We start from the raw sequence: 144,179 nt of genomic DNA, 5'->3' as shown, positions 1-144,179 counted from the left end.
GTGTTTCTTTGATCCAACTTGCATTTCCATTGTGAACTCTTTGACCATATTGATAAGCACACATTTTCAATATCCTCCTTCTTCAGAAAATTCTTTCTTTTCCCTAATATCTTCACTTCTCAAATTCCTGCTTTAATTTTTAAATTAATTTTGAGTAGCTTTTTTCCCTCCTTTTTTAACTGCTTTGACATTTTATATCATCTTAACATTTGGATTTTTCTTTCAATTACCAATTTTAAAAATCTAGAATTTTGGATATACTTTTATTTTTGTATTTTTCCACAGCTTTATTGCAGCACTTAATTATGTAATATGGCATCTATGTGTTCTATTGTATATAGCAACTAGGTAATGACAGAATTCTGAAGATCTTTCTGAAGATTTTTCAATAGTTCTCTCAAGTCACTACTGCTGGGGTGACGTCTGATACCTGTCCACAGTCATATTCCTTCATAATTCCAACTTTCTATTTGTTATTCTTAACCTGGCAGCTGTTTCTACATATATTGTTACGTGAAGACCCTAAAATATTTTTATACTTCCTGCCATATATTATTGGAGAATAAGTTCATTAATGATGGTTATAGTCAATTTCAGATTTTTTAATGATCTGCTTTGGTATGATTGTTCTGCTACTTAGAGTCATGCCAGTAAGCCAAACAAACAAACAAAAAAACCAAAAAAAAAATACCTCTTAAAAATTCTGAACTAATTATGCCTATCTCCTTGAACAGAGCTCTGAGCCTCAGATACCCAATACCCTGTGGCCCTAGCCAAGTCATTTAACCTCATTAATAGTTTCTTTATCTGTAAAATTGGAGTATGGTAGCAACTTGACACACAAACACATGTAGAAATACACACACGTATATGCTATATATATTATATACACATATATATACACATATGCTATACATATATAGTTGTTATTATTTTCAAAATCATCAGAGACATTGGTATTATTTTGCCATCTATTTTATTCTGTAAGGTGTAACTCTAGAGTTGAATATTCACTGGAAACTTTTTCATCTTCAAAGTTTGGGAGATACTCAATCTGATTTCTGATTTTATCTACTTGAGACTTTGGGTGACATTATTTCTTACAATTGCACTGCAGTGCTTTGTTTAGCCTGCAAAATATTGTTGTGTGAATAGGAGCTGAGGTTATTACTGAACAAAAAAAAGTATAAAGCTTTCACCTATAACTCGTGAGATGTGTTTCAAATTTTATTATGACATAGAGCTGACATATAATGAAGGTATGGATGGTTTCAGTCCATTTCATGGTTTGCCTTCTTTAGTGGTCAATGCACTGCACTGAAGCATATCTAGCAAATGGTATATTGGGTTTTTTGTACTTGTTCTGATGTATCTTCAAGAGGCATTATTTCTTCTGGTATCCTATATGGGAAACTGACTGTCACAATAGTCTTGAATGAGACCAGACTGAAACCCTGTCTATTTTACTACCAAGAGCAGTTTCATCTTACTGTGCTAACTTGAACAGACCATCAGCAGAGCCCAGTTCACTGGTATTTCCATGTTCCTGCCAGGTCATATAGAGTCAGTTTCAGAGCATAGGAAGACGCTAATATATATTACCCTTGTTGCCATTCCCCTGCTTTACTAATCTTTCCTCCTCATAAGCCAAGCTTGCATGATGAAATTATTATTGTTGTTATATATCAGAACCAGATTAGAATTGGGGAGGTTATTTAGATATTCACATACACACACACACACACACACACACACACACACACACACACATGCACATACATGTGTTTATATGCACACACACACAGAGTAGTAGTAGAATGATGTTGAAGCCTTAAGACTAAGACTGCAAAATGTTATCACATTTCTTTTTTAAATTTTTTCTATCATATATACCTATAAATAATTTGTTATTCCCTAAGATGGAATAACAACAACAAAAAATAAACAACCAAAAAGTACAACTACATTTTCTAGTTTAATTGCATTTTGAAAAATGGAGGCTTTTCCATTGATTTAAATTAAAGATTTAATAGAGTTAGCAGCCTTGAAATGTTGCAGCAAGAAAATATGTTGTCCCAGTGAAACTAATTCAGTCACTCCGTGGAATACAGTGCAGGTATACAACCTATGATCTGCATCTTCTATAGAGCCCCTGTGACTCCCTTTCCTTTTGGTGTAATTACTGGCCTGTGTGGAACAGTTCTGGGAAATGCAATGGGGACTTTGCATTCCTGGGAGAGTTCTCTTTTGTGTGTCACTGTGCTGAGTCTGAGCTTTGCCTTTTATAAGGGTTGTGCAGGAATAGATGCCCCTGCTGTTATGTCTTCATCTTATTTAGAGCCTTGGAGAACAAAAGAATAGCTACACCTCAGACCAGCAGCTGTTGCTTCCATCCCAGGGTCTTCCCCACACACTACAATCTGGATGGCAATGGCTCATTATACCTAGGTTTCTATTTGGGAGAACAGTGTAGAATGCAGAAGTCAGTGTTGTTCTGAGCCTGTGAGGACTTCACCCCTTTGAACTTAGTTATTTTTAGTGGCTATCTTATATCTTCTCTGACCTAGAAGTATAGTTATGATTTCTAGCTTCTGTCAATTCATTAAATGTTGATTTAGATTTTTTTTATAGCAACAATTTTCTCATATGAGAATTACTGCAAAAAGCATTATTAAACCTGATAATTTTTACTCTTGAACATAATGTATGGTCTAGTTTTGAAATCAGAACTACTATAATAAATGATCTTAAGACTCAGTAGATAGATCATATAGTTAATTTCTTCATGTAGCATCTTTTATAAGGCATATGACTTTGTTCCTGAGGAACAGTTTTTCTTTATTTATGGCATGACAAGACATTAATGGATCTGCAATGGCTTATCACAAAGGTGTGCTGTCTCCAAAAGGAGCAGTATAGTAACTAGTGGAAAAAAGACTGACCTTGGAGTCAGGAATGCCTGGATTCAAGTTATACTCAGGAAACAATCTGCTTCTATGCCTGTGATCAAATCATTTAAACCTTCAATTCCACTAACAAACTTCTACTATTGTAAATCACACACAAGTTAACGACATACATTGGTGGAGAGGGTTTTCACCCTGGGAGTATTTTAACCAAAGAAATAAAAAACAAAAAAAACAAGAAATTGTGATTCTGAATCACAATCCTAAATATAAAGGTTATCATGAATTCTTGATGTATAATGGGAGAATGATTGGTTCCCATAATATGAAATTTGAAAAATCTCATAACATAGTGAAATAAACAAAGACTAGGACAGAAAAAGATTCCCAAATTTTAAAGATTAAAACTTTGGAATTCAAACACTATTTATTAGTATTATGAACTTTTATCAGTCTATTACTTTGTCTTAACAACAGTTTTTCTATCCCTAAAATGGGGCAGTGTTATTTGCTTATATACTTACTGTAATTGTTGTTAGGAAAATATTTTTTGAACATTAAAATATTATATGAATGTGACTACAATCATTATAAAAATTGAAGGTCAACTAATGTGCCATAAAAATCATTGAACCAATCATAAATCATTTATTAAGAATTAAGTGCTAGACACTGTGCTAAATACTGAGAAAGAAAAGAAAAACAAAAACAGTCCCTGCCTTCAAGAGACATATATTCTAACAAAAAACACGTAAATAACTAGGTATATTAAAATATATAGAAAGTAAATAAAATATCATCTGTGAGAGGAAGACATTAGATTCTGATGGAATTAGGAAAGGCCTCTTGCAGAAGGTGAGACTTGAGCTGAATCTTAAAAGAATGCAGGAAATCCAAGAGATTGAGGTGATAGGGCAGAATATTCTAGGAATAGGAAATGAGAAGTGCAAAGGAATAGAGGAGAGATGGAACATCATATTCAAGGAACTGCAAATAGGTCATATCCTCTAGATCACAGATTTCATAAAAGATAGGAAGGGGTCAGATTATGATGGACTTTACAGCCCAGAGGAGTTTATATTTTATCTTGGATGTAAAAGTGAGCCCCTAGAGCTCATTTTACAAGGGGTGACATGATCATATATAAGCTTTTAAAAATCACCTTTAAAGCTGAATGGAGAATTATTTTGAGTGTGTAATGACTTAAAGCAAGGAGACCATTTGGAAAGTTAAATGTAAGATGTGATGAGGGTTTGAGTGAGAATTATGACTATATGAATGGACAGAAAGGGACATATGAGAGAGATACTATAAAGGCAGAAACAATAAGATTTGGAAACAGATTGGCTATTGGGGGAGAGAAGGGAGAGTGAGAAACAGAACATAACACCAAGCTTTCAAGTCTGAGTGTTTGGGAATATGGTCACATCTTTGACACTAATAAGGATTAAAAGACAAAACTTAAACAGTTTCTGTGCTTGAGGACAGGATTACAAGGAAGTTGTAATCTAGTCAGGTCAAGTAATATGTACAAAACTGATATACAATAGATAAAAGGGGTAGAGCCAATATGGTATACATTAGAGGCATCCACCAAGCTGAACTCTATCTGTATTCCCCTTCAAAGAACTTTAAAATAATGCTTCAAATCAAATTTTGGAATGGCAGAGCCAACGAAAGGTCAGGGTAAGACATGTTTCTGGCTTACAAAAACTAAGGAGGTCAATAGGAGAAGAGCAGAGCCCAACTTTAGCATGAAGTTCAAAGTCAAGAAGTAGGCTAGAAAATGAACATACAACAACAACAACAACAACAACAACAACAACCATAAAAAGCTATTGCAGTAGTAAGAAAGCTGAAGACACAAACTAAAAGACCACAATTACACAAAAACAGGTGAAACAAACTCCTAAAAGGCAAATGCTAACTGGACACAAGCCCAACAAGAATTCCTAGAAGAGTTGAAGAAAAACATAAGAATGGCAGAGGAAAAATTGGGAAAAGAAATGAGAAGGATAAAAGAAAATTATGAAAAGAAGTTAACATCTTGGTAAAAGAGGAACAAAAATATGGCAGAATATATCACCTTAAAAAGAAGAATTTGCCTAATGGCAAAAGAAGCACAAAAATAGACTGAAGGAAAAAAAAACTCTTTTGAAAAATAGAATAGACCAAATGGAAAAAGGAGGTCTAAAAATTCACTGAAGAAAATAACTCCTTAAAAAGCAGAATTGGATAAATAGGAAAAAAAACTCACTGAAGAAGATAATTCCTTAAAAAGTAGAATTGGGCAACTGGAAGCTAATGACTCTATGAAGTATCAAGAAAAAAAAACAAAGTCAAAAGAGTGAAAAAATATAGAGAAAATGTGAAATAGCTCATCATAAAAACAACTGACCTGGCAAATAGATCCAGGAAAGATAATTTAAGAATTATTGGACTAAAAGAAAGCCACAATCAAAATGAGAGCCTATCCATTATATCTCTAGTAATTATTAAGGGGAAATGCCCTGATATCTTAGATCCAGTGGGTAAAATAGAAATTGAAAGAGTCCACTGATCACCTCCTGAAAGTGATCCCAAAATGAAAACTCCTAGAAATATTACAGTGAAATTTCAGAACTCCCCAGTCAAGGAGAAAATATTGCTAGTAGTCAGAAGGAAGCAATTTAAATATCGTGCAATCATAGTCAGGAACACACAAGATTTAATGGCCTCCACATTAAAGGAGCAAAGGGCTTTGAATATTATATTCCAAAGAGCAAATGAGCTAGAATTACAACTAAGGATATCCTATGCAACAAAACAGTATAATCTTCCAGAGGAAAAAAAAATTGATATATAACACAATAGTGGGTTTTCAAGTATTCCTGATGAAAAGACCACAGTGGAATAGAAAATCTGATATTCAAACAGGAAACTTAAGAGAAGGATAAAAGGTCAACCTGAAAGAGAAATCATAGGGGACTCAATAAAGTTAAACTGTTTACATTTCCATATGGGAAAATGACACATGTAACTCCTAAAAACATTATCACTATCAGGGCATTTAAAATAACAAAACATATAGTCAAAGGACATGGGTATGAGTCAAGTATGTTGCAATGATTTCAAAAAAAAATGAAGGAGTGAGAAAGAGATGCACTGGAAGAAGAGGAAAGGGAAAGGTAGAATGGGGAAAGTTTTCTCACATAAAAAAGCCATGTTTTTACAGTGGAGAGGGAAATGGGGGGAAGGTGGTGGGCAATGAATGAACCTCATTCTCAGAGAAAAGAATATATACATACATCCACATATATATATATATATATATGTATATATATACATATATATATACACATACATACATGAATGTCTGTGCATGCATGCTATGTATGTATATACACACACACACTTAGTTATGTACAGAAATATATATTGCCCAGGAGGGAAATAGAAGTGGAAGGGTATAAGAAGAAAAGGGGGGGAAGGTAAAAGGAAGGGCAGATTAAGGGATGCAGTGGTTAAAAGCAAAACAGATTTTTCAGAAGGAGAGAGAGAAGGAAGAGACAGAGATGGAGAGAGAGAAGGAAGAGACAGAGATGGAGATAGAGAGAGAAGAATAAACAAGAAAATGGGATGGTAAGAAATGCACTGTAAAATTTAAAAGAAAAGAATGTTAAAAATATACCAAAAAAATTTTTAAAAATGAATATAGATACCAGGCAATTTGGGGAAGGAGAAAAATACCTTTGGAGGGACACGAAGTCTACAGATAGAAGGTGATGTCTGAGCTGAACCTTGAAGAAAGTTAGTGATTTCAAAAGGCACAAATGAAGAGAGAATTGTGTATAAGGAACAGTAAGACTAATGTGGCTGGGTCACATCGTCTGTGAAGAAAAGTGCTATGTAATAAGGCAGAAAAGCCAGGTTGGGACTGAGTTGTAAATGTGAGTGTTCATAATTTTTATAATTTTTCCTTGAATAGTGAACCACTGGGGATACTGTGCAGGGAAGAAACAAAGTAAGAAATGCCCTTTGGGGAGAAAACACTTCAGCAGCTGTGTGAAGGATGTATTATCATACGGAGAAGCTAGAATCATCATTACCAATTGGGAGTTTATTGAAATAGTCTAGGTAAAAGGTGATGAATATTTGAACTGGAGTGGTGTCCATGTGAGTAGATGTAAGGAGACATATAACAAAAAAATTATATGGAAAAGGCAAAGTTTGGCAACTGAATAAATGTGTGGGGTGAGTTAGAATGAGGAATTGAGAATGGCATTGCAGTTGCAAAGCTCAGTGAGTGGAAAGACAGTAACATCCTTGGCAGAAATAAGGACATTTGGAAGGGGGAGGATTTGAGAGGAAGATTAAGTGAGTTCTGTTTGAACATATTTATTTGGAGTGTCTATAGGACATATATCTAATTCAAAATGTCCATTAGGTACTTGGTAGTTGAGTAAGACTCAAAAGCAAGACTGGAGAAGGATGGATAAATATACCTGTCATGAGCATAGAGGTGATAATTAAACCATTGTGAACTAGGAAGATCATAAAGAGAGAGTGTAGATGGGAAAGAGATGAGTCTAAGACACTAAATTGGGGCATGCCCACATTTAGGGGAATAAGTTGTAAGTATAAGATGCTATAACTTCTCATTAACAGTGAATAGCCTGTGAGAAGTTGTATTAAAAACAATTATCAATGACAGGCAAGACCAGAAAAGAAAGTCAGTTGTTCATTCAACTAAGTGGCTAGATGACAGATAGACATCTGAACATTTACACAATATCTAGAAACATCTATAGGAAGACTTCCAGAATCTTGAGTGTATAGACGTATGAAAAAATATTTTAAAATGCAACTTAAGCAAAAGTTCAACAAGAATTTCTGGAAATGAAACAAGAAGTGGTTTAATTTTTAAAGAGCTAAAAATTATTTTTAAAAACTAAATAAAAGTGATAAAGGAAAGTAAAGGGAAAATAAATTTAAGATATGGAAGAAAGATATGGAAAGAATATTAAGAGCTTGGAGCAAAAGGTACAAAACCTTTTGTCAAAAATAACTCTCAGAGGATGCCCATCAATTGGGGAATGGGTGAACAAGTTGTGGTATATGAATGTAATGACATACTATTGTGCTGTAAGAAATGATGAATAGGCTGACTTCAGAAAAACCTGGAAAGACTTGTATGGTCTGATGCTGAGTGAAGTGAGCAGAACCAAGAGAACGTTGTACACAATAACAGCCATGTTGTGTGATGGCTAATTTTGATAAACTTAACCTTTCCCAGCAATACAAGGATCTAAGACATCTCCAAAGACCTCATGATGGAAAATGCTATCCACATCCAAATAAAGAACTATGGAATTTGAATGCAGATAGAAGTATATTAGTTGAAATTTTTTTCTCCTCTGTTGAGTTTTGTTTCCTCTTTTTGGTGGTTCCTCCCATTGGTTCTAATTCTTACTTACAATATCACTAATGTGAAAATATGTTTAATAGGAATGTACTTGTATAGCCTATATCAGATTGTGTGCTGTCTTGGGGAGGGTGGTGGGGAGGAAGAGGGAGAAAAATTCTAAACTCAAAAGCATATGGAAGTGGTTGTTGATAAATCAAAATAAATTAACAAAAGAAAAACAGAAAAAAAATTACTCCCTAACATTAGAGTTTACTAAATAGAAGACATAAAGACATTGAGACATAAGGAAAATACATGGAAGGACATAGACAAAAACTCACATGGAAAAATATGAAATGGATGTGGTCTGCACTAGTGCAAAAACTACCAAGCCATAGAATCAATTTCAAATTCATCAAAGTATTGAAATATTTTCTACTTTGCAGGAGCAATGTCAAGATTAAAAAAAAACTATATTGGAAAGGGTTTTGTAAATGGCAGAACACTAATTGTATGACATGTCAAAAGATTAGGGTTGTAGCACATATATCTTTAGTTCCTTTTAATAATCCATGTAGAGAAAATGGAAAGACTCATATTTAGTTGTAAGTAGATTTCAACATTTAACCAAGGATGTCACATGTAGGAGTCACTGACATCCTCATGAGACTTGAAAACCACATGTTATCTCAATTAGAGAGTCAGGGCAGTTGAAGTATGAGAGCAGGAAGGCAGTGACAGCTATTGTAAAGCCTAACAGAGTCCTCAGCATTTCTACCATTCTGAGGCAGCATAAAAAGTAGAAATAGCACAGATCTCTGGGCTGGCATACCCTAAATTATATTGCAACTATTGAGCAGGGTGTATGGCTAAAAGATGAAGGAAGATAATTAGATGCTACTTCATACTTCATGGAAGAGCAGTGAATCTTCACACCCTGCAGGTACTTGGGCATTGACTCCCTCCTGACTTTTTAGCTGTATTTGTGCTCCCCACGAGTTGGGGAATTCCTTATATTATTAATGTATTTTTCATTTGGATTATGTTCCAAGCCAGTTTGGAATCTTAACTATACAGAATATACCAAAAAAACTTTTGACTTTTTCTAAAGGATAGTGACCAAGTCTTCTGAACCCTTCCCTGATTTGTTTGTATAATTATGCCATGTGTTAATGGGATGAATTCTGGTACTCCACAATAACAAGACTATGACATTATGAAATAAACATGAAGTCACATAGAAATATAGCCCTGTCAGGAAACTAATCTCTGTGATATCACCTTCCCCCCCCCCAAATGAATTAAGACAAGTAAAGAAGGGGGAAAATTCTAAAAATATTTATAGTTTTTTTTATTCACATGAAAATTATGTGAATTATGTATCATATTGGCAATATGATACAAGTTCATCCATTAATTATCAAGTGAAAGGGGATGGTCTTTTTTCTCATCTGCTACAAAGAAGTTTGTAGTTAAAGGAATCTTTTAAAAATGCAATTTTTTAGTAAAAATAAGCATAAGCTTCCTTAGGGAATTGGCCTGAGCTAGTGTGTAGACCAAGTAAATAAGTACCAGGAAAGAAACGTTTTCAGACTTTTATGCTTGTCATATTTGTCTCTACAAATCCTTGGTTAGTTTAGTTGCCTTTTTTTTTTTTTTGCCACTGCTCTACTTCATTTCAGAAGATCTTCAATTTCATGGAAGATGAAAATAGCAAACTTTCTATGCCTATACCTTAATTTACCAAATATTTACAGAGTAATGATGGATGAAGATAATTCATTCATCACTTGATAGCCAGCCTTAATGTTTCCAATACTCAATGATTTTATACCAACCTATTCTATTGATAATGGTAGCTAGGTGGCATGGTGGAAAGACTGAGGCCTGAAGTCAGGAAAATTCATCCCCTTGAGTTCAAATGTGACCTCAGACACTTAGTAACTATGTGACTCTGGGCATGTCACTTAACCATGTTTGCTTCAGTTTCATTATCTGTGAAATAATCTGGAGAAGAAAATGGCAATCTCTGCCAAGAAAACCCCAAACAGGGTTATGAAGAGTTAGGTATAACTGAAAACTAGTGAAATTTTATTGGCAATGAACATATTTTATACTTCTTAGACACAGCAAGATAATGATGTCTTGAGAGAAGATCAGTTTATTTTACCTTTGTGTTATTACAAATGAGACTTACCAACTCTCTAAATAAGAATTTAAAGGTAATCACCATTTGGTGCCAAAATCATAAGAAAATGTTCTACCAGACTTTCTTTATCCCTATGGATGATCTCCCCAACACCAAGAAAACAACAACAACAACAATAATTTGAAGAGAAAATAAAAGGACAAGTCAGATATTTGTGTAGCAATGATCTTTTACAGGAGTGTGACAGTGAAAGGGAGGGAAGTATATAGCAGGATGGTTTGAGGATATAAAAGGGGGATATCAAACATTTTTTGTCTTTGTTTTTAGGGACATGGGTAATATGGGTATTTCTGGAGTCATCAAGGAATGAGCCATTAGATAAAGAGAGAATGAAAATTAGAGAGAGGGTTGCAAATAAATTAAATAGAGGCCTGTATATGTAAAGATACATTGCTTCACCATAGATTGACACAAAGGAAAAAATAATTCGAAATGATGTTAAGAGATTAGAGAAGGAAAGCAAGGGAAAGAAGAACTTCATAGTAAAATGATATCTTGTTAAATAATTGACACTTAGAACACTAGAAGGATTCCTCAGTGAAATTTATAGCTACTGCAAAAGAGTGCTCCAGCATTCACACAGGAAAAAAACATACATTTTAAAACTCCATAATCTCCAAATTGTAATGTTAATTATTTTCAATTTAATTCAATAAATATTTATTAAGTACCTATTATATGTAAGGTACTATGTCAGGGATCTGTGTTATAGAGACAAAAATCAAATTATCCCTGCCCTCATAAAACTCATATTCTATTACGGTGATAAAAACTGCTCATAAGTAAGTAAATACAAAATGTATTCTTAATGTATTTTATGTATTATTTATAGTGTATCAATCTTGCTACCTATCTATTTACATATATATATAGTACATAAATATTATATGGAGGACAGCTAAGTTGCATGGGGAATAGAGCACTGGGCCTGCAATCAAGAAGATCTGAATTCAACTCTGGCCTCAGACTCTAAGTAGCTGTATGACCCTGGGCAAGTCACTTGACCTCTGTTTGCATCAGTTTCCTCATCTATAATATGGGGATGATAATAATAGCACCTACCTCCCAAAGTTGTTTTGAGGATTAAATGAGATATTAATTGCAAAATACTTACAACAGTACCTACCACATTGTAAAAACTATATGCATATGAATCGTTCTTTATAGTCTGTAAATTTTATACACACATACACTTTGTATTAGGAGTTTGCATTTTATCTTGGAGGCAATAGCCTCAAAGATTTTTAAGTAGTATGTTACATGGTTGTATCTATGTTTTAGGATTGTTAATCTGGCATCTGAGTTGAAATTGGTTTCAAGAGGAGAGAAATTTTAAGTAGAGAGAAAAATTAGGAGACCATTGTAATAGTCCAGATGTCAGTCATTTGTGTAGGCTACAACATTTAAGCAATGATGACTTTTGCCTAAGAATTCATGAAAATAACATCAGCGTAGAAATTTATGCCTTCAAGAGGAAAGTATACAGTGTCAGAAGAGTGAAGAACAAAGAAGGAATGCACAGGATTCATAGGCATGAATGAGTTTGTGAATTGTACTGGTAGAATTAGATTTCAGATTCACGTATTCTAGAAATTCATGGTACGACATTTACATGAATTGAGCTTTGTTTGAATGTTGTTTTCAAATGTTTCCTCTGAAAAGTATGGTGGGGGTGAACATAGCCTAATTAGTTTCTGCTAAAATTATTTGAATTCAAGGTCAGCCAGATGGCACAGTGGATAGAGCACTGGCCCTGAAATCAGGAGGACCTGAGTTCAAATCCAACCTCAGACCAAACACTTGACACTTACTAGCTGTGTGACCCTGGGCAAGTCACTTAACCCCACTTGCCTAAAAGCAAAATAAAATAAAGTTATTTGAATTCATTAACTTTTGGTCAAGGGACAAATACAGAGATAAGGGAAAAAAGAGAGTTTGGACATTTATTTTATAACTGTTTTGCTAATATAGTTTGATATTTCATCTTCCCACTTTGCATTTTTAGGTGTATAGCAGTTGTTTGTTTTTGTTTTTCCTGATTTATTGTAGGCATCTCAATTCAGCAAAGTTAGAAGAACATTCAAACTAAAACATTTTTTGTAGGTGGAAAGAATCTGCCCAATTGAAATCATATATTGAGAATATTCTGAGGTCATCTCCAAAGAAGATATGACATAAGATCATTTTCTCCTGGTTCCATATACAAGGAACCCTTGGCAAAAGGGAAACCAACCCTTCTATATGACACTTTTTTTTTGGTCACCATCCTCCTCGTTATCATCATAAATTAATGTTTCCTGTGGGTAGGACACTTTGGTAGGCTGTAAGAATAGAAATACTTAAGTGCCAGTGGTGTCAGGGTTAGTAGTGACCATTTTCATTTTTTGCTTTGTATTCCTAGGAACTAGTACAGTACCTGACACATAATAAGTATTTAAGAAATGCTGGTTGATTGATTGTTACAAATTGTCATCATTATTATTTATTAAGGAACTAAATGATTAAAACTCAACCCCACACACTCAAATTAAACAAAGCAGATATTTATCTTGCCCTCCAAGACCTGATAGTTTAATATTAGGGACACTTTGGACCTCATTGTCCTTATGTATAGAATGAAGAAGTTGAATTAAGTGGCTTCTAAGGTCCCTTCTAGCTCTAGACTTATGATCTATCCTATGGAAAAATACTAAGATGTATTACTGCCAAAGACATAGATAGACTGAGGAAGAGGAGGGGGAATGTTATTATGCACTGTTATTGTGCCCAAAGACAGACCCTATTTTATTATTAACTGTTACTGTGCCTATTATGGCCTTTGCCAGAGAATTCTGAATAGATAGCCATTTTGGACAGCCTCTAGGATCTCTTCCTCCCCTACTTGACCCTCTTCCTGAATGTTCTTTTCATATACTGTGTGTTTTTGGGGGCTTGGGAAGGTGTCACTGCTTTTTCAACATCCAGGATGCAGTCATTATTCAGTTTTGCTGGAAGCAAAATTTATCTGAACCCAAATCAAGAAGTGAGTGTGGGAGGGATAGAGCGGTTACATTGGTGTGCTGTCACCGATTTTAAGTTGCAGATAGGCTGGAGGCAGGGGCAGCTCAGCCAGGAAGTAATGTGCCATCCAGTTCATTAGTCTTCAGTAGTGATGACTATCGCTTTTGTATAGACAAAAGAGTATATAAAGCTTAAAGAATGAGTGCTTAAAGGTCATTCAAATTTGTACAAAGGAAAAAAAATAGATTAGGAGCTGGAAGTAAAAATGGGCTGATTTTTATTATTAGAAAGAAGTTATACTATAGGAGGGCAGAGCTTTAGAATTTTCTCTTTGAATGTGTCAAAATACATGATTACATACTATATAATAAATGATACTTATAAGCTAACAATCTATGATAAAGTATAAGGTTTAATGCATTTCTTCTTTTCCTGATAGATGTTAGTTCCAGAAATAAATTGGCCAAACCTTTTATAAGCTCTGTAAGGCATTCTTTAAATACTTAAGAGGGAAAGCCCCTTCTCACCTTTCTTATCCCAGTGAAATATCAATTTTACTCTTTTTTTAAACATAAAAGAAGAAAGATCACTAACATCATGAGACACCTATTTCTCCTCTTCAAATGGTCTTTTAAAATTATTAAAAAGGAAAATGCCTTTGTCTCTAACTGAACATAGTTAGTCTCCTGATCCTGAACAGGAAGTTAGCCTGATGAACAGGCTTTGATCCTGATAACTTTTTCTTATAAACTCCAGTTGCACTTTCAAGAGCTTGAGAGCTGGACCTGCTAATAAGCATGTTCCAAATCTTTCAAATTCACATATGAGAATATTTTAACAAAACTGGGAAATAGAGTTTGAAATTTCTTCACTCAATATATGACATAATCTTTTCTTATTCAAGTTCATGGACATCTGAAATTTATCCAAACAGCTCTCTAAAACCTGTGGACTCCAGTTTTAGGTCCCCTGTGAAAGGAAAAACACTAGGAATAATTATCAAAGAAATACAATCAATTATGATTCAAATCAGTAAATTGTCATTAATTGCTACTATGTGCAAATTAGAAATAGCATGTGTTGGAGTAGAGGGAGTGCCAGGCTTGGTTTTAGGAACACGTGTTCAGATCCTGCCCATTACTAGCTGTGTGACCCTAAGCAAGCTATTTAGCCTATATGTACTCCAGGAAATCCCCTTAAGTAATGAGGAAAAAAAAATTAAGCACTTATTAAACACCTACTAAGTGCCAGGCACTGTGCTTAGCACTTTAAAAATACTACCTCATTTACAAATACCATCTACTATGTCATAGACAGTTTTAGATCATTAGGGAATGTTGTCAAAATCACAATTCCTTTGATAAATTCTGTTTGTAGAAGACATTATGATAGGCATGGGGGATACATTATTAAACATGCTTTGACTTGACTAAAACCAAAATTATCATCATAGGTGTAATTCTAACACCTAGGCAGCTAAGTGTGTGGCTCAGTAGATAAAGCCCTGCTTCAAATCAAGCCTAGGACACCTTTTAGCTATGTGACCCTGTGCAAGTCACTTAAGTTTTATCTACTTTAGTTTTCTCAATTGTTAAATGTGGATAGTAATAACATCTTCCAGCACTTTTGCAGGGATAAAATGAGATAATATTTAAGGTGGTTTTTTTTTCAAACTACAATGTGTTATATAAATGGTGTGGTGTTTTTTTATGTTGTTATATTTTCAAATAAGTGCATGCTGATGTGAGGGCCAGAGAAGGGGGAGGAGAGAAGCCATTCCAGGCAATGTGAACAATGAAGCAGAATTAGTTAAGTTCAGGAGAAGCTAGAGAACCTACTGAAAAAGGGGAAAAGGATGATTAGAGGTTGCAGACCTTGTTTAATGAGAGGATACAAGGAAATAGGAATGTCATGTCAGAAGAGGAGATTGAGGGTGAGGGTGGGCAATATGGTAGTACTTTTCAAGTACTTGCAGAACGTTCACATAAAAGGATTTGATTTCACTGCTTGGACCCCAGGAGACCAATATCATGCTATATCATTGCTTTTTCTGGAAAAAAAAAATGAGAAGTCAATACAGATTTTTTTAAGAAGGGGAGTGAGAATTTAAAATTAGGGAGACTACTTTAACACTGTTAGATTAGAGAAAGGAATGCTTCAAGTTAAGGAAACCAATTAGCATGCTATTTCAGTAGCCTGTAAATGAAAAGTAATTAGGAACTGAACTAAGGTGGTAGTTGAAGGAATAACACAAGAGGTTAAATAAGATAGTGTATAAATATACTTCACAGGATTTGGCCACTGCTTATATATACTGCTGGGGATACATTTTTTTTTGAGGTAACCAGAGTGAAGTGGCTTGCTCAGGATCACACTGCTAGTAAGTGTGTAAGGCTAGATTTGAACTCAGGTCTTCCTGACTCCAGAGCCAGTACTCTAACCACTCCTCCACATAGCTGCCCCTGGGGCATGAGTGAGTGGGAGAATTGGTATTGCTATCAACAAAAATAGAGAAATTAAGAGGAGAAATAGTTTTGAGGGTTGAAAAGGAAGAGTTCATTTTTGGGAATGTTGAGTTTGAAATACTGAAAGGATATATAGCTAGCAATGCTCACTGTATAAATATCTGGAAATTCTAGAATTGCAGATCAGGAGGGATGAGGCTAGAAGTTTAAGATAAAAATGCATAGAAATGAAGATGGAGGTATGTTTGGGGAGTAAATTGACTAAGAAGATGAGGGGAGAGAGGAAACATCAGAGGACAGAGACTTGGAAGGTGACCATAAGATCAAAGAAGGAAAAGAAGCCAATGGGTCAGAAAAGCAATAGTCAGATTTGGAGATCCAGGTGATTGCAATGTCATGAAATTCAGTAGAGCAGATAACATCATCAGAAAATGGGAGAGGGATATCGAAAGTATCATATCTCATAGAAAAATCAAGGAGAGCAGGATTGTTATTTTTATTTTTGTTTTTTGTTTTTATTGTTGTTGGGTTTTTTTTTTGGTTGGGCAGTGGGGGTTAAGTGACTTGCCCAGTGTCACATAGCTAATGAGTGTTATATATCTGAGGCTGCGTTTGAACTCAGGTCCTTCTGAATCCAGGGCCAGTGCTCTATCCACTGCACCACCTAGCTGCCCCCAGAATTCTTATTTTTAAAAAATGGATTTGGGAAATGGAAATCATGAGTGACTTTGGAAAGGTGATTTTCAAAATAATAGCAAGGAAACAAAGTCAGATAACAGTAAATGAAGAATGAGGAGATAGATAGGAAGTAGAAACAGCCAAGTGTTGATTGTTCTTGGAGGAGACTGAAGAGAGATGTGATATTAAAATCTTATACATTATTCTCTTTCATTAAAGATTAATCAAGCTACTATCCTCCTTCATTATATGAGTTTAAACTCCTTAATGCTGCAACTTTAGTTCCCTGCTTTACTCTTGTAAATCACCCACTAACCACTTTTAGGAGAAAATTTACTTAAGATAAAAGGCAAATATGTTCCATGAAGTGTTGATGTCTGATGGTCTAGGAAATCTAAATTGTTGCTGGTGCTCTGGGCCTATAAATGTCCATTGGTACATGGACTTGATAACCCTGGGCTTGGAATATGATATTCCAAAAGGCAAAAGAAGTGGGATTTCAACCAAGTATTACCTACCCAGCAAAACTGAATATAATCTTTCAAGAGAAAAAAAAAAGATATTTAATCCAATAGAGGATTTTCAAGCATTCCTGATGAAAAGACCACAGGTGAATAGAAAAAAAAAATGGCTTTGAAGTGCAACACTTGAGAGAAGCATAAAAGGTAAATCTGAGAAATTATAAAGGATTCAATAAGTTTAAACTGTTTATCTCACGATATGGGTAGATAATATGTGTGTCTTTGAAGAATTTTATCATTATTAGGGCAGTTAGAAAGATTCTATATAGGAAAAGGCTGCAGAAATGAGTTGGTTATATTGGGAAGATGTTAAAAAATTGGTCAGAAAGAGGGATGCCCTGGAAGAAGAAAGAAGGTAGAGAAAGAACGTGGGAAATTATGTCACATAAAAGAGATGTGAAAGGAAGAGCTTCGAAAAGAGGAAACACACACACACACACACACACACACACACACACACACACTATATTATAGAAATCTATCTTACCCAGGAAGGAAGTAGGAGCAGAAGAGGATAAAAGCACGGGAAGGGTAAGAGGACTGATAGAAAGGAGGGCAGATAAAAAAGGCAGTGATGAGAAGCAAAACAGACTTTAGAGGAGGGAGGAAAATAGAAGGAGAAACAGATGAAAATTGAATGGAGGGAATTGCACAGTTAGTAATCATAACTGTGAATGTGAATGAGATGAACTCACCCATAAAATGGAAAGAGCAGAACGGATTAGAAATTACAATCCAACAATATGTTTTCTACAAGAAACACACTTGAAACTAAGAGACATGCATAGAGAATTAAAATGGGGACAACTAGGTGGCACAGTGGATAGAGCACTGGCCCTGAAGTCAGGAGGACCTGAGTTCAAATCCGGCCTCAGACCAAACACTTGACACTTACTAGCTGTGTGACCTCGGGCAAGTCACTTAACCCCAATTGCCTAAAAAGCCAAAAAAAATAAAAATAAAATAAAAAGCAAAAAGAGAATTAAAATGACAGGCTAAAGTAGAAAAGGCAGGGGTAGCAAACATGATCTGAGACAAAGCAAAACTAATTAATTAATTAATTAATCCCTAATTAAAAGGGATAAATAAGGAAACTACATATTGCAACATGTACTATATGCAATGAGTAATGTGAATACTAAACATATGTACATAATGAAATAGAACCTAAATTCTTAAAGGAAAGGTTAAATGAACTAAATGAGGGAATAATAAAACTATCCTAGAGGGGGTCCACAATTTCCCCTCTCAGAGCTATATAAATATAACCATAAAATAAGTAAGAAATAAGTCAGGGGGGTGAATAGAATCTTTGAAAATTTAGATATGATAGACTTCTAGAGAAAACTGGCAATAGAAAGGAGGATAATTTTTTTCCTCAGATGTATGTAGTACCTTCATAAAAACTGACCATGTGTAAGGGCATAAAAACCTCACAACCAAAGGCAGAAAAGCAGAAATTAAATGCAGCTTTTTCAGAGTATAGTGCCACAAAAATTACATTTAATGAAAGGTCATGGAAGCATGGATTAAATGCCAATTTTGAAACTAAATAATCTAATCTCCAAGAATGAGTGGGTCAAAGAATGAATTATAGAAACAATCAATAATTTCATTAAAGGAAATTATAACAATGAGACAATATACTAAAATTCATGGGACGCAGTCAATGCAATACTTAGGAAAAATTATATCATTAAATTAATACTTCAATAAAATAGAGAGAGCAGATCAATAAATTGGGAATGCAACTTTAAAAAAACTAGGAAAAGAACAAATTAAAAATCCCTAATCAAATGCCAAAATAAAATTCCTGAAAAGCAAAAGAGATGAATAAATTTAAAATAAAAACTGAATTAAAAGATAAAATAGGAGCTAGTTTTGTGGGAAAAAAAGAACAAAATTTAAAATACCATTGATTAATTTGATTAAAAATAAAGAAGAAAATCAACTCATTAATATCAAAAATGAAAAGGGTGAATGCACTATTAATGAAGATGAAATTAAAACAATTATTAGGAGATGTTTTGCCCAGTTATACACTAGTAAAATGAACAATCTAAGTGAAATGGATAAATACTTGTAAAAAATAAAAATTGTCCAGATTATCAGTGGAGGAAATAGAATACAAATATAACTATATCTTAGAAAAACAAATTGAATTAGTGCTACAAATGATCTCACTAAGAAAAAATCCCTAGGACCAGATTGATTTACAAGTGAATTTTACCACTCATTTGAGGAAAAATTAAAACCAGACATATAAAATATTTGAAAAAAATGGTAAAGGAGGAGTCCTACAAAAAAAATTATGACACAAATATGTCTTTGATACTTTAACCATAGAGAGCAAAAACAAGGAAAGAAAACTAAAAAACAATTTCCTTGCTGAATATTGATGCAAAAATTTTAAATAAAACATTAACAATGAGATTATAGCAATGCATTGCAAAGATCATACACTATGACAAGGTGGGACTCAATATTCAATATTAGAGAAACCATTTGCATCATTGATCATATCACTAAGAAAAAAACAAAAAAGTCATAAGATTATATCAATTTATTCAGAAAAAAAGTCTTTGACAAAATACTCTTATTCCTATTAAATATACTAAAAAGCACAAGGATCAACGAAATCTTTCTCTAAAAAAGTTTAATAGCATCTATCTAAAAACAAGAGCAAGCTTTATCTGTAATGGTGATAAACTTGAAACCTTCCCAGTAAGATCAGGAGGGAAGCAAGGATGTTCATCATCCTACTACTATTTAATACTGTACTAGACATTCTAGCTATAGCAATGGAATGAGAAAAAGAAATTGTAGGAATAAAATTAGGCAATAAGGAAACAAAACTGTCACTCTTTGAAGATGATATGATGATATACAAAGAGAATCTTAGAGATTCAGCTAAAACAACTAGTTGAAACAATTCACAACTTCAGAAAAGTTGTAGGATATAAAATAAATCCACATAAATCATTCGCATTTCACCAAGAAAAGCCCACAGGAAGAGATAGAGAAATTCCATTTAAAATAACTGCAGGCAAGATTAAAAATACTTGGCATTCTACCTGCCAAGATAAACCCAGAAACTATATGAACACAATTACAAAACCCTTTTTCCACAAATAAAGACAGATCTAAAAGATGGAGAAATATTAATTGCCCATGGGTAGGCCAAGTCAATATAATAAAAATGACAATTCTACTTAAATTAATTTATTTATTCACTGACATAGCAATCAAACTACCAAAGTATCATTTTATAGAGATAAAAAAATAGTGATTTTTGGAAGAAGAAAAGGTCAAGAATATCAAAGCAATCAATGAAAAAAATAAGGTGGCTTAGCAGTTCCAGATTTCAAACTATGTTACAAAGTGGTAACCATGAAAACAATTTGGTACTTAATAAGATATAGAGTGGTGGATCAGTGGAATCGAGTAGGCATACAATACACAACAGTAAGCAACAATAGTAATCTAGCATTTGATAGACCCAAATATCCAAGCTTTTTGAGGGGAAAAAAAAAACCCTCATCAACAGAGAAGTAAAACTGTGAAGACTGAAAAGCAGTTTGGCAGAAACTGGCATAGACCAACATCTCACACCATATATCAAGATAAAGTCAAAATGGACAAATTATTTAGGCATACATGGTGATATCATAAGTCAACTAGGGGAGAATGGAAAATTGTATGTGTTAGATCTATGGATAAGGGAAGAGTTTATGACCAAAGAAGAGATAGAAAAGATTAGGGAAAATAAAACAGATAATTTTAATCACAGAAAATTAACAATTTTTTGCAAAAATGAAACTAATGTAACCAAAATTAAAAGGAAAACAGAAAATTGTGGAGAAAATTTTGCAACAAGTTTCTCAAAGACCTAATTTCTCAAATATATATTGAACTGAGGCAAATTTATAAAAATAAGAGCCATTCCTTAGATGACAAATGGTAGATGGATGTGAAGAGGTAATTTGCAGAAGAAATAAAATCCATCAAGAATCACATGAAAAAAGTTCTCTAAATCAATACTGATTTGAGAAATGCAAATTAGAACAACTCTGAGATACCGTGTCACATCTAGCATGTAGAGTAATATGACAGAAAAGGAAAAATGATGAATGCTAGAGGGGATGTACATACTCTTTGACACAGCAATACTACTACTAAGTTTGTATCCCAATGAGCTCAAAGAAAAGGAGAAAAGGACCTATTTGTGCAAAAAGAAAAAATATTTTTGGCAGCTCTTTTTGTGTTGACAAAGAATTAGAAATCAAAGGGATAACCATCAGTTGGGAGATGGTGAAAAAAAATTGTGGTATATGATTGTGATGGAATACTATTTTGTTATAAGAAATGACAAGCAGGATGCTTTCAGAAAAACCTGGGAAGACTTATATAAACTTGTGCAAAGTGAAGTGAACAGAGCATTGTACACAGTAACTGCTGTATTATAAAGATGTTCAACTGGAAAATATAGCTACTCTAGTCAAGACAATGGTCCAAGACAATTCCAAAGGATCCATTATGAAAAATGCTATCTCTCTCCAGAGGAAGAACTGATAAACTAAATGCAAATTGAAGTATATTTTTTATTGTTTTTATTTTGTTTGTGTTTTCTTTTGCAACATGGCTTATGTGGAAGTACAGTTGGCAAAATCAAAGTGTTTGCCTTCTCAAAGAGTAGGGAGGATCAATAGGTAGGGAAAGAATATGGAACTCAATTTAAAAAATATATTACTAAAAATTTACATGTAATTAGGAAATAAATGCATATACACATATAATATATATGTATGTATATATATACATATATGTATGAATAAGTATAAAGAACATTAGCATTGAAAATGGCTTGTTACTTTAATGCCAGAGTATCAGAAGAGTGAACCATGTGGTAATTAGAGATTCCAATAATGTCAGTAGAAGATTGAAACAGGAGGAAGACAATAAGCTGGGTAAAGAAATTGTTGATAATGGAGAGAGGGAAGTGAATCTTTAAAAAACTAAGGATAAAGACATTCATAATAAATTGAAAGATAAAATAATTTTGATTACACAAAAATGAAAAAGTTATTGTACAAACAAAATTTATATATATAGAATAAGTAAAATAATAAATTGCCAACATCTTTTTTTTCTTGAATAAGAACTTCGTATCCAAGATATATGCACCACTAATAATAATATACAAAGCTAAAAGGTATTCCCCAAAGCTACATTTTGAAAGCATATGAACAAACTTTTCAAAATAGGATGGTTAAAAAAAAAAAAAGGATGGCTCTCCCTCCCCAGGTTAAGTTAAGCAAAAGCTAAGCAATTTTGCAAGAGGACAGCTTAAAAATAAAGTAGTTTGAGATAGGTAGAAGTTTATTGTAACCCAAAACAGCAACTTAGGATGGGCCCCTCAGGAACTCCTGGGTGTGGTAACCTAAAACAAGAATGTTTGGGGTTGATCTGGTGCCTGGTGGAATTGGAAATATCTTGTATCCATCTCTGGCATTCCTAGAGTCACTGGGGTCAAGGGGCGTTCTGGATGTGGACGATCTTTAATCACATAAGGTTCGATTTTAAAAGTATAATAATTTTTCCCAAATAGTATAATAAATCATTTTCTTCACAAGCATAAATGTGTGAAATGTTGAATATGTTGACAAGTCTTTTTGATATATTGATCAGTTTTGTTGTTATTGTTTTCTCTTTGTCTTCTTTCATTTGTATTTAAAATGATTCTTTGTATAAGGGATAGTCCTCAGACAGGGGAAAGGAGAGGAGAGAAATTTAGGTGACAGGAAAAAAATATAGCAATAAAATTTATATTTAAAAGAAGAAAAGTAACAGAACTGCAAGGACTGGAGATGTACATATAATTTGAAACAACTGTATGCATGAACTTCATAGAGAAAAGGGTGAGTTCCAGGAGCAGAACAAATATTTAGAAGTAGCAGTGGCAGCACCGATGATGTAAACTCCACCTCTCAACCCTCTGAGTCAGAGACCATGAGAGAAAGAAGGGCCAGCTTTGAAAATGAAAGCAACAAATATCTTGTCCTCTGAGGAGTACCAGGCTTTCGTTAATGAAAGAAGGTAGAAGGAATATAAGAGGAAGATACTGAGGATGAAGAGGAAATATTTTATCATAGAACAGTTGTTCTAAAGAGCACAGTGGAAGTGATGGACATGTACATGTCACTTTTAGTTTTTCAATATGCCTTATTCTCCTTGAAGGAATGGGTTCATAGAAACATAAGCAAATAACAAAGAGGTGTGACAATACAAATGTAGTCTACATTATCTTTTTCCAACCATAATTTGTCAGGATTTTTATTGCTTTGCCTTATTCTGACCTTGATTTTACAGTACTCCCACTTATGCCAATTAGGAGTTGTGTGCATGCTGCTCAAAAACAATATATAGCTCTTTGAATTTATAAACATTTGTGTGCAGAAGGAAAGGTTTCTAAAGTGATAACAGAAATCTTTCACATAGGAATCAGTCCCTGTTACAGCTTGATAAAATAACAAACAAGGCAATCTTATTGATGTGCTAAGACTCTTAAAATACCACAATATTTTACTAGCCTAAGTAGTTTTCCCTGCCCTTTTATTATGGATATGCAACATTTTGACATGTTGATGAACTTGTCATCTTACTGGTGTGAATATTCCCTCCACTGGTGCATAATGTTACTCATATGTACCTTCTCATTTTCTCCAAATCTTGGCTGTATCTTTTCATAAATCTTTCATGTAAGTACTGTCCCATCTTCTATAGATCTTCCTTCCAGCATTTAAAATTTTTGTGATATTAATGTAGCTTTCAGGCATCTATTTTCTGATATTCTTGCTACAGGACCCATCCATCACTATTTTTGGTCAATATTCCCTTGATGGTGTACTTTTCCTACTTGCATCCACCACTATTGTCCCATTGCCTCTTAAGTTGCTGATAATTTTGAAGTAGAATATAAGTAGTAGGCCAGTTTCTCATATAAACATAATTATACACTAATCAAATGAAATAAAACTTATAAAGCACTTGGCACATTTTGTGGCACAGAGTAGTGCTTCATAAATATTTCTTCCCTTCTCATACCGCATTGTGTCTCCAATTTTGAACCTGATGGCTTCATGGAATTAGACCTAGTAAATGATAAAGTCTGGACTTGAACCCAGATACTTTGACTCCACATTTAGCCCTCTTTCCACCGTACCATGTCACTTCATGTGTTAGAGGCCACACATTCCAATGAGGCCCCAAAGAGGTCACCTGACACATGTAGTAAATTACAGAACTAGGATAGGAATCCAGATTTCTGATTCCAAACAGAAGTGTGAGTTTAATTTTCTATTTTCTAAATATTTTTTTCTCCCAAAAGACCAGCAAACCAGGATTTTTTTGTTTGTTTGTTAAGCTGTAAGTTATTTCAAGATCTGGGCTTGTAAAGCAATACTTGCTTAGGTAATATAATTTTAATGATATATTAAGGAAAGTTTGCACAACATGCATCTTTCTAAAGAAAAATTATAGAAAATGATATGATTTAGGTTAAATTGTTATCACACATAGTGATAATGAAGCAGCCCAGTATATTAGAAAAGCAACACAAGAGGGCTGGATTTGAACCTTCTTCAAATACTTGTAAGCAAACCAGGACAAGTATCTTACTTAAACTTATGCCCCACTGTCTTCATCTGTTGAATAAATATAATAATGCCCATCGTATGTACTTGACAGAGTTGTGAGAATATAACAATAATAATAATAACTAATATGTCAATACTTATTAAGTACCTACTATGTTCCAGGGACAGTGCTTAATGCTTTACAAGTATTTTTTTTCATTTGATTCTCACAACAACCCTAGGAATTAGGTGTTATTTTCCTTACTTCACAGAAATGTAAACTGAGGAAAATAGAGTTAAGAGACTTATCCAAGGACACCCAGCTAATAAAAGTCTGAAGCCAAATTTGAACTTGGGTATTCCTGACTCCATACCTGCCACATTATCTGCTGTGTGATCTAGCTGCCTATTTGATAAGGTATGTGAATTTTATTATTAATTCTTAAAGTGTATAGAGTATTTAAGAAGCAGGCTCACTGATTTTAAACTGCTGTACTAAGACTATTGGGACATATTTTACATATGAGATATCAGAATGCCAATTAATTCCTCAGAAATCAAGCAAGGGGGTGGGGGCAGCTCGGTGGCACAGTGGATAGAGTAGTGGCCCTGGAGTCAGGAGGACTTGAGTTCAAATCTGGCCTCAGACACATAAAACTTACTAGCTGTGTGACTCTGGGCAAGTCACTTAACCCCAATTGCCTCACCAAAATTAAATAAATAAATAAATAATAAATAATAGAAATTAAGCAAGGGAGGTGCATGCATGAGAGTTGAGGCTCTGACTTTTGGGTGCTTGTTGATTAGTTGAAGCCTAAATATGATATACTAACTTCTAACTAACATAAACCCATATATACACATGCATGCTTTTTGAATGAACTTTGTACAGAGACATGGCAATTGATTAGTTCCTACAAGAGAGATCTCAGAAGGGTAGTAATTTCTAATCTTGGAAAATATGCTATCTATAACTGCCTGAATTAGTTGGATTGCCAATTGTATTTTACCTTGTTTCCTTTTTCTTTTTCATGGCTGGTGAATGGTGATGTGGCCAATTTCCAGTGTTTTCATCTCTTCTATAAAACAAACAAAAAAAATTATTTAGTTTAATCTCGTTCAAATAGGAAGTTCATTATTTAAATGATGAAATTGACTTCTACTTGATTGTTTGAGTTTAAATAACCATAACTTTCTAATAATGTTCTCTCTGTTTTGAAACTAATGTTGTCCATCCCTGAATATCTGAACTAAAATAAATTATTAGAAAATATGTCACCCAATTCTAAACACCCTGGGGGCAACAACAATGCTTTAATTACTGTAAAAACATTTCACAAAAAGGAGAAAATTTTAGGATGAGCAAAATTAAAATATCAGTTAATAAACACACAGAAACCCAAATATTCCATTTTGGCTTTCAGTAAATTTATGAGGTTACATTAATGATGCTTTCACAAAAGCCTTAATCATAGTAAACCTATTAAAATGGAATTGTGGTATCCTGGGGGTGACTACCTTCAGACGCTCAATAGCAGGAACTGAAAGGAAAATGCAATATCATACTTCAGTTTGCTTTTCCTGCTGGTAGACAACATAAAAGATAATAGAAATTTGGAAGAATGCACCCCATAAATCCTGATCTGGATCTGCACTATTGATCAGTCAGTAGGAACCAATTATGTGAAAGGAAAAAGATGGACCATGCAATTTACATGTTCTAATTAACAAAAATAAAAGAGCATTTTATTTGATTGCTCAACCTACTTTTTATGAATCATGAACTTTATATTTTTGTGTGCAGATGGGCCTGATTCATGGATTCCAACTCAAATTTTCTACTCTTGTTCAGTTTGGTAAAAGAATCTAAATATAGACTACCATAATAAACTGACCAGCTTTATATCTTTCAATATTACTCACATAAGATTTTAACTTGCTAATATTGTTTGAAATTTAAATGTTTTAATTTCTCATTAAACTCCTGAGAGATACACTCAAAATATGTGTTTTCAGTAAAACATTCAGAATCAATTAATTAACCTTTATTGAATCTCTACTGTTCCCAAAGCCATGCTCTAGACAACAAAGGGAGACACAAAACAAGCCAAAAAAAAAAAAATAAAGTGCCTACCTCTATTGAGTTTGTAGTCCAACTGAAGACATATGTTTTTCTTTGGCTGTTTGAAGAAGACTCCTGTTTTTCTTCTTCAGATGTGCCAATACTCCCCATTTGTAATAATGTTTACATTTCCCTTATTATCAGGAAAAGCATTTTAAAAAACTATTTCATATTGTGGTTCATTTATAATTTTATAGAATTGGTAAAAATCTATAGAGATTCTTCTTCTTTTCTGCTATAATTTAATTTCCTAACTTTTACAATAAAAATGGTCGAGACTAGAGTCGCCTTGAATCAAATACTTTATTTGATCCCCCAGAGTATAAATGTTGGGGTGTATGATATGTTCATATAGGACTAGCACCCCTGTTAGGGGGATTGCTAAACTCCTTTAAGGGCTGCTCATCCAACTTTGGTGTTTACCTGTCACCCAACTCTTACTCATGGCTCCAAGAAGCTGTTTGATGCCCAGTGGCCACAACCAGGTAAAACCATCTCATCAGATGGAATTAACTAGATTGAGGATAACCCACAGTCCTCAAACAGCTGATGAGTTAGGGAAAGGTCCACCCTAAGCATGTGAAGACTTCTCTCAGTGGAATGAGTAGATGAGAACAATTTGTTCCAGTGGCCATGAAGGCAGCTGAAGCAGGTGCTGTGGGGCACAGAGATTGGTCAGACAATCATCTTAACTTTTGTTTTGCCACGGTACTTCAATGACTCTGAAAGAGAGGTTGAGGCTCATGACTTCATGCAACTCTACCTGACTTAAATTCAATTCACACACAAGTCAAGACATCACCCCATGATGTCATTGGTCCTCTTCAAAATCAAAAGATGAACAACATTGTTGGTGAAATGTATGATATAAATTGCCATTCCATGTTTAGACATATAGACAATGGTAAAAACAACAATCCTACATTTGTATTGCTTCGGTAGTAATGCGGTATGACAGAATAAAGAACTGAAGATGTGTTAAATTCATTTTAACTGATAGTTCTTATGAAAACAAGCATAGTGCCCATAAATACTCACCCATGGAAAGACAGATATTATTGAAACAAAAACAGAAGCAGCATTTTTCATACTCTAAATATTTTAGAATTTAGAAAGATTTTAACAAAATATTTTAGAGTTTGTTTGTTGTTGTGTGGACAGATGGAAGAAGCCTAAATTTGAAAAGAAATCTCCCCCAAGAACCAATAATTTAAATTATTAACTGCACTGAGGGCACTGTGCTAGATGGTAAGAATTACAGTGACAGAAATGAAATAGTGTCTGCCCTTAAGGACCTTACATTCTACTTGTGTCATAGAATAAGTACACAAGTAAGTAGATAATACAAAGCACATTGCAAGTAACAAAATTATTTCAAAAGGGAATAAATTATTAATGATTGTGAAGATTGGGAAAGGTTCCACAGAGGAACTAGCACTCATTGTTCAATTCATAGTACGATAACTGTTTATAATAATGGAATCTAATGTTAAACACCTAACATTTCTTCAGTGATGATATGAGAATGGTAATATTATTTTCCCAGTCTGAACTGATCACCACCTCTGTATTCATACTGTTCATATGGATTTAATCATATTTCTTTTTGTATTTTGGCTTATCTTCTCATCTAAGATTCTTAGTGACAGAGATCTTGCTTTTAACTTTCTTATCTCCTCCACAACTAGCAAAGCGTTCTTCACATATGTACTTTCCCCATAGACACTTGCTAAATTGGTTGATGAATTCAAATTTTCATTTTCAATTGAAATCAGGATGATCCCATCAGAATTATCTTAGATACTAAATAATTACTCCTTGAAAAGTAGTGAACTGACCAACCAATTTAGTTAAACTAGTAAGTTGATTAAAATGTCCAACTGGTATCAACTCTAATTTAACTTGAAAGGACTTATGATTTCATCAGTGCAGCACTCGTTCCACCAGAAGAGATCAAAACTCCTCCATGCCTTAGTAGCTAGTTTCATGCGGTAATGTGGTTGGGGGAAAAATCATTTGGAGCAGATAATCAATTGCTCATTTAAATTTGTCGGATTCTCTAAAGGCTTATTATTTTGATGGCATAGCTTTAGAATATCTAGTATCACCTTGATGCTTTGATGAGGTGTCAGCCTAGGAATTTACTAAACAACCTAGCCAAACAATGCTTTTTCTATGTTTTTTGATTGGGGTCTTTTATTTTGATGATGAAGATAAAATTGCTAATCTAGAACTAAAGAATTAGTTAATCTATGTGTGATATATATGAGGTTAAACCAATGTGGCCCATTTTTAATTTATGCATTTATGGAGGGAATTCAATAACTGACTTCAATTTAATAGATATTTATTAAGGGGCTATTTTGTAAAAGTCACTGAACATGATAGGATAAAAGTAAAAAGGTTCTTGTTCTCAAGGACCTTATACTCTGCTTTCAGGTGCAATATGTAAATTGATCAAAAAGTTTTGAGATACAATTGAAAAAAAACAGTCTGAGAATGTGGGTTAAAATCATAATTTTGCATGTTTTCCTTGAAATTAGATCATGAGTTCCTAGAATTCAGGGACCATATTTTTGCCGTTTTTTAAAAATCATGCACTTACCAGTGTTTATGACATATATTAAGTGCTTAATTAGTGTTCATTAACTGAATGACCTCTGACATGACCTTTCTGACCCTGGGCAAGTCACTTCACCTTATTAGGACTCAGATTCCTCATCTATTAAATCAGAGGATTGAACTAGATGGCCTTAAGAGCTTCCTTTCACCCCCAGAACAACTCTATGGACCATCAAATAAAGTGCCTACTATGTACTACACACTATTCTAGGTACTAGATAAACAAATAGAAACTAATTAACAATCTAGGATAATAAATGAAGCCTCATAAAAAGCAGGGATGGAAAGGAGGAAGGGAATAATCAGTTATGTAGTGCCTACTGAGTGATCAGTACCTACTAAGAGATATCCCATTGGATCCTCACAGCAACCCTGCAAAGAAGGTACAATTATTATTCACATTTTACAGTTGAGGACCCTGAGTCAAATAAGGATTGTGACTTTCTCAGGAAGACACAGATAGTAAGTTTCTAAAGCCAAATTTGAACTAAGTTCTTCCTGACTAGGCTCAGTGTTCTATTCACTGCACTACCACCTTCCTCAGTGGCACTAGAGTTGAGGCAAGGTAGTATAGATAAAAGGATGCTGGCTTGTTAAATCATAGATAATTGAGCAACGCTACAAATGAGTGTCCTCATGTTTGGTCAGGTCTCCTACTTCACCCCAACAACTTCCTCATTCTCAGAGATATGTATGTATGCATTCTCAGACCCTATATGCCCATGTTGGACTGGATTATGACTAGATTCTGTCTCTGAGTCATTTCACACGGACAAAAGATGAAATTCCAGCCTTGTTTTCCCTAATCTTCTCCATAAACTTCCAGTATTGTTTTCCCTAATCTTTTCCCTAGACTAGTTGTGGTCATTTCTTTTCTCATTGTTCAGTCATTTTTCATTCATGTCTAATCCTTCATGACCCTATTTGGGGTTTTTTTGGGAAAGATACTAGAATGATTTGCCATTTCCTTCTCTAGCTCACTTTACAGATGAGGAAATTGAGGCAAACAGGGTTAAGTGACTTGTCTAGGGTCACACATGTAGTAGGTGTCTGAAACCAGATTTGTACTCAGGAAGATGAATCTTCCCTGACTTCAGGTTTAGCACTCTATCCACTGAGCCACCTAGCTGCCCTTATTTCTTTTAGCCCATCACAACTCCTTGCCTTGACCCTGACCATGAAATCTTGTGGTTAACTTGCAAATTATGAGAAGACAAGTATCTGAAAAAGTTAAGATTTCACAATTTGCCTTCCTGCCATTTGAGAAGCTTGCAATCACATTGACTAGACAGTCCTTCAAATCTCCTTTCATGGAATCCAAAGAAAATGTCAAGATTTGTCATCAGATAAGGACAAAGTCAAATGTCAAGATGCAAACAATTCATTACAGAAGACTCATTAGTTAATGTTGAAAAACTTTTTATGAGATCATAGAAATAACTAATATTTGTTCCCTTCCTTCTTGATAACTGATCACCTCACTAATTTGAAGAGACAAAGTGTGGCTCAGTTGATTAGGTAAATAAATGCCTCTAAACATGGTATTGTTTGTGGAATGAGTCATGAAAGCCTCTGTATCTCATTTGGTTATATGTCTCTACCTCCATTTCTCTGTGTGCTTCAAGACAATATACCTTGCTATATCTTCTTTCCTCTCAGGAATACTGTTCACATGTTTGCCTGCTGAACTATTGTAAGACTGTAATATAAAATGTGACATAAATAAATTAGTAATACCACTTGAATCCCAAAGAGAAATATTTCAAGATGTTCTTCAAGTCGCTGTGAAATACAATGCAATGGTTATGAGAGTAGAGGGGCAGAGCGATTTCTGTAGGGTTAGTTATGAATCTATAAAATGAAAGCTTACACTTTACCTACCTGGTTATGAACTGCTTGAAAACACCATGCTTGGTCAAATTGCTTCAACAGTTACTGAAGTGTGGCAACCTCAAAAGTAAAATGTACCAGGCACTCTGTAAGAGGAGAAAATAGCAAATCTTCCCCTTGGAGAGGAACAAATTGAACTGGAGAAGAGAGGGGAAGCATAATCCAGCAAGATGACACATTTTACACTTGAAGGCACAAAGGGATATATGTTCATAAAATATACCTATGGAGCTCCTTGTATAAGTCATAGATTTTAACAATAAAAAATAAGGAGATTCTTCATGGGGAGATATAGATATTTTCACTGGAGAGCAGTAAGTCAAGTAAGTGAAGGTGTAGACTAATATTTGCAAGCCATTGGTTGCTGAGTGCCAAGGGAAATGCAAGGCCTTTTTTTTATTTAACAAAAATTGAATTTTTGGAGGCCAAAATTGTAACACTAACCTATAGGTAAAGTATAATATTATATTTCTAGATATATGATGTCTATTTAGTTTATGCCAAAAGATGTTAATGAAAAATAAACTTGCCATTTTCACTATTTGTCCCAAAATGAATTTATTTTCCCTCTTCTCTCCATATCTTTGTCTAGTGGTGTCTGTCTTTCTCTATTGCTGTCTCTTTTTCTCTGTCTTTGTCTCTCTGCCTCTTCCTCTTTGCCTCCCCCCACTTCCAATCACTATTCTTCAACATTTTTATTTCTGTCACTGGTGTCATAATCATCCCAATCATCTGATTTCAAAATTTCAGAAATATTTTTACTCTTCCTTCTCTCTAACACTCCACATATCAATCAAATGGAACATAGGTAGACAAGTATAACTCCGTGGGCAATGGCTACATCATTTGGAATATAATGGAGTTGGACAAGTTTATCTATATATTTCCTTCTCACTAATTCCTATGATAAATCCTGTTGGTTCTGTCTCTAAATTATCTCTCGCATATCTTCTCCTTTTTAACCCTGTTGCTATCATCTTAATTGGGACTCATTTCTTCTCTTTCATGGACTTCTCATTCATATCTCTACTTCAATGCCAACCTCTCAACTCATCCTTTACCCTCCTGCTGCCAAAATAAACTTCCTGGCACAGCTTTAATCATATAACTTATCTGATCAAAATCTTCATTGTCTCTCCATTATCTGAAGAATAGTCTGACTTTCAAGGTTTTCCAAAGTCTATCCAAAAAATACCTTTCCATATTTAAAATATATTTCTTTAGAGCTTAAAATGAGCTACCACTCATTCCCTGATCTTATCCTGTTTTCTTCTATCTCTTCTTATTTGAATAGACTGAAATCTGAGCATGAAGAAATTCACTCTACTTCTCTAGTTTTTAAAAATATTCTCTTACTTCAAGGGTAGCCTATGGACCACATCCTCCAAGGAGACTTCATCAATCCCCACAGTTACATAACATATATTTCTCTTTCATGGAATATCCTCTGCTGCTGTCTTCTAATGCACTTATACATTGACTTGTACTACCGTTATATGTGTACATGTCATACCCCTCCAGTGGATTGTAAGCTCTAAAGAGCAGAGGATACATAATTTTCATTCCTATAACCTTAGTATATAATAGAAGATTAATGAATGTTTGTTAATTTACTGAACTTAATTGAATATTTAAAATCTGAGTAATACCCTACGACATAGTAGAAACCTCCTTTAAAGAAAGATGCAACAAATTTTTAAAGCAAAACACGTGAATGTTTTTATTGCCTAAAATATTAATAAAATATGTTTTCAATGAAAATAACCTTTATTTTTTTCCCTTTTAAATCTGTAATTCAGATTTTACACTTAATTCCAGTTTTTAGGCTAATATGACTGTAAATGACTATTTATCTTTTTAATACATGAGATCTTTCCAAAATTAATCAAAGAATCTTCTTATAATTTCCATCACAGCTGTGCAATGTAACTTTATTAGCTCAAAGTTGTATTTATTAAAATTTTGCTTCTTGTTTATATCTTTTGAAAAAAAAAGTATCTGTGCACTAACTTTTTTTCTCAAAAACCTGTGAGGCAGCTACCTTTTTTAGCTTGAATTTATTTTGATTTTAAACTTAAAATTATGAACCATCTAGAGTAATAATGAAACATTTCTACCATTCTTTAACTTTAGAAAAATGTTCTTCCCAAAACAACTTTGTGAGTTAGGCAGTACACATATTATTTTCTCCCATGTGTAGAGTCACTGAAATGATCATATAACTTAAGGAGGATTTGAACTCAGATCTTTTGAATTACAGTAAAAGATGCTTTCAATTTTGATACTCTATACCACATTAAAAAAAAAAAGCATGAAATAGATAATCAGAAGGCCTGAATTCAAAGCCCAGCTCTGTCCCAATGTGACATTCAAAAATCCTTTGACTTTTCTGGGCCTCAGTTTCCTTACTGCAAAATGAGTTTTTGAATAAATGACTTCTAAAGTTTCTCCTAGCTATAAAGCTATGATCCTTTGGCTAATGATCATAAGGTCTTGGAATGACTTTTTTGTCTTGTGCACTTAGAATGTTTTCAGAGATACACTTCTTTGGTTACCTATCTAGATGTTCTCTTTGAACATACAATTAGCTCTGGATGGGCTAGAGTCAGGTCTTCCTAACTTCAGCTCTAGTCCTTTATCCAGCATGCCACTTAGCTGCTAATAATCATAATCATAATAACTAAATTTGTATAGTGGTTAAGGTTTTTTTAATTACATATTTTAGCTCATTTAATCATTGTAATAACTATTTGATGATATTATTATCTCCACTTCACAGATGAAGAATCTGTGGTCAAGAGTTTAAATTTTCACTTGTCCAGAATCATACAGATTGTAAGGGTCTGAGGCTGGATTCAAACTCAAGTCTTCCTGATTCCAACTTGAAAGATTTATAAATTGTGACACCATGCTGCCTTTGACATGGAGATTCAGAGAACAGTCAAGAATTATGTGGGATGATAAGGCCTGGATAGATTATGGTCTGTCCTAGTAGAGAGAACACACACACACACACATTTATGTTTGTATAATAAACATTTATTTAGCACCAGGTAAATTAGTAAACTGATAATTTAGAGATGAGTTAAAAGTCTATATAAAAGAAGAGTTTCCACAAAGTAGAAGGTCACAAACTAATTATTACCAAGTCATCCCAAACAGAAACCTTTCTATTTTATTTGTCAATATCTCTAGGAAAAGGAAGATTGTTTCCAATCCTTGGTAGTCTCCTTGAGTCTCAGGTTTTTGCTATCATTAAAAAAGAAAAAAAATAAAACATCTGTACATTACAGTAGATTATATTTGGAAACACTCCCGCCACTCCCCAATGTAGTAGAGGCAGTTGCATGTAGAATGGTGATATTATTGAATCTTATTTCTGAGACATTTCTACTAATATTTCAAAGCAGTAGGGGATTCAGCTACTCCTAACATGTTGTGTTACACCTCTTTAGGAAAGGATTTACGCAGAGTAGATGAGACAGAGATTTTTGTTTAAAGTTGAAGTCAAATAATTTCCAGATATTATATTTCAGTTTTCAATCTTGTCTGTCCAAAACAAACAACAAAAAAAGCAGCTAATTGTGGTTTGGATTCCCTTACTTGAAATTACTTCCACTGAATACCTCTTTGCAAGAGAAATAAAATAACAGTTATAATTTGTTGACAAAAGTCTTCACAACTGGAAAAGGATCCAGTTGAAAAAATATATTTTTAGTAATTTTCCAATATTTAAGTATATTATTTATTTGCACTGTTCTGTAGTATAAACAATCAATAGACAGGTACATTTTCAATAACTTCTATAACCTTCTTCCCTGACCCTCCTCCACAAAGCAAATCTCTCTTCTCTCTATGCCATCCATGGTTTCCTGACTTTCAACTAGTCCTGACCATTGCTCAACATAATCAGGTTGCTTCCGAGATATTTGATACAAGTATCCCCTGGGACACTTTGTACTTGAGATATTTCCAGTTGCTCTTCCTAGAATAAAGATGACTTTTTAGAAGTCAAACATGTTACATATCAGATGAAGTTCAAGGACTTGGTTATTTTTAATCCTCCAAATATCATCTAAGTTTATGAGGATGTTTTTTGTTTGTTTGTTTGTTTTTTGAAAAGGAACATTGTCAACAGATTTATATTCCCTTACCTTCTTGCTCCCTGTGCTCCTTCAATTTTTCAGAAACCTGTTTTCATGCCTTTTGACTTTGGGTTATCCTTGAAATTCCACATGAAGAGATAAATAGGAAATGTAAGATCAGTCATGGTTTTAATTACCAAATGCAGTAAAGATCCTCCAATTTATTAATATCACTATTTGTGCAGTCTCTCAACTATTCAATAACAGACTTTCAGTTACCTGAAAAAGAGATTTCTATTGTCATGATTAGAGATTCTGGGTTTATAGATCACTTTGTTTTTTGTACTTAGCTAAATATTTGGCTTCTTTCCAGGATGCACATTGATGTAAAAAGTGCTACAAAACCTTTCTGGCTGACATTCCTGTTTCTAGGTGGTCTTTTTGTCAATTCCTATTCATAAAACCCAAGAAATTTATTTTCATCGCTGTTTTCATCATTGATATTGTTGAAAGAGGAAAGGCACTGTTGATTTGGACTTACATGCGGCACTTAATTATTACAAAAACAACAAATTGTATTCATTTAAATGGAAATTAAATTGTTATTGTAGGTGGTCCGCTAAAAATCCTTGGTATATAGATGGAGTCATATGAAAGACTGAAGTAGCAGCCTCTTCCCCTTTCGGATTGTTACTAGCTTAGAACTTGAAGTGGAATTCTCACCCCCACCCTCCACCTAATTTTTACTGTGTAGGCTTTTAGTCCCTCCCATCCTATACCTTTTTTTCCACGAAATGGGATTAAAAGGATCTGAGAAAGTGAGAGCTATCAGTGGGCCAAAGAAACCTTATAGCTCTGGCTACAAAAAAAAAAAAAACCTACTGAAACCTGACCTAGGTGTAGCAAAAGAGTACCTGGGACTGATCCTGAATAGTTATGGTGAATTTGGAGGAAAGCAAGAACAGATACAGTTAGTTGTTATGGTGAATAGAACACTAGACCTGGAGTGAGGAAGACCTGAGCTCAATTTCAACCTCAGATACTTACTCTTAGGTGTGTGAGTTATGTGACTTTGGTCAAGTCACTTGACCTATGAAACTATGCCTCAGTTTTATCATTTAGGAATTGGGAATAATAATATTATCTACCTCCCATGGCTATTGTAAGTTTAAAATGTGGTAATATATGTAAAGCACTTTGAAAACCTTAAAGCACTATATAAAATGCTAGCTCTTATTATTATTTATGGCCAGAACATTGGAGATTGAAGATGGACTGGCAAGTCAATACCAGGCTAACTTAAGACTAAATAACACTGATAGCTACTCTGAAATCTTACAGCCCTGGTGATACTGAATAATAGAAGGATCCTAGTTCCACAGCACCCCACCCCCACCACACACACACATTTTCTATAAGTGTTTGCTGCATTGATTTCAGAGAATTCTAGAACTGACTTTATATTTTCTTATTCTTTCCCTTTTCTTAAAGTTGGGAGGAGGAAAAGGAAGAGGGGAAATGGTAGCATAAAGTTGCTTCTTTTGTGTTTTGTGTTTGTTCCATTTATACTTATCTAATTTTCTGTATTTTAATAAATCATGTACCCACTAAAAAGTCAATTGTCTAAATTTAATGGGTGAGATCGAAGAACCTTCCCAGAGGTGTAATAGGGGTTCAAGAACAAAGATAAGGAATTTCTTACTTAGTAATTTTGAAGCATATCCTATTATACTCTGAGATCTATATGGAACCCTGGCCTTCCCTGGACAGCTGGAGTGAGAGAAATAGTCAAAGAGGTGGAAGGCTGAATGCTTTGTGGTGTGCAAGGAGGATCAGAAAATTTGTGAGGCTTGTTCGTACATAAGAACACCCTCTGATGTAACCAGAGAAGAGGAGACCAGGGACTAGTGACAACTGGTGATCAGAAAATAACCTATACTCCCTGGGTGACTAATTAATTAATTGACAGCCTGCTTCTCTGTAGGTTACAGAATGAGCTGAGTATGAGGAGTTATAGTTTTCTAAATACTACTAATTCTACACCTAGCTCTTAATACTCATCCAATTGTGAAAGTAAATTGAGGTAAATGAGTTAATTAAATATTACTGCACCTTAAAAACATGAAGAATTTAATCTACTAATAAATTGGTATGTATTTATTAAGCACCTACTATGCCTAGCACTGTGCTATATGCTAAAGATGCAAGTACGATTAAATAAATAATCCATAATAACAATGAGTGAACTTTTTTTGGGGGGGGAACTATAAATACTTAACATGTAGCATACTGTTAAATACAAACTTATACAAAGTATTTAAATGTAAGTTAGTTTAAAAGCTAGAGCACTCAATTGGGGGGATATGAGGAAAGATTTCATGCAGAAGCTGACACTTCAGTTGAAGCAAAGGCACTCTGTGAAATGGGAATAAAAAGGGAAAGCATGTCAGGGATGTGGGACAGCAATTGCAAAGGCATGAAAATGAATGTAAGGTGTGGAATAATGTCCAATAAGGATAGAAGAATATATTCTGTCAAAGTTTTGTTGGTTTTAAAAGCTAAAAAGAGAAGTTATAGTTTTTCCTTAGATTAATAGGAAGCCACAGGAATTAGTTGGGTTGGGAAGAGATATGATTGGATCAATGCTTTAGGAAAATTATTTTGACAGAAGTGTGCAGGATAAATTGCAGTGGTAAGAAATTTAAGGGGGGCAGCTAGGTGGTGCAGTGGATAAAGCACTGGCCCTGAAGTCAGGAGGACCTGAGTTCAAATCCGGCCTCAAACAAAACACTTGACACTTACTAGCTGTGTGACCCTGGGAAAGTCACTTAACCCCAATTGCCTTTAAAAAAAATTAAGGCAGAGAGAACAACCAGGAGACCTTTGCAACAATACAGGAAAGAGGTGATGAGGGCCTGAAGGCCTCTGACTAAGGGAGGAACTATGTGGCTTAAGAGAAAAGGTCAGAGGTTCAAAATATTAGCCTATGAGAAATGGCAAAATTTGTTAACTGATGGAAACTGATTGGATGTGTGAGACAAGGGAGAAAGAGGAGTTGAAGATAATGCTGAGATTACAAACTTGAGACCCTGAATAGATGGTGGTGCCTTTAAGAAACATAGGGAAGTTTGGAAGAGAGTATGGTTCAAAGGAAGATATAATGAATTCAGCATTATGTAGTTTAAGTTTAAGGTGTTTCTAGGACATTCAGTTCAATCTAATAAATATTTACTCAGTGCCTACTATGTCCCAGGAACTAAGCACTGGGGATGCAAAAAAGAAAAAAAAGGCAGTCTGTGTCCTTTAGGAGCTTACACGTAACAGACTACACACAAAAGTAAGCAGAAAATGGGGAGGCAGTAGCAAGGGTGGTACCTGGCAGCATTGGGATCTGATCTGCCTTGGAATTAAAACCATTCAGAGCTACTGATAGAAAATGGAGAGTTACCTGGAAAGTTCTAAACATTCAGAGCCCTCTATATATGAAGGAGTTTATTGTTCTACCCTCCAGCCCTCCAGTGAGAGGGGAGAGGCAGCTGAAGGAATTGAAAAGCTTTTGAGTATCAAGAACTAAGTCAATAAGCCTGGGATGAGATTTCAGGTGATGTGCTCATTCTAGATAATATATGGTGTTTGATAGAATTGAAACCAATCACAGCAAATGATAGAAAATGGGGAGTCATCTGGAAAGAGAACATCAGAAATATCAGAGAAAGAGGAATATTTGGAGATCCTGATGCAGATTGAAATAACAAATTATATATATATATATATATATACATATATATACACACACACATATATGTATATATATAAATATAAATATATATGTATACATATATATTTATATACATAAATATATATGTATACACACACACACATATATATGTATGTATGTATGTATGTGTGTATGTATGTATGTATGTATGTATGTATATAAATAAAAAGAGCCTTAAAAGGCAAAGGTATTTAAAAAAAATAATGGCAGTTGTTGCCCATACATAATAAATGACAAAATGTGTATTCCTTCTCTTGATAAATAGATTGGAGCCTATGTCATATGCACTGATAGTTGCAGTCTCTGGTTGGTTGGGTTTCCTTTTTTTCTCTGTTATAAGGGAAAGCTCACGATGTGGTTGGGGATGGGATACACACACATGTGTGCTTATATATGTGTGTATGTATATATAACATACACACATCTACATCTACATATTTTTCTATCAAACAATCAAATGGCACGTATAACTTTTTTTAAGAAACTGCTTTTGGGGGTGGAGCCAAGAAGACAGAGTAAAGCAGTGATTTGTGTGAGGTCTCCCCCAAACCCCTTAAAACACCTGTAAAAAATGGATCTAAACAAAATCTAAAGCAGCAGAATCCACAAAAAAAACCCCATAGGGAAACAAATTTCCAGCCCAAGACAACCTAGATGGTTGATGGGAAAGGTGTGTTGTACCAGGCTGTGAGAGGAATGCAGTATGACGTGGGCTCGCAGGCCTCAGTGAACCTGGAGCAGTCCTCAGAGGACTGAATCACTGGCAGTTGCGGTGGTTTCCTGACCTCTCAACCCATGAACATCAAAGACAACTTAGAAGGTCAGTAGGAAAAATCTGTGTCTGCAGTGAGAGAGAACCACAGGGTCCCCGCCCCAGTCCCCAAGCATGCCCCTAGAGGAGCGGTTAACTTCTAAGCTTCTGGCCCACGGATTGAGGGAGAATCAAGTGGCTGATCAAAGGGATTGCAGGGATCTCTCTGCTGGTGCAGGATTCTCTTGCTTTGCCCATAGATCTGGGTCACAGTTCTGGGTGACGGTCCTGGGGTGATGAAGAGCACTGGCATGGAGGAGCTTGTATTGGCTGTAAAGAGAGAATCCTCCTCACAGTTCCAAGACAGAAAAGAGTGCTTGTGGTCACTCATAGACCAGAGCACAAGCCAGGAAAGGGGTAAACCTTGCCCTTGATCATATCACCTTGGAAGGACTGAAAACTTACAGGTCCCTAGAAGTATCTTTGAAAACAGCTGCACAAAACCCCTGAAGCTTGAGACAGTACATTCTCCACACTGGAAGGAGACCCCTACTTTAACAAAGAGTTTATAATTCAAATAATTGGCTGGAATAATGAGCAAGCATCGCAAAAAGAGTCAGGCCATAGAATCTTACTTTGGTGACAAAGAAGATCAAAATACACAACCAGAAGACAACAAAGTCAAAGTTTCTACATCCAAAGCCTCCAAGAAAAATATGAATTGGTCCCAGGCCATGGAACAGCTCAAAAAGGATTTTGAGAAGCAAGTAAGAGAAGTAGAGGAAAAACTGAGATTGATGCAAAAAAATCATGAAAAACAAGCCAACAGCTTGCTAAAGGAGACCCAATAAAATACTGAAGAAAATAACACCTTAAAAAATAGCCTAACCCAAATGGTAAAAGAGGTCCAAAAGGCTAATGAGGAGAAGAATGCCCTAAAAACCAAATTGGCCAAATAGAAAAGGAAATCCAAAAGCTTACTGAAGAAACTACTTCCTTAAAAATTAGAATGGAGCAATTGGAAGCTAGTGACGTTATGAGAAATCAAGATGCTGTAAAAACAAATTCAAAAGAATGAAAAAAATAGAAAACAATGTGAAATACCTTGTTGGAAAAACAACTGACCTGGAAAACAGATCCAGGAGAGATAATTTAAAAATTATTGGACTATCTGAAAACCATGATCAAAAAAAGAGCCTTGACATCATCTTTCAAGAAATTGTCAAGGAAAACTGCCCTGATATTCTAGAACCAGAGAGCAAAATAGAAATGGAAAGAATCTGCCAATTACCTCCTGAGATTCCCAAAGGAAAACCCCTAGGAATATTATAGCCAAATTCTAGAGTTCCTAGGTCAAGGGGAAAACATTGCAAGTAGCCAGAAAGAAACAATTCAAGTATTGTGGAAACACAATCAGGATAACACAAGATTTAGCAGCTTCTACATAATGGGACCATAGGGCTTGGAATATAATATTCCAGAGGGCAAAGGAGATAGGATTACAACCCAGAATCACCTACCTAGCAAAAATGAGCATAATCCTTCAGGAGAAAAAAATGGATAATCAGTAAAATAGAGGACTTTTAAGCATTCTTGATGAAAAGACCAGAGCTGAATAGAAAATTTGACTTTCAGATACAAGACTCAAGAGAAGCATGAAGAGGTAAACAGGAAAGAGAAATCATAAGAGACTTATTAAGATTGAACTGTTTACATTCTGCATGGAAAGATGATGTTTGTAACTCATAAGTCCTTTGTCAGTATTAAAGTAGTTGGAGAGAAAAGAAAATTATACATATTCAGATAGCTAGCTAGCTAGCTAGCTAGCTAGATAGATAGATAGATAGAGGGCACAGGATGAGTTGAAGATGAAGGTGTGATATCTGGAGAATAAAATTAAGGGGTGAGAGAGGATTATATGGAGAGAAGGAGAAAGGGAGAGGTAGAATGGAGTAAATTATCTCATATAAAACAGACAAGAAAAGGCTTTCATAGTGGAGGGGAAATGAGGGAAGGTGAGAAGGAATGAGTAAATCTTATTCTCATTGGATTTGGCTTAAGGACAGAATAACATACACAATCAATTGGGTATGGAAATCTATCTTACCCTACTGGAAAATGGGAGAGAAGGGGACAAGAGAGGAGGGAGATGATAGAGGGGAGGGAAGATTGAGGGAGAGGTTAATCAGAAGCAAACACTTCTTGGAAGGGACAAGGTCAAAAGAGAGAATAGCATAAATGGGGGGTGGGATAGGATAAAAGGAAATATATTTAGTTTTTCACAACATGACTACTGTGGAAGTGTTTTGCATGACTATACATGTGTAACCTGTATTGAGTTGCTTGACTTCTCAATGAGCGTGGGTGGGGAACAAGGAAGAAAATTTGGGGAGCAAAATCTAAAAAAACAAAAGTTAAAAAAAATTGTTTTCACATGCAACTGAGAAATAAGATACAGGAAATTGGGGTATAGAAAGCCATCCTGCCCTACAGGAAAATTGAAGGGGAAGGGGATAAGACAAGGAGTGGAGAGATAGAAGGGATGGCAGATTAGGAGAAGGGGTACTCAGAATACATACCATCTTATGATGGGGGGAGGGATGAGATGGGGAGAAAATTTGGAACTCAAAATCTTGTGGAAGTGAATGTTGAAAATTAAAAATAAATTAATTAATTTAATAAAAAAAAAGAAATTGATTTTGACTGTGGCAAATAGTCCTATTTTCTCTCCAAATTGTGTTGTGAGCATAGATACCCTCATTACCTAAGCCACTGTTTTCTCTGCTCATTCCTAGAAATCAGTAACAACTACTTGTTAAATTCTCTAAATTGTCTCAAAATATCTGAGAAAATTTATTTACTCTATGTAAATAGAAACATAACTACAATTCAGAGAGGGTATGCTAATAGAGTCTATAAATTGGCCACTCTCTTCTTTTTATCCTGTAGTTTGTCTCCTCATTATGCCACTGTATGGGTCCAAGTAAAAGGTTTCTGATAATTCAGAACTGGAAATAACAAACAAACAAACAAAAAACCGAGGGATCATTTACTGCAGGGGTTCTTAAACTTTATGTCATGGTGCCTTTTCGGTGGCTGCTGAAGCCTAGGGACTTCTTTTCTGAATAATGTTGTTAAATGCATAAAATAAGATAAAGAAGATTAGTTAATAAGTTAGTTAGCAAGTTAGTAAGAGGATTAGTTAGTAAGTTTTTAGTAATTGCCTAGCTCACTATGTGGAAGGGGCTATGTGGAAGGCTCAACAAGAGTGAGGCAGAAAAGTAGTCACTCTGGGACAAACAGAGAGTATCTAATATTTGGTCCCTGTGAAGTGTAAACACCTCCAGGCTAGTTCCCCTGAAAAAGCAAGCTGCCAGCCCTGCAACTAGCCTGGTTGGAAGGTAGCCTCAGTCCCAGACACAGGAATTTTTACCTCCCAGTCAGTGTGGAGTCAGTGTCTAAGCAGGGAAATATTGAGGGAACCTCTGCTGATAAGAATAGCAGGCCCAGCTATGCTGCTAAGATATATCCCTGCGAGAGAAAGAACCAGCACATGCCTGGTGAGTTCAGAAGCAGTGGGGCTGCTGCTCACTATGGGCACTTACAGGAAGGCAGAGTTCTTGGTTTTCTTTCCACACCACAGGGAAGAACTGAAGGAGGATCTGAGGCGATAGACACCATCCCCCATCCCCCTAGGATTGGAGGTGATTACATTAACATGCTGATGGCTCTGTGTGTGTGTATGTGTGTGTATTTTAAAGAGAGCAGGTAAAGGAGAAAGTAGCCAACCATAGAAAGATACTATCGAAATGGAGAAAACCGGCTTCATCTTCAGAGGAGGATATTGAAACAAAAAAGCCTCTCCTACCCCAAAGAATAATGTCAAATGGTCCCCAAAAAAATTCACAGAAGAATTTTAAAAAACTTTAAAAATCAAGTGGTATAGATTGAGGAAAAATTTAAAAAAAATAAGAACAAGCAAAAAAAAGCCAAGATTATGAAAAGAAAGTCAACCAACTGGAAAAGGAGATCCAGAATCTTAAGGGAGAAAATGACTCCTTGAAAAGTATAACTAGGCAAGGGGAAGCCAACAAAATTATAAAAGACTAAGAAATAATGAAATAAAACATAAAGAATAAAAAAATAGAAGGGCATCTAGGTGGCGCAGTAAATAGAGCACCCGTCGTGGAGTCAGGAGGACCTGAGTTCAAATCTGGCCTCGGACACATAACACTCACTAGCTGTGTGACCTTGGGCAAGTACTTAACCCCAATTGCTTCACAAAAAAAAAAAAAGAATCTTGATACAATAATGCAAGAAATAATTAAATAAAATTATCCTAGAGCATTAGAACAAGAAGGGAAAGTAGGAAAAAAAGTACCAATTGCTACCTGAAAGAGATCCTATGAAGAAAACCTACAGGACTATCATAGCTAGATTCCAACCCCCTGCTCCAGAAGAAAATATTACAAGCAACAAGAAAAAAAAAGTTCAAATATGGTAGGGTCACAATTAGAATCACACAAGACCTAGCAGAGGCTATATTAAAAGACCACAGGTCTTGGAACACTATATATTAAAGAGCAAAAGAACTTGGATTGTGGCCAAAAATATCATACCTAGCAGAGTTAAGCATAATCCTGAAAGGAAAAAAAAAAGACATTCAATGACGTGCCAGACTTTCAGGATTTTGTTGCAAAAAGACCTGAAATCAATAGAAAAATTGACATACAAGAGCAAAGAGAAATATAAGGTAGACATCGAAGACTAATTACAAGGGACTCAATAATGCCAGACTATTCACTTTTTATGCTAGGAAATATAAATCTTACATCTAAGAGTTATTAGTTATTGGGTAGTTAGAAAGATTGGGGTAGAACTGAATATGATGTGATACCTAAAAGTAAAAAAAAATAGCTTTTCCTATAAAGAATAATTATCTTATGCAAATGAAGTATGAGAGGAAGAACACAGAGGAATTGTGTGGGGAGGAGGGCTGATAGTTTTGACTATCAGGAATGGATTAAAGAGTGCAGAAAAGAGAGCGAGGGTTATCATGATCTCAGCCAAAGTTAAAGCTAAAATAGATTTAATCAAAAGAGAGAAATAGATAAACCCCTTTATGTCAACCATACTAATCAATATTGTTTTGGACTATTTAAAATAACTAGAGAGTATAAAGTTGGAATATTGCTGTGGTATAGAAAACTATGAGTTGGTGGACTTAGAAAAATATGAAAAGACTTGGACCTATGAAGGAAGACATTATCTACCCTCTGAGAAACAAAGGACAAACAAGCATAGTACAGCCTTATACAAATGCATATGATGTATATGTCTATATAAGAGTATGAATATAGGTACTTAAGTATATGTATGTATGTGTTATATATGTGTGTATTTGTGTATGTGTATGCACTTAATTGTAGCCTTCTTAGAGAAGGGAAACAGGAATGGGAGAAAAAGAACAAAGTAACAATTGTACAGTAGAGAGTAAAAGAAAACTTACAAGGAAGCAAAGAAAAGATGGACAGCTTGGAACACAATGTGTAGAATTTATTTTATAGGCTTTCTTGAAATGGAAATTTATTGCAGTATTTTTTGAATCCTCTCATGTTCTGCTGTGTACATGGAAATGCTTTATATATTTTTTATTTGTATTTAAGTTTATAATGTTTTTTTCTTTTCTTATTGTATAATCAAATTTTAATTTAAGTTCAAAATAAATTTAAAAAAAAGAAAAAGGCCTCTGTCCTGAAGAGTTCAAAATCTAATGGTAAAAAATAGCATTTATATAAGGCTATAAGTTTTGCAAAGTAATTTACAAATATCTCATTTTATCATCACAAATGTCATATTTCTATTATTATTCTTCTCTTTTTACAGATTAGGAAACTGAGGTAGCCAGTGTTAAGTGACTTGTCTGGAGTCATATAAATAAGTAGTTGAGGCCAGATTTGGAATCTCGTCTTCCTAATTCCAAATTTATTACTCTAGCCACTGTGCTACCTAGCTGCCTCAAGGAAACTAAATATAATTAAATAATTATCAAAATATTTAGTAAAACAATTTCACACATGCCAGATTAAAACTTTCTGATCTTGTCTAAAACTATCATTTTATGGATGAGGAAACTGACATTCAGTAGAGTATAATAACTTGCCCAAGTCATTCACTTATATGTAGTAGATTCATGGTGAACATCTAGTGTCTACTGACTACAAATAGAGTTGCTCCCTCCATGAAGCCACTCTTCTCTCAACCTAAACCTTTGAACGTGAACCTCATCGTAAGCAGCAAAAACAACACAAAACAAAATGAAACAAAACCAAAAAAAAACCAACCATTAACAAAAATATAATGTTTTGTGATAAGCTATATTCAAGTTTTGTAAAAAATTGGATGAGGAGGGGTAGGGTAGGACAGAACATTATGAAGGTTTTTTGTTTTGTTTTGTTTTGTTTGGAGTAGCTAGATTGTCATCTTTCAGACAGAAGCACTATACTTAAAGAAGTGATTTAGTTCTCATGGGTTTAAAGGGGCAAATCATTGATATTATCTTACTTTGATTTACTAGAACCAAAAAGCATACTAGAATTTTCAAACATCTACGAGGAGGCAGCTCTGTCTCTGTCTCTCTGTCTCTTTCCTCTCACTCTCTGTCCCCCTCCCTTCCTCACTTCTTCCCCTTCTTTCTCCCCCCTCTTTCCCTTCCTCCTCCCTCACTCTCCCTCTCTGTTTAAGTCATATTGCTACTTGACCCCCCAAAAAATTTCAATTTAAAACTACATCATCTCTCAACCTTCCATTTTTCTTTGACTGTGGAATCCTGACCTTATTATACTAAATTTTGGGGGGGTCCCTCCCTTGACCTGCTCTGTGAAGAATGTGTTCAAGGAACCTCATAGTCTGCATTAGAATCTCTGCTAGTACTTGGTCACTGTGGTTGTTATGCATTATCACTTGACACTGGGAGCATGTAAAAAGTTTTTATTTGCCCATTTATCATGTTAGTGAATTCATACAGTAAATAAATGACAGTTCAGATATCTCATGGAAATGTATGGCATTTATTTCTTACAGAATTATTTAACAACATAGCACTTTCCATAAGTAACCAAAAAAGAAAACCCAAAACCTTTTCATTAACAGGGGGGAAAAAAATCATTCTTTACAGTGATTTGCATTTAAGGTGCAAAAACAATTGGCTAAACCATTTTAAAGGCACATAAAATGTGATTTCTACATTTGACCAAAAAAGAAAAAAAAAGGAGCACTTTGTAGAAAAGATTACAAAAATACCTAATTAACTTTTGGTCAGAAATAGCAATCTTCTCATTCTTCCTTTTCTTCTTTTCTAGTAGATTTCACTTAGTAAATTGTTTAGGTCGCCTCAGGAAATAAAATGTGTCAGAAGCATTATTGAGACATGGGGAAAGGTGGATAGAATCTTCTCCATCAGAACTGATGACACCTAATTATAGTCCAGAAGCTAGAAACCCCCAGGGAAGAAGAGAATTCTGAGTCTGCCCAGATAAAATTGTTTGAGGCTATTTTTGATGGTGTATTTATGAGTTATATTAATAATAAATGAACTAATAGAGCACTGTCATTGACCACTAGGAAGTAACCTGCTTGTTGCCAATAATGAAAAGAACATAAACATTAAATGACAAATTACTTTTTTTTTCAAGTCACTGCCATTCATTGTTATGAATGTAGGCATTAATATAGAACTCCAAAGTACCATAAGCAGCAGTATTCTAAAGTAGATGAAGCTGTTACAGGCTTTATATGAAATGTCCTTTGGATTTTTTCCCCCTCTCTCTACATTATGACTGTCTTCTCAGTTGCCCCAAATCAGTTACTTTTCTAGGGGCATATTGATCATTTGTTGCCTAATGAAACAAATGTTTTCTATATTGAGTTGCTAGTCACCAAGCACTTTTAGGTTGTATCTCATAACATGAGCAGCTTCCGTTACTTTTTCATAGCTGGTTTTATGAGCAGAGTTAACTTGCTTAGTGTAATGTGGAAGTCTTTATAGAGAAGCTTCTGACCTAAAAGAGCTGCCCTCTTTATTTGAAACACTGCCCTAAATTCTACCATTAGATATTCATTGTTATGGGCTAAACTTTGTCCTTTCTCTGGAATAATATCAATACCTTAGTGTGAATGAGTTTGTCATACCTTTTCTTCCATGACCTATAACAATAAGACAAGGACAATAAGAGAACTCTGAATATCCAATGAGAGTTGGCAGAAGGATGAGGAAAATGGATGATTAATGAAAGAAGAAGGTCAAAGAAAGGCAATGAATTTAGGGCATACTTCAGCTATTTTACAGTTTTATGGACCTTAAAAAACAAGTATAAATAGAGCTCCTTTTTTTTTTTAAGGACCAGCTGTCCGTACAACTTAGTCAATAAAAATGCATTGAGCACCTACAATGTGCCAGGGACTGTGCCAAGCAATGGGGATACAAAAAGAGGTAAAAGATAATTCCTGGCCTCAAGGAGCCTACAGTCTAACAAACAAGCAAATATGTAAAAACAAGCCATATAACTTTTTCATGACCTCAAACCTTTGTGAACAGAAGTATTAAACATGCCTCTGGCAACAACTCTGGCAGAATCATATTAAAATTTAATTGGGAAATAATTAACACAATTTAAAAAAATACAATAAAACATAACATCACATTTTAAAACTGCCAATATGCTGTTGCTAGGAACCTTATATAAAGTTTAGTGGCTCCATTTCTGCTTAAATTTGATACCACTGACAAAAAATCACAGAACCTACTTGTTCTCTAATCTGTACTGACAACAAAGAAAATAATCACCTTCCCTCTTCTCCCTTTGCTTACTATTCAATTTCTTCCATTAATTGGAGATAGTCACAGAGAAAGAAAAATAATTATGGAAATACAGAAAACCACATAGTGATTTCATCATGTCTACTTCTATCTAACCATTTAGTATGTTTTAGACTTTAACAGACAAATTAACAAAGATGGCAGTTAGAGTGTGTATTATAGTAGAATTGCAACTAGCTCAGATCAACACAGTACACAATTTTGATTTATCCATGTATTAATTTATTCATTCATTCAACCAATAAGCATTTAGTAAGTCTGTACTATGAAGTAGAAACCATTTCCCCTGCCCTCCATGGCTTAGAAACTAACTACAGGGCAGCTAGGTGGTGCAGTGGATAGAGCACTGGCCCTGGATTGAGGAGGACCTGAGTTCAAATCCGACCTCAGACACATAACACTAGCTGTGTGACAAGTCACTTAACCCCAGTGCCTAGCCAAAAAAAGGGGGAAAAAAGAAAAAAGAAACTAACTATAAAGTTATATGTCTGTTAATCAATAGGAAAGGGAAATGAACATGTGAAAACATAGTAGAGATGGTGTGCAAAATGTTGTAGTAAAACTAAATGAATGATTGGAGTGGAATGATGAAAAAGAGGAAGACATTTTGGAAGAGGTGATCCTTGCACAGGTTTTTTAGAAGTAAGTGGAAAATATTACTGGATAGAAGACAGGCTTGAGATGAGCAAAGCCACAGAGTCAGGAAAATGTCAGGTCTATTTGAAGAAGCATTTGGGTCCAACTAGATACACTCTTTTGGGTTAATGGAGAAACTTGTAAATGAGGCTGAGGAATTTTGAAGTATTTCACTCATTATTGAAATGGAAATGGTACTATATTTTCTAAAATAATCATGATAACATGGCTTTAGATTTATGTAGCATTTCCCCCCTTCAGGGCTTAAAATGGATAATGAATATGCCATTTAAATCATTCATTTTCAATCATTATTGTGAACAATGAACCTAATAAGATTTCCAGATTTAATTTGATTCTGTCAGTAAGTTTTTGAACATTTGGAAGCTGGCAAAAGACAGTGAACAGACTGTATATAATTAACCAAGAGGCCTTTTGCTGGGAGTACATATGACATAATCTAGAATTCATCAGATAAAATCCACCACATCGAATCTTTTAATATGCCAATTCATTTTATAGCTTTTCCTCCCCTCTCATCCCTTCACCCCATTTTTGTCATGACTTACACTGGTGACATACCAAGTTTGCTACCTATGGATCTTGTTATTTGGGGATGATGTAATTGATCTTATTACTCACAAACATTTTTTCTTCCAGTTGAAGGGTTGAGTATATCTGAAGAAATAACTGAAACAAGTTGACAATACTTTTTTTCCCCAAAAGACACATTGGTGTTTAGACAAATTAACAAATTTGAAATTTTCTTAAATTGATTTCTTTAATAGTTTTGCATATTCTTAAAGAATGAGAAAAAAGACAGTGAAAACAGTTCATAACAAATACCTTTTAACTTAATAAATTAAGCTCTCAGAATCTTAACTAAGAATACGCAGAAAGAACCAAAGAAATTCATAAGGCCTTGAATAAGATTTCCTGAATACTACCTCAGACTATCAGATTAAGGTCTATGTGTCCATCTTTGAACTCTTCTGCTTGTCTTTCATGAATACTCACTCACCCTGTCTGATCGCATCATTGATTTGCTATGTTTATAATCCTTCGTAACAGTACCAGCACCCTTGGGATCAGGCAATCATCATCCAATTCCACCATTAGCCAGTTAGATGAAATGCATATCATGAGGAATGATATTCCTCGTATGAAAATTTGAGTGTACACATCACTTACAATATTTGTTTCATTCTTTAAAATATTTAAAAATGTAAAAAAATATTTCAAAGATATTGGTTATCTGGACCAGGTTTCTACCATGTTCTAATGACCATTTATCCCACCCACTTCTATCCACATACTATTATCATTCTTAAAGAGAGCATAAGAACAGACTGACTTGGTGGGGAATAGAAAGAGAAGAGAATAAGCATTTATGTAGCACCTACTACATATCAGAAGCAGCTAGCTGGTACAGTGGATAGAATGTCAAGCCTTGAGTGAGGAAGACTCTTTCTGAATTCAAATCTGGCCTCTGATACTTTCTATGTGACCCTGGGCAAGCCACTTAACCCTGTTTGCCTCAATTTTCTCATCTATAAAATGACCTGAATAAGGAAATGGCCAACTACTCCAGTATCTTTGCCAATAAAACCCCAAATGGGGTCTTGAAGATTCAGACCCAACTGAAAAATGACTGAACACTATGTACCAGGCACTATGCAAAGTGGTTTTGTTTATTTTATGAATATTACTTCATTTGGTCCTCACAATTCCCATTTTATGGAAATTGACGAAATTGAAGCAAACAATGCTTGGATGTCCCAGGGCAGAGGCTGGATTTGAATTCAGGTCTTTCTGAATCCTGATCCAGTGCCCTTTCTACTATGCCACAAGCTGCCTCCATTGTATAATTCACCTTTCCTATGTACTCCCCTATATAGATTTTTTCCCCCCATTAGAACATAAACACTAATGTTTGGGCAAAGATGATATCAATTTTTGTTTCTATTCCCAGTACTTACCACACTGTCTGGTACATAGTACACTCTTAATAAATGATTATTTCAATTCATTCCTTCATTATTAATTCATTATTTATTCATTCAAGATGCTTACACAGAGCCCAGGACTGCTATAAGATATCACAGGATAAATAGGTGGATTGGACCAGCTAACTTAGTATATCTTCTCTACCTCTTGTTTTCTTACTCTCTTTATACTTCCACATGTTTATTCTTCTTTCACTTCCCTGTTCTTTCTCAATCCTGTGTTTCTCCCATGTTAATCTTCTGTAACAAGTGTGCTCTGACCCTCTCTCACAGGACCAGAGAAGTTATATCTTCTTAGGTTTCTGAAGGGTTTTGGGAATATATTTTCTCTACTATTGATCTGACCCCCTTACTTGCTGTGTTCCCCCATATGCTGGGAGGCCAAAGCCCTGCCCTCCAAGTTCCATTTAACCTCTTAACATGAACAAATGTATGAACATTCCCACCCACAGCCACTGAAAGAATAATCTCCTCTATACCACTTTAGTCTCTAGAGGATTTGGTTGAAAATTTGGCTTATTTCTTACATAAGAGTATAAGTAACTATATAAGAAATAAGAATAATTAGAGCAAATAATATGTGAGGTGGACTAGGTTGGGAAAAAAACTACAGAAGCAGATGGGTTCCAGATTTTAGAGAATTTTGAATGTCAACAGAAGATTTTGGAGCTTTTAACCATACATAGGCAATGGGGAATTGGTAGTGCTGGGCTTGGGGCAGAATCCCAATCACATGCTCAATAATGACATTTTTATTTATATATATTATTATCAAAACTGTATTTTACATAAGAACGGTTACATGGATTACAGTCTAACTTTAATTCTATATAATAGGATAATTAGATCCCATGGAATACTTATTGCCAACTTAGAAGTATGGTTTGGCATAATGGATAGAGCATTGAACAAGGAGACAAGAATAGCTGGGTTTGAATTTCATTTCAGACCCTTACTATTTATGTAGTAAGTAGACCTTTATTAATTCTATGAACTGAGAGCCTCAGTTTCCTCACATTAAAAAAAATTACCTAACATACAAAATTACTGAAATTGAAAATGAAGATAACATAAAGTCCTTCACAACCTAGTCCCTTCTGACCTTTCTAAGCTTCTTACACCGACCACCTCTTCATACACTCTACAATTCAGCAACACTGGCCTGCTTGCTCACTCCTTCACACCCAATTGTCTGTCTTCTGATCTCATGCATTCACATGATGAAATATACCTCATTCCTGGAACATTCTCTTTCCTTGTCCTCATTTCTTAGCTTCCTTGGCTTTCTTCAAGACTCAACTCAAATCTCACCTTCTACAAGAGTCCCCAATACCTACCCTGCCACAGCTATTGCCATCCCTCTGAGATGAAGTTTCATTAGCTTTGTGTGTATTTCATGAATGTACTTAGTTTTTTTACATATTGTTTCCCACATTAAAATGAGAGCTCCTTTAGTGCACAATGATTTGGCCTTTCTTTGAATCCCTAGCACTTCCAACAGTGCCTGGTTCGTACTAAGAGTTTATTAAACGCTTGCCAATTGATTGAGATATCTTTCCATGCTTCTTTATGCTTGCATCATGTAAAATATAGCACCTAAATGGGGCTGTATCTACTCTATATCCAAAGAGAGTGGCTTTTATATAATGCTTAGCAGATTCAGGGACCCAGAGAAAATGAAAATAATCAATGAAACTCTTGTAGATAGTTAAACTGGTATGGTATTTGTGGAATATATTCCTCTGCTTGCATCCCTCTCTTTTCTTCTTGTTGCAATTGATTTTGGGGGAACCAATGAAATGGTAAGAAGAAATAAAATGTAGAGAGTACTATATTGCAAATGATCAAAACCTCACAGAAAGGTAACAGTAAAAAATAAAACAATCCGACAATCCTATGAGAGCTAGAACAGAAAGGAAGAAGTATTGTCTCATTAATTCATTATTCATTCTTCAAACACCTATTATAGCAGCAGTGGAAAAAAACTAAAATTTCTGAGAAATGTCATTATTATCCTCAACTCACCATTTCAGTGCCCACAGGTTTGTATTCATCTTTTATGTAGCCTGCTACAATCCAAACTAGATTTCTTCAACCTTCTGTTAAAGTAGGTAAGTATTGTTATCTGTTAACAGGTAAAGAGTAAGAACCAGCAGGCCATTTCATGGTTCTCTCCAGGTCCTGAAATGATTCACTTGAGACAAATGAACGTGAACTCACAGTCCCTCTAATTTCATGGTAGTTCACATCAATGAGCATCTAGCACTCATTTTTTTTTTTCACAGCACACTGATTTTCTCTGAAGCAGTATGGTATAGTGGCTACAGAGCCTGGCTCAGAGCTTCTAAGACCTGAGTTTAAATCTTGCTTTTGACACATACTGGCTACGTGGCCTTAGATAAGCTAAAAGTTCCAACATGTTAATATGCCAGAAATAAAGGATGGAATATGTACACAGAGAACATTTCACCAAAGAATAGGTTATGTACATTCATACACACATATCTGTGCATAGAAAATAACATATGTGTATAATAGCATGTATGTGTATGCATGTATATACAATATATTTAACAGTTTTTAGTAGAGAAAATTATTTCCCTATTCCTTTGAGGCATCAAAATGTTTTTCTACAATAGTGGCAACATTTATGTACTATTCCTATTGACTTAACACTTTGCCATTACATAAAAGTTTTTAGTTTTTCTGCCTCTTTCAACATTAAAGTGCTCCCATATGAAAAGGGCTTAATAGGACAACACCTTACACCAGTAAAGCTCTATCATGAGTGGGGACAATTATAGACAATCATTTGTTCTTTCCTGACTATTGTCATAGCTGCTTCAAACCAAGCATTACTGATTTTTTTTTAACTAATGAGAGCATTAGTTTGTTAAGGACACCACAGTCACTAGCATTCTTTCAAAAACAATTCCTGAGTTCCCTATCCCTAATTCTCCTTTGTCTTTAAATATTCCAATTGTTTATTATCTCTGATCCTTATACTGAATGACTGAATAGCTGAAGGTCAGTGAAGTTCAAGTCAGTTTTGAATCAAGTGAGTCTTGTCATGTTAAATGGTTTCTATTCAGTCACATAATTTGTGCTAGAACTCACGTTTCTGGAGCCAAGAGGAGGAGAGAAGTTCTCTGCTCTCCATTCCCTCCTTTAACCCCATTCTATAAAACTGGAAAGTAAGTAGGAGTCAGTTTCAATTATGATATTGACAAAGTTGTCTAATCAAGGAAGTTCCTAAAAGACACAGATGAGTGATAGACCTACGTGTTGATTGTGGAACTAGATATTTTCCTCTAAGTACAATCCATCCTCAACATCCATCCGCAAGATTAACTTCTACAACTTCAAGCATGTGTGTGATTTTATAAATAACCTAATTTCCCTTTTACTCTGACACCATGCATGTTCCTGGCTATGCTCAGTAGAGAGAAAAAAAAAAGAGAGAGTTCTTATGTTGTGGAGCAGCTGGTATCCTCCTAGGCACTGGTCTTCTTCACCCTGTCTTTGTAAAGAGCTCTCTGTGTATTTGTTGCACATTTTCATTGTTTGCCTTTTAAAGTCAAATTTTGTGTTACAATTATTACTCCAAAGCATAATGAAAGTCCTTTGGGCTATAAGATGATGTCTAAACTTTGCTAGTTTTGGGATCTTCTGACAGTGGCAACTAAAGTCCCAGCAACCTCTACTTTGGTTTTCAGAGAATGACCAAGGTAGAGAGGTTTACAACAGAATAGTATATAGTACAAGCCCTTAAACTGCCATCTGACACAATGGAAGGTAAGGTTCAGATCAAAAAATGTTTTAGTTTTAAGAATTTTTTTTTTTGCTGCACAGTATTTCTGGTACTGTAGAATTCATCTGTTATTTTGAAAAAGTGAATATTATCTAAAATAGATTTTTTTTAAGAAATTGGATCGTTAGTGCAAAAGGTCACATATTTCTAGGAAGTTACTAGTGAGAAAAATGTTTTGCATGTTGCCAATTTTATTTTTGTATTGTATTTCATGGGTTATTTCATGGTAACTCACTGGGTTAGAAAAGTATTATCTGAATTAATATTTTGGTATAAAGCATTATATGAAGAAAAGAGTATTTTAAGCAATTTCTATCAAAAGATTACAGTTTTTGGTGGTCATGGGAATTTAAGCCCTTCTTTCCCGTAGGTTCTTAATATATTAACATTCATGTTTTTTTGTTTTTTACTGTCACACAGTTTCTAGGAACATTTCCCCCACAAATGTTGAGGATTGACTGTACATGTGCTTACAGGTTCTTGTTATAGTCCCTACTCTATAAGTCTGATGGAAGGTCATATCTATTTAATTTCATGAAATTAAAGTAACCCAGCACTCTATTAGGTACTTGCCAAAAGCTTCTACATTGAAAGAGGAGCCAGTTGAGCTTTCCTATACTAGACCAGTGTCCTTATCGTTGTTTACACTATCTATGAACATGCCCATTCAATTTCACTTTGAAGATCTTCTGGGAAGTACAGCTCAAGGCTTCCTGGGGCAGCCTATTCATTTTCAAACAGCTTTCATTGTTGGGACATTTTCTCTTATCTTGAATCAAAGTTAAATTATTTTGTAAATTCTCATAAGTCCTAGTGTTAGGGGCAAGCATCATTTGCCATCTTGCTGCTTTCCTCGACTGCACAGTTTCCAGAAACTAATCATTCAAGATTAAATCAACTTTGATACTCTAACTTTCTCAAATCATTTCCCTCACTGACTGTAGAACTTCAACATTCTCTATCCCCCCATAACTGGTATCCACCCTGTCTTTCCCCCACTTTTTTCAGTTTCTTTTTGTGTGTTATCTTGACTACAAATGGGGTTATAAAGAGTCTAAGAATCAGATACGACTTAACAACTTCCCCTGCATGAACTCTGTGAGGGTGGGGATGGTCTAAGCCTTTCTTTGTATTCCTATTGCTTAGCACTGTGCCTGCCCCCCCCAGTGTTTAGTAAGTATCTATTGACTCTAATAAATATTTATTGTAGCAGAAAAAGTCTAGCTTCTGTTCTTCCATGATAGTTTTTTCTTTCTCCCTAATCATCTGGCAAATGGGATTAGCTTGGGGAGTCCTAACAAAATAAAACTCTACATAAGCTAAGATTCAAAAGAGAAAGTTATCTAGAGAGAGTCTTGGAAGAAAGGTCAGGTTTATAAAAGGTAATGTGGTATAGTGCAAATAACAATAATAAGAGTAATAATAATAGTAATAATAAGTAGCTAACATTTATATATCGCTTATTATATACCAGGCATTGTGCTAAGCACTTTACAATGACTATCTTGTTTATTCCTCAAAATAACTCAGAAAGGAAGGTGTTATCATGACCCTTATTTTTCAAATGAGGAAACTGAGGCAAATAGCAATTCAAGTGACTTGCCCAGAGACACACAGCTATTGAGTGTTTAAGGCCAGATTTGAACTTGTTGCTGTTCAATAATGTTCAACTCTTTGTGACCCCATTTGGGGTTTCCTTGGCAAAGGAAATACTGTAGTGGTTTGCTATTTCCTTCCTCAGCTCATTTTACAGATGAGGAAACTGAGGCAAACAGGGTTAAGTGACTTGCCCAGGATCACATAGCTAAGAAGTGTCTGAGCCCAGATTTGAACTCAGGAAGACAAGTGAGTCTTCCTGACTCTAGATCTAGCCCTCTATCCACTATGCCACCTAAACCTAGTTCTTCCTTATCCCAGACCCTGGGCTCATTCTATTTTTCCACCTGCTGCCTCACTAATCCTATCATTAGATGGTAGTTATTACCAGCTCTGCTTGAACTTAGGTATGTGACCTTTAAACAAGCCATTTATGAATTTCAATCTCTTCACCTAAGAAATAAACATAATAATACATCTACTAGTTTACTCACAGTGTTGTTGACAGTACCATACTGTTAAAACAGGAAGGAACATTACAAGTCATCTTGTACAGCCTGAGGAAGACAATATGTCTCACTGAAGCTAAGTAATTTGCCCAAAATCCCAGGGGTGGTGAGTGGCAGAGCCAGGATGTGGAGATTCAGGTCTTCTGACTCCAAATCCAACCCTCCTGCAATGGATCTATCAAAAGACCTTTAAAGCAGGGACAGCTACGTGGTGCAATGGATAGAGCACCAACCATGAAGTCAGAAGGACCTGAGTTCAAACCAAACACTTGACACTTACTAGCTTTGTGACCCTGGGCAAATCACTTAACCCCAATTGCCTAAAACAAAACAAAACAATAACAATAATAACAACAACAAAAGACCTTTAAATTGTGGGATAGCTAGGAGATTCAATGGATAAAATGCAGGTCCTGAAAGAAGACCTGAGTTCAAACTGGCCTCAGGTACTTGCTGTGTGTCACCCTGAACAAGTCACTTAATCTCTGTTTGCCTCAGTTTTTCCCATCTATAAAATGGGAATAAAAATATTACTCTACCTACTTGGGTTATTGTAAGGATCAAATAAGATGATTGTAAAGGGCTTATCACAATTCCTGGCACATAGTAAGAGCTATATAAATGTTAGCTATTATTATTATTATCATATAATATTACATAATTTCAAATTCTTATATAAATGCCAACTATTAACATAATAATAATAATTTTCTAGTATGCTTTCACAGAGACTTTATTCATTTAACCCAAAGCAATGATGTGTTGATACACACACACACGCACATACATATACATATACATACATATACATATACACACATATACATACATATATACATGCATATATGTGTGTGTGTGTGTGTGTGTACACTCTTTAAAGTGTGATGGTTAACATTAATCATTAAATGCATGTTAATTCATTTTTAATTTAATTTTTAATGTTAAAGCATTTTTCTCCAACACTTTCTTAAGTCTACAGATAATCAATAAAACAAGCTCTGATTTTTAGTAGTAGCTAATTTTGGGGAGAGTGGGTTAATTGTTTACACTGAAAATTTAACAATTGGCTCTCTCTCCACATATCACTGCAAGCCAAGGGTACAATGAATAAAAGGCAAGACTATATAGTAAATACTATATGTAAATCATATCATAGTATCTAAAATCAAAATTAATCAAACTTTAACCAGTTTTTTTTTTTTGCTAATTTGACTTTGGGGTAAGGGAAAGAAAGAAGAAAACCCTGAATATAGGGAATATAGGAAGGACATGTTCTGGATTGGTTCAGAATTAGTCAAAAGGGACACAAGTACATGGAAGCCCCTAAAAGGAGAACCAGAGAAAGCCTCCATCTCACTGCCCTTCACCAGCAGGTGAATTCAAGCATATATTGTCAGTGTTTTGTCCTTTCAAGTGCCCTGTTCTTATTGGCTTTCAAAGGGCATAGGTAGTGAATAGAACAGTGGCTCTGTAAGTGTATGTGTGTATGTGTATACTAAGTGTGGGTGTGAGCCTAAGGAGGATATGAATTAAAATTGACTCAAAGTCGTTTAAAATTTTCACATGCTGATGTTCTTTCCTTCCAAATCCTGTCTGGAAAACCAGATTTGAGGGGGCGTGTTGGCAGTGGGGTGTAAAAAGAAAGTCAGAGTGAAGGGAAGTAGGGAGAGGGGGCGAAGTGAGAGGAATCCAGGAGGGCAAAAGAGAAAATACAAGATAATTAGCTGCCATGATTAGAGACTTTTCATTTTTCATTTTACTTTGAAATCTAATTTATATCATATGAAATGTTGAGCTCTGTTCCTAGACTGAGTAATATGCTTTAAAACAAAGTGTTCGATAAATAATTGTCTTCTCTTTTTTTTCCCATAATAATATTGAGACAGATTCATTTAATTACCATAACCAAACATGGCAGGGTGCTTGTCAGACTATGATATATTACCACTTCCTGTGTGGCACCAGTACTTGGCCTTCAGCCTTCTCTGTAAAACACCTTCAGGGAGGAGATGGCCTATCTCCTCCCCAGTTCACATCTGAGATGATGTGCGTCAGCTTCCTTCCTTTTCTGACACTAAACTTTCTGTAGTTCCCCTGGGAAATGGGATTTTGACAGTATCTTTATTTTACCACTCTGCATTTCAAAGGAAATTGTCACTTTCCCTATCCATAGAGCTAGTTAGTTCAGTAGTCTGAATACCTTAGTTTTTTTTTTCTTTTTCGAGAGAGAGGAACATTGTTCAGTTTCAGGAACAGGGAATTTGCAAAAGTTTTATGCACATTTTAGATGAATAAGAAATTGAGCAAGAGACCAGCAATCTGGCATTTGTGGGCCATTTTGCAGCATAAGGAGAATACTTGATGGAGCTGACAGTCTGGCTGTCAATCTCTTTCCTGACTACTGAACATCAAGAAAACCCAAAGAGGAGATTAGGATTCATGCCCTTATATTGGGATAACTGTTAACAATATTAGTAGTTAAATAAATTTTTTAGGTGTTGATAATGGATGACCAGTACTTGGCAGTTGTCATGGCTCTGCACTTGGGATTCACTCACAATGAGTACACCAGTGTTATTTTTAATGATGAGTATACATGAAAAAATATATACTTTGATCCAAATTGTATTCCCTCACATAAATAGAGATTGGGATCTGAATTTATTGATTCCCATAGTTCTTTTTCTGACATGGAGACATTAAGATGGAAAAAGAGACAGACAATGTAGCAAAATAGGTAATTCACTTAGGGAAGGAAATAAAGAATTTGTAAGTACCCACTATATGACACACACACTATAGGAACTTTTCAAGTATTATCTCATTTGATTGACATAACAATTCTGGGAGGTACATGCTATTGTTACCCTCAATTTGCATCTGATAAAATTAAGACAGGCAAAGATTAAGTGACTTTCTCAGTCATAAAGCCAGACGATTTCTGGGCCTAGATCTGATCTCAGATCTTATGGACTCCAGGCCAAATACTCTATCCACTGTGCCAACTATCTGACTCCAGAATCCAAGAAGACCTGGGTCCAAAACTGATCTTAAAATATATGGGCATTGGTAATTCACTGAACCAATCTGAGCTGCAATTTATTCATCTGCAAAATGGCAATAATAATAATGGTGCCTATTTCACAGAACTATTGTGAGGATCAAATGAAATAATCTCTCTTTCTCTCTCCACCTCTATACACACACATACCACACACACACACACTGTTCTGCAAACCTTAAAGCACTATATAAATGTAAACAAGCATTCTCATCTTTAGTGATTCAAGATTTTTGCTTTGGTAGCCATAAATATGCTCGTCCAACTATGCAGCCCATCTTGTTTAGTCATTTCAGCTGTAAAATTCATCACCCCACTGCCTGTCTAGTTAATAGCTCTATGAATTTAGTTAATTTTGTTCACATATTGCATCACTAAGCTCATAACATGAAGAAATCCTCAAGACTTTGAAGAGCTATCATATTAAGAGGGACTAACGTTCTGACTTCTTGCCAATATGACTAAGTAGGAGACAGACTGCCCACCTCATATATCTACTCTAGCAAAAACATGAAGTTCTTATCAGACCAAATCTTAATTAAGAAATCTTTAATAACAAGCTACCATAAGAAATTGCTTACACACAATAACTTCACAAAATTCTATTAGAAGCCCATAGAAGACTATAGGAATAATAAAGTGAGCACCAAAGATGCCAGAGACAGGATATGTAGCCTGCAAGATTCTGAGTGTGGAGGAAGCAGAGGTGGAGAAGGCCTCAGAATTCTGAGCCCCATTGTGGTCAGAAAGCTCCACAGTGGGGACCATAGAATCTCCTGAAAATAGTAGCAACTAGCATACTTCACAGAATGGCCATGGGCCCAGGCCTCAGTATTCTGATGTCACCACCGTTCTGTCCTAAGAAGTCAAAAAGGGCCCTGAAGAGCCAATGTATTTAACCAGAAAATCCAAGTATATTTAGCACTAGGAGATGGAGGTCAGTGCAAGAACCTAGAAAATACAAAGTAAGGCCAAAGATGGCTAACTAGCCCACCCAAAAGTGTAGCAGAATCGGAAGCCTGACCCTGGCACAAAGCCCCAGTTCAGAAGCTCAACCAGAGGTGAGTACATCAGAGAAAACATCAAAGAACATCAAAAATTATTGTCAGTCTCCAAATTCCCCCAATAGGAGAATCAAGTGACTACATGAAACCTGTAAGCAGAAACTCAAAGGGGAGAATTTTAAAAAAAAAAGACTTTCCAGATGAATATTTAGAAGAAATGATAAAAAAATGAAATAAAAATTCTTGAAGAAAGAGTTTAGTTGAAAGAGAAAATAAGTAATGTTGAAATAAAAGTTTTCCTTCAGCAGCTCTCCTTACCTTCCACTTAACGTAACACAGGGTCACTCTCAGGCTGTCAATCACAGGAAATCACTTCTCTGTGCAGAATGACTCAGGCTTTGATGCTCAGCACCTTCTCAACTCACCCTCAGCTGCCTCTCTCTTATGATTGGAGGACCTGAGCATGAAGTATTAAATTCTTCTCTAAGCTTTCCTTTCTAGGAGACTCACAACCTTCCAGGTAAGTCCATTTTCCATTAGCATCTCTAATTGGCTTGGACTCTAGAAAATCATATATGACCCAGGTTTGGTACATCATGGAGGCCTCATTCTCTCTTTTCAGCTTCCTTTTGTACATGTTTTCACCCCTTATATTGTAATCTCCCTAAAGGCAAGGACTCTCTCTTTTTTCTTATTTGTGTCCTAAGCACAATGTCTGTCACGTAGTTGACTGTTCTTTGTGCTTAAAGAAGACCAAAATGACATCACCATGTTGGGGTCAAAGTGTAGTATGTCTGACTAGGTTCTAACACAGTTCAAGCACAAATAGCCCATATGAACGTTTATAATGGAGATGGCTCTAAATTATCCACTGCAATTCTGTTTTGCTTTCAGATGACAGTGTCTTCTTTGATTCAGGCATGTCATGCTGGGCAGTCCTGCGCCAGTGTCTCCCATATCTCACAATTGCTTCCAAAGTTCTTCAGAGAGACCTTGAAAGTGTTCTTGTATTGCTCCTTCTGACCTTTGTGTAGGAGCTTGCCTTGTGTGAATTCTCTGTAAAATAATATTTTAATCAAATATACATTTAGTATCAGAGTCCATGGCCAGCCTATTAGAGTTGTGATCTCTGCAGTATAATTTGAATACGTGATAGTTCGCTGGAGAAAGGACTTCACTGTCCAATATACCTCATCTTAACAGGTGATCTGCAAAAATCTTCCTAAAACAATTGAAATGGAAGCAAGTCTATTTCCTAGCATAGCTCTGGTACACTGTCTTAGTTTCACAGGCATGCACCAGTGAGGTCAACACAACAGCTCTGTAGACCTTCAATCTGGTAGACAGCCTAATACCTCTTCTCTCCCACGCTTTGCTTCAGTTCCTCCCAAATGCTGAGCTAGCTTTGGCAAGACATGCATCAACCTCACAATCTATGTGGACATCCCCAGAAAGTAAACTGATACAGTAAGTGAACTTATCCACAACTTAAAAATTATTCCATTTGCTATAACCAATGGTTTGGTATCAGCTAGTGGAAAACCTCTATCTTCTTGTTGTTGTCAGGCTAAAATTAGCACAATTGACAGAGAATCAATCTATACTCCGTTGCATCTCAGCCTCAGAGGCTACTCTGAGTGCATAATCATCTGTGAACAAAATATGTCACACCAACTCTCCTTCTACTTCAGTCTTGGCTTGTAGCCTTTTCATATTAAATAATTTACCATTAGTGCAGTAGCTGACCTTGATGTTGTTTTTGTCATCATTGAAAGAATCTGCAAACATCACTGAAAACATCATGCTAAAAAGCATGAGAGCAAGCACACAGGCCTGCTTTAGCCCATTAGTGACTGGAAAAGCATGAGAAACCATTACTCAGAACCTGTACAAGGATGTCACCATAAAACTGGCGTACCAATACTAATGAATTTCTCTGGGCAAACAAATATTGTCATATAATTTTGGCATATTGTAAGTGCTTATAAATATTTATTCAATTAAATTGAAAGAAAGTGGTAAACCTTACCCCTAAAATAATCTTTTTCTAAAAACTAGAATGGATTAAAAAACAACAACAACAAATAAGGACAAAAAAATAGAACAAAGGCAAAGATTAAGAAAAAGAATTCTGCTATGTATGCATTGTAACTTTTTTTAAATGTGCAGAAGAGAAAAGGAGGATGTTCAGAAGGAAGCATAGAAAGGCAGGATAGTTTTGAAAGTGATGGGTAATATTTATTACATCTTTTAAAAAAGCGGTATGAAACAAATTTTCAATTTCATATTTCATCTTTTTGCGTGTTCTTATGACCATATGGAAATAATAGTTTATAGTGTTTGATTTGGCATTATTTTTTTTTAAGAAGTTGACTTTCATCTTTTTGGAATCAGGGAAAAGAACCAAAGAAAATTGGATAGAATTTGAAATGAGGCATATTTAGGCTTGATATCAATAAAAATTCTCAAATATCAATCGGTCAACAAGAATTTATTAATTTGTTACTATGCAGTTAGAACTGAGGATTCAAAAATATAAAATAGTCCCTGCCTTCAAAGAACATGTGTTCTAATGGAGGAAACAATATGTAAATAACTGGGTTTTAGAAGCCATTAAAAATAGAGACAGCACATTAGAAGTATCTAAAACTTAAATTAGATTTCTGAGAAATTTTTTGGGTTTTTCTTCCTGTGAAGTCTTCTCCAATTAGATTTCACCAGGTCTTTTTTTGTGTATAGATTTGACTAAGTGACCACTGAGCACTCTTCCAATTCTCATTCTTTGTTTGTTTGTTTGTTTGTTTGTTTGTTTCTTAGAAGCAGTCATTGTAGTGTGGGGGATGGGGGTGAGGAAAGTGCCAGGTTTTGAGTCAGGGGATGAAGGTTACAATCCTGAATCTAATGCTTTTCATTTTTGTAATGTCTAAATTACAAGGAAATTAAAAGAAAAAAATAGGAATATGGGTAAGTGACCTTAGGATCAGTGTTATCAAATTACAAAGTAACTTAGGTTATCTAGTTGGTTGGTTTGTTTGTTTTCAGCCAAAGACAAGGTTTATTAAAGATAAAAATCTGAACAGTGGCTAGATTATAACAATCTGAGCTAATATAGTATTTTTTAAACCAATTAACTGTTAAAATGGGAGAAGCTCCAGGTCTAAAAGGGGAGAACCAAAATGAGCCAGAGTCTGATCACACTTAACAAAGGTTACAGAAGTGTTTTATTATCTGAGGAAAGCTTGTAAGCTAAAACAGAGAGAATGTTTTCAGCTGCTCAAAGGGGAGTGGAAAAGTATGAGGTATTTATACGTATTTAAGTTATTTATGGATAAGTGGAGTTTAAGGGAGAAATACAATAAATCAGGAAGTCAGGCAGGAAGTGGGGCATCTATGAAGATGATATCTGTAAACACAATGAATTAAAAAGCAGGAAGTTTGCGGCTTTCAGATAAATCAGAAAGTAAGATGTTTCATGCTCTCTTTGAACTGTTAAAGACTGGTTTTGGCAATTACAGGTATCTCTGAGTTCAGCTAATATTTACTCACAAAGGAACGCTGGTATGTCAAGCAGTCTTGGGCTTCAGAAGTCCTCCTGATTGGCTGGTTGTTGTGCTACTACATTTTCTTGTTCTCTTTTGAAAAAGGGAAACTCTAACATATTTAATCAGTTAGTACAGTCATTATAGAGCCTGTATTCACATGTTGAACCCCCTTATTTGATAAAGAAGGAAGACAAAGCCTACAGAGGTAAACTGAATTGCTTTGGACACATTATCTCCTCCTTTTATTCCTTGGGGTTCCTCATTGTAAAGTAGTTGTATTGGACTAGAAGACCTATTAGTTTATAGGGACTGGAACGATGGTTTCATTGATATGAGGAATTCTAGAATGAACAACAACAACAAAGTTTACCAATGAAGTTTAGACTTTCTTCATAATTTATAGCTGTAAAGAGCTGCCTAGAACTTTTAAAATTTAAGTGAGCTGCCCAAGGTCATTCAGCCATTACATAGAATTCCAATATAAACCCAGGTTTCCAGATTTCAAAGGAAGCTCTCTATTTATTGAACTATTCAGGCTCTCCTCCTCTCAATCTATATCTGAGGATCCTATAGCTTTTCTCATTAATCTGCTTTTTGGAATTCAGTGTCACATTTACATCTTTGTGAAGCATTTGAGGAGGACTATAATGGAAGAGTGGGATAACATTCAAGACTTTTAATATTCCAGGCTTATGATGCTGATATAAGTCAACTACCAAATGATGAACAAGCTTCTTTGGTAATTCCTTAACTGTCACCTAGTCCCATCCTTCCCATACAGTATATGGATGCTTCTTACGACACTGCCAGTAAGTGACTGTCTAGACTCTACTTAAACATGTTGAGTGACAGAAAACTCTAACTCACAAGACAGCCATTTCCGAATTAGAAAATTGGGCAAATCACTTTACCTCTCACATCCTCATTAGTAAAATGAGGTGTTTGTACTATATAACACATAAGAACTCTTTTAGTTCTAAATCTATGATACTCTGAATATATGGAACTTTCTGAACAGTATTTCATGATCTACACATAGTCAAGAATCAATAAATTATTAAGTGCCTACTATGGGCTAGGCATTATGCAAAGCACTGGAGATACAAAAACAAAAAAAACAGATCCTCTTTCAAGGAGCTTATAGTCTACTGGGGAAAGATGACACACAAAAATTAATTGGAAGGTGGGGAAGTTAACAAGGGGGAGGTATAGGGGAGAGTAGGAGAGAGAAAGTACCTGGTATAGGGGTATGATGCAGAAGTACAAAGAAATCCAAAAGCAATGTAGCTGGTGGGAAATGGGGAGATGGCTGTGCTAAGCCTGCTACTTGAATAGAAGCCCTGGAACCCTTACCTCCAGCAGAGGTTCCAACCAGAGGGGCAGAGAATACTGATGAAATATATGAATACCAGGTAGGTTCAGTCTTGAAGCATAATGAGATTTCCCTGTGATGAGCCTTCTGGGGAAGGAAAATATAATGGAAATGTCTAAAGACATCCAAAATCAAGTGTAACCCATTTTCAAGGGAGACAGTTTCAAGTAAATAAGACTATATAGAATACATATACAGGATGAGGAAGATTATTTTGGCTATAACTTCTGCCCCCTACAATCTGATAACTCTTATGTGAGATGCCTTCAAAAATCAGAAACAAAAGGATGACATCAATGTTTATTAGAGAATATAGTGTGAAATGCCATCATGAATACCCCAAAGAAAAAGTGTTTAAGGACTTTGTGTATCGCTGATGTCTTTGTATGATATAGGGCAAATGCAATTTACTGGGTATTAAGTCCCTCTCCTGATACAAAGGAAGCAGAGATTGATCTTTGACAGAGAAATATGGTTCTCTCAATAATCATAGTGAGAAAGTGAATATAATTCTATCATGAAGAAGGCATCAAGAGGCACCAATCATGTATGCTTTCCAAGTGACACCAATCTGCATGTGATATATCTGGGTGCCTCATTAAATAATTTTGTTTCATCTTTTTTGCAACTCTTTAAGGGGAAGAAATACATTTGGTCTCCTCTGAAGAGGGATCTCCTAATGAAATGCAACTGTTTTTCAAGGGCAGAAAGAAAGACTTCAATGGCAGGACCAGCCACTGCCAGTTGTATTTGAAATCAAAGAAAAGTAATTAAAATAAGAAACACAAGAATAAACTGTGGGACTTTCAAATCACATAAACCTAAGTCTTTATTACCCAGTTAATCAATAGCTGGCACATCAAATATGGTCTGATTCCAGTTATGATATAAAACAGAATATTTAAAATGTGTGTGTGAGAGGGAGGGAGGGAGAGAGAGAGAGAGAGAGAGAGAGAGAGAGAGAGAGAGAGAGAGAGAGAGAGAGAGATTGCGTGTAGGCAGAATAGTACTAGCCAGTAAATTGAAGATCAGGTAAATGAAGATCAGGAAAACTATTGTACAGTGGTTTAAAAAAATGCTCAGTTTTTAGATCAATTCCTACATTCAACAGATATAGGTTAGAGACTGTACCTAGAATGTTCAAGTGTATGGGAAATAACCTATGTAAGGAAAATTCCTCTGTCAATGCATGTCAGCAAGTATGCTCCAACTTATATTTTAAAAGAGCCGCCTAGAAAGCTGATAAGTTAAGTGATTTGTTCGAGGTTTTAGAGCCAAACATAGTAACAACAACAACAATGATATTAACAACAAAAATAATGACAATAACAATAATAATACTACATAGCATTTATGTAGTGATTTAAAGTTTGTGAAACACTTTGCAATTATTTCATTTTATACTCATACCAGCCCTAGGAAGTAGGTACACTTACTATCACTATATTACAGATGAGAAAACGAAGCCAGACAAAGGTTGAATGACATGCCCAGGGCAAAAGGGCTAGGAATTGTCAACACTTGAATTTACGTCTTCCTGACTAAGATTCAGAACTTTATGAATAATGCTGCCTAGTTGCCTTGTATCAAATTTTAGAAGGGAAGAAATGTGAAATAAGACAAAAGAGGTTATTTGGAACTGATTGCTGAGGTCACTAAATATAAAGCAGAGGAGTTTGGATTTTATCATAGAGGCAATAGGGAGTCAAAAGTTTGGTGAGAGGGAAATTATAAAGCCAGGTCCAGATTAGTCAGAATAATGTATCCTATAAAGAGGTGGCATTATTAGAATATATACTATTAGTAATTATATGTAAAAAATGGTAATTGGTTCCATTGCCATAGAAATATGCAACAAAAATTCAAATACTGTGACCATTTCACAAGATTCATTATTCCACATTAGGACATAGTTGTATGGTCAGTTCTGTGCCTTAGTAAGATTATTCCGGCAATTGGGAGAGGATAGATTGGGGATCATGTAGACTGACTTCAAGAAGAACATTGAGGTGACCATTAAAATACTCCATACCGGATAGGACAATATGTTGAAATAATATGTAGAAGAGTGAGTGGAGTAGAGAACAGGTGAAAAGCTGGATCCATCTAGAATCTTAGTCTCAAATAGAAATGGAGTCCACTCCTCCCTATATAAGGATCTTTATAGATTCTGTTTTGACTCAGAACACCACATATTAATATTACCTATGTTTTGTTGTAAATACATTCCTGCATCTCTAAGTGACTCCTGGACATATTCATCTTGTAGCCCTATAAGTATCTAACACTTATCCTACCCAAAAGAAAACAGCATCTCCTCATTTCCCCTCCCAAAGCCAACCTTTTGCCACATTTTCTCATTTCTTTTTAGGAAAAACTATTTCACCGTTTATTCAAGTTCATAAAATTGGAGTCATCTTTTGTTTTCCCCTTTCTCTTATTGAATATACCCAATAATTTCATAGGACTCGATTCTTCGTCTCTAATCTTTCTGGATCTCAGTTTCCCTTCTTCTCACTCACATGGTAACCATCCTACTTTTGACCCTTTTTCACCTTTTGTTTAGACTATTGTGATAACCTCTTAAGTGGTCTCCCTGCTTACAGGCTCATCCCTCTTCAATACATTTTTCCCCAAAGCCGCCAAAAAACAAAATCTTCCTAAATCACATCTCTGCACATATCATTCCCCTCTTCCAAAGCCTGCAACCCTTCCTTCTTATCTCTCCAACAAATTACAATCTTCTTAGCTTAATCTTTTAAATTAATTCTCTTCCTTAAAGGTTAAGAACAGGTTCTAGCTCTTAGGAATTCTCTGATGACCTGAAATTATATCACCTTATTATATTATGAACTACTTGCAGGCAGAAATTGTGTTTTTGACATTTAGATGCCTATCACAAAGCATAGTAATAGATATGACAGGTGATTACTGAATGTTGAATTATTTGAATCAGTGGTATAAGTCAGAGTTCTAGACCTAAGCTCCAAGTCTAGATTTGCCATTACTTCACTTCATATTCTTGGGCAAGCCACTTAATTTCAATAGGCCTCAGTCCTCATCTGTGAAACAAAGGGATAAGGCTAAATGATTTCTAAATAAAATGATGTCTTTAAGAATTTCCTTTGGCTTTATTATTTCCCAGGAAGTTATATTTTTAAAAGTAATCTCTAAAACTAAAATGGAAGGGCAGCTAGGTGGTGCAGTGGATAGAGCTCTGGCCTTGGAGTCAGGAGGACCTAAGTTCAAATTTGGCTTCAGACACTTGACACTTACTAGCTGTATGACCCTGGGCAAGTCACTTAACCCGAACTGCCTCACCAAAAAGCAAAACAGAGCAAAACTCTAGAATGGATATGTGATCTCATGAGTTCTCCCTCCAACGATAGAGAGTACAACTCTCACGTCTACCCAAACCATGAAACTCTTTCATGTCTGCCCAAACCATGAAACTATTGTCCCATAAATCCACTTGAGCAGATCCAACCAATGTGCTGGGACCCTTCCTTGTTTTCCTTCAATATTGCCTATATACCAAGTAAGCACAGAAGTTGTTTATCAATTATCCCTTGCTCTTATTCTGAGAAATCCAACTATTTTTTCCAGTCATACATTTGGTCGATGAGATTCTTTTTTATACCACTTTTCCTGTGTAAATTCTCATCTGAAACAGGTTGCAAACTGCTTGAGCCCACTGTGGACCATCCCTATTATCTTTGAGACTACATAATGTAGTTTGAAAGATGAATGAAATAGTAGGAACAAAAATTCTTATTGATTCCCTGAGCAAAGGAATACATTTGCAATTTTTCTACTTATAAATTTCCTCAAATTTTTTTTATTTTTATTTACAGTTTAACTAATGTTTGCTTCGATGAAAGATATAGGTAGCTTTCACATGAATGAATGAACACATGAATGCATGAGTTTATTATGTTAGGGATAAATTTATAAATGCATAGTAATTACATATATGTTAATTTATAATGTATAATTAGAAAAATGTTTCTCTTCATGTTTTCATGAAGTTATAAGCTATACTTCAATGACAAAAATGCTGAAAGAATGTGATTTAATATCCTGGAAAACAAGTTATACCAGTTCTGTTCTGATGATTTTGTATCCTTGCTAGGTTTTTTTTTAGGTTGTTTTTCTTTGTTTTTAATAAACTAGCCTGAAATGTTGAATATCATGCTGAGGATTATATTGGTAATATCAAAAGCTAAAATTGGTGCTTGATTTTCAGCATTGCTCTACAACAGATAATATGTGACTTGGTAAATTACATTTTGTGTAATTAGATTTTCTTTTTAGAGAAAACTTTAAAGTTTTCCAGAATATGCCAATAGAAAAAGCTGCTCAATTTTCAAAATTACAAAAACGTTTTTCACAGGCAGAATTTGCTGGCTCTGGTCACCAGTCAAGCATCTGCCAAACACTTCAACATGGAGGTGAACACACTACAAAGGTTTCAACAGGGCTGCCAGGATCAGTTTTGCTTCCCTTATCCCTGACAGTAGCCTTAATATTGATGACAACATCAAACTTTCTCTGGCAGCAATTTAGGAAATGTGCAGAAAATCTAGTAGCCCCATAAAATACAAAAGCCCCCCTCTCTGAGAACTAGAGGGCATAATCAATCCATGATCACATTAGAAGGAGAAGAATCATTTAGGATATTTGAGGTACTCAACTGACAAGAAAGTTTCATAACAAAAGCACTGCTAGCAAGGAACTTTGTATGCCATCCTAGAAGGCAATGGCTAAGTGAAACATTTTATTCCTTGAATGAGATTTCAAGAGTCACAACTGGGAATTTTTGTCTCTGGAGCAAGATCAAGAAATTGGGAGGTACTCACCCAGATTATAGTTACTGGGAGGAGAAAGCAACAGCCCTGTGATGCAGCGAGCTTTCTGCTTGACGCCTATAGAGACAAGAAGTATATGGTCTAGAATTACAGATGCTTGGGGATGCTGCTACCAATACTCCCTAAATATTGGTATCCTGAGACAGAATCACACCCTAGTTATGATCCAGTTTAGTGGTACGTTGAAATTTCTTCAAGACACAAGGTCTACAGCTGGGAAAGATTTTAGAGAATATAAAATTCCATCTCCTCATCGTCCAAATAAATTAATTGAGATGCAAAGAATTTCAGGGAATTTTTTCATGTCACACAGACAGTAAGCAATGTTTCTAGAATTCAAAGCAGATGCTTGATTTTGTCACTTGGAGTGAGTGTTCTGCAAAATCCCAGTAATCCTGTCTATGTCATGAGTCTTGTCAACCTAGTGGTTCTTCCATGCAGCACATAGGAGACCACTTGATTGCAGGCCACTTTGCAAAAGACCTTTGCCTAATATTTGTGAGTAAGTTTTCCATAGCTGTTGGGGATTTAGGGACTGCAATGGTAATGATGATGTGCACTCTTTTACTAAAACAAGTGCTCAATAGTGAGAGGCAAGGCTTAGGCTTATTTTGTAAATTAAAATAAGCTGAAAAAGTGAAAATAAAGGTGTTTGCCCCCAAAATTAAAAAAAAATTAAACAAAAATATCAGCATCCCAGGTAGCAATATTAAATATATATATATATATATATATATATATATTTACACATACATATAAATATACATATATGTGCATATGTGTGTGTATGTATAGTGCTCCCTCAACTGCCTGTTATCCTTCTATCATTTTTTTCAAGAAGCTATGACCCAAAGCTGAAAAGTAGAGTTATGTTGTTATGATCAAAACCCACTAACCTGATACTGCCAGTATCTTGCATGGTAGAAACACATTTAAATGATAATAAAACAGCAGTACAAGAAGATGCTCCAGTTCATAGTCATTTCAGAATGAGAAAATATAGTGTGCCTTGACTGTAACTGCTGTCAAGCATTTAAATTGTCCTTCCCTGCATATTTATTCTAAATTTATTTTCAGTACAACTTGTAATGGTGTTACTAACCAGTGAGCAAGTCTGAATACCAGAGAACCAAAGAGGGGGAAAAAAGCATTTTTAGTTACATGAGAATCTTTTTTTTTTTAATGTTGGAAATTCTGTTCCTACTACTATGCTTTTTGGAGGTTCTGATTTATAATGGTGCCACTGATTATTTAGTGTATTATCGAGAAATAACAGTGTAAAGTTGCTGCTGATTTACCAAGTACTTTATGCAAAGCTCTAGGAAGAGATTTAGCTCAAGTCCCTAAATAATGCCTCTCCTCTCTAGAGCTTCTGAAACTGACCCTAATTCACAATGTCAGTTTGGCTACTAGAGGCTTCTGAATCAAAGGAACTTTCATGAATATAGATCTTGCCATAGCACCCACACTCTACACCAAAGATTTGACATGCCAGAGCAGAAGGTGCCAAGAGTGGCAGCCAGGCATGGCAGGTGGATTCACAGTTCTTTCCAGCTGTTCAACTCTCACACAGCCTGCCATGGCCCAACCTATTTCTGATGTTGACAGAATTACTATTAATTTTCAGTAGATTTCAGTTGAATCACAGAAGGAATATATATGTGTGTATGTATATATATATATATATATATATATATATATATATATATGTATATGATGGCATGATAGGGAAGTAAAATTCTATAAAATTGTGTCTGGTTTTTCCAAGTATACATTATTTTTAGGTCATGCATGTATTTTGGAGAAGTATGGAGGATTATTATTTGTAAAGTTTCTTATTTATTGGTTTGGGTCATCCAAATTGGACCATTCATACAACCATTTACAAAATATTTATTACAGGCCTACTATGTATTAGGCAGAGATGAATATAGAAATTAAGACAAAATTAAACAGTTCCTGCCCTCATGGGGCTTCTTTTTTTTGGGGGGGGAGACAGCATATATAAGTGCAACACATATACATAATAAATAGAAAGTGCAACACACATAATAAACAGAAAGAAGTGGGGGCACTAGCAACAGAACATCAGCAAAGGCTCATGTGACAAACTAAGGCTTGAAAGAAACTAGAGATTGGAAGAAGTGCACCCTAACCATTACAGGCAGTCTAATAAGTAAAGGCATAGAAATGAAATGTCTTTAAAAGATTATAACATGTGCAGCTAGGTGGCACAATTCATAGAGTACTGGCCCTAGAGTCAGGAGGACCTGAGTTCAAATATCACCTCAGACACTTGACATGTACTGGCTGTGTGATCCCAGGCAAGTCACCTAACCCCATTGCCTAGCCAAAAAAAAGTTATAATTTTTGCATTCTAATTTCATCAACATAAAACCTCTTTACTCTGAAATGTTGCCCTTTAATAGATTTCAGGACTTTTTTTTCTCTTCAATCTAATTTTAAATGAGCTATAAATCAAGCCATGTAATGTCTGTATACCTGTAATAGACAATAATATTAATAGATAATAGCACAAAAGCCAGTTCATGCATGTTACTTTAGATAAATTGAATTTGCTTCCACTGTTTTCATTTGTACTTATCTTGCCTCTCTATTGTCCTCCTCTGCTTCTAGGCCTCTGTTTTAATGCCAGAAACAGACTTTGTGCCTTGATGAATGAACTCTGCCAGAGCTTTAAGACTTTGATCCTTATGTATCTCTTTAGCTAATAATGAGAATTGTAACTTCCTAACAGGTAAGTCCTTAACTCTAGTGAGAAAAGAAATTTTGCAAAAGGATTAATAGACCAAGAGAAACCAGTCACAAAATTGTTTGCTTGTTGACGCATAGCAATAATGTTATCAGTTATTATTAAATTTATAAGTTATTTAATATCACTATATTTTGGAAGACATAAGGGGGGGGCAAGTTCCATATATTAATGATTCAGAGTCTTGGAAATCAATAGTGCATAATTTGAATAGTCAGCCTACTGATATTTGTGATAGCTCATAGATAGCCTTGAAAGCATCATCATATTTAGGTCTATCCCCTAGATTCCCCTTTCTTTTTCCTGTCAGTTCCCTTCATTTTGTGATAGAGATGCCTTTTCCATTATACAGTTTGAAATGGCATGTGAATATTCAATTCAATACTTTGAACTAAGTCTGTACTCTGGAAACCAGATGTCCTTGTATGCAAGGCTTATATGTCACTGCCCAAGGATATTTTAGAGACAACAGTGTTGATGTAATGGAAAGAATGCTTAACAAGAAATAACTTGGAGGGGCAGCTAGGTGGCACAGTTGGATAGAGCACCGGCCATGAAGTCAGAGGACCTGAGTTCAAATTTGGCCTCAGACCAAACACTTGACACTTACTAGCTGTGTGACCTCGGGCAAGTCATTTAACCCCAATTGCCTAAAAAATAAAAATAAGAAATAACTTAGGTTTTGGCTGTGGGAAGAGCAGAATATGAGCTTTGACACTGCCATTTATGTGCTGTGTAAGCTTGAGAAAGATATTTACCCTAACTGAGAGTCATAGTTTTTTCATCTGTGAAATAGAATAATTGTTAGGGGGTAGGGGAGAGAATGAAAGAGGGTTGCAGTGAAAGATATGTTATATTACTAAATGCTGTGCCTGTTCTTGGGTTATCCTGAGCAGAAGTGACCACCAGGTTGCCAAGTCAGTGATAAGAAACAAGCTAGACCAAAACTGAACTAAGAATGAATTGACAAAACTGAGTTGGCACACTAGAGCCATCACCTTGTCAAAGGAGCTTGAGTGTAATCTAGGATGGAATAAGCATGGGAAAGATCATGAACACTGCATTAAATAAAAATGGGGATGAGAAAACAAGATTGCTGAATAGTGTTGGAGAGAAGCTGAAGCCCATGACCATGAAAATTGTAAAAAATCAGCAGCAACTAGATGGCATGATGGCTGGAATGTTGTGAATGGAGAAAGGAAGACCTCATTTCAAATGCAGCCTGAGACACTTCTTAGCTCTTTGATGCTAGGCAAGTTATTTAACCATTCTGTGCCTCAGTTTTCTTTTTCTATAAAAAGTTGATAGTGATAACATTTACCTCATAATGTTCTTGAGGATCAAATGAGATTATATATGTAAAGTGTTTTATAAAACAAAACAACATATAAATGTTCATTATGATTTATTTATTAAATGTTTATTATAAATGTGTGTATGTATGTGTGTGTGTGTGTGTGTGTGTGTGTGTTTTATAGGGATGTGGAGAGAATTAATCTATGTGTCTGAGGCAAATTCATTCTTCCTACCTTTAAGCTGCAGCTTTGTATGATACGATATATTAAGAGACTCTGGGCCACGGGTTACATGTTAGAGACTCATTCAGAGTCTCTTAATTTTTACATGAAGGTAAGGAGTTGGTCATCTGTATTTGCTTATGAGGTTTTTTGTTTTTCTTTTTTACACTCTAACACATAATCAGTACACAACTGAGATATGTGTATACTCTTTCAATTCCTATTGAGGAATTGCATGACATCTCCCATATCTATTTTTAAGTTATATTCAAGTCCTTTAGGTTTTTCTCATTTATTTTTGTTGGAATTTTCTCGATCTGAAAAGGAAATACTGAGGTCCCCAAATATAATAGTTTTGCTACCTATTTCTCTGTTTTATTTAATTGCTTTTCCTTTACTTACTTAAATGCTATGTCATTTGGTGCATATATAGTAAGTATTGAATATATGTATAAATATATTTATACACACAGCCACACATATGTATGTATGTGTGTATGTGCGTGTGTGTGCATGTGTGTGTGTGTGTGTGTGTGTGTACATTAAAATCTGTGACTTAGTGGCTTACAAAGCTGGCCTCAGAGTCAAGAAAGTCTAAGTAAAATTCTTTTTATAGCACATCCTGCTATACAACCCTAAATGATTAACTTTTAACCTCTTAGTATTCTAGGCAGTTTTCTGAGACTCTAAATTAAAGAGAAGTTGCTAATTTGAATTTGTAGATGGATTTTATATAGTTTTATATTATATCAATGAAATTATAGTTTCAGTCCCTACTCTTGCTATTTCATTATCTACGGCAATCATACTGACTTTGCTTGTTTGTCTATTTCAATTGTTCTCTTGCTTGAGTATAAATGTCACCCCTGCTTTTTATTTTGCTTTACCCATTTGAGATGGAATAGAGTCTAACCAAATTCTACATTTTATATCTAAGTGTTTCTTGTAAACATCATATTATTGGATTTTGCTTTTTATGCCATTCTTCTACCCTCCTAAATTTTATAGGTGAGTTCATCCCATTTACATTTATAGTTATGATTATCAACTATGGGTTTTCATTCCATCATTTGCAATTAATATTTTTGTGGTTTTTGCCCCCAATGATCTCACTGCAAAGTAGAGGATTGTAAAAAAAAAGGAAATGAGCAACAGTATTAATCTACAAATACTACATATACTTTCAGATGTATTAATTGGTTTTGCTGATTTTTTTTCTTTTTTTCCCTTTTTTCTTTAAAAATACTAGTTTATGAGATAGCTCTCTAGTAAAGGGAGTAATTCTGAAAAAAAAATAGATATTAGTATAAAATATTTTTATAAAAAGAAAGAAATCTACAGTTTCAGTGCTTTGCTCCAGCTCCACTGTCCTTCCTCTTCCCTCTAGCCCAGACACTTTTTCTTCTACTTTCCTTATCCTTTTGTAAGTTATTTTAATCTCTCCTTTATGACCTGTCCTTCCATGTTGAAATTTATTTCAATTGTGTGTTCTCTCCCTTATTCTACTCTCTCTTTTAAATCTCCCTCTTTCCGAGATCAAACAAATGGGAAAAGGACCCACACATACAGAAATATTCATAGCAGCTCTTTTTGTGGTGGCAAAGAATTGGAAATTGAGAGGATGCCCATCAATTGGGGAATGGCTGAGCAAGTTGTGGTATATGAATGTAATGGAATACTATTGTGCTATAAGAAATGATGAACAGGCTGACTTCAGAAAAACCTGGAAAGACTTAAATGGTCTGATGCTGAGTAAAGTGAGCAGAACCAAGAGGACTTTGTACACAGTAACAGCCACATTATGCAATGACTGAGATTGTTAAACTGAACCCTTGTCAGCATTACAAGGATCTAAGTCATCTTCAGAGGCCTCGGGATGGAAAATGCTGTCCACATCCAAAGAAAGAACTATGGAACTCGAATCTCTATCACTTATTTTTACCTTCCGTTGAGTTTTGTTTTATCTTTCTAATGGTTCCTCCTATTGGTTTTAATTTTTACTTACAACTTCACTAATGTGAAAATATGTTTAATGGGTATGTAAATGTAAAGCCTATATCAGATTGTGTGCCCTCTTGGGGAGGGTGGGGGGGGAGAAAGGGGGAGAAAAATTTTCAACTCAAAAGCATATGGAAGTGATTGTTGATAAATCAAAATAAATTAATAAAATTTAAAAAAATAAAAAATAAAAAAATAAATCTCCCTCTTTCCCTATTCATGTTTCTTTCCCTATCTAATTTATTGTATTTCTATAGAAAAGTCTCTGCCTGTTAAACACTTTTTAAAAATTCGCTTGTGAGAATCATGAGATTTCTGCTCTTCATAACCTTCTCAGTTAGTATGTTATTTTAATCACTTGTTCCAGTTACAATTTCTTTCTTAATATATTTCCTTTCTCTTTCCCTTTCCCTTTGCTTTTCCTTTTCCTTCCTCTTTTAAAACTAAGAAACTGTAAGGAAATCACACAGGCCCTGTTGTCTTTCTTAATGCCTTCTGTTACCCTAGAAGCCTGGGATTCAGAAAGCACACGTCTACCTGCCTCCTATTTGAATGTAAGCCTTCTGTGGCCCATTTACCTGCCACTATCTTCTCCTAGAACATCCAGTATAGAATGTCTTACTAATTTCAAGTCCTGTTTACCAGAGGTGAGACTAGCTTCCAACCTGCCTGGGAATTCCCCACAGGCTTCTTTTCTCATTTACCTGTATTCCTTCAATATAATTCCTCTTCCTCACTCTTCCTGCCACTTCCTCCAAACTTTGGGCCAGCTTCTTGTATAGCCCTAGGTTGTATGACAGACCATGTTACTATCTCTTTTTTTGGATTTCTTGATCACTGCTTTATCTGGTATCCCTTTAAAGCTTTGCTAGAAAGTATGTGACAGAGCTTGGCTTCCTTATGAACTTTTATGGTGGCATCTTACCCCAAAGTCTCTGTTTCCTCTTCTACTTCATTTTATGTAGGCAGTGGAAGATGGAGAGTGAGGGGGATTTATGGCAAAAGAAGGAATACACAAAAGGAGAGAAGGTGGAGAGGCAACATCTGGCTTGTTTCTGATTTTGCTTTTAAGTTTGTGATTACTAGTGCACAATGAATGTTCTAGGCTCAATATTTTAAGACTTAGAATTTCAGAGGTGGATTGACTTTAGGGATCATTTAGTCCAACACCCTCTCCCCCCATACATTTGATAGAAAAGGAAATGTTTTTGTCGAAAAAGTCGGATCCGCAGAGGGGATATGACTTACTTTAATTAATATAGTCAGATGCAGGCAGAGTCAAGCTAAGAAATCAGGTCTCCTGACTGTCAATGCAAGGCTGTGCAACATGATCTCTAAGGTCAGCATTTGACTAAGGTTGATAACTACAGCTGCAGAGGGACATGACTCCAAATGTTTGTACATTTGTGTACATTTTTTAAACAGCACAGTAGCTGTGGAGAAGGTAATCTACTTCTCAGTGAGTTTGTTCTTTTACCACAGGCAATAATCTACTGAGTACTAGAGTTACCATAACATAAGCAACTCCCTTTGCGACTTTCAATTGCTGTAGGTCTGTAATGGTGCTTGGCACTTTAATAATTAGTCTGCAGGGAGCCTTAATAGAGTAGGGCAACTGCTTTAATTAATTTAATCCCCAGTACATGAGTTGACCATTAGACATCAAATCACAGTTTAGCTCCAAGAGTATTTGAACTCTGAGGAAACCACATTTGTAACTACAGTGGGGAGACACATTAACTTCTATTATAAAACAATGCAGCTGCAACCAATTTGGGTTCTTTGGCCCCTGATCCACTGGTAAATGGAAGTCATTATTTCCATTGGAATGAAGGTATAATGGAAATGGCAGAGGAGGTTGGCTTGGGGTAGACTTCTATGTGTGTTGCCCCAATTCATGAAAAGAAAAAGGCATTTAGAGGAATAATAGCAGGGCAGACATTTTAAATTTGCAGGCGATTTATTTTCAGCTGAGTAAGAAACAGTCTGCAATCCTATCGACAGAATTAATTCTGCATAAAAATGAATGGTGTTATAATGATGAGTGGTACATCTTTTTATGCTCTGGTTGTTTCCTTTATGTTACATTTTTTAAAAAATATGTGGCTGAGTATTTTTTATTGTGCTTTAATACTTTTTTTGTTGTCTGTATCACTTAAGGTTTCTAAAACCCAGCATCCTTTCTTTCTTTCTTTCTTTCTTTCTTTCTTTCTTTCTTTCTTTCTTTCTTTCTTTCTTTCTTTTTTAATACTTTAGAAGTCCTAGTGATATATGGAAATGTGTGCAAAATACTTCTTCAGAGCCTAGTTCAAATCCCATCTCGACCATGAGGTCTCTCCTGACCATGACATTCAAAGTGATTTCTCTTCCCTGAAAGTACTGGGAGGAAGTAAGGTACAGAGGAAAGACTAAAAACTTTTGAGTCAGAAGACATGGGTTTATCAATTAAACTTCTCAGTCCTAATTTTATTCATCTGTAAAATGAGAGGTTTGGATTAGCTGATTTTTGAGGTTCCTTCTATCTCTAATCAGGGATTGTGCAGCACCTCAGAGATGGTCTTGTGACCTCATTTCCCATATGAGAAAAGTGATGTCTAGAAAAGAGGCATGATTTGCCCAAATTCTTAGAGTTTATAATTTATTGAATGAGAATTAAGCTAGAGACCTTCAGCAAAGGGTTATCTTCACAACAAATCAACTGCCTCATATGGTACCATTCAAATCAACAAATGTTACCAAGCTACTACTATGTACAAGGCATTATACTAGTCGCTGGGTACAAAAACAAAAGAAAATGGTCACAAGAAACTTATATTCTGTAGATATAGAGTATGTGACAAATAAGGAGACAAACAGGGCAGAGATTTACTATTTACACAGAGAGGTAAATCTTTCATAATTTAGTAGTTGAAAGGATGGTGATACCTGGGGAACCAGGAAAGACGTCTGTTGAAGGTAAACCCATAGATGGGCTTTTAATACAGCTAGGGATTCTAAGAGGCAGGGATTCTTTATTAAACATGACTTATCTCCCCATCTAGACCATAAGATCTGTTAGGGCATGGGCCATTTCAGTTTTGTCCAAAATCAACCTCATTGAGTATGGGTTTTAAGTTGTGTTTTTGGGAAATGGTGATAGATTTGCATTGATATAGGTACTCTCTCATTTGAACCTTTTTAAAAAATTAATTTTTAAATTAAAATTTAATTAATTTTAACAAAATTAATGTGGAGGGTAGTCAGTAAACCTTATGGGTATAATCAGGGGCCAGGGGACAGAATGGTTTTAATTGATCCTCTATAGGATCATACACATAACAGGAACATATGATCACTATTTTCACCCCAATCTGCTCATCTATGAAATTAGTTAGGAGGGATGCTACTGGATTGGGGCTTCTTAGAATTAGTAGTAGGAACCTTCCCCTAACCCCTCAGGATTACTTCCCTGAAGAAATTTGACTCTGGGCAAGTGATAAGCAAGTCTGATTTTGATTTAGGAAAGTAAGTCTCAAGCCTATGAGATACACTTATATAAAAACTGTTAGTCAAGTATTAGGTGCTAACTCAGTCCAATGCTTGATCCAAGGAGGGATTGGGGCACTCTGCCCTTCAACTAACCTTACCAATCCATGAAATCTGACTAGATTTAATGCTGTAAGCTTCCTCTGAGTACCTGTAGTAACGTAGGGCACCTAACTTTTTCTCCAAGAATCCCTGAAGCATATCTAGCATCCACCTTGAGGCTGGACAAAATCTCTAATACTCCTTTCTACACAAGGCGTGACAAAATTCCTTGTTGGATCTTGTACCATAAACAATATAAATGGTGTTCTGAGCAGCTAAAAATAAGAAGACTCAGTTTGGGCAGAAAGAAAATAGGTTCAGATAATCCTCAAGAGGGATGGGGCCATAAATGAGATCAAGAATTTTTGGTTGATTACTTAGGGCTTCTAGGCCAGGAAGCAAAACTTATCTTATTGACCTGTAACTTATAAATTCTTAAGAATAAGACAAGCAGGATATTTTTTTTTTGCCACAACAAAGAAAAAAAACACCCTGTATTTTCTGAGAACCTGTATTTTAAAGATGTAAAATTCATATTTCTCATGTTATTGTAATATTCACATGGGGCAGAGTAATACAATATTTATTGTTACATATACATTCAAAAAAGCAAATATTATCATTAGAAGAAAAACTGATATGACTTGTAAGGCAACATCAGAAAACTGACTGCACAATTGCAGTCTTTAAAAAAAAAGTCGAAGCTGCCAATTTTTCTCTAGTGAATCTTGAAAACTGTTAGAGGTGTGCCTAATGCTAACACCCTAATAGTGCAGATTTGATATTGGGATTACATGGCATTAGCAAGTCATTGAGCAGTTAACAAAAGAAAGATTACTTACTTTTGCCCTAACTAAACACAGCAAGGATATGTGACAAGACTACAGGGTCATTTAGCTTCCCTGCATGCAGCCCACTTCATCATTATATGGAGCCATGTCAAATAAACAGTATGGTCTTCAGAAATTCACCAGGTTAGAGGAATTCCAACTCTGTGTAGTGGAACTTTGGATGTATTTAGTTGATCAGGAAGCTGCATCAAGGAAGGCAGGGGTCAATCAGATCAGGACAGCTTTGATGCTTCTCAGGGAAATCTAATTCCTATTGCAGGGAAATAAGGAACCATGGTCTTATCATATAAGGGTATCAGATAAATATAGTACCAGGTAGAGAACGGATCCAGTGGGTCCTTTTAAATGTCAAAGGGCCAAAATTTATCTCTGATGAGGCTCTATATGTAGTGTAGGCCAGGAGGCTACTTCTGCTAACTCTCCTTTCTATTCACAGGTTGGGTTAACTGTATTTTAAGCTCTAGTTTCATAGGGAATTTTTGATGGCTCTTCTGACCTTTTGCAATTCATATAGGTGTAACTTATTCTGTTTGTCTCATATTCAGTCACTGAAGATCAGGAAATAATAAACAATGGGAAATGAAGAACCAATGGCAACATATATTCATAGCCATAGGTTATCCAGGTAGGGAGAAAAGGCAGGAAGCTGGCCACTGCTTCTTCTATCACTTCACCTTTTTCCAGAGGTTAAGAAACAATTCTTGCCCAGCTTTCCACCTAGAAAGAGAAAGACTTTATTTGTAGCCATCTCTATCCATCTATCTAAAATCACGCTCAACAGTAGAGGCTTTGCTGCAGCATGCAATAAATTACAGGAAATGGAGGGTCATTGCTCAGAAATGGAGGGGGAAAGAACACATCATGCATTTCTAGAAGTAGGGTTGCCAAACTCCTATTTGGGTTCACGCCACTCAAAGCACATACATAATGACTAAGTGACTTTGTTGTTAGATTGTCTCCAACTCCATTACCCCGCTTTGGGTTTTCTTGGTGAAAAGGCTGGAGTCATTTACCATTTCCTTCTCCAGCTCATTTTACAGTGGAGGAAACTGAGGTAAATAGGGTTAGATGAATTGCCCAAGCTCACGTAGCTAGTAAATATCTGAGGTCAAATTTGAACTCACGTCTTCTTGATTCCCAGTCAGGTACTCTATCTACTGTGCCACCTCACTGCCAACTAAATGACTATACTCTATTTAAAGGTATCTAATGGTTCCAGTTTAGTCTAGACACACAGACATTTAGTAACATAAATCTGAGCAGGGTATAATTACCATTTTCTTCCTTGGACTAATTAAGATAATTTAAAGCTATATAATTCATTTTGTTTGCATAGTGCAAACAGAAAAAGAGTTATGTAGTTGAGTATATTATCCTTATGCCACATACCTGAAGAACAATTATGAACCTCCTGACAAACTGAAAGTGAAAGGGCATAGAATTTTGGTCTATGCTATAATCACAGCTCTCTTAAAATCTCTTTAAAAAGATCTGAAGTAGAAAAAAATCCATAATATCTAGCCAGATCTACCAGATAAGGAGAGAAACTCAGGGCTTCCCTTCCTCTCTCTGCCCTGCCCACACCCCCACAATTCCAGTCATGGTACTAGACATTAGATAGATATTAAAGCAGAAAAATAAAACACTCCCTTTCCTCAAGGACCTTAAAATCTATGGAAGGAAGAGCAGACAAGACAGTTTAAATTCCACCTTCCACTTTCTCGTGCCACTAGCTTCTAAAGCCTTTCTTTTTCATATTTCCTTCATGTACTTCTCTTATGTCTTCTATGTACCTATTTATTTCCACGTCATATCCCCCATTGGAATATACATTCCATGAGGTCAGGGACTTTTTTTTTTCACTTTCTTTATATCCCTATGACAAAGCACATAATAATTGCTTAATAAACCCTAATGACTTACTGATCCCAAATAGGGTCATGAAAAGTTGGACACAACTGAAATAACAGCAACAAAAAGGAGTGGCTACCTATTGCCTACTGAATAAGTTACAGAAGCACAAAATATTTGTTTAGCATTCCACTGGGCTTCAGCCTCCCTTTCCATCCTTATCTTACACTACATTATACTTCATATATACTTACATACATATACACTACATATATACTTCATGTACTACGTATAATCTGTGTTACTGATACCCCTCATTCCCTTGACATATTCTGCATTTTGCCACTTCATACCTAAAACAGACCAAATTTTCCTGTCACCAATCTTTGCCTATTCAAATTTCTTAAGACCAGGCTGAGATACCAATTGTTCCGGAAGACTTCCTTGAATATCAACTTTCTTCAACACTCTACCATACCTCCCCAGGTAGGAGTAGTCAATTTATCCTCCAATTCTTCAAGTAATTTATTTGGACCTTTCCTTTGTATATAGCAATTTCTTATTTGTTTTATAATTGTGCACATATTCTTTTTCCAGCTAGTTTGCAAGGTATCTAAGGGCCTTTTCACCTCCAGTGCCAAGTTCAATGTTCATATAATTAATGATTGCTGAATGGAACGGAATTGACTAAAATTGGTAGATAGGAAAGGATTAAATATACTTTAGAGGATTATTCTTTTTAAAAAATGCATTATCCATAGCGGAGTAACCTTATGTACTTCTTACATTCAGTTGTTGCTATTCTAAGTTACACTATTAATATTTCTTAGAAAAAAAAAACAAACCATGTCATACTCTGATGCAAAAGGACTACATTCACTTTAACAATGTCTATCTTGTTTGAAAATAAATAAATAAAAATGCTACAGTCAAACATCTGATGAAATGATTCCAACTTTATAAGCATTTACCTTTCAAATGAACAAAATTAAAATATTTCCTAGTTTTCTTAAAAGTCCAAAGGCTCACACTGTGATTCAACTATAAGCATAAAATCATATTAACGTCATGCCATTACATTTGTTATAGTTAATCCATATTTTATTAAATTTATCACAGATTCATTTAGTGCCATCAAGTGATTTTCTATCCCTCATCTGGCCTAAACTAGCAGTGTGATCTCAGACAAATCACTTATTTTGCCTAAAACTCAGATTTCTTGACTACAAAATGGAAGTAAAGGAACCTGTGCTTCCTTGCTTTCATTTGTAGTGAGAATAAAATGACATGAATAGTGAGTGAAGTACCTTATAAGTCATAAAAAATGATTTGTGTATATAGGATATGTGACTATATATACATATGTATCTATGTAGATATATATATATATTATATATATATATAATGTATATGTGTGTTTATGTATATATATATATGTGTATTCAGCAATTATTACTTCTATTAAAAATAATAGCAAGCAGTAAAATTCAATATCCAGTTGGATCATTATTCAAGAACAAAGTAGAGTTTAGCTAAGCTGAATCAATTTGTTGTTCACTAATTCAGGATTTATGGTCCTTTAAATGACACTGAGCTCAAGGTTATCCGGGGCTATTTTTAAAAATTTACTTGGCTAGTTACTAACATAAACAATATTGCAGATGACACATTTAAACTCTTGGAAAGAACAAACTTTTTAAGTATGCAGAAATAGGCTTTTATATCCAAATGATATTTCAAATCATTCTTATGTTCCTTAGATAAGGTTCCATGGAAAGTTCTACAAGCCGACTTTATTAGGCCAATTTGATTTATTTTAGGTACTTTAAACTCCATTTCATTAAAAATAATATAGAATTATTAAAATCCATAATTATTTTGAATAATAATTTATTCTGATTATAGATCATAGTACCATAAGATCATAGAATGTAGAACTAAAAAGGACTAGCTAGTGCCTCAGGTTGCTTCTAGTGCAATGATTCTCTTACTCACTAATTCAAGCTGGCTCTTTCCATCATCCTATTAAAATTAGTAGATTTTAATTGCAAGAACTCAGGTCTCTAGAATTGCCAAAAAACAGGCTTGTTATTGCCCAAAAGCTTACACATTGACTAACTCATTCATATAATGACAGTCCTCTTTGTTTTGCCTGTGTAGGCATTGACGCACATTGATTTTGATCACTTATAAAAGTAAAAAAAAAATCTGTTAAATCCTCTATGCTCTTCACTGTGACTGAATAATGGCAAAGACACATGAAGCGGTGATTTGGAACAATAACTTGAGTAAGGCCATATTTTAATATGTTCTTGTCAGTGGTTATGAGGAAAGAAGAACTGAGACAATATTCTTTTTCTATTTCATTACATCTGTAAGGTTGTTATGAAATGTCCAGGTTAAGTCTCTCCAGTGCCTTGAGCACTTTAGTAAAAATGCCCATATGTCACTATAATTGTTTGTGGAGATGACAGAGATGTTTTTAACAATACCACTGTTTGCTTAATGATTAAGATAAGAAGAAACATGTCTTTTTTTTTCTGAAGTGAGAGATTTTATAAAGTGATAACCTTGAAGGTTATGATGCTTTTCTTCAAGAAGAAAGGCTAGCTATTATCATATATGATTAATTAGACTCCTATTTTATTGGACCCCTATTTCATTCTAATTAGTATTAATCAATTTCTTATGATTCCATAGGGGTAGTGATTATAAATTCTACACATTATGTCCTAGAGCTTTGAACTGCAGATTATAAGTCTACTTGCTTAGTCATAGGAAGCTAATTAGTGGAGCTCCATGCTTGTTTTTCCTTGTTATGGTGACCAAGCCCAGCATGGCAGAAGTGTCTTAATAACATGGAAAACCTCCCAGCTATTTTTGTTGCCCCTGTATCCTTTGTCCTCCCTTTATTGTTAAATGTGGAGATATGACCATGAGTACTTGGCCAATAAGTGATCCTGGTTGCTGGCCTGCAGCCTGACTTTCTACTAGTCCATTGGCCCATATAGATGTTTTGACATCGGTTTATCAGCCCAGACCATGTGTGTGCTCGTTGGCTTGGTAGGACCTCCTGAAAGGTAAAGATAGGTCTATGAGGTATACTCACTAGCCTGTTTGTCAACCAGTGAGATTCTGTTTTTTGGGTAGACCTTCCTCAGGAGTCAAGGGCAAGTCTATCAACCAATGAGATTCGTATTTTTAGTTTGCTTCACCTGTATTGTGTGGATATCAAGCACTATGAAACTAAGGCCCTGGAGGAAGGGGCAATCTCAGATAATGAGGAAGATCTGAAGTCCACTTCTTTAAGGAGATCATGGACCACTTAATAAAATGCCATTGACACTGCCTCACTTTCTTTTATTGTAGGTTGGAGAATTTAAAAAGTCTACATTATAGATGAGTAAGTAGTCACTTTTGATTGTTTACCCCTAAAATTGTAGAGAAGAGACTAAATCACATGCCTTCTTACTCCTGATATTTATATAGTGCCAATACGGACCACTTATTTAATTATGAGAAAACATAGAAAGAACATTGGACCAGGACTGAAACCTCAGTTTGTCCTATCTTTGACATTTACCATCTTCGGTAACTCAAGGCTAGTGACTTCTTGCCCTCCTTTTTCTCAGTAAGTAAAATGAAGCTGATAATACCTGGGTTGTCTCAACTGACCACCCCAGGATTGTCATCAGGATCAGTAGTGGTCTTGCTGTGGTAACTAAATTAGATTGGTTAACTTTTTGCAAGAAATGCTGGCAATTTAGATCAACATTTCTGCCATTTCTTTTCTTGTTCCCACTTTTTAGCATTGATGGCTCCTTTAAAATGTTGTCTTCTCATCTTTACCCTTTTTTTTTTCTAATTTGATATTGTTTTTGACAGAACAGTAGTAAATTATGTCGATTGACACAGATATGTTTTATTTATATGACTCCCACATCAGTAACCAGCTCTTCATTTTCACTTAAATATAGAATAATAAGAAGAAGAATGATTATTGTTATTAATAAATGTGTGAGGGTGATGTTTAGGGATGTGCTTACCACATCCAGAGGCTTCCATCCCTTTTGTGGAAGAAAATATTCCTGAAGCATAGGTGGAACACTTCTGAGCAGTTTCTAAGCATTTTAGACTTTTTCATTTCTCAAAACTGAACCATATTTTCAAAAGTACATTTCACTCTTCTACAGCCTTTTACATTGATAATAATAAGTGTGAAACCATGTGCTGCCTTGGATTGGATAATCTTGTCAAGTATTCAACAGTAACACATTTTGGCATATCACCTTCAGTTATCTTCTTGGTGACATTTTTGCTTATGTTCATCATGAAGAACCACCATGAGATAAAATAACCAAGAGCCCCATGGAATATTTCTGTATTGTCTTTAAGCACTAAGTGAAACTAACTCACCTAACTCCTTTTTATAAACCTACCTAAAGAGAAACTTTGAGCTATATTACTAATTTCCAATTTTTCATCTGATTTTCTTTATTTTGACATCAATAATATTGAAGTGGTTGATTTCTTTGGATAAAATATAAATGTGTCAATAGTTTAGTGGGATAGATGGCTGGGCCTGGAGTCAAGAAGACATGAGTTCAAATCTGGTCTCTAATCCTTATTAACTGTGTGACCCTGGGTAAGTCACTTGCCTCTGTTTGCCTCAGTTTCCTCTTCTATATAATCAAATAATTATAGCACCTACTCCCCAGGGCTATTGTGAGGATCACATGGGTTAATAAGTGTAAAATGCTTAATATAGTGCCTGATACATAGCAAATGCTAGGTAAATATTGACTATTATTATTAGCAATAATAAAATTACATTAATCAAATATTTATTATTTAAAGGATACTGTACATAATATATGGTATACTAGACTGAGAGATAGGAAGAACATAGTGACAAGACCAAATCCTATCATATACTTACAAGCAATGTGGCTGAACATGTCAATGAATGTTCCCTAACCTCACTTTCATCATCTTTAAAAGAATTGTATCTATTTCACAAGAATTCTGTAAGGTTTAAATGGGGTCATAAAGGGTAAAAGCACTTTGCACACCTTAAAGTGAAATGTAAATAATTAGCTATTTTAGCCTACTCTATTCTATTTGTGAATATCATGAATAAATATTAACGGTAAGCCTAAAAAGGCCATAAATATAAAACAACAAAAACCAAAACCAAATATGTGTTCTGTACCATCTACTGCCCCCTTTTCTGCCACTCTGTTACTATCACTGCAGATGTAAAAGAAGCTACACAAAATTGAGCGCCAGAATTTTATTTGTCTCATGGGTTGCAATGGCCACAAAATTTGTCATTTGGTAGCTAACTTATTGGTAAAGAGCCTTCCTATACTTAGCTAGGCTTTTTTCTTTTAATCCCCAGCATTTAGCACAGTGCCTCTTACATAGAAGATGCTTATTAAATGCTTACTGATTAATTGATCATTTGAGTCTGGAACTCTGTCCATATTTAGAACCATAGCTGAAGCCTACCGGACCTTATATTCTACTAGCATAGATTTTGAGAACCCAGAGTTACTTCTAAGTATGTTGGGGCATATGAACCAAACAGTTAAGCTACAAATACACTGATCCTTGTAGTTTTAGCAGGTTCAACTATAATTTATTTCAGCAAGAGAAATATACAGGATAATTGGCTCTGTTCCCTGTGTTGACAATCATAAGCCATAGAGTGTCAACTGTGAATTTGACCTCTTTCTTAAAAGTTATGATTTTCCAGAGGAATGGATGAATAAGTAATATGCTATAATTGACCAAGGTCCCTGTTGGGCCTCTTTTTCCAGAAACCTCGTTGCAAAAACCACTTGCCCACAAAACAAAATCAACCTCTAATCAAATGGTATCCTTTCCCTTTGAAATTTAGCCAGTCAATATCCTATTTCTTTGGGAAACAAATTTCTATTCATTCCAAAACAACAATTAAAAATTTAATACATGCATCTATGTGATTAAGTCAATAAGAATTCTGCTGCAACCTTGAATATATCCCAGATTAACATTAGCACATTTTCGTAATGAAATTTCAGAGAAAATTGCTTTACTTTTTGTGTCTAGTGTAGAGGACAACTCCTAGTGAACACAGGGAAGGGGGTAGGTAAATTTAAGAGAGCACAACCTCCTCAAATTCTACCATTTACACAGGGCTGGTTCCAGTGTCATGATATAATTATAGTTAATTCCCTATGCTAAGAAATTGATAATTCGTAGAATTTAGATCTGGTAGAGACATCAGAGGTAATATGGTCCAGAGTCCCTTAACCTTTTTTGTGTCATGGATCCCTTTGGTGGTTTTCTGAGCACAATGCCTGGGTCATAACCTACCTAAAAAAACCTTTGAGCTGCATTGCTAATTTCCTATTTTAGGCAATAATAGTAGGCAATTAATAAATATTTATAGATTGATTGGTAAAGCTCATGTACCCCTTCTTAGGATGATGCTTTTACATACATAAAATAAAATGCATATGATTATAAATATAAAATTATGTTGAAATATATCCTTTTTTTAAATTTCAAGGATGCCAGTTTAATAGTGCTAGACCTAGTCCAAATCCTTTATTTTTACAGATGATAAAACTGATGCTCAAAGAATTGAAATTATTTGTCCAAAGGTAGTTAGTAGCAAAGCTACAATTGGCTCTTCTGGATACCAATTCAGTCCTTTTTCTATTATTAACTCTTACATTAAAGAAGTTAGACAATTGCTACTCTCAAATCACTTGCTGATGAGCCCTATTCTAACATAAAGTAAACTCATGTGAGAAAAGTCATTAAAATGTTCATACCCTTTGATCCAGCAATCCTATTATTCGGCTTATACCACATTAAGATCAAAGACAGAAATAAATGTTCAAAACATTCAGAATAGTACTTTTGGTGGTGACAAAAATGGAAACAAAATGAGTGCTTGTCATTTGGGAAATGGTTAAAAAACCCTAGGGTATTATAATATAATAAAATATTATTGAACCATGAGGAATTCAGGGAAATAAGGGAAAACTTCTATCAACTGACATTAAGGGAAGTAAACAAAAATAACAATATTCATAATGATTACAATAATGTAAATAACAACCCTATGAGATAAATACAACCAAATAAAAGACAAATGTCAGGTCCAGATGCCTGATACTAAAGTATACTTCCTTATTTTTGTTTAGAAATGGCAAATTGTAAATGCAGAATGGTACACCTGTCATTGGAGTCACTTTAACATATAGTTTTATTTAATATTTGGATTGGTTTTGTTTAGGAAAGGTACTGTGATTTGGGTTATGTGTTGGGGGAAGGAAAGCAAAAGGATTATTGAGAAGTTATTGCTATATCAAAACAAAATCATCAATAAACATATTTTAAAATAAAAGGCAATCATCCCATGGTCTGCACTAATAATGGAAAGTATAAGAGCATAAAACAACCAAATAAACTGACTTTCTAAGGATTCTGGCGGAGGCAATCTAGAGCAGCAGGTAAGGTTAATCCTGTATTTGACACACAACTAGATAGCCAAAGTCTACATTTTCTTTCCTCTGAGGACCCCGAAAATGCTTTATTTGCAATATCATAAATAAAAAATGGAATAGTAGTGCCAAATATGCTTCCTTCTCCAAACAACTAAAAAAAATCTTCCTGTTGATTACAATGCACTAGCCCTATCATTCAAAAGCATTTTAGTTAGTGGAAAAAATACAAGTAGCCAGAGAAACTCCACACTACCTGGCTATAACTGGTTTCTACATAGCTTGTCCTATAAATACTGATAGTGGGATGGGCTGCTTTGAGAACAGAATAAACAATTAAGAATCTCATTATAACTGCCCTTCAGACTTGTACAAACTTGAGGAACTCTCTAAAGAAACATTGTCCTATAGCTTCTCCATCTAGAAGATCTTGATTCCAGTAGCCACCAGCTTATTTTTAAAGTATTTTAGGGGACCACAAGGGACCAAACAAGCACTATGTAAATGTTTATAATCGTCAGCATTAGACAATGGAGGTTATGTATTTTCTTGATTAATTGTACAATGTAATTTTCAATTTACATATGTATCAGTCAGTCAACAAGCCTTAAATAAATGATTATTGTGTACTAAGCACTCTGCTAAATGCTGGAGATAAAAACAGAATCTGAAAGACAGTTGTCTTCAAGTAGCTTACATCCTAATGGTAGAAAGGGGGAAGAAAAGATCTGGTGGAGATGAGTTATCAGTGAAGCCTGGAGAGGGGTGAAGATATCTTTGGTTGCAGAATTCTTGTAACAAATCAAATTCCTAAATACCTCATTGATTTTGCCATATATAGATACAGATGTAGATATAGATATAGATATAGTGTGTGTGTATGTATATGTGTGTGTGTGTGTGTGTGTGTATTAGTCTGCATCTTGAGTCTGTCACTCCCTGTCAGAAGATGGATAGGATGCCTTATCATCATTCCTCTGGAATCATGGATGACCGTTGTATTGATGAGTTCTTAAAATTTCAGAAGTTTATTTTTTTAGAGTGTTATTGTTTTCACATAAATTGTACTCTTGCTTCTGTTGATTTTATTCTTTCTCAATTTATATAATCTTCAATATTGTTCATTTTTATAATATATATTATATTGTAAATTGTTTTCTTAATATGCTCACTTCTTTGTGCATCAGTTCATGTAAGTCTTTTTAACACTTCTTTCAAATCATCTTTTCCCTCTTTTCTTATTCCACAATAGTATTCCATTAGATCCATATACCACAATCTTGTTCAGGAATCCCCCGATTGAGGGATATTCCCTTTGTTTCCAGGTTATTGCTGTTTGTTTGTTTGTTTTTTACCACAAAAAGAATGACTACAAATATGATTGTACATATAGGATGTTTTCCTCTTTCTTCAAAGTTTTTGGTGTCTAGGCCTAGCAGGGACCTGACCTTAGAACCTAGAATAGCAAAGTTGGGAGAAAAACTAAATATAAGCGTTCTTAACCTGGGATGTATAAACATTTTTTTATTATCGAATTTCAGTATAATTTGACTCCTTTGTAATCCATATATTTGATTTTATACATTTAAAATGTTATTCTGAAAAAAATAAGACAAGGGTTGAAGAAGTTTCTAGGATCTCTGCATTGCCAAAGATCATATCTGTGTTTTCCCAACTTTCTTCCTTTTTCCTGCTTTTTCTTCTTGCTACAGGGAGCTGCTCTGTTTATCCTGTGGCTTATCTATCTATCTACCTCTCTATCTAATCAATATAGATTTATCTATCTATATGGGGGGAGGGAAGCAATAATAATGCCTCTTAGCTGATAAAGATATCAAGGAGCTCACCACAAGTTTAATTATAGAGCATTGGGAGAAGCTGGAGGACTCTATAATCCCTAAATCGAAAAATGATTCTCTCAATATGTTACTTCTGTGAATCAGTGATCATCAGAATAGGTGTTCCTTTCTCCAGTACAGATTGCCACCTATACATGCCTTCTTATGTTGTTTTCCAGGGTCTTCCACAAATCTTTGATTGCGTGGATATACCCAGTGTGCTAAAGCCCATTTTCTGGGAGGATATTAGTATGAATGAGGCAATCCAGCTTCTACTTTATGCACTCACTGCATCATTGGACCAATTCCCCACACCTGTCACCCCAAAAACCAACAACAACAACAAATGAACAAAGAAAAACCCTTTCACTATACATATTTCATAAGGGAAGCTTCTTACTACTGGAGATGGAGTTAGTGAGTAATGATAAGATATACAAAAAAGAAACATTAATACAACATTATTGTTGCTGTTTTTTTAATTCATAGAAGGATAGGCAGTCAATAAATATTTCTAAAATTCCTACTATGTGCCAGGCACTTCACTAAGCAATGGGGATACAAAGTAAGGCACAACTCAGACACTTGACACTTACTAGCTGTGTAACCCTGGACAGGTCAGTTAACCCCGATTGCCTCACATACACAAACACACACAAAAAGGAAGGCACAAGACAGTCCCTGCTCTCAAGAAGCGCAGAGTCTAACAAGGAAGGCAACAGGTAAACACCTATGTAAAAATAAGCTATAGAGAGGATAAATTGGAGCTCATCAACAGAAGGAACTAAAATTAAAGGACATCAGGAAAGTCTTCACATACCAGATAGGATTTTATCTAGGCCTTGAGACCCAAGGAAACCAGGGGGTTTAAATGAGAAGGTAGAACATTCCAGGCATGTGGGACAGCTAGAGATAGATGATAGACAGATAGATAGGTAGGTAGGTAGGTAGGTAGATAGATAGATAGATAGATAGATAGATAGATAGATAGATAGATAGATAGATAGATTGAAAACTAGAAGTTCAACAAATGAATCATTAAAACATGCCTAATAGTATAATAAAATAAATGCAGTGAGTTAAAAGATGGCAAGGAGAGAAATCTGAAAGAAAGGCAATTATGTCACTAAAGCTATAGCTGGATCCTGTGAAATGAGAGACAGGAACAACTTCAAGAAGCCCAAGAGTGTTAATGAAAGAGATGTGCATAGAATCATGTCTCTTAAAGAAGTTATTTAAAAGAGAATAGAGTGCTTAGAAAAAAAGACAGATACACACACACATACACAGACATGCACGTGTATACATATATGTATTTGTGAGGAAAGAAAGAGAGAGAGAGAGAGAGAGAGAGAGAGAGAGAGAGAGAGAGAGACAGAGAGAGAGAGAGAGACAGAGAGACAGACAGACAGAGAGACAGACAGACAGAGAGAGGTGAGGCCTGGGCACTCTTAAAAATAAAATGACAGAGACAGAACTACACTCAACATGCATACTCATAGATTTATCATTGCCTGAACAAATTAAGGTTTGTGAATGTAATGTAATATTATTGCTTTATAAAAAATGACAAATATAAAGAACTGAAAAAAATAAGAAGACTTTTATGGATGGAAATAGATTGAAGAAAGCAATGTACAGAATGTCTAAAATCACATCAATGAAAACAAATTAAAAACAACTGAACTAAGATCAGAATTCAATGTTGGTTCTAGAAAATGCTGCCAAAGTAGACTTTCTTCCTAGTTGGTGATAGATTGGGAGAACAATACTAAATATGACAAGTGATGCACATTATGAAAAGCATTGGTCAGTGTGGTGAAAGATTTTGTTTATTTTTCTTTGTTATAAAGAGGGTATTTATGGGAGTGGTGTACCAGGAAATTAATATTATGTAAAAAAAAAGTCAATAAACTTAAAAAATAACTAAGTAAAATCTTGTCACCCTAAGAATATGTACTGTCAACCATGACCTTCATAGAAACATTAAATAAAATCCAGTTATGTTAAATATTCTGAAAGTTGAATGAATTGGTATTCCTTTTCATTTAAAAAGTCATGTTATCTGATGAATACTAGGCAGCCTAATAACAACATGACACAATTGTTATGTTTAAAAGTTAAAAGCTGTAGTTTCTTAAATCACTCTAAAATAATTACAGTCCAGCTACAGGCATGCATCTTCCTTCTATAATTCATTTTCTTTATTCCTATTCATTAAAAACTTTAAAGAGCTAGAAATTCAGAATGAAAACAGATGAAATACATTTTGTTATTACTGAACTTTACATAAAGAAAGGAAGAACTGAGAGAATACATTTGACTTTCCAGACACACACAAAAAGCAGCTTTAGTCATAGAAAAGGAAGTCATATAGGCACATTATGTATGTTTTTCTTCCCTTGTTACAATACTCAAAACTTTTATTTTCTTTTGGCCTGCCAATGTGCTCTGTAACATAATAGCTTTCTATAAATATTCCAGTGGTAATACTAGTATGGTCCTTAGCACTTTATCTCTCCTTTTCCCAGGAAAAGGTTCAGCAGAGATATAAAAGTATTAATTATACTAATCAACAATCATTTCACTCCATGGTGAATGTCTGAACCAGATGAACTAAAAGTTATGGATTGCATTGATTTTCAGAACTACCTTTCCCCAATAATGTAGATACAAACTCTGTGTGGTAGTGTGAATGTAATTTCTGCACATGCATGAATATACATATTTTTATACAATGGATGATTTTAAGGACCTAGGAATTCCTTCCTCCAAAGAAGGTGGCAATCTGTTTATAATTGATCCAATAATTTTTTGGGTGTTCCCCAAGACATAAAATATTAAAGTGACTTACTCTTGGTACTACAACTAGTAAATTTCAGGGAGATGATCTGAACTCAGGTCTTCCCAACTCCTATACTAGAACTTTACCCACTGTAGCACATAGTCTTTCAGCATATGTCAATGTCCTTGAAATATGTCTAAATCCAATCATGTTAAATGCAAACTATTGTAACAGGATATATACTATATTATTTTATATCCTATTAAAATAATTCCCTTGGCATTGTAAACGATCACCTCTTAATAAATTTTGATATGTATCAAGATCTGAAGGAGTAGAAAGTTGGATTTGTATATAAGAATAAAATGGGTCTCATTCTGAAGAGAATCATGGTTTTATCTAGTATATATCCATTATAGTTTTGTTGTTGTTGTTTAGTTGTGTCCAACTTTTTGTGACCCTTGTGGGGGGTTTTGCTTGTAAAGATGCTGGAGTGCTTTACCATTTCCTTCTCTAGTTCATTTAAAAGATGGACAGATGCTAACAGGGTTAAGTGACTCGCCCAGGGTCACAAGCTAGTATCTGAGGCCAGATTTAAATTCAGGAAGACAAGTCTTCCTGATTCCAAGTCCAGTGCTCTACCCACTGCACCACGTAGCTGCCTTGATATTCTAGTTTATCCACTCAGATGAAAATTAGCTGATTTAAAACTGAAAATGATCTCATTAACCAAATTCAAAATGCCAGAAAATTTTGCCCTTGTTCTTTCATAGAGCCACAAGAATGAAAGATCACATTTTTTTTCTCTAAGAACTTCTAGATAGAGATAATAAATAGACATACATCTATGCACCATATTGTCAAGTTCAAGTAGGAAAAGGCCCCACTGAACTAGAGGACATTCTTCCTGAATGATTCCAGAAATCTCCCCTTTATCGGGCTTAAAAAATAAATGAAGTTCAATTACAGCTTGGGGCATATATATCATCAATAACAAAAACAACAATAATAACTAGCATTTCTATCATGCTTTATACTTACAAGATAACTGATTATCAATTTTATCTTCATGATAACCCAGGGATGTAGGTTCTATTAGCCCCATTTTACATACAAGGAGACTGAGGCAGACAGAGCTTTAGTGATTTGCCCAGCCTCACACAGTTAATAAGTGTCTGAGTCTGGATTTGAACTCAGGTCTTCCTGACTTCAGGTCCAGTTCCCTATTATGCCACCTGCCTACATATACAGAATTCTATATAGAAAAGAAACATGCATACCTTACTTGTACCAAACTTTCCTTACCTATAAGAGGACGTGTAAGGTTATCTAATCTTGAAAGGTATTTTAAATTACTTTATTAATTTTCTTTGCATTCTCATAGAGATGAAAAAAGACAATGTGTATGCAGAGGAGAAACTGAGGCAGAGAATGACAAGTTTCTTGCCTGGGGTTATCTAGGCTAATACTATTTCTATCCCGGATTATGCTATAGAGCATTGTACTGGCTTCAGTGTCAATGAGTCTGACAACTCATCCATTGGAATACTCCCCCACCAGTGGTACAGAACACAGCACATCTGTGCCTTCTCTTCCTGTGTGACTTTTATTCATGTTCTCCTTCCCATAAATCCTTAACATCAATTCCCTCTTCAGTTTCTTGCCAGTAAATGGTCACCAATGCAGTGTGTGGTCTATTTATCTCTAGACTATTGTCTTTTTTTCCTCTAAAAGCCTTCCCTTGTCCCACTGGTGAAATCGTTCTGGGGCCTCCATTTTGTGGAAGAACCCAAGCTGTCCTCTCTTCTCTCCTGACTCTGTTCCCTGCTTTCAGACTACATAACTACACATCCCCCAGTTGGGTACCTTCATTCCCCTAACTTTGCCTCCATACTTTTATTCTGCTTTTTAAGCACATTAATCATGGGTAAATATGGTACAATGTATTTCCATCCTGTTGTTTCTCCTTTTACACTTTGGTTGAGCTATAATTTTGATTCCTTGGGGATTAGAGTGTTTCATGATTGGAAGGCTTACACATTGCTAGAAGAATATTGGGTTGGGGGAAAACAAAATCGGCTTCTGTTTCATGAAGAGGCTTGGAGCTCATAATTTCCCAAATGTGATTCATCCATTTTCTTCTTCCTACTTAACTCTGATACCTATAATGTGTCCATCTGCTATTATATCCAAGTCAGTGCTATGGAATGTCCACCAACCATCTATCATAGTCTGGACAGTAAGCATAATCTAAATAATAAGCATATCTAATCTAGATAATAAGCAGTAGGCATAATCTAAATGATAAGAAAAGAAACCCTGTCTCTGGATTCTTTGTCTAGTGGTCTTTCTCCTTTATCACACTGGATTCTCAGCCCTAAATTAGTTTGGAAATGATTAACAAGTTTTGATTATAGTCCTGGTGTTGCAGTGTATGTGTCAAAAACAGAACAAAGGACAGTATGGGAGAAATATCCCTTGATATCTTCTGCAGCTCAAAGAAACTATATGGGAAGGCCAGAGATAATATTTTACCTTGCAAGGAATGAATTTGGTTCCAAACAGAAAAGCTTTCAAATGGAGTTTGAAATTGAGACAAATTCATTCCTTGGCCTATGGTCTAAAGCACCAGTTTGTACCTATTTGCTTCCTTTCATGCTACCTTATCATTTAATTATTAAGAGTCTTTGTTAATCATCCATTATGCATCATAAATTATGCTTACATTATCATTTTAAATAGATACACTATCTGATTGATTTGATGAAAATAACCTGCTTATTTGTCAATTTGCATAAACTTGCATGCAATGAGGTGTAGTTCCATGATTCATTAGTCACTGCTGGCAGAGGGAGCAGGCACAGGCTCAAACAACAGGAGTCTCAGTATAGCAAATTATTGTCATCTTCATCAGAGAAAGGATCCTATTAAAATCAACTTCACTCACACCCGAACTATTGAAAGGGCTTGTGAGCCTCAAGCTTCTGTGGGAAGTCGCATGTGCACATAAACTTAAGGAGGACACACACCCACTGCAACTGGCAATACATCTGTCCTGTGAGCAATTGAGACACTCACTGGTGCTGGTCCAGTGACTTGATGGCAGGGCAATGCGTTTCTGTGCTGCTGCGCTCGTTACAGTGATGGCTTTCGGAATGTGTTCTCTGGGTCAATGGAGCTGGATGACTCACCGTTGGATGTTAAGTTGGGCTGCAGCTGAAGGTGAGTGAGGTGAACTAGTCAGAAAGTTCCTTTCAAGTTCATCCTAGAAGGCTGAACATCATGTTTTTAGTACAAGCCAGGCCACTAACCGATTCTGTGGCCTTCAGCAAGAAAGTTAGCCTCTTTGGGCTTCCGTTTCCTCATCTGTATAATAAGGTATAATGAATAGATGATCTCCAGGGTCCCTTCCAACTCTTTTTACCTTAGATTGATGGTGTTCTTCTTTGTGTGCTAGGATTTCACCAGCATAAGGGAACCATTTGGATAATTCATTTCATTTTTTTTCCTAGTTCAATCTAAATTATTTCCCTATAAGGTGTTGTTACTTCAATGATACATCAGCTGAGATTGGTCCTAGGCAAACTACTTTTATTTCCAAGATTCATCAATTTGTAGATATGTAGGACAATGATTGGGAAAGGTACCTTAGCAAAAATCTTTTATGATACATGACTTACAGTGGAAACAATGCTGGATTTGGAGTTAGAGGACTTAGTTTCAAAAATCACAGTTCTGAGATACATTAGTTGTATAATCTTAGATAAGTCAATTAACTTGTACCTCAGTTTCCTCACCTGTAAAATAAGGGGATTGGATGAGATAACATCTAAGGTCCCTTCAAGATCTAAACCAATAATTTTATGATTCTTCCTCCTCCTTTTCTTCCTTTCTCCTCCCTAAGTATCTGCTTTTCATTTGCTTAGATTGATTTTCTAAGGTCCCACACTAAAAAGCCCTATGCCTCTTTTTTTTTTTCCTTTTAGAGCTTCAAGCTCTCAGACTTTCTTGTACCTTCTTCTGGTCCCTTAAATCTTAAATCCCCACTGCTCCACTCCCTGAAAGCCTTACTTTTTAGCTATAGACTTCTATAGTACCTCTGTCAATGGGAAAATCAGTCCCTCAAAATTTAATTCCAGAGGCATATGGTAGGTGGCCTTTTACAGACTTTGAGTTCTTCATCATGGACTCTGTTGATATATAAATGTAGCTCAGAACACAGTTTCCTCCACAATGGGTTTCTCACAACTCTGAATCAGATGAACTACTTACTCTAAGGGAAAATAGGCATTTGTGGTTATAAAGGCCAGATACAATCATTTATTCAAGATTTCTACAAACTTTCTTCCTTGGGGTTAAGGATGTCAATTCAAGCAGACAGAGATGGTAGTTGCCCGTCTTTATTTTCCTCGGGGTAACAAAGTCAGTTCTGGAAGTTGTTATCAAATATACCCAAATGTGAAATTAATTGCATGAGCAAATTTGTTTCCTTGTTCTCTTTTCCCAAGTGCCATTGACCAATATTTGGTCAAACTATGACTATTTTAATAGAATGCTCTACCATTATATTTATTGATAATTCTCTTAATGTTGATTGATAGTTTAATCAGCAAGTAACAAGAGTACCATGGAACTATGCATATATCCCAAGTCATCTTTTTTCCTTTAAATGAATAACACAAAAGAAAGCCATTGCTACTTCAGAAATGGAAGAGCAGTAGACACTACTAAAACGTCAGACTGATATTCTTAGATACCCAGAAAAAGAATATAGGAAAACCACCTTCATGAAGGACCATTCCCCAAATTCTCTATCACTTTTATGTGCCAAGGTATAGTTAATAGCCTTGGGCCACTCCAACCCACTAAGTTATGTGTTTGTGTTCTGTGTGCACCTAATATATCAGCTCAATCATTATTTTGTTAATTTTATCTGGGGAAATAAGGTACTTTATATAATAGATATGTTCCTGAGACATTGCATGCAGACCAAATTTATATAAAAGGCATTCTCTTTTCCCACTGATTTCAAAAAGAATTGAATTCAAATCCTACCCCAGATTCTGGACAAGTCATTTAATCTCAGCCTCAGTTTCTTCATGTTAAAATGGTAATAATAATAATAATAATAATAATAATAATAATAATGAATTATTATGACAAGCAAATATATATGTGTGTGTATGTTTATGTGTATATATATATAAATATATATCATACAAAATACATATACAACATATATGTGAACCTTAAAGTTCTATCAAATGTTAATTATCATCACCACCACCACCACACCACCACCACCATCAGCAGCAGCAGCTATTGGTAATAATTGTTAAGAGTAATAAGAGTAATATAACTTGAAGATAAGAGTCAGTCATAGAGTGATGCAAAATACATGGAACTAAGAATGAGGAGACTTGGCTTCTAGAGTCAACTATGCCACTAATGTCATATTATATCATACGGTGACTGCTAAAAGCAACAGACAATGTAGATTAAAAAAAAAGGAGAAGAATGAAAGAAACAGTACTCAACCTGAAGGAGTTTATATTTTGTTATTTGAAAAGGTATAGAAATGAGAATGATGGGGTATGGGCCCAAGCTGAGAACTTTGTCCCAATTTGGGCCCCATTTGTCAATGGGCCCTAGAAAACCCTTGGACTGCCCTTGAATTCTCCCATTTGATCCAGGAGGTCTCTGGTGTTCCCCTTAGGCCATAATCCCATCAATTTGCCTTTCATTGTGGCTATGCCCAGTCTCCCAATTCTGTTACCCACCTGCCTAGTCCTCCAGTGTCTTGCCTCCCCTTGGCCCCCTTCCACTTCCCACCCTTAATCCTATCCAGGCTCCATTCTCTGGCATTTGGCCACTCCTATATCCCTCCAATAGTCTTTCTGTATATAAAGTCCATCTTATCTCATTAAGGTGCTTAGATTTTTACAATCTAGCCAATAGCTCACAGATGCTTAGATTTCTTAAGAGTCTAGCTAATAAAATGGCAGATCTTTAATAAACCTTATTTTTGGCTGAAAGAAGGGTTGGGTAGAATTCTTTCAGAAAGGACCTGTGTGTCATGATCTCAGGGTCCCAGCACTTCTAAACCTCTAGAACTCATCAAGAATATTTAAAATAATTTCAAGAGGGAGAGTGCAGACAACTTGGGGGTGTCAGGAAAGGTGGAGGAAGTGGTATCTGAGCTGTTCACTGAAAGAAGCTGAATGACGTATGAAAAGGAGGTTAGAAAAGATTACGTTTTATGATCTAACCATTTTGGAGAGCAATTTAAAACTATGCCCAAAGAGCTATAAAAATGTGCATACCCTTTGACCTAGGAATAGCACTTCTAGGGCTATACCTAAAGAGATCATACAAATGGGAAAAGGACCCACATGTACAAAAATATTCATAGTAGTTCTTTTTGTGGTAGCAAAGAATTGGAAATTGAGAGGATGCCCATCAATTGAGGAATGGCCGAGCAAGTTGTGGTATATGAATGTAATGGAATACTACTGTGCTATAAGAAACTCTTTAGAGTTATTTCCCCTGATGAGACCATATCTATTTCTGATTTTGAAGCATTTGATGGTGCCAAGGATACTGGAGAGCAGAACTTTTTTTTTTCAGGTCTTCAATAGCTGTGGTTGCTGAAAAGGCAGGGGATGCTGCTTTCACCAGGTTATATCTGTTCATAAGTATTGCTTGCTGAGGTGATGACTTTGGGGGCTGTGCTAGAAGTAGGACTGCTGGTTGGAGACGGAGGGATTATTTGGTAAATAGTAGGTGCTTAATGAGTTCTTGTTAATTATTGACTAACAGATTATAGATAGGAAATAGTTTCTTTCTTTGGGCCTGTTTCCTCTTCTGTGAAATGAGTTAGCTGTATGAGATTATTCTAAGATTCCCTCTTATTTTTAATCTGTTCCATTCCCAGGCTCTCTACCAAACCACTGACATTAGAATTTTGGAGCAGAAAGTGGCCTCAGAGATCATTTAGTCTAACTTTTACATTTTTACCTTACATTTAAATGGGGAAAGAGAAGTTAAATTAACTTATACAAAGTCAAAAAATGAGGCTTCCTAGAAAATCCATTAGACTGGAAACCTTGGCTCTTGCTGTTAACCTGCTATGTGGTATTTGGTAACTTCCTTTTCCTCTCTGGGCCTCAGTTGTAACCCCCTTCCCCTTTTTTTTTTTTCAAAATGGGGAAGTTGATTAAGATGATTTCTAATTTATCTTATAGCTCTAGATTCTAAGATTTCATGGATTGTGTCTAAGTAGCAGCTATTCAAAGCTATTTAGACGGTAAATGTCCTATGTAATTGAAGGACACTTTTATTAAAAATAATAATAGTAAAAATAATCAAAGAAGGCAGGGCTATCTGAAGATTCCCTCTCCCCTCACAATATGATCTCCCTCCTGAAATCTTTGTCCTTATAGCTTAGGAATGGCTAGTAAATTATGGACATTTCTGTTTCAGATAAAGTAGTTTGAAATCACAATCAAACAATTAATTGATATAATAAAAATAATGCTGGACCTGGTCTCAGAAATGGTTTTGAGGTCTGAGTCTGTTCCTAGTGCCTGTGTGACTTGAAAAAAAATCACTTAGGCTCTTTGGACCTTAGTATCCTCTTTTATTTAAAAAAAAAAGAGGTAGAGCTAAATTACCTCTAAGGTTCTTTCTAATTCCAATCATATGCTTCTAGGATGTTATGAATGCATAGAAAGTGCAATTTTCTTCTTTCTGTTTTTCTTTGGCTTTGCCTTTTCTCCCCCTCTTCCTATTTTTTTTCCCCTCCTTTTCATCTTTCTCCTTCTGTTATGGAGTCAGTACATAGTACACATTTTTCTTTTTGCCTAATAGTTTATCAAATAACTTTCTAAACCAAATTATAATTGTCTAGAATCATTTTCAGTGGAATAGGTTAGTGTAAAAAAATATAGGGTAGAGAATCTCTAATTCTGACACACCTACTTATGTTTGCATGAAAAGACCATGTGAAAATAGGACTTATTCTAATTCTGCATATAAGAATACTGTTTCTGAATACACTAGTATAAAATGTGCTTATTTTTAATCCATTCCTTATGGTTGCCTTATATAACATATTTTTAATCTCCAAAGATTGCAATTCTGAGATCATATTTCTGCACCAAATTTCCATTTTTTTCTGCCAGTCTAATGTTAAAGATTATATTTTAGCTGTAATTTGTATAAAAATGCTTACATTTTTGCTGGTCTTGTTCATTTTTTCCTCTTAGAGAAAGAGATAAGAAATGAAAAAGGTAGAAAATTAGAGATAGACTATCCTCAAAAATTATTTGACTACTCAAATATTTTAAATATTTAATCAGCCAGAATTGCTACTATAGGTTCTGCAATAGTAAAATCTCATACAAGCTACTTCTGTTTTTGAATGCAATAAAGGGTAAGGTTATCCAAACAAAATTAATATTTTCATGTTTTCAAATTATAGAATGAAAAGACCCTAAGCACTGTATTTGCAATGCAGGCTTTACAAACAGGCAATAGAACCTTGTTAGATTAACGCTTCATTATTCTTTATTCCAATTTACTACGTTTAACACACTGTAAAGTTTAAAAAAAAAGGGTTGGCAGCTGGGTCTGCACTATCATTTGAAATACCTCATATTTCATAAAAATCATTTTGGTTTCCATTAGGGGGAAGTAGAGAAGAGTAGTCTTCCTATGTGAGAGTGGCACCCATCTTGGTTTGTTATCTTTGATAGAATATAGTAAAGTTCCATATGTATGTATGCATATGTATGTGTATTTCATGTTTATATGTATGTATATATATGTCTATGTGTATGCATATATGTAAATATTGTGCATATATATGTATATGTATACACACATATCACTCATTTTCCCACGTCCATGATTTTGTGCTATTTGAACACTATAATTGCATGCTCTCCCTTCTCTCATTTCTGTCTCTCAGAATACTTAGTTTCCTTCAAGGCTCAACTCAAGCAACATCTGCAAAAATAAGCTTTCCTGACCTCACTTTACCTGACCCTTCAAATTTATCTTAAAAGTACCTTGAATATACTTATAATGTAAATATTGTCTCCAATTTACCACATATGTAAATGTATATATTTGTATGTCTGTAGGTATGTGTCTGTTTATATACACACCACTAACTCCCAACCTTCCCACAGGAAGAAAGAAAGAAAGAAAGAAAGAAAGAAAGAAAGAAAGAAAGAAAGAAAGAAAGAAAGAAAGAAAGAAAGAAAGAAAGAAAGAAGAAGAAAGAGGAAGGAAGGGAAGGAAGGAAGGAAGGAAGGAAGGAAGGAAGGAAGGAAGAAGGAAGGAAGGAAGGAAGGAAGGAAGGAAGGAAGGAAGGAAGAAATAAAAAAGGAAAGAAAAAGAGTTCTACAGATGTAGGACAATTATAGCTGATTTCACAGAACAATAAAGTGAGAAGTCCTACAAAGTAACAGACTTCTGAATTAGCACTAAAGGAAGAATTCATTCACTCAGCACTCCTCTTCCATTCAAGACACAAATCACAATTTGTGTCCACATTCAAGACACAAATCAGCCCACAGAATTATGCTTGGGACCAACACAGGGATTCCCATCTAATCGTAGACTTGATCAGCACATTTTACCCCATACCTCTCCATCCTACTGTTTATTGCAGTAGACATTAATCTGTCCACTGAGGAAGAGGAAAGGTGAGGAATGAGGTGTTGTTTTACTTCAGGTAGCTCATAGGATAAGGAATTCTAAGGTTTCAGAGCCTTGGCCTGAAATATTCACCCCGTAGTCCTTCATGTTTCCAGCCATCAGAAATCAACAGAAACTTACTTAGCCCACTTAGAGAAGGAAATGATGAGAGGAAAGGAACTGTGACAGAGTAGCAGTTTTTGAGTGGTGCACAAGGTGTAAAGAAAGTAGCATTAAAATTCATTTTAGGACAGTTCTGTCCCTCACTCTTCTCCTCCCACCTGAATCTAGCAATATGACAAGAGAAAGAAATTAAGGGCATGAAGACAGACAAATGGGAGGCAAACCTCTCTCTGATAGTTTACTTGGAAGATGTGAAAGAATAATTACATAAATATACACCCAATCTCAGAGACAGTAATAGAAAGGGAAGTCCCATACAAAATAGTGTTAAAATGCATAAAATGTTTGGGAGCCAAACTAGTGAATCACATGTAATACTTGAATAGATTCAATATAAAAATTATCCTTAAAGAAATAAAAATACTTAAATAGCAGGAGGAAAATTCAATGTTCATAGTTGGGCCATTCTAATATAATAGAAATGAATAATACTAGCACATTTAGTTTATCGATTTAATGTTATGCCAACCAAATTTTCAAAGAGAAACTTTATAGAACTGGACAAAATAATAACAAAATTACTTTAAAAGAACAAAAAGGATCTAAGGCAGTAGATCTCAAAGTATCATCTGGGGACCTCTTGTCATTCTGGAGAACCTTTCAGGGAATCTATGAGGCCAAAATTATTGTCATAACATTACTAAGTTGGGGCGCTAGGTGGCGCAGTGAATAGAGCACCAGCCCTGAAGTCAGGTCTCAGACCAGACATTTGACACTTACTAGCTGTGTGACCCTGGGCAAGTCACTTAACCCCAATTGCCCAAAAATAAATAAATAAATAAAAGATTTTTTAAAAACCACATAATATTACTAAGTTGCTTTCACTTCTAATGTGGTAAATGTCATTTGATCTAACCAACACAAAAAGAAGCTGTTGGGGTGGAGGTCCTCAATAATTTTCAGATTTGTAAAGAGATTTTCAGACCAAAAAGTTATGAGAACAAGTGATGTAGGATATAAAAAAATAGGGGAATAGTACTTCTGTACCTCAAATTCTAATATAGCCCCAGCATCATCACAACCATTTGGCATGGTTATAATGAATAAACAAATGAATAAAAATAGAAAAGTATGTCATTGCATCCTATTAGATAACAGAGAATCTGAAATCATGGAAGTCAATCTAGTCATCAAGAAACCAGGAAACAAAATACTGATGTGGGCTTCATATTTGATAAAAACTGGAAAGCAGTATGACCAAAATCACACTAAGACTAGAATTTTATAATATATTCCATTTTAAATTCAAAATTAATAAATGGCATACATATAAACAAATCAGAACAAATAAACAACTAAATTTAAAATGAGAGGAACAGATCATGTGCATTTCATAGCTAAGGATTAGGAATAAATTCTTAACCAAATATGGGCTATTACAAAATATAAATAGAAAATTTTGATTATGTGAAATTGAAAGAATTTTGCCCAAATGAAATGAATGCATCTAGGAAAAGAAGTGGTAGACAGTGGTAAAATATTCTTTATGACATTTCTGTGTAGGTATTTAGTATCCAAAATATAGACACATCTAACTGAAATGTAGAAGACCAAAATACATTTCTAATTCATAAGTAATTCAAATTTATGAACAAAGAGTTCTCAAAAGATTTGCAAATGATTAACAACCAGATGGAAAAAAATGTTCCAGATCACTAACAATAAGAGAAATGAAAGTCAAAAGAACTCTGAAGATTTATCTCACCCCCATTAAATGGAGGAAAATGATAATACTTGTATTATGAATATTCAATTATCAATATTGGAGGAGTTACAGAAAGACAGATATATTAATGCATTGTTGGTAGAACTGTGAATTGGTGTAAACATTCTGGAAAACAATTTGAAAGTATTCAAATGAAGCCGCTTAATTGTTTATAACTTTTGACCAAGAATTCTACTACTTGGCATAATATAACCCAAGGAGGTCAAAGACCAAAAAAAAAAAAAAAGGTCCGTACTTCAACAAAATAACAGAGCTTTTCCTGTTCAGAAAGAACTGGAAATAAAGTAGATGCTTATCAAATGGGGAATAACTAAACACATAGTGGTATATTAATATAATGAAATATTACTATGTTATAAGAAATGACAAACGTGATAAATACATACAAGTATGGAAAGACTTATATGATCTTGTGCTAGTGAAATAAGCAGAGCCAGAACAGTATACATAACAACAATAATGTAAATGGAAAAAGCAACCACCAAACAATCAAAAGTAATTGGGAACTTTAATTTTCATTCAAGTCCCCTAAGAAAAGATGAGAGAAAATATCTCCTCCTCATTTGCAGAGATAGTGCTTGTTCCACGATTATTGAACATTCCATACGATATCAGATTTTTCTTTGAGTGTTGATTGTTTTTCTCTGATTTTTTTTCTCTTTTACCTTGATTTTTTTCCACCATTATAAGGGGTGCTTTTCTGGTGAGGAGTAGGGGAAAGATTCAGAAGAAATACAAGTGATATGAAAACCAAAGATGTCAATAAAATACATTTTTTGAAGAAAGAATATGAGATTCTAAGAGGCAAGAAATATCTGTTTTTATATTTGTGTTCCAAGCAATTAACACAATACTTGGCACATAGTAAGTACTTAAATGCTTTTTCATTCATTTATTCATTTATTTTGGACTGATATTGAACTGAGAGAATTCCTGGAGGTTAATTTCAGAGGATTAAAGCAGCTTCATGTTAGCACCTTAGCCATTCACCAGGCTAATAATTTAGGGGAGGAAAGAATTGTGGCATTATTTAATTTCTGGTCTAACCATTGCATATTCTAGAGAGAGAATGGATTGGTGCAGGGGTGGGAAGTAACCCTGGGGAGATTGGTTAATTCTCTGTGTAACTATTTTAAGGATGGATTAGAATATTCTTTTTCCCCCACCTTATTCCTCTCTCCTGTTGTGTTTTTATTAGAGAAAGGACAAAACCTTTAAATACACTGTGGGTGTGCAGGCTGAAAAAAATGTCCTGGGGATATAGACCAAAATCCAAAGGTTATTTAAGCTTTGATATCATTTTGGACTAGAGCTCAGAATGAGTTATCAAGTAGCCCAAAAAACTTCCTTCCACCCCCAGGAGCTTAGGTAAAAGCAAATATTTGTGTCAGAGGAGATTTGGAGAAAATAAGACAAAAACAATACATACAGAAAATTTCAATGTATAGGTCTTCATGGAGATAGTCCCTAAGAACTTTGCCCAGAAAGTAAACAAATTAAAGCAGCAATCATGATTTTGTTGATAACATTGACCAAATGTAAATGGATTTACTCCTTTCATCTGTTCATCATTTCAATACTTAATTTTTTTTCAAGCTGATTTATTCCTCTTTACAGAAGAGGAGAGAAGTTAAATGCCTCTGAATACTAGGTTCTGTAAAGTGATATATAGGTACATTTTCTTCCCTTTCTAATCTATTCCAGTCTGAATGCTGAAATAACATCCAAATTGAAACATAACTTGAAGATTTGAGAATGGTTATGTTTTACTCATCTGTGTATTTTAAGTTGACATTTTAGATACATAGTTCTGTATATTTTCAGCTTCATAAATTCTTGTGTAAAATGTTTTAAATAGATCGATAACAATTTGTATGTATAAATGAGTACAATCATTATGCCCTCAATAAGAAGTCTGAAGCATTTTTATCATTTTATTGTACTTTATTATTATTATGTAATGTAAGGAGAATGGGCACTAACCTTAGATTCAGGCACTCTTAATTCCAGCTCTGCCCCTCTGAATTTATGCCAGTGACTCAACTTTCCTCAGCCTCAGTTTCCGTTTCTCTAATTTGAGGAGGGCTGCCTCCTGATGTTATTCTGGGGATAAACTGAGGTATCATATGAGAAAATACTTTGAAAAGTTCAAGCTTGACTCCTTTAGAACTTAAATGTCCTTATCTGTAAAAATGGCTTTACTATTTGCTATCCTACTGAGTTATAAGGCTCAAAAAAAAATGACATAAACTTGAGGACCATACAAATGCAAATCACTGTTATTACTATAAATGTCTATTGAATTACTTAACAGAACTGGGTAATACTTCTCTGAAGCAACTCTTGGCTTCAGTTTGCAGATGTGTTTGTAGGTAGTTTACCACCAAAGAATGCTGACAATAAAGAACTGAATGAGATAGATAGATAGATAGATAGATAGATAGATAGATAGATAGATAGATAGATAGAAGATAGACAGAGAAGTGATACATACATATATATATACATACATAGAAGGAAAATTGTGTAAAGTGGTTACTAAGCCAAGCACTTTGCTAAGTTTTGAGGCTACAAATAGAAGCAAAGAGACACTCCTTACTCTTAAGGAGTTCATATTGTAACTGGGATAGACAACACATAATGGGGATATAAAAAGCAGGAGAGGGTATATGGGTAAAAAGGTGGAGGCGTCAGGAGAAGTTGAATGAGTAGTGAAGTGAGCATAGCTAAGTTTTTCATCAAATGAAGATCTGGATTATTGCCTTAGAAAAGAGACTTTCCCAATGTGGGAAAGCTGTTGGCAAGTATATGGATAGGAAATCCAAAGAGCTGAGTCAAGAACAGATAAGGGGCCATTCCAAAGAACAGTTTTCAGAGATCAAACTGGTCAACTTATCTAGAGGATTTTAAAAAAGAGATGCCAATATTGTGCTAGAAATGTTAGTCTTAGCAATAAGAGAAGAAAAATAAATTGAAGGAATTCGTACAGGCAGTGAGGAAACAAAACTATCACTCTTTGCAGATGATATGATGGTATAGAGAATCAGCTAAAAAACTACTTGAAATAATTAACAACTTAGCAAAGTCACAGGATATAAAATAAACCCACATTAAGCATCAGCATTTCTACATATTACAAAGCCCATCAACAAGAGACAGAAAGAGAAAATCCATTTAAAATAACTGTAGAAAATATAAAATATTTGGAAGTCTACCTGCCAAGACAAATCCAAGAACTATAGGAACAAATTACAAGACACTTTTCACACAAATTATGTCATATCTAAACAATTAGAAAAATATCTATTACTCATGGGCAGGTGAGCTAATATAATAAAAATAATAATTCTACCTAAATAAATTTACTTATTCAGTGCCATACCAATCAAGCTACCAAAACTATTTTATAGAGCTAGGAAAAATAATAACAAAATTCATCTGTAAGAAAGAAAAAAAAAGGTCAAGAATGTCAAGGGAATTAATTTTAAAAAATACAAAGGAGGTGGCCTAGCTGTACAAGATCTAAAACCATATTATGAAGAAGCAAATATCAAAACTACTTGATATTGGCTAAGAAAGAGAGTTGTGGGTCAGTGGAATAGGTTAAGTACATAAGACACAGTAACAAATAACTATAGTAATATACTATTTGATAAACTCAAAGACTCCAGCTTCTGGGATAAGATTCACTATTTGACAAAAACTGCTGGGAAAATTAGAAAATAACATGGCAGAAACTAGGCATAGAGCAACATCTCACACTGTATGCCAAGATAAGGTCAAAATGGGTACATGATTTAGATATAAATGGTGATACCATAAGCAAATTAGGAGAGCAAGGAATAGCTTACCTGTCAGATGTATGGAGAAGGGAAGAATTTCTAATCAAATAAGAGACAAAGAACATTATGAAATGCAAAATTGATCATTTGGATTACGTTAAATTAGAAAGGTTTTCCAAAAACCAAACCAATGCTACCAAGTTTAGAAGGAAAGCATAAAGCTGGTTAACATTTTAAATTTATTTATTTTTAGTTTTTAACATTCACTTTCATAAGATTTTGAATTCTAAATTTCCCCCACTCCCTTCCCTCCACTGTCCCCAAATTGGCAAGCAATCTGATGTCAGCTATGCATGTAAAATCATATTAAACATTATTTCCACATTATTCATGTTGTGTGAAAGAAGACTTAGAACAAAAGGGAAAATCCTCAAGAAAGGAAAAAAAAAAAGAAAATAGTATCTTTTGATCTCCATTCAGACTCCATAGTTCTTTCTCTGGATGTGGACAGCATTTTCCATCATTAGTCTTTTGGAATTGCCTTAGATCGTTACATTGCTAAGAAGAGCTCAGTCTATCAAAATTGGTCATCAAACAATGTTGCTGTTACTGTGTACAATGTTCTCCTGGCTCTGCTCACTTCACTCAGCATCAGTTCATGTAAGTCTTTCCAGGTTTTTCTGAACTCTGTCTACTCATCCTTTCTTATAGTACTTAATAGTATTCCATTACATTCCTGTTCAGCCACTCACCAATCGATGGGCATCCCCTCAATTTCCCCTCTTTTCTACTACAAAAAGAGCTGCTATAAATATTTTTGTACATATGGGTCCTTTTCCCTTTTTATCATCTCTTTAGGATACAGATCTAGTAGTGATATTGCTAGATCAAAGGGTATACATAGTTTTATAGCCCTTTGGGCATAGTTGGGAAACAATTTTTACAAGAAGTATTTCTGATAAAGGCCTCGTTTCTCAAATATGTAGAGAACTTTGTCAAATTTATAAGAACACAAATCATTCTCAAATTGATAAATGCTCAAAGGATATGAACAGGCAGTTTTCAGATGAAGAAATTAAAGCTATAGTTATATGAAAAAATGTTTTAAATCACTACTGATTAGAGAAATGCAAATCAAAACAATTCTGAGGCACTACCTCACCACCTATCAGATTGGCTAATATGACAGAAAAGGAAAATGATAAATGTTGGAGAAGATGTGAGAAAATTGGAACCCCAAATGTATTATTGGTGGAGTTGGGAATAAACCTACTATAGCCCAAAGGCTATAAAACTGCATATTCTTTGATCCAGCAATACCACTGTCTGTATCCCAAAGAGATCATAAAAAAATGGAAAAGGACCCACACGTACAAAAATATTTATAGTAGCTCTTTTTTGTGGTGGAAAAGAATTGGAAATCAAGGAGATGCCCATTAATTGGGGGATGACTGAACAAGTTGTGATATATGAATGTAATGAAATACTATTGTGTTATAACAAATGATGTGCTGGCAGATTTCAAAAAACAAACAAACAAAATCATGTGTGCTGATAGTAAAGTGAGAAGAACCAGGTGAACATTGTACAGAGTAATAGCTACATTGTGTGATGAGTTGATCAACTATGATACACTTAGCTCTTCTCAGCAACATAATGATCCAAGATAATTCCAAAAGACTCATGATAGAAAATACTATCCACATCCAGAGAAAGAACTATGGAGTCTGGGGGGCAGCTAGGTAGCTCAGTGGATAGAGCACCGGCCCTGGATGCAGGAGGTCCTGAGTTCAAATCCAGCCTCGGACACATAACATTTACTAGCTGTGTGACCCTGGGCAAGTCATTTAATCCCATTGCCTAGCCTTAAAAAAAATGAAAAACTATGGAGTCTGAATACAGATAGAAACAGTCTGTTTTCATGAAGATTTCTTCAGAGTCCAACACCTTTTCACCCTCATTTGGTGAGTCTGCCTCCCTTCTCCCTGCTCCAATCCCAACCTCCTGCCTTGGTTGAGCTCACCATTCTTTGTGACTAAAACTCAAGGTTTCCTCAAGTGAACCAGGTTCATCTTGGATCACTCTGGTAAAGATATCTTTTTTTTCCCCTTTTTTTAAATGGCATACTTCTGCAGAATTGTAACTGTGTGCCACTTGTCCCTTTGGGTATCTCTGTTGTTTTTCAGACTTCACCTCTGTAAAGCTGAAACTGCTGCCTCTGTAACTGTGTGCCTCTGTATTGACTGTGACTGCATACTTTGCTAGAACTGTTCAAGCCTGTTTGTATCTGTCTTGTCATTTTGCCTGTGTTTGTCTTTATAAGATGTCCATGTCATGTTTGTATTGTTTGTAGATTCTGTTAAATTGAAAGATTTAAAATGCAGCCAGCCAGAAAAAAAAAAAAAAACCTCTAAATGCTGTAGCCAAAGTGTTTAGAACAGTAGGAAAAAATTAATGAACTTTCATACTTAAAGCAATTGTCCCAGTGAGCAGGACTAACTCCCACTTTAGGCTTTCTGTGAGAGATTAGGTTATAAGAAAACAGAAAAAGAAAAAAAGTGTAAGACAATTTTTTCCCTATCATTTCAGCTTTCACCATGTTGAAATTACAGAAATAAAGTTGGATAATCAAAGTTTGTAGAAGTACCGAAAATTTTCAAGAAGTGCTTGAAAACAACTAAAACAGATTTTAGAGGTTTGGAGAGTAATCATTTTAAGATTGCAGAAGCGAACTCCTGAGACTTTGGGGTAATTCCAGGAATTCACTCCCTTCTGAAACATCTTAATAAGTTTTGTGGTACTACTTTGTAGAATTTAAGAAAAAATGAGGATTAAATTTTATAAAAGTTAAAAGTAAATGACAAGATTAACAGTCTCATTGTTCTAGGGCAACGAAGAAAGGCAGTTAGTTTGGAAATAATCCAGAGTGAAGAAAGAAAAAAAAATAGGTTTGTACTTTATAACAACCTCTTGTTAACCCTTCTTTGAACAATTATTTAAACCTGAGAGCCCCTGTGACTCCTTCAGTTCAGAAACCCTCTCCCTTTCCTTTTTACCCCTCTCATCTTTGATCGGTTTCTTAAATAAATACAAGTGTTGAAAAAAATGCTGGAAAAAATGTAGGGTGTTTTCTAATATCTTTCTTTTTTTTTAAGGCAATTGGGGCTAAGTGACTTGCCCAGGGTCACACAGCTAGTAAGTGTCAAGTGTTTGGTCTGAGTCCGGATTTGAACCCAGGTCCTCCTGACTCCAGGGCCAGTGCTTTCTCCACTGCGCCACCTAGCTGCCCCGTCTTCTAATATCTTGACATTATCAAAATGAATATGCTAACTTCCTTGATTTGCTTAAAGGCCTAATTATCCAAGTAACTGAGGGAAGCTAAGTGGTACTGACTTGGCCAGTTAGGATACAGATTGGCTTGACAAACTAACAATCTTTTGTGGTAACCAAGAGTAAACCCAGCTGGAAGTACAGAATCAGTGACCCTGAAACTAGCTTAGTTCAAACCAGCCTTGGGTGGCCCCTGAGCTATCTGCTAGCCTCCAATCTTGAAGACATCTTGTTGTCTGTACTTGAACACTGGACTCTCTGCCTCATCATGCTTATCTTGTGTACTGTTCAATGTGCCAAGAAGTCAGAACCTTTGTTCCTGGCACTTTCTATCTATAACATGCCTTTTTATCCCCAGAATCAGCCCATCCTCCCTTTGTTAGAAAATTACACAAACCACTCCCTGCTTTCCCTAAATTGAGTTGTTTCAATATTAGGCTGTCTGCCCCATTTGTACATAGCTGTACCTGCTTAACAGTGATCATTCTTGACTTTTATAAGCAGAGTCTTCCTCTGGTTTTCTTCCCTTTGAGAAAGAGGGCTCCAGAAAAGAGAGTTCCTGCCTCAGTTTACAGTATGATCCTGTTGATTGAGGGATAGCCTATTCTTTTTTTGTGATGAGTTTTCAGTTTAGTAGAATATTCAATCATTTTTTTTTATATTTACATTTAAACATTTAGGCTTTCTGAATATAAAATGAAAATCAATGTTATTTATTTTCCTCGTGGATTGTAAACTCCATGAAAACAAAATGGTTTTTCCTTCTTCTATTTGCTCCAAATTAGTATTATATTAACATTTGTATTTTGTCTTGTCTTCTAAGATTGTCAACTATTGAAGCTCCTTGAGAACATAGAACATCATTGTATATTCTTATCAAGATCACTGCATATTTTCTAGTGTCTAGCCTGTCACTTAAGACAGGCCTCCATTTAACTTCCATTCACCTTTCCTGGTTTAATTCTTATGGACTTCTTAAAGTCTGCATTCTAGAGAAACAATAGCTATTTTCCCAAACTCTATATTCCACCCCTTTGTTCACATAGACTATCCCCCTTGCCTGGATGGTTCTCTCTCCTCATCTCAGCCTCAGAGTACAAGTTTTCCTTGAAAGTCTTCCCATTTGTTTCTGCTTCCTTTTATGTTAGTGTTCTCTACTTGTTTGCCTAATTCCTTAATCCTTCCTGTGAAAAGTACCTTTAGATTTGGAACTGTTTATGTTTTGTTCTATTTGCTTTTGTGTTCTCACTGCCTTGTGAATGGGATGTCCCAGTGAAGACTTCTCAGTGTAATTAAGGTTACGAGTTCAGAAGGTAGTGTGAGAAATGAACTGTCAGAAGTGAAGGCTCCTCAAAGGGTCAAATAATCCTTGATTACTACTTTCAAAATCCTCCCCCACTCAGACCTGTTTTTAAGCACTTAACAGAAAGAATAAGCCCTGCCCCACCCCCAACCTGAGCCGTTTGTCCTTGGCTTTGAATTTCGCGCCTGGTATGTAAGCCCCATCTCCCGGTTAAGGGGATAGGAAGAAACTTTCAAGCTTAGAATGTAAGCCCCACCTCCCAGTTAGAATGTAAATCCACCCCCAGTTAAGGGGGTAAGGGATAGTGGTGGGTGGAGACTTGTTTTCATGGTGGGCGGAGATTTGCTTTTATAAGGCGGCCCCTGTTAGGGGGTCGGTCTCGGTCTCTCCCCCTCCCTCTCCCCCCCCACCTCTCCACGTGTGTCAGAGGAGCAGACAGCCATCTCGAGAGATTGTAATAAAGGTAACCTTTGCTTTTCTTTATATGAAAAAAAGTCGATAACATGTCAACTCCCTACCATTTGCTTCACAAGATTGGAGTGTGTTTCACATACAGTAATGTATGCAAAGCACTTGCTATGCAAAGAATATTTTTAAAAAAAATTCTGATTTTGCCATTAAAGGTCATTAACAATCATAGGTTCACTAATGCTCAGAAATAAGTTTTTTAACTGAATAAAACTTGTGCTCAGAAAACCCTTTTTTCCATATAGGCTATGACAAAGGTATGTCCTAAATTTTAAGGTTACTCTTTAAAATACTTAAAAGTTCTAAAAATACCCTAAAGCACTTCCGAAGCAGTCACTCCTCAATAAGCAATTGATATGCAAATTAAGATCATTATTTGATCATTAAAGAACCTTTTAAGGACTTCTACTAGGCTGTACTTTGTTAGCCTAGTTTAAGATACTGTAAGTTATCAGAAAAATCATTTACTTGAAAACTTCCTGTAATTCAGACATATTCCCCCATTTACTCCAAATTAGTAAGATATTGATGCATATATTATCTTTCTCACTAGATTATAAACTTGTGGAGCTCTAAAGACCATGTCTTATATTGCCTATCCTCAACAAAGCACTTCTCACAGCATGGGTGTTCAATAAATGTTATTGACCCACTGACTGAGTCATAAAAGACATTTAAGTCTTCTTGAACTGCTGCGATTACTTATAGAGAAAGTAGGGTTGAATTACATCTTTTTCAGCCAATCTGAGAAGTCTCGTTACTATTAAGAACCTCCAACTCTGTTCAGTATTTAAATTTCAGTTAAGTTAATTTTCACTATCAATGACAGGAGACACACTCAAATAAAAGCTCTCCAGACTCTTCTTTAACTTGCAGCATATTCTTTCTAGGTGGCTAAATCATTTATTCCCTTGGCCCTCTGAATTACTCCTGGAACAGACGGTCATTTCCATTTTTGGAGAATTAACCTTTTACCCACCACTGGGGCTTTTCAAACTCTTGCTATTGTTGTGATCTAAATTACTCAAGAGTGAAGGGAATGCAGAGAATGTGTAAGGAAAACACCAAGTAGAGGTCAAAGTCTTATTTTTCAGTCAGAAAGAAAGCAGGTATTGTCAAGTACGACTAAATTTACCCTGAGGGGGGAAAATATGAACTGCATTTCAATGAGATACTTAAGATAGTTGTGCATATTCCTAACTACATAGCTGGATAGAAACTTTCTCATTTGTAGTGAAGGTGTCCATCCACCTTTAGCAAGAGGTATCATACAAAGTCAGCCATTGGGACCGGATATGTTTTAACCTCAATCAGCCTGCAGAAGAGGGCTTATTCTTCTTAGCATTAATATCATCTCCTACAAACTAACCCAAGGGTGGGAACATGTAGTCTCAAGGTCTCTCTAGGTCCTTAAGTGTGGCCTTTTGACAGAACAAATGAAGTTGGGATTCAATCAAAAGGTCCAACTTGTGGCACCTGGAGGCCACACATTCCCCACCCCTGGACTAATCCCATCTTGTAATGAGGGGGAGCTAAGGAGATACTAATTTCACCTGCACGTTGAAAGGTCTGGTAATTAAGATTGTCTTCCCCTCATATGTAAATTAGTTCACACTCCTCTAATAAAAGCAGCTTAAAGCTGAAATTTGGTAGCCTTCTCTGCTATTGCATGATGCCTTAGGGTGCCAAGAAACTTCTGTCTTAACTTCCTGATTTTGCTTTTAATTGACCAGCCCAAGGCCTGAACATCAAGTGGAGTGTTCTAGCCTCTTCTTCCCACACCCTTCTCTAAGGAAGAATTTCATTTCTGCCAAGAGGGGAAGCAGGACGTTGGGACCACAAGCTTGACCACTGTGCTCTCCTCGGAGAGAGGGAGAACTAGGCTAGCATTTTATCAGTTTGTTTCCTTAAATATTGTTAGTCTTTGTTCTTGTTAAGCCATGTCTGACTCTTTGTGATCCTGTATGGGGTTTTCTTGGCAAAGATGGTGGGGTGGTTTGCCATGTCCTTCTCCAGTGGATTAGGCAAACAGAGGTTAAGTGACTTATCCAGGATCCCACAGCTGGTAATCCTCGGAAGCTGCATTTGAACTGGGTCTTTTTGACTCCAGGCCCAGTACTCTATCCACTGAGCCACCTAGCTGCCTCATGGTTGGTCTAGGGGATGTGGTTTTCATGTTCAAGCCAAACTCCTGATCCCTATTCATGAATAGGGAAAGGACTCCCTCCCCCAAGCTTGATACAAGGTTTGGCTTTTCACCAAATACCACTTCCACAATAAACATACATAGTAAGTAGCAAAGGACTCCACTTATGCAATTATATAGCAAAACAAATAAAAAATATATATACATATGGGAATATATACCAGACAGCACAGAGTAAAAGTTGTTATTTGAAGTAAAGAACCCTGCTCAATTAAAAGAGAGTCTAAATATTACTTGAGGGGAAACATGGCGACCTAGGGACATGGTAGGGGATTACTATCTCCTTTTCTATGAGCTTCTTCCTAGAGTCTTTTTTTTTTCTCTTCTGCATCCTGCTGTGAGGGTAGTAGGTATTGCCCATTTTATGGAAGCTGAAGTTGCTGAAGACTTGAAGGACTTAAGGGACTGGAGCTTTCCTCTGGTTCAACTCTAGCCAACTCCAGCTCACCCCTCCAGCAGGTGGGGACATTAATTTACACCACGAGTAAGAGAGCCTCACACAAATGAGTTTTGTGCCTCAGGTTACACTTTTATTTAATTGATAAGCAAACATTTAAAAATACCTCTGTGTTGTGATTTAAAGACTACCCCCTCCCCCCAAAAAAAGAGCAGGAAGAAAAACAGTCTATTTCTGAGGAAGCTTTTGTCCTACAGAGAGAGTAGGGTGGGGTGAGAAGGAATATATTCATACTACTTTAGTTTTATAGTTTAATTAGGCAGATTTAAAAGGCCCCATATTTGTAGTAATAATGTCATTCAAAGTATAGTGATGAAATATAGGAATGATTCTTGATTGTGCATCCAGTTAGAGAAAACTCTCTGGCAATCAGCTGGGAGGTTAGAATTGCAACCTTGTATTAGGAAAGGTCCCTCTCTCCCATATGGTTCCTGGGGTTAATCTGGGCCCTCATGTCCCAAAGAATGGACACAAGATGATATCAATGAGAAGTAGTCTTAAACAGAATTAAGGGACATGATTAGAAATGTCTGTTGTACCCATTTGAAGGTATAGCACCGCGCCCTGTTCCAACCACCTGAGTTTCTCTCTCTCTCTCTCTCTCTCTCTCTCTCTCTCTCTCTCTCTCTCTCTCTCTCTCTCTCTCTCTCTCTCTCTCTCTCTCTCTCTCTCTCTCTCTCTCTCCCCCCCCCCTCTCCTTCCCCTCCAGAATATGTTTTTTTAATGATCTCAAAAGACAGAAGACAGGGGACTTTAGGGCATCTAGTATCAGCAACATTACAATTCCCCCTCAAACAAATGGGACCCAAATTCTTTTGGGGTAACGGGCAAAGGTCTCAGCTTGGGCCCATACCCAATCATGACTATTCTTTTTTAATCAAGAGCAGTCACATGTGTGGCTAGAGAACTAGGGAAAAACAAAACAAAACAAAAACAGAGCAAAACTTGTGGTCCTTACCTTTATGCCCTACCATAGATAGATAAACACATACATACATATAGCAAATATATAAATATAGATATGATGGGGTAATGGGACCTGGACCCCTAAAAGGAAAAGCCCACATCTTTGAAAGCAATCTAGTAGTGCCTGAATTTTTCCATACATTTCAGCATAGCAGATCACTGAAGTCTCTGCCCAAGGCAACTGGCCCACCCCAGCCCACCTAGATCACCTAATTAGCTCACCTGATAGTCCTTTCACTGTTTCACCTGGCCCACCCCAGACTACTTGGCCACTCCTTAATCCCATCTATATCCTTTCACTGTCCCTTTTCATATGGTCTCACCCCCATTAAGTTGAAGGTTCACTAGGAACCCTGCCACTTCCATTGGTGTTACAATAAACCTTGCCATTTTAACTAGAAGACTGTTTGGCGAGTGTGTGAATTCATTCTAGGCAGATGCTAGCCTGTACCCTGAGTTTTCAGGGTTCCCAGCAACTTTGAACCCCATCAGGTACAGATATGTTTATTTCATACCCATACATATATGTGTGTGCATGTATTTATATAAACATGTATAGAGGTATATCTGTATTTTTTTTATAATGCCATATGAGACAAACAAGTAGAAACCGACAGTTTGATTAGACTAGAAAGTATGAGAAAGGGAGGTGAAAGAAGGAACAAGCATTTCTTAGGCCCCTGCCAGGCACTACACTAAGTGCTTTATAAATATTATTTTATTTGATCCTCACAACAGCTTTGTGAAGTAAGTGCTGTTATGATCCCCATTTTACAATTGAAAACAGATATTAAGTGACTTGCCCAGGATCACATAGCTAGTGTCTGAAGCTAGAGAAGGGGAGTGATATGACGTAAGAATGTGAAGGTACATGGGAGTCACAAAATATAGGCCTTCAAATGACCAGGTGAAGATGTTTGTATTTAATTTAGGTGCAATCCAGAGCCACAAGAGATTGATGCTGATTAACAGCTTCCTTTTTCCTTCTCCTTAAATGTTGCACTTCAAGGTCCCTCACAATCTCAATCCATCTTTCTTTCCAACTTTATTTCATATTACTCTCCAACATTATCCTGAGAGATGTCTCAATTACACTTCTTTCTGTCCCTTAAGTACTAGAATGTATTATTTCATTTCTATATCCCACCTCCTTATGCATAGAATGTTCACTTTCCCCATTTTCACCTGATGAATTCCTACCTGGTTTTAAAACAAGCTTTCCGATACAAACTCCTCCATAAATCCTTCTCTGATCCCCTCACCAGCAATGTTCTTCACCCCTGGACCTCAAGTATGATCTTGTTCTGTACCTTTCCAACACAGTATCCTATGTTTTAGGATTTTAGGATGAAAAGGATTATGTGTGTCATGTGACCCAGCCACTTCATTTTATAGATGAGGAAAAGAAACCCAGAGAAGTTTCTGTCCTCTACCTGTAAGACCTTCAATTTGCAAGAGAAATTTCATGCTTTGTCTAAAATTTATCTTCTTTAGTGCCTAACATGGTACTCTGCACAGAATGGATATTTGGTAGTTTTACATTAATTCGTGAAATAATTAATTTATCTTATTCAAATAGGGGCACCTCAGTGGCACAGTGGACAGAGTGCCAGGCCTAGAGTCAAAAAGACTCATCTTCTTGAATTCAAATCCACCCTTGGACACCTACTAGCTGTGTGACCCTGGGCAAGTCATTTAACCCTGTTGGCTTCAGTTCCCCACCTGTAAAATGAGCTGGAGAAGAAAATGGCAAACCATTCCCCTGTATTTGCCAAGAAAACCTCAAATGGGGTCAGGAAGAGTGAGACACGACTGAACAACAACAAAAACAATATAGTCACAGGAGGTCTGATAACAGTAGTGTTCTGATAAGTGTTTAACAAGTGACTTTCCCAAAATTGTAGGTATGACACTTTTAAGTTTTATCCACATTGTTAGCATTTTCTCTTTCACTTTCTTAAGTCTAGATAGTCAGCAAAACAATCGATGAACTCCAGTTTGGAGTATTTGCCAATTTCCAAAATGCTAAGAATCGCACTGAAACCTTAACAAACTTCCACATCGGCTGGCTGGCTCTAACATCCCTGCCAGTGCTGGCAATCATACATTTACCTCTGACCATTATCACTTCTTAGGGTCTCAGGAAAATCAATCAATTAGCAATTATTTATTACGCAGTGAGTTTCCATCTCCCCCTTTGTTCCTGACCTGTGAATTCATGAGCGGTTCATTGGTTACTTGTAGGTTTATGGAGGTTCCTGGGGCACTGCTTGGTTAAGTGACTTCTCTGGAGTCACATGGTCAGTATGTGTCAGAGATAGGAGATTAATCCATTTCTTTTTACTCTAAGGGTGGTCCTTTATCCATTCTCCTACCATTGCCTCTTAGGTACTGAAAGCTTATAATATATAAACAATAAGAAGTAGATGACATCCTAGTATTTTAAAGGAACAGGGCCAAGTCAGTCATATTCCTCATCTACATGAACTGTTTGTTGCTTAGTCATTTCAGGTGTGTCCAACTCTTTGTGACTCCATCTGGAGTTTTCTTGGCAAAGATACTGTAGTGGTTTGCCATTTCTTTCTCCAGCTCACTAAGTGAGGCCAACAGGATTAAATGACTTCACCAGGGTCACATAGCTGGTAAGTATTGGAGGCCAGTTTCGAACTCAGGAAGATGAGTTTCTCTGACTCCAGGCCTGGCACTCTACCCACTATGCCTCTTATTGCCCCTGCGTGAACCACATGAATGTTTTTAAAGTGTTGGTATCTAGATTTATCCATTCTAAAATGGTGGTGTAGCTGTGTCAATTAAACTTTTAACTGCTGCAAGTTTTTCCATTATATCTGATCTCTCTACTTTTATAGTTCTGGTTATTATTTGTATAAGATTATATTTTTGCTTGTTTAAAATCTTATATTTTAAAGTGCTAGTATTCCTCACTCTAAAAAGCATAAATGAAGCAATTTTGCTTGCTAAAGAATAGGTACATGCAAAACACATTTATGTTAATATAGTTATATTAGTAAGTCCTTAGTAGGATTTTTTTTAAATTAGACTAAAATTCAGTATTCTTCCCCTATGAAATCTGAGGCTACATTTTTATTTAGAATTCCTAAATGGTAGCATGGAAGGAGTAATGAGAAACTTAAGCAATGCTATAAGGTCTTTGATTACCCAATGGAAAGAATAACCTAAATCCAGTCTCTGGACATTTCCTATGGCAATTGGCATAGATTCCATGTTAATTGCTCCTTGCTTTTCCTTTTATCTCTAAATCCAGCTAAGAAGGTGGGTAATTTAACTCAATACAGCTGTTCATCTGGGCCTAGATCTCCTCATAGTCATTATAGATAAGGTCCTAGATATCCCATTTATTTGCTCACCTTGAGGAAATCAGACAACATTCTAATCCCATCCTCTCATTTCAACCCAGGCAATTACTATGTTTAATGATCCCAAATAATAGATGTGGAATTAGAAGTGGCACATAATACCCTGCTATCCATCAGCTTCCATCCTGGAATCCCTCAAAATGAGAGAGTATTTTGAACACACATTAGAAAATGGATTTTTCCTATAGCAAAAGGAAAAGCTGTGAAACCATCTTCGAAGCTGCTAGACCACTAGAAACTGGAGAACTGCCATACCACCTCTTCCTCCCAATCTGAATGCCAATTAAGTGATCTGTCTTGTTCCACTCTCATCTCCAGTCACCTGTAAAGAATGTCCTTTAATAAATCTGCTTTCAACATTTAATTTGTGTAAGCGTTTCCTTTGACCCTACCCTGTTCAGACACTTGCAGCACTATACAACTGCTCAGTTGGAGAGGCAGTTATCATAAAAGAAAAATTAAAATGAAAGGAGAAATCAATCAATTATCTTTCTCATTTCTAAATTCCTCAAACCCAGAGATTTCATTCCAGTTTCTGCAGTGAATGGCCCTAAAATTAGTGGTGCCATCAAAATATCCACTTTGCAAGATTTAAGGATCTTGTTCAGCAATGAAGCAGTAGCAGGAGTAGATATTTTCCTTCCCTTCCTCCATAGATGTATGCATCTGTGTGTGTATTGTGGCTTATTATCTGGGAACATATGGAGTCATGGTTTGGAAATCTCTCCTAAGATACATGGGTAATTCATAAGTCACTGCTGTGCTTGACTCTGCAGCAGAAAACATTGTAAGGTTGTATGGACAGGTGAAGAGAGTAGGGAAGGATCTTTGCCTTCTATTGTTGGAGAATTATGGATGCAGCTTAGTGGGTAGGCCTTGAGCTAGGTGCCAAAGAAAAAGTTGATTAGTAATCAAAAGGGGGGGGGGAAGAACATAGCCAATCTTTGACCATTTTAGTATAAGCTTTAAAAAGAAAACAGCAGCACATGAAAGAATGCTCCAAAAAGCCATAAGAAAAATGCAAATCAACACAAGCATTATAGCCTATAAATTGGCAAAGATAACAAAAATGGCAATGCTTAAAGTTGGAGGAAGTATGAAAACTATAGGCACTCTAACGTATTTTTGGTGGAGCTGTGAGATGGTATATACATTCTGGAAAGCAGTTTGGAATTATGAAAATAAAGTGCTTACAATGCCCAATCCCTTTGAACTGCTCTTCACTATGGAGCTTATAAACCAAGGAAGCTATAGAAAAGAGAAAAAAAAAAGGCCCGTGTACACCAAAATATTTATAGTAACATTTTTGTGATAACAAAAAATTGGAAAAAAAAGTGTCCATCAATTAGGGAATGACTAAACAAATTGTACTAGAATGATGGAATATTACTGTATTAAAAGAAATAATTAATTTGATAAATACAGAGAAGCATGGAAAGCTCTATATGAATAAATGGAGAATGGAAGCAGAGTCAAGAAAATTGTATAAATACTAACGACAATGGAAATGGAAATAACACACATAATCGAAAGTGAGTATAACAAAATTACAAAGATCAAGATGGCTCAAATGAAGAGACAGAAGAAGACATCCCAGATTCGCCCATTTGTGGAGGTGGCAGGTCCACGGCGTTCAGACGTTGCACATGTTTGCAGAATTTTTCAGTGTATCTGTCAGTTGTGCTGATATTTGTTTCTTCTTTAAAAAAAAATACAATTTGTTATATGGGTTGGCACTTTGGAAGAGGGCAGGGGAAGGATACTGGGGATAACTATGGTGATGGAAGAAACAAGACATCAATGAAAACTTCTTTTTCAATAGTAGAAAAAAACTATCTTAAAAACTCCTTTCATGTTCTTGCCTGGTCCTAATTATTTTTTCTCAATCCATCTCTTCCTAAATTTACCACTAAACTCAACTAAATGCAGTGTTTTTCTTTTCTGAATTAGCATTTGTACAAAAGGGACATTCTAGACCCTTAACATAGCTCTCTTTACTGTTTTCCTCCTGAGATTTGTTCTGACACGTTAAAGGAAGAGATGTCAATTAGTGATTATCCCAAAAGATTTGAAGGTAAAAGATGACGATTAATAAGGAGGCAAAAATAGCCAAAAGGTGGGAGGTAAGCTGTCCTTCCAAAACCTTTGTTAAAATTGTAACAACCAAGAGGTAAGTAAAAGCATTTGAACAATGTACTGGTTACACATATAGAATTATAAGATTATAGGCTTGAGATGATTTTTTCCAACTCTCTCATTTTACAGATGAAGAAACAGAGGCCAGGAGAGGGGAAAGGACTTCTGCAAGGTCTTACAGGCTAGGAATTAGCACAAGCAGCACTCAAACCCAAGACTTCTGACCTCACAACTGGAAATGCATATTATTCTGAACTATCTGAAATCACAGAGATATAATTAATCATACACAAGTGAGGCAGGAGAAAACACATTACGGGAATAACAAACATTCCAATTTGGCTATAGAGCTGTGTAAAAGAAGGGTTATAGTACAAAAGAAGCTGTACCAATTAGTTTGGAAATAGATTGCTTAGAGATTTGAAAGATAGGTTAAGAGAGAAAGACTTAATTTGGATGAAAATGGCAGATTGTCAAAAACAGAGCCCCATGTAGACACTGACATGGGATTGTGGATTCTGATGAGTGGAATTTCAGTACTCTGGAGTAAGAGTCCTGTGATCGTGCTCACTTAATGTAGTTGTTTTTTTTTTTTTTGCCATGAGAACCAAAAAAGTTTCTATAGTCCCTTCTAATCCAATTGTGAATTAACTTCCTGCATCCAACCCTTGTTTCGCTATAAGACAATAAGTCTCCATTTAGTTCTCTCTCATTCTCCTGCTGTGGCTAAGATATTGAAAAGAAGGGGTGGACTCTAGCCCAAAAGGGAATGAATGGAATGCATAGTCTATTTTATGTGTATTTAATTATTCTACTTTTACTACACATTTACATATCTAATTAATGTGTTTGTTTAGATCATGACCTTGAATAAAAGTAGAAAACTGAAGAAATGTGAATGCAAGAGAAAAGAAGGGGCATTACCAAACAAGTGAGTACAGAAAAAGAAAGTAAATAATTTGTACTCCTAAATTAGAATGTGAAACATAACTATACTGTATATATATACTTTAGCAAAATGTGTTCTTATAATATTTTCACATAATATGCATATATATACATATGTGTGTATGTGTGTATATATGTGTGTGTTTGCATGTGTACTTCCACTATGTTTTAGGATATTCTATTACAAATTATAATAAGTTATTATGCATTAATGAATTACTAGCTAGACTTATAAATTTTTATTTTGTTCATGTAAAAAACAACTGAAATATAAAGAAAAACATTTTCTGCGTTCAAAGTGTGTGTGTATGTGTGTGTGAGTATGTATGTATGTGAATACAAAGTCTATTACAAGTAGTTCTCAATTCAAAGGATCTGGATATGAGTAAAGGCATACTTTTAATGGAATAAAAGTCTCTTTATAAAGTTAATACATTCTGGGAAATAGCAACAGGTAAGACATCAGGTATGAAAATATAATGTTATGAAAATTAGATGTAACTGACTATAATTTTCATATGGATTTATTTTATGATGGTTGCATGTACTTATACTGACCCTAGGCTGAGTCAGAAGTCTGACCTTGAACAGATGAAACAATATCATCTGTTTTTACTTAATTCTCTATCAACTGAGTGCTGGATTTCATGTCCAACACATTGGTTTCAATGCTTTCTTTTGCTGTGTTTTTCATTGCATGGTTTTTAAGAATGGATCTTACACCAAGGAAACTATGCAAAAGTTGTAGCTCTTAAAGAACACACTTTAATGACTGCAGCAGCTTGTGTGGTTTGTCCTTTGTATTTGAACAGGACCATGACATCAGGGAAATGATGACATGACTTGCAATTGAATTGGATTTGGGTGAGGGTAAGCTGTGCAAAGTCACCAGCCTCACTTTCTTCTCCAAAACCATCTGGGTCCAGTGGCCAGATAGTTATCAGGATGACTGGTAATGGCCCCCAGGATGCACTGGGAGACCTTGGCCTTTTTAAGCTAAGTTATTTTCAAGTTTTCACTTTGAGTGAGGCAACGCCCACTTGGTGAATAGACTCTTTCTTGCAAAGGGCAATGAGGTGAGGTGATGCCATGACATGCAAGTGAATTGGATTTGAGTAAGAGAGGGCTGTACACTAGCCTCACATTGTGGGAAGGTAAGCATTTCAGATATTTCTAAAGTCTATAAGCAGACAAAATAAATTATACTGAAGCATAAAGGAAAGTGAAGTCAAATAGAAGAAATAATAATAATAAAGACCAAAAAGTGATTGCTGAAAACAAACTGAATAAATCTTCAGAAAAAAAGGTAAAAACTGTCAGAGGTCCTAGTATCTGGAGTAGGTATTACTGATTCTTCTATGATGAGGCTAAACCATTCTAAAGTTGAAAGAACAGTGAGAAGACTAGTAAAATAATCAGCTACTAGCCATAGTGATAAAGCAAAAACACTTGTCAATGGCAGTATAATAGGAGTAAACTACCAAAGATGGAGAAATTTTTCTAAAGAAAATCACTTTTTTATTCAAGATTCTATGAAAATAGTTTTCAGAGGAAATCTAGTTCAACTTCTCAGAACTGGGCATATTAAACTATAAAACATTCACCATATCAAAACATGTTTTGGGGATTTTTTAATATGTAGTGGGTCTGGAAGTCTTGTCCCCATGGAGGGAATAAAGGACTGTAACATATATATAATCTTTAATAATATATGTAAATCTATTATATATGCAAATATGTATATATAAATATATGTAAATAAACCTTATATAAGCATACATACATATACATCCATACATTTACATGTGTGTGTGTGTGTGTGTGTGTGTATGTGTGTGTGTGTGTACACACACACACACACACAGAGACAGAGAGAGAGAGAAGAATAATTATTTGGGAATTATATAAATTCCCAGATGGAGATGAAATAATGCATCATGACATTACAGCATGCTACAAGCCATGAAATGCTAAGAAATTTGTCCAAGAAACAGCTTGGATAAATATAAAAACTCTTTGTTGTAAGTATCTAAAGTTTCTTTACTGGAGTTTAAAATTCAAACTACATTGAAAACCTATGGGCTGTAATCAAGGCTAGGCTTGGAAAAGTTCCTGGCTCCTCAATGGTGCAGTTATTAGCCAAAGTGATAAGAAGTATGTTTTCATGATGAAGACTTAAAGAATTGGCATCAGAATTTCACGAACTCAGTCAAGTATTTGTAATTCTACCTAAAGGGGGATATATAACCAATTATAAGGTTTTTAAAGATGTAAAAAGTTGTAAGGTAGATTATGTGTCAATAAATTTATTGTGCTTTGTCTGAAGTAATTTGTACACCCATTAAGAAAACTGAAAATTATCACTCATTTCTGCCATTTGTTGCTTTAGTTTTTGTTTTTAATGCGGTAACATCAGGACAAATAAACTGCTAGGTGAGATAGGGTATCCACTGTCTTACCTTCCTTAATAATTTCCCATAAGCTTTGCTTTTTCTTTTTTTTAGGCAATTGGGGTTAAGTGACTTGCCCAGGGTCACATAGCTAATAAGTGCAAAGTGTTTGGTCTCAGGTCGGATTTGAACTCAGGTTCTCCTTACTTCAGGGCCAGTGCTCTATCCACTGTGCCACCTAGTTGCCTCTTCCCATAAGCTTCTTGGGAAAAAAATGTAGTGTCAAAGTAAAGGACAATGGACTGATAGTCAAGAGACTGGACCTCCAGTGCCAGCCCTGACATTAATTAGCTATGACTTTGCAAAATCACAACCTCTCTGGGTCTGAATTTCATCAGTTTCAAAAATGAGATTGCAGTACATGGTCTGTAAGGTCCTTTCTGGTTCTAAAATATGTAACTGTAAGATCACAAGGATCTTAGAGGATCTTTCTAGGTAAAACTAATCCAATTCTGGAATCACAAAGCTTAGAAGTTCGTAGGTTTATAGAACTTTAGAAATAGAAGGATTCCAACGATATCTAATTAAGTTGGTTCATTTTGCAGATTAAGTAATTAAGTCCAAATGCATGAGGTCACATTGCTAAGATTACATAGAAAGTTAGTAGCAGATCAAGGACTATATACAATCTGTGTCCTGACTCCTAATCCCATGTAAAATAGGCTGTATCTGTATTATACTGAGTAGACCATGCCACAGCCAAAAAATCATTAAACTTAATATCAAAAGACTTGAATTCAAAACCCAGCTCTGCTTCTTGCTACCTCTGTGACCTTGGGTTGGTCATTTCCATTCTCTGTGTCATACTTTCCTAATATTTCAAATGTTGGGGTTTGACTCTCTCAGGTTTAGTACGGCTCAAAATTCAATGAATCATTTAGGGAGAAACAAATTGCTTCATCTAAGCATTTTGTTTTAACATAAACATGTTTGAAATCCACAACACTCCTAAAACAGAGGTAGTGAGTTCCCATGATAATATGACAAGCTATAATATAGAGATCTAAGGAAAACAAATTCGATTCAACATTCTAGGTTAGGAAGACTAAGCATGGAGTATTTTATTGTATGGGTTAAAATAAATTGGCACACGCACAAAGATTTATAGGAGTTGTGTGTGTGTGTGTGTGTGGTGTGTGTGTGTGTGTGTGTGTTTCTACACAAGAATTTACAGAAGGAAATTTAGAGGAAGAATGAGTAGCAAATCCAGGTAAAGCAAATCTACTACCTGCCACCCTGCCAAAAAGAATTTTTATTTTATGTCCTCTACACATTTCCATTACTGCAAATAAAGTCAGTTGATTGTCTCAATCATAAGATCATGAGATCATAGAATCATAAATTTAGAACCACACAAGTTCTTAGAAGCCATCTAGATAGACTATTTCCCTCATTTTAGGGATAAAAAACCCTCTAAGAACTATAAGGTTAAAGGATTTACGCAGGATAGTAAGGGGAAGATTTTAATTTGTCTTATAGTAGGAGCCAAATCTTTTGGGGGGGGTTGGAGATTTTTAATCTTAACTGATGACCCATATATTTTAAACAATATCTGACATAGCAAATGTCCTAGTATAAACACATAAATATAGCCATTCCCTTGGAGTTCAATGTTATGGAATCTGGATTATGAGGCAGTCCTATGTCTCTCTCTCTCTCTTAGATTAGTAAATAAATCTCTTCATTTTCTACTCACTTCTTCCATGTAGTTTAGGGCAAATGGATTTTAAAATCATAAAGCCTACAGAAAGACCTTTAGGGCTCAGAGAGTCCAACCTCAGCATTCTACAGATGAGGAGGAAACTGGTGTTGTCTTTGTTTAGATGACTGCCAGAAGAGAATTTGGAAACATAGTAAAACGGGTTGAAGATCCTAACTGAGTGTGCCCTAAGGGGAGTCTTACGCTGTCGCATCCTTCCTGATGATGAAATGATCCACCAATGGAGGCTTGTCTTTCAAGAGCCACTCCCAAATGACAAGAAATCTGTCATTTAACCAAATGTTAGTTATCTCTTGTTTTAATCATATTTAGATTGTTCCATAAAGTAACCAAAGCACAACAGACAAGGCAAATCTCTGAACCTGTAACTTTCTCAACTACTTCTATAAACCCAGTCCTGCCAGCTATGAGACAGAACAACAATACCATAGGCCACTCTCATCAAATCCCAAAGGCATTTCCCTAATAATTGCTAACATTTATGCAGTGCTTTATAATGTGTAAAGTAGTTTACATATTTTGACCTATTTCACCTTCACACACCCACACACATACCTCCAAACAAACAACAACAACAAAAGAAACCTGTGAGGTTAGTGTAACAGAACTAACAGCTATTGACAAAAGTTCAAGATGTGACCTTGTCTCTTTCTGACTCTAAGACCACTGTCCTATGTCTTGTTTGCCAGCATAGATATGTCTGTCTTGTATTTTAGGACACTTCTTTTAGAGTTGGTATTTCTATGTCCTTCTACTATTAAGAATACAAAATATATTCATGTTTTTTTTTTGTTTAAGAGTGGCAGGAAAAAAGATTCTAATTTTTCTCCAAAAAAGAAAAGATAGTTGTAGAAGTAAAAAGGACATGATGGATATTTTAAAGGCATAACACCTAACATGTTTTTATTCATCTTGATCAAATATGTTATGGCCATACTGCATTTATTTTTAAATAACAAAAGGGCAACTGGATGAAAACTAATTACTAATGTGAAAACTCCCTTGGGCTAAATGCAAACCCCTTGATAGAATCACATTATTGTCTTGGGTGGATAGTCATACATTATTCTGTTTGTTCATTCTGAAATCTGGAGTGTATATTTTTACTTCCTTTTAATTATCTACCTCATGGGGTTTATGAACCTTAATTGATATTTTACAAGGGGCTTAAAAGCTGTAAAAATAAAAGTGCTGTTGAAATCACATTACATAGGGGAAAAAAATCTGGTTTAACTGTCATTCTACCAATCAGAAATCTCTACTAAATAATGTTTTAGTGTGTTAGTAGCACAATGATGAAAATCCATCTTGCAAGGTGATGATATATAAGGCTTTGGAAATATATACCTTGTTCAAAAGAAACACTATAGGAAAAAAGGTTGAGGGTTGTGGAGGGAAGGAGTGATTACGAAGAGTAGGAAATGGAATTGTATCCCAAGATGATCTGCTCAAGTGAAGAAATTCAGGAACACTATGCGGAACAGATGAATGAGAGGAATTGTTTGAAGTTCAAAAGAGACAGAAAAACAGAAGCATTATTTTGACTTGAGTATACTATATAATACCTGGAAAGAAAGAGATAACACATGAAGAATTTGAGAAACTCATAAACCAGGAAGAAAGGCATGTCATAATAGTGATACTAAGTTTAAGTTATGTGGAAATCTCCTAGATCTCTTTCCTTGCCTTCAGATAGATGAGTCAAACATTTATTGATTTTCCCTAGTAATAATTTCATCCTCTAAAAGCTGGAGGAACAAATAAAGGAAATGTTCCCATGGATATGATTCTGGCAAAAATTGTAGAAACCTTGGGAAAAGTTACCACTTCATCTTAGAATTTGTGATAGAAGAGGAGGAAAAAAAATCTGAGAATGGTTGCACAAGAAACTTAGATTATTGATAGATAGACTGACAGACTGACTTACAGACAGACTTGAGTCACCGTCCTCTATTGCATAATCTATTGTTTCATCTTTTGGATCTCAAAATCTATATAGTTTTATGTTTTACTTTACATGTCTACATCTACATCTATCTTCACTTTTAAAAGGTGGTGACATTCAATTTTGTAAGAATAGTAGTAAAGTTCAGAATGAACTGAGCCTAGCAAAGGAAATTAGCTGCCTTGCCCCACTATACTAGATATTTTTCCCCCCAAAAGGGCTTAAAAAGGAGAACAGATAACAAAGAAGAGATACAGCTATTCAATTTATATTGCTTTTCTTTTTTCCTGCTAAGGAAAATGTCCTTTAGACTAGAAAGGAGAAGATCAAAATGGCTAATAGGGAGTTAAAACCATAAGTCAGTAATGAGAGAGTAAGACCACATGTAGTTGTAATTAATGAGCTCAACTTCCCTGGTTGGATGAATGATATCTTGGAATAATCAAAGAATGGGCAAGTGTTCTTGCTGGGCCAGTTAGTAATCTTTCATAGGCAACAGAGAATGTGATGGTTATCTCAAGACTGGCTAGTGGGAAAATGTGTTTCATATTTTTCAAAAAAGAAAAGAGAATTTAATTTTCAAAATATTGGTGAATTAGAACAATTTCAATACTTGACAAAATATGAGCAAGTGTTATTAAAGAGAGCAGTGTGGGAAAATGGAAAAGTGCAATGGAATGCTGAATTTGGAGTAATAGGACCTGAGTTCAAATTCTAGATCTGACTACTAATCATAGACCTGATAATAAACCTGTCTGACTCTTAACCTCTCTAGGCCTTAATTACCTCATCTATAAAATGAGGAGGTTTCAATAAATTACATTCAAGGTCCCATCCAGCTCTACATTTATGATCTTGTACTCCAAGAGAATATTCAGTGAATAAGTAGAAAAAGAAGTAGAGATCACAAAGAGCTAGCATGGTTCCATCAAAGATAGATCATTTCAAACCAACTTCATTTGCTGAGAGAGATATTAGACTACTAGAGCAGGAGAATGTGTTACATGGGGCTTATCTGAATTTTAATGAAACGTCTGATAAAACATCTCATCTTATTCTCATGGATGAAATGGAGAGATGTGAGCTAGCTGATAGTAATATTGGGGCGGGGTTCAAAACAGGTTGAATGGCTGTACCCAAAAAGCAGTCATTAATTGTTCTATGTCATCTTGAAAGGAGGTCTCCAAAGGCCTTTCCCAGGGAGGGGATATTTTATAATATATGCAGTTATATTCTACCATAGAAAAGATTCTGTCAATTTGGGGTTAAGTGATGAAGCTGATGAAGCAAATAGAGAACTAGACAAATTTCTTTTAACTCTTTACATTTCAAGGACTGTATTCTGGAGCAGACTGTCAAGAATTTATAACGTGCTTACAGCCATACCCAAGAATTGTGGGAGGCTAATAAACTGTCTTGGTCTCCATGGATAAGGACTGAAAAGGATTAAACTAACAACTTTTGACAGGGATGGGGGAAAGGGTGAAAATGAGACACAAGAAATTGAAAGTGTTCTGCTAGCAACTATGTGAAGGAGCAGAGAAGAAAGCAATTTTTTCCAGGGGTGGGGGGGAGGAAGTCAAATAACATTCCCTTTAACTCATTGCATTATTGGGTACAGAAGAAGAAAAAAAAGCCTTCTTTTCAATTTTCTTATAGTCATTGGTTTGGATCAGATCACACTGACCTGGGCAAGGCTATAATTCCCTTTATTTTCTGATAAGGTATTTAGCAGATTTGCTGTCTTCACATTTTCTTCTTTTTCTGATACTTAACTGTTTCTCCATGTTATAATTAGTATTGGACACAGCCCACTTTTTCTAAAAAGTTGGAGCAACTTTGAACTATACCATAAACACGTTTTGAGCAAGTCTTCGGCATGTCAAGGTACTTCTTGGGCCTCAGTTTTACCATACAGAAAATGCTGAGGTCAGATAAGATGATTTTTAGGACACCTTCTGCCTCTAAAATTCTGTGGTGCTATATCCCCTCTTAACCACACCCTTATGCCATGTAGATTACACTTTTATATCACGGGTTAATTGAGGTTTGTTTGAATATCTAATATTTTATTTTCACAACTTCACAATACTGAGCCAGTCAGGAAATAAGCATTTATTAAGAGCCTACCATCTACCAGGCAATGTGTTAGGTAAAATAGAATCCCTGCCTTTGAGGAGGTCACAATCTAATGGGGGATACAACATGCAAACAAATATGTTCAAACAAGATATATATATATATATATATAGATATAGATATAGATATATATATATCTATATCTATATCTATATATATATATATATATATATATGTATATAGAAAGACTTCTTAGAGAAGGTGAATTTTTAGCTGGGATTTGACATATGTCAAGGAAGGCAAAAGGCAATGATGAGGGAGAGAGCCTTCCAGGTATGGGGGATAGCAAGAAAAAGATTATTGGATTGGAGAGATGGAGTATTTTATTTGTGGAACAGGAAGGAAGTCAGTGTCACAGGATCAAAATATTTAGGGGGAGGTATAAGGTGCAAGAAGACTAGAATCATAGGAGGTGAGAAGTAAATTATGAAGGTTGACTGCCAGAGGATTTTGTATTTGATCTTCCAGGTGAGATAGGAGCCACTGGAGTTTTGAGAATGGGGTTGATGTGGTCAGACCATTACTTTAGGAAAATCACTGAATTTGGCTGAATGGAGGATAGAACCAGAGTGGGGAAATACTTGTGACAGGAAGACCAAATAGCAGGCTATTACAATAGCTCAAGTGTGAGGTAATAAAGGTCTGCACCAGGTTGGTGCCATTATCAGAAGAAAAAAGGGGAGGATATACAGGGGTTTTGCAAAAGTAAAATCTATAGGCCTTGGCAACAACATATTTAGTAGAGGAGAAAGAGTCAAAATCAACACTTAAGTTGTGAAACTGGAAGAGTGGGAAGATGGTGGTGTCCTCAATAGTAATAACACATTTGGAAGATGGGAGGATTTAGAGGGAGGTAGTATAATTAGTATCCCCATTGTATAAAAGAGCTATTAAATGTGTGATGCACGATTTACATTCAAGTATCCTGAACTCCATGACTCATGCTCTATCCACTGCATCACCTGTAGTCTTAAAAGAGTTGTTTCTCAACAAAATTCATCTGGAAGAACAAAAGGTCCACAATATCAAGGGAACTGATGAAAAGAAGTGCTAGGGAAGATGGCCTAAAAATATAGATTATAATTAGCAAGAACTCAAAAAAAATAACCACACTAGATGGACTAGATGATCTCTAAGGTTCCTTTCCCAACTAAATCTCATGAGCCATGACCAAGGTGACAAAATCTGTCTTCACTAGGGCCCCTGCACTACCTTCACTAACCTACTTTTTTTTTTAAACCAAAGCAGTATCTTTATCTTATACTAATGAGTTGAGAAATACAGATCAATTATAAAATGGTATTGTGGATAAAACACTAGACTCAAGATCAGGAAGTGCATGGCAGTGTGACCTTGACTAGGTAAGCTTACCTCTTTACCTTCAATTTCCTGATCAGTAAGGAAATGAAATTTTGGCCTTTAAGAACTGGGGGAGGAAATTATCTGGGGATTCTAGAGGAGAGCTTTCCAGATGTTCTACTGCTTTAAAGGCACCCAGGACAGGAAAGTTTTTGAAATTGGTCATCACAATTAAGTCCAGCTTGTTGTTTCATCATTTTCATTTGTGTCTGACTTCTTGTGATCCTATTTGGGGTTTTCTTGGCAAAGATAGCAGAGTGGTTTTAATTTCCTTCTTCAGCTCATTTTACATATGAAGAAACTGAGGCAAACAGTGTTAAGTGATTTGCCCATAGTCACACAACTAGTTCATGTGTAAGGTGAGATTTAAACTTCCTTTTAAGCCTGAAGACATATTCTTTTTCTTTCATTTTAATTTTGTGTACATTTTTTCAGTTATATGTGAAAACAAATAATATTTTTTTAAAAAAATTAATTTAAAATTTTCTCTCTGTCCCTCTTCCATCTCCCTTTCTTGAGAAGGCAAGCAGTTTGATATAGATTATACATGTGCAGTCATGCAAAAAAAATGTTTCTGTATTAGCCATGTTGTAAAAGAAAACAGACCCAAAAAAAGATAGTTTTTTAAAAAATGCTTTAATCTGCAGACTCCATCAGTTCTTTCTATTTAATATTTTATTTTTTTACAATTACATTATTTTTTTCCAAAAATGTAAAAACATTTTTTAACATTTGTTTTTGAATTTTGAGTTCCAATTCTCTCCCTCTCTCCCATCACCCTCCTTGAGAAGGCAAGCAATTTGATACATGCTGTATGTATGCTTTTGTCTTCCATTTTCATTTGGCCACTTCTACTTTTTAAGTACTTTTCTTCAATGAATCTTTGTATTTCTTTTTTCCCCCCCAATTTGGCCAATTCCATTTTTCAAAATATTATTTTCTTTTTTTTTTTTTGCTTCCTTTACTAAACTGTTGACTGTCTTTTCATAATTTTCTTGTATCACTCTCATTGCTTTCCCCATTTTTCCTTTATATTTCTTATTTGATTTCTATTTATAGATTTATTTTATTTTTTGGTGATTGGGGTTAAGTGACTTGCCCAGAGTCACACAGCTAGTAAGTGTGAAGTGTTTGGTCTGAGGCCAGATTTGAACTCAGGTCCTCCTGACTTTAGGGCTGGAGCTTTATCCACTCTGCCACCTAGCTGCCTCTCTTATTTGATTTTTAAAATCCTTATTGAGCTCTTCCAGCACTTCTTTTTCAACCTGTGACCAATTTGCATTTTTCTTTGAAGCTTTGCATGTAGCTGTTTTGACTATTTTTGTTATTTGCCTTTGTGTATTGGTCTTCCCTGTCACCACAGTAACTTTCCATGTTCAGATTCTTCTTTTGTTTTTTGCTTATTTTCCAGAATATTTCTTGACTTCTAATTTCTTGACTTCATGTTAAAGTTGGTCTCTGCTTCTGGGGTGAAAGGGGCACTATCAAGTTTCAGGCCTTCGTCCGTCTTTTCGGAGCTAGCTCTGGGGGTATTTAGGTTTTTAGTTCTTCCAAGATGATAACATTTAAGTAGAGTGGTCACTATTCTCTGGCATGTGTTCTCGTCTGTGAGCAACTACAGGCACTTTTCTGTACCCTAGAACTGTGATCAGGGCCCCTGCACTCCTGCAGCCACAATTGCTAATGCTCCACTCAGCTCTACAACCCAGAACTGTGTATGCACAATGCAAGAGTCCTGCACCTAGTGCTAGCAAAGGATCACCAGGAATCTCCTTCTGACCAGTTGCCTGAACCCCTGACTGTATGAGGGCTAAGAACTCCTGAAACTTCTGCTGTCCCTGGTAAACTGACTGCAAGCCTGCGTTTGGCCACTTTTAGGTCCTGGTGGGGTGCTTAGACCCCAGCCCTAGGACTATATCTCTACCCAGCCTAAAGACCCTGTCTCTGGCAATAACTCATGAGTAGGACCAATGAGGCAAACGATCTCTCCCTGTAACAAGAACCAGCTGACCTGTGTAGAATTTATCTTGTACCAGCAGTACTGATTCCCACAGTTACCATATACAATCCAGACAGCAAGCCGTAGACCACAACTCCCAAGGCTATCTATTATAGAAGTAGACATGCAGATCCTTTAGAAGTCCCTCCTTCCACCCAGGCCATGACAGTAGTGAATGATGCCTGTGTCCAAGGTACAGAAACTGAATGTTCACCCTCTAATTAGCATACTTGCCACACAACTCACTATACTTTTCCTATATAAGCTTTATCATCACTCCTGTTAGGCTGTGAGTTCCCTAATGGAGTTCTGCCTGCCTTTATTAGTGTTATAATAAACTTTTTGCCACCTGACTAGAAGACTGCTTGAGTCTGTGAATTCTTTCCAGACAACTCTGCCTTGTACTTCAGTGTTTTGGGGTCTCTACAACCTTAAACTGCATCAGTCCCACCCTAAAGCTAACCCACACAAAGAGAGATCTGCTGACCTCCTCACTTGTCCTGGGCCGGAAAATTGTTTCACTGTGACCTTTTGTTGGTTCTTTTGCTCCAGGATTCAATTTGAGGCATTATTATAAAGTTGTTTGGAGGGAAATTTGGGAGAGCTGAGGTTGGTGTTTACTTTTACACTGCCATCTTACTTCTACTTCCCTTCCATTTTTTTTAGCAACAATTAGTAGTGCATTCTTTATGTTGTATGAAACAAATTGGGTACTCAATCTACCCTGGTCTCCATGGTGCTTAAAAATTGTAAACTATTTTGTCAAAACAAATAAATACATGCACGAACAGATAAATAAATGAATACCTTTTTGAAAAAAAAAAGAGAGAGTGAAGATGGAGTGAGTATACTACCCAGGGTGTGTTTGTAATTTTCTTATAAACTCTCCCTTAATTTTGTATGGAAGTGTTTGAGACATTGCCCTCTTAGGAACTTGGTAGTGCTTTGATAAACATGTAGTAGTGATTTACTTGATGAGAAACTCAGTAAGTCTTGGCTTGTTGCCTCCAACAATCTGTTCCATGGCATCCTTAGAAGTCTTTCCAAACCTACCATTTGTTTAAGGATGATGAGATATTATAGTGCACAGATTGGAAAAAATTCTCCTTCATAGAAATTACTGGAAATCATTTATTAGAGATTGAGGTGATAATGTCTAATCCCCCGTATTTTTTTTTTTAATAACTAACACCAAACTGTGATTGTTGCAGCAGAGGATTTGGAGACAAATAAATACAGCTCCAAGACATTCTGAAGATTCTTCAATAATTAAAGGTTAAAAAAAAAACATTGAGTAGTCCTTTAAAATGAATATGGATTCCAGACAAAGACTTTTTATCACTTCCCACAAAAAGTAGGATTCTTTGTTGGAATCTTCCAAGTCTCTTGGCTGCTCTATATTAATCTTTTCAAAATAGCAGCTAGATGTTGCAATGGATTGGCCGTTCTATTTTACATTTATATATGTGTGTGTGTATGTATACATACACACACACATACACACACATATATACACACACACATATATATATCAGAATCAGTTCAAAGTCATCCCACATAGTAAATGCTGTAATGTGAACAATTTCACAACATGATGCATATACTTTGACCAAGTTAACATGACAACTACCCATAAGGCTAACAGCATGATTTCTGTATAAAAGGAATCCTTTCTGGGCAGATAATTCATGTTCATGGATTGAGGATTGTTTGAATCCCTTGGGCAGTTTGGTGAAGGATATTAAATAAAAATGCTGGACTTGCAGTCAGGGGAGCCCTAGGTTTGAATTCTGTACCTGATACTTATTTGCTGTGTGACTATGGGAAAATGATATAATCTTTCTGAGCCTCAGTTTCCTCATCTCCAAAATAGAGATAATGATAACTATTGTACCTATCCCACTGAGTTGTTATTAGGATCAATTGAGACAATGTATGCAAAGCACTTAAAACTTTCAAAAGTCTATGTAATTGTCAATTGTAGCTATCATCTTTATTTTTATTGCTGGATAGCCCTTTAGCATACAGTTAAGACATGGAGGTCTTAAACTGATATCCTATAAATTATTTGTACATTTTGACCATTATGAATAGATGGGCCAGAGATATTTTCCAACATACACAATTTCCGCAGCCTAATATGGAATGATCTCTGAAATGAACAGTGACAGACACAGTGACAGGGCACCATCATTTGATTGTGTTGTCCAGGTTTGTAGGCATGTACAGCCACAAACATTTGTTCATTTATTCACACAGGCATGCACATACATACATACATGCACATTGACATATTTGTAATATGTGCTTGGTTTCATGATTTCATTGATATAAGGAATTCCTGATGAGGAAACTCCCTTTACTAATGTAGAAAGGTAACTCTTTTATAACTTAAAATCTTAGATGGTTGCCTGGGCCTTTAGAGGTGGAGTGACTGGATCAGGTTCACACAGTCAGTGTTTCAGAGGCAGGGCTTGAATTCAGGTTTCCTTTACTCTGATTGACATCAGAGATCTCTATCCAATACACTATACTGTTTCTCAGCACTATTTATGTGAATATTTAATTAAATATGTAGTTTATCCTATACAACCATATTGGAATTTCTTGATTTTCTTAATAAGAGGGCAAAAAAAGAAATTCTTTTCAAATTTGTGTACTATTCTAGTCTATGGATGTCATTATGTCTTACTGCCTATAGGCATTTTATATCTAAGCACAATTTCAACACTTTAAGGTTAGTAATTGTCACCATCACTGGCAGAAAAAAAAATTCATGTTATTTTAAAAATAATGAGCAAGATTAAGGGTAACTGTCAATAACTACTTGAAATTCCAGAATTCATCCTTATGCTGACAAGTCCAATTCCATGGACTACCCTTTCCCAAAGGTAATAAAGTGGCTTAGTAATGATTGCCTCCTTTTTTAAATTTATTTTTTTCTAATGAACTTAAATATATTTTCTCTCTTTTCTACCTTTCACCATTGATGTAAAAAAAAAGAAAAGAAAAAGAAAAGCCTTTAACAAAATGCATACTCAAGCAAAACAAATTCCTCCATTGGCTATATCCAAACAATATTTCTCAGTCCACATGCTGAGTCTATTACCTGTCAGGAGCTGGGATCCATGCTTCATCATTGGTCCTCTGGAACTGTGGCTGATCATTGTGGTGATCAGAGGTCTTTCAAAGCTGTTTGTCTTTATTATTTTATAGCTTGTTGTCCTGGTTCTGCTCACTTGACTCTAGATCAGTTCATACTAACCTTCCCATGTTTCCCTTCCATAATTTAAATAGTTGCCTTTCACAAAAGAAATATGCAAAGAAAAATGAGTAGCCCTGTGTGATATCATTGTAATAAAAGTAGAGCCGCTGAACTGTGAATACAGAAAGGGATTATCTGCTACCAAACAGGAAAGCAATAGCTCATCTATATTAGGGCTGTGTACATCCAGAACATAAGTGCTGGAGAAATAAGATTTCTTTTATGGTGTTTATAGGTTAATCTATTACTATTCCTAGAAACCAATCCATCCTTGAAAAAAGTAGAGAAAGTCAAGTACTCTTTATAGCAGAGTAATATGGCTATAGAGGTTTGACATTACTGAGTGATTTTCCCTACCCATCTAAAATTCCATTCTTCTTTATGAGTGAATTGAAAATGTATTAAGTTCCTACTTTATATTAGGCAATATGCTAAGAATCTCCCTTAGACCACTGGTCAGTTTCTCTTCTTGCCACCATTTAGTAGAATGGCCCAGGCTGGACAGATTGTGTTACCTTTCTGACCCTATACTTGACTTTCCAGGCATCAAAAGTATGCTGCTGTGTCATCTTGGAATTTCTCTTAATGCCTGCCACCTTCTTGCCTGGAACATAAAACCATCCCTTCAGTCTTCTTACCTTAGTCTATCCCTCTGAAAGTCCCACCCCCTCCTTCCATTGATGAGTTATTCCTGGACTGTCCATTTTATGGACTGGCCCAGATCATTTATACTTTACTCTTCTGTTCTTGTCTTTCCCAAACTATTCCCTACCAGATACCTTTACCTGAACCATACCCCGCAACTTCTTTTTGTATGTTATCTTCCCTTCTTAAAATGTAAGCTCCTTGGGGGCAGGCATTATTTGTTTTCACTTGTATTTGGCCCTAGTACTTAACAAAATACCTGGCATATTATACATGCTTAATAATGCTTATTTCTTTATAAAGAAGTGAAACAATCCCCTCACTCAAGGAATTTATATTCTATGAGGAGACAATGTGTGTGAGTGTGTTTGTATTTGTGTGTATGTGTGTTTATTGCCAAAAACATTTGTTTTTTTTTTTTAAATACAAGGTAGTTGGAAAGTTGGCGGAGGGATCAGGAAAGTCTTGTAAAAGATCGTACTTGAGAAGTGAAAAGTTTGATGAGATGGAAATAAGAAGAAAGTATATTCCAGTCATAGGTCATGTCCAGTGTATAGTCATGGAGTTAGGAGATGAAGCACCATTTATGAAGCCCAAAGAAGGTCAATTTGATGGACCAATGATTGAGTGAAGTTATTGTATAATAAGACTAGAAAAAAATGGTGGAGCTAGGTTGTAAAGGACTTTAAAATTCAGACAGTAGAATTTATATTTTATTTTAGTGAAAATAGGGAATGATTGAGTAGAGAAGTGACACAGATCTGCAATTGAGGAAAATATTTTCTTAGTTGCATGGCAAATGTATTAGAGAGGAAAGGGAGTGGATTCAGAAAGACCATTTAGGAGTCCATCAACATAGTCTAGTCATGGGTTGATGAGAACCAAAACTAGCCATGTGAGTAAAAAGAGAAATTATTAGATACTAGAGACAAAAATAAAAGTGAGATTTGGCAACAGATTGAATGCAAGGGGTGAGGGTGAGGGACAAGTCAAGGGTAATAGTGAACTTAAGAACCTGAGAGACTAAGAGAATCATAGTACCTCAGACAGAAATAGAGACGTTCAATAGAGAGGAGAGTGTAGGGGAAACAATGAAACATTCTGTTCCTAACATGTTAATTTCAGATGTCCGCAGGACATCCTGCTTACAAAATTAATAGGTGATGCGTGGTGATTCAGGTTTAGGTTTACAGAAAGTGACTATGAGTTGATTCTATACCTGTATAAATATGTCTATATAATTAAGAAACAGATGACTATATTACTCTCCTACTGAATATACTCCAACCATTCTCCATATGTTCTTTTCTATCTCTTTTCTTTTCCCCCTACCTCTAATCATTCTTAGGTGTCCTGCATAATTAAAAACAAAAGCCTTCACGTAATTCTGCGATCCATTTTCTCAAGTTATGTTATCTATCTCTTTCTCCCTCCCTCTCTCCCTTCTGTTTTTGTTCAATACTAAATTCCTAGAAAAATTTTCCACTTCCATTGCTACCATTTCCACACTATCCATTATTTCTTAAGCCCTTGCAATCTGACTTTGATTTCAACTTTCTATGGAAATTGTTTTCTTCAAGGTTACTAATGTTTTCAACAGTTAAATTCAATGTATTTTTTTTTCTGCCTTAATCAATCATGACCTCTCTGAAGCACTTCACACTGTTGAAAACCTTCTCTTGTAAACTTTCTCTTCCCTTGGCTTCCATTACATGCTCCCCTCTTGTTTTTCCTTTTATCTATATGAATGTTACTTTTTTCAATTATCTGTGCCAATTCCAGCTCCAAAACATTTTGTGTCTATCTCCTCTCTATTTACAGGTAAGACCCACTTTAGACCTTCATAACTTCTAACTTGGACTACTCCAAAAAGCTTCCTAACTAGTCTCCCTCCTCTTCATGTTCTAATCCTTGTTCCATGCTTATCTTGCCTGTGGGATATTCAAAGCCTACTTTATAATACATAAGGTCTTATGTAGCATTTGTCCCAATAACTATGTAATCATATATTAATGCAGGCTGCAAAAAGGATCATGGCATAAA

At 35.5% G+C, this 144,179-nt stretch overlaps 1 long non-coding RNA gene across 1 annotated transcript; it reads left to right on the top strand.

The window, feature by feature from the left end:
* Positions 1–64,404: 64,404 nt before the first annotated feature.
* Positions 64,405–123,845, top strand: LOC110210699 (uncharacterized). Its single transcript, XR_002325153.1, has 3 exons — positions 64,405–64,512; positions 73,968–74,088; positions 123,572–123,845. It is a non-coding gene; the product is annotated as an uncharacterized LOC110210699 (long non-coding RNA).
* Positions 123,846–144,179: the final 20,334 nt, after the last annotated feature.

The sequence above is a fragment of the Phascolarctos cinereus genome, unplaced genomic scaffold (genome assembly GCF_003287225.1).
Source record: "Phascolarctos cinereus isolate Bilbo 61053 unplaced genomic scaffold, phaCin_HiC Scaffold_9;HRSCAF=440, whole genome shotgun sequence".
NCBI lineage: Eukaryota > Metazoa > Chordata > Mammalia > Diprotodontia > Phascolarctidae > Phascolarctos > Phascolarctos cinereus.
This window is presented reverse-complemented; position numbering and strand designations above follow the sequence as displayed.